A 144179-nucleotide genomic window follows, 5' to 3' on the forward strand; every position below is an offset into this window, starting at 1 on the left:
TCCCCTTCGCCCTGGTGAGCCCGTTGATTAATTTTGGATACTCTTTTTAATTAACACCCCAAAGCAGATCTAGATAATCTAGCCTATAGTCCATGAGAAGCAAGTGAATCTGAAGAATAATGACCCAGGGAAACAGGCACACTGTCACCAAATAATGTTGTCAGAACGTTGCGTCTCTCACAAGTCAAAATCGTGTCAGGCCATGCCTAGGGAGGACATGGGCCTTTAATCAGGGAAAAAATAGAGATTTGTGTTAGTCTAATTCAATTTTCCTTTTGACAAGGAGAGGAGTGACATCTGCCCCGTGACAGATGAAACATGGCACCCCAATGCAGTCATGGTTGCCATTGGCCTTGATTAGGAACTGGTCCCATTTGACCTCCAGGCAGATGAGCTGATGAGTGACAGCAAAGAGTGGAGCAATTAAAACGGTAGGATGCAGTAGGAAACTAGCTAATTGTACCCAAACCTGTGAAACCCGATCATAGAACCAAGAAATATGATGCTCATGGAAGCTTTCATAAGTATGTCTAAAGACATTAATCTGTTACATGTGAGGATTACAACCGCACAACTCTGAAAAGACTAGTTCCAGAAAGAAAATGTGAATTCATACCTTAATTTAAAAAAACAAAAAAAACTTTGGATCTACTTTGAGAATTGTTTGTTAAACCAACTGTTGCATCCATCAGAGATGAGAATGTCCAGTCCTTGTTAACTTTCAGCCCATATCAAGAAGAGGTGAAAAAGAAATTTTTTTATCATTACTTTTCAAGCAAAAAGCTGTAGTAAATCAAACTAACCTTGAAACATGGGGCGGGGGGTGGGGGGAGTCTCAAATATATCTAATATACTAACTACAGCTTTCAATGTATTTTGTTCTAGACCACTTGACTGCACAGTGTAGTCAAGGAGCATTTTTGAAGCTGAGTCATCTAATCGCTACTGTTGTGCTTGTTGTACTCGGCACTGAGCAACACCACATTTAGAATAGCATATGCCATCCTATCTGTTCGTCTCTGGGGAGGAGAGAAGTCTCCCAGTCAATACTACATATTCCATTTTCACCTCAACTAACAAAACATTAAAGCTGTTTCTTCCCCATCATTTGGATGCTTAAAACCTTTAACCTGTTTAAAACCTCTAACCTGCAAAAGTCTGTCAAGCAGTCTATTTTTAACACACTGCCATGATGAAATGTGGATACATTTTATTGAATTTCTTAAACTAAAATAAGAATGAGTGGCCATAACTTAAAGTAACAGTTAAGCAGGCAACCATTTCAAGACAGCTGGTCTTAAGAGAAGAAGAAAAGTAATTGCATATAAAGTTATTCTTCAGTATTAAATATGAAAACCTACCTTCACAGAATTCATTAGTGAGTCGGTCAGGCGGCAAATATTTTAGTGTCTTCCATGGATCAAATTCTGTAAACAATAAAAGTGCTGTGCCCGCAAATTGAATATAAGTCACTCCCCAAATGGCTCCAAACTCCTTTTGCAACTGGATCTCCCCATTTGTCCTATAAAATAGTGGAATCTATTTCTCCACCCCTTAAATCTCGGATTGAGTACGTAATGAACAGTGGTCAATGGGCCATCAGAAAACATGAAGTCTTGAAAAGCACTTTTCCGTTGGAACTGGACAAGGAAGTGCCTGGAACAGTGAAGTTTGGGTGATGACAGAGGAAAGAACTAAGAGATGGAGATGTCAATAGTACTGTTGTATTAATGAAGTTACATTAATATGAAAAAATCTGGTATAGATCTGTGGTTTTACTATTATTATGACTATTTTTGTTCAGTCACTAAGTCATGTCTGACTCTTTGTGACCCCCATGAACTGCAGCACGCCAGGCTTCCTTGTCCTTACTGGAGTTTGCTCAGACTCATGTCCATTGGGTCAGTGATGACATTCAACAATCTCATCTTCTGTCACCCCCTTCTCCTCCTGCCCTCAATCTTTCCCAACATCAGGGTCTTTTCCAATGGGCTGCTTCTTCCCATCAAGTGGCCAAAGAATTGGCATGTCAGCTTCAGCATCAGTCCTTTCAATGAATATTCTGGATTGATTTATTTTAGGATTGAATGGTTTGATCTCCTTGCTGTCCAAGGGACTCTCAAGAGTCTTCTCCAGCACCACAGTTCAAAAGTGTCAATTCTTCGGCCCTCAGGCTTCTTTATGGTCCAGCTCTCACATTTCTACATGACTACTAGAAAAGCCATAGCTTTTGGTAAAGTGGTGTCTTTGCTTTTTAATATGCTGTCTAAGTTTGTCATAGCTTTCCTTCCAAAGAGCAAGTGTCTTTTGAAGACTTTCTATAATACAAAATGAGTGAGGATCCAGTAGAAAATAGGTAAGAGACTCTAAGAGGAAGAAAATATACACAGAATAATGACTTTCCATTAGCCAGTCAATATTCAGTTCAGGTAAGTCACTCAGTCACGTCCGACTCTTTGTGACCCCATGGACTGCAGCACGTTAGGTTTCCCTGTCCTTCACCAACTTCTGGAGCTTACTCAAACTCATGTCCATTGAGTCGGTGATGCCATCCAACCATCTCATCCTCTGTCGTCCCCTTCTCTTCCTGCCTTCAATCTTTCCCAGCATCAGGATCTTTTCCAATGGGTCAGTTCTTTGCATCAAGTGGCCAAAGTATTGGAGTTTCAGCTTCAGCATCAGTCCTTCCAATGAATATTCAGGACTGATTTCCTTTAGGATTGATTGGTTGAATCTCCTTGCAGTCCAAGGGACTCTCAAGAGCCTTCTCCAATGCCACAGTTCAAAAGCATCAATTCTTTGGCATTCAACTTTCTTTAGAGTCCAACTCTCACATCCATACATGACTACTGGAAAAACTGTAGCTTTGACTAGATGGACCTTTCTTGGCAAAATAATGTCTCTGCTTTTTAATAGGCTGTCTAGGTTGGTCATAACTTTTCTTCCAAGGAGCAAGCATTGATATTAGAAGTCAGATATTAGAAGTCGATATTGGAAGTCAGAATATGCAAATTAAAACATAATAAGACACCACTAGAGATCCACCACAGTTGTTAAAATGAAAAATACTGAGTCATTAAAATATAAGAGAGAGGAACTGCCTAGGAGGCTTTATCCCTAACACTGGAGTAGGGATAGAAATAGTTTTGAAAGTCAACCACCCAAAACTCTAGTACACTAAGAAACTGAGACTTAATTAGACTATCAGAGAATTTCTGCCTCCTTGCACACCCCAACCACACTGACACACATCCAGTAACAACAGTAGATTACAGCTGAAAGAACTGTGAGACTGAGATTCTCTCTGAGAAGTAGTATAAAGGCAAACCACACAGCCAGGAAGGGAAGACAAAGCGCCTCCACTAGAAGAATTTGAGCACACTGTATCTATAGTTACAATAAACATTAAGCATACCCATTTTATAGCTGGTTTAAGATACACTCTAACACTAGAGTTCTATTGCCTAGGACCATTGACTCAATGGACATGAGTTTGCATAAACTCGGGGAGACAGAGAAGGAGAGGGGAGACTGGCAGTCCATGGGGTCACAAAGAGTTGCACATGACTGGGTGACTGAACAACAACCATAAAAATATAAAAAAGAAGCACAAAGAAATGTAATACTGACATCAACAGAAATAGCAGAAGGAGAACTTACAAGATCCTCTCTTCCATAAAAGTCGCAAGAACACTGGCTAAAACTGTCAATTTCAACTTTTCCAGAACTTGCAGCAATCCATAAGAAACAAACAAGAAAACAGCAAAATAGCAGGCACAAATCCTGCTAATATATTAATTATAATTAATATACTATTATGATAAACCATAATACTACAGAAAATGTAAATGAATTAAATATTCCAATCAAAAAGCAGATATCGGCAGAATGGATCAAAGAATAAAAGCCATGATTCAATCATATGCTAGCCAAGATAGGCTTTAGATTCAAAACATCTTACGGAAAAACCTGAATGAATTTTATGGCCAACCCAATACAAGAGAGAAAGAGGAAGGGAGAGGGAGGGAAAAGGGGAGTGACGGAGGAGAGAAAGAGAGAGATTGAAAGAGTATAAACGTGATGTAATCATCATGGAAGTGCCTCTTCCTGCATGAAAGTGGCTAAACCTTTTCCTTTCTCTATAGGTAGAATGGGAAGATCCCTATAAACACTGTGGAATAGATTTTTTAAAAATAAGGTAGACAAAAGTTAGTCTAGACTGCAGAAACCACAGCCACAGTAGCAGTCTGGTTAGAAAGCTGTCAGTGGCCTGACAGTCATGGCCAAAGAACACAACAGCAGTGCTATGAATAGATTTTAAACTGTGCCCATATTCTCGAGTCAGGATTTGAGCTTTCACATGTGTGAAAGGAGGTATGGGTAACCTTGGGTCACGTGCCTTCGCCCTGCCTGGGCTTCAGGGGCTGCAGAAGTGAGCCTGTCTCTGGTTTATCCTGCAGTGAAATAGGCACTGGATCTCATCATTACTGTCTATAACCGGGATTTGTGTGCCGAGTGGCTACAATGACAAAAATACATGCACAGAATACTTCTTTTATGGCCTCATACCCACGTTCTTCTTCCCTTAATAAGACCCACAAATAAACGGGTACTCACTCAACAGTGAACAACTGTCCCTTTTAGAAGTTGGGGGGGGGGGGGGTGTTGCGCAGCATGTAACCTGTTATCGCATCTAACTCTAAACACATAGCCTTCATCTTATTGAGTTGGAATCACATCTTGGAATTCTGTCGTATTTGGGCAAAATGTCATAATGTAACTTCTGCCAACACACCCAGGTTTTATATAGGTATGCTCAGTTGCTAAGTCATGTCCAATGACTCAGCACCGAGCAATGTTCACTGTGACTCTACCATCAGGAGTTAGCAAAGTCTCCACTCAGCATCCAGACGCACACTTTATAACCTGGTGAATTTGCAGATGGAAGAAATTACATCATGCGCATTCAGCTCGAATAGACTTAGAAAGTTCAGGGGCTTCCCTGGTGGCTTAGACAGTAAAGAATTTGCCTACCGTGCAGGAGACCCAGGCTCGATCCCTGGGTTGGGAAGATCCCCTGGAGAAGGATCCCTTGGAGAAGGGAATGGCTATCCACTCCAGTATTGTTGCCTGGAGAACTACATGGACAGAGGAGCCTGGCCGGCTAGTCCATAGGGTCACAACTTAGCGAGTAACACTTTTTTCAGACAGTTCAGACCTATTCTTCTCTGGTAACTTAAGCTAGAGGAGATTTCATTCAGTTTGCTACTACGAAACCTTCCCAGGTGAAGTTTTCAGTACTTGCTGCTGTCAGAACAAAATATTTGAATTGACATCATGCTGAAGATCACTTCCATATCAGAGATCACTCCCCAATTTTCAAACATGGCTTCCCACTAAATTATAGCAGCCTCCTCATTGAAATTTACATTTGAACAGAATAAAAAATTAATGTTGGTTCATTTGCCTACTGTGGGCTAATTTCAGATTCAGAAAAGACCAACAAACTTGTCAGGAAAGACAAGAATAAAGGTTATTCTAAGATTCTGAATGTGTAGGGAATCAATTTCCAGACACAAAATCTTGTACGATAAAGTGTGTGATTTCACTTTGGGGAAGAATGTTTAATAAAATTGTTCAAGAACCCCATACCCCCAAAGGTTGAAAATCATTGACCTGAAGAATATTTGTTAGAAGATTTTTCACACGTTTTAAGCAACAGCATCTGCCACAGCTTCTCACCTCAGTTTATTATTATTTTTAATTGTATTCTCCAAATGTTTATATGTTGTTCTTATCTCACTTATGTGCTTAGTCACTCAGCTGTGTCCGATTCTTTGCGATCCCATGGACCGTAGCCCACCAGGCTCCTCTGTCCATGTGGGTTCTCCAGGCACCAGCACTGGAGTGGATTGCCATGCCCTCCTCCAGGGGATCTTCCCAACCAAGGGATCGAACCCAGGTCTCTGGCATTGAAGTCAGATTCTTAACCAACCAAGCCACCAGGGAAGCCATCGCTTATAAATACCATTAACTTGTTTTTTAAAAGGGAAAACTTCAAAAGTCAAATAGAGCACTTTAACTACTTAAATTAGGGATTAGAGAGACAAATGATAATACGATGAAGTGATAACTGCAAGTTCAGTTTTGATCAAAAGAACATATTTTGTCTTTTTCTGAGGACACATTTAGCCATTTCTAATATGCCAGTTACACTGATATTTTTCTAGGTAAAAGTCGTTGTTAAATGTATTCACAACAGAATGCTTTAGAACATTTAATTACATTGATTTCATGATGTTCACTGTAATTCTTACCAATGCAGATGAAAATGAACTATGTTTCATATAGCTATTGACTGAACTGGGATTTGGTTTGGTCATCAGCTAACCATGGGCTTCCTAAGTGGCACAGTGGTAAAGAATCCACTTGCCAATGCAAGAAATGTGGGTTCAATCCCTGGGTTGGGAAGATCCACCAGAGAAGGAAATGGCAACCTGTTCCAGTATTCTTGCCTGGGAAATTCCATGGACAGAGGAGCCTGACAGGCTACAGTCTATGGGTGTCCTGAAGAGTTGGACAGGACGAGCAAGTGACGCAGCAGGCACCTACCAGGTGATCAGAGTCCCAGCCCACAGAACTGCTGACACTGAATGCTTTGGGATCATGTTAAGGAAGTACAACTCCACTGACTGCTCCAGAGTCCAGGCAACACTGTCACTGATGAGGACCTAGAAAAGTCTCTGGGCTTGAACAGATAGCCTAGATTTCTTTTCTGCTGAGTGAAGGTGAGATTTCGGATTTTTGGTTTTTGTTTGTTTGTTTTTGTAATGGGCTTTCCGCCGAAATTATACGTAATCCCTAACCAGTATTCTCATCCAAAGACCTTATGAGAAAGACCTTAAAAAGCAACAGAGAAGAGCAGACCTCCCCCACCCCACCACCACCCCGGCTGGGATACTCTTGAAATCTACAACTGTTGAATGCCTCTTTATCCTTGGCCTGTATCTTCCCATCATCACAGATACTGGAGCGTACTGTGACTGGACGCAAAGTGGCACTTTCTAACAAGAACTTGGGTAAGCAGTATATTTACTGTACCACAGTGCTGTCCACCATGCACTAAAACAGAAGACCCTTTACAACGTCTAAAGTTCCTTTCTCTCACACCCACACACATGTAGACACACACACTTAGGACACACTTACTCATCTTAATGTATGCTATGCAGCCTTGGCTGCTGTAGAATATAAAACCATGTTTTTAGTCAATGTGATATAAAGAAACAAGAGGCCTCATGTAATTTGGATTTTTCCAGTTATCCAATCTCCATCTAATGCACTGTTGTGAAACTAAAGTCAGGAAATCTATATGGCTGGTCCATTTGGGGATTTGGTCTACTATCTTTGGTCTGCAACAATTGCTGGTTTCCATTCCTTGTTCAGGACTGATAACAGTGTAATTTACAGGTATAACTAACAAATGAGATCAATTAAAATGTCTCAAAGTGGCACCTGTCTGAGTATAGGGTTGCACGAAATGATTCCCACAGCTCCGTTTCCTGTAGCCGTACCATCTGCAAGCCCTCTCCACATGCAAGGTAACAATGAAGGGTTGTTTTCTAATGCACATGAATCGAGAAAGCAGGCCTTATCCTATGACCTGGTTATATGATTATTATCACTCATGGGAAACAACAGGTGTATTTTTCAACTCCATTTACACAAACGATCCCTGTGCTTCATAGCATTCATTAATATAGCTTCTTGAATTGCCCAATTTGTTACAAATTTGTAGTGTCAGCTACCTTTGTGATGGAATTGAATTTGTCATGAAACTGAAGCTGCCTTTCATTTGTGTACATTATTGAGTACTTTGATCATGACAAGACAAATCTGATACTCTTCAAAGTTCTTAGGTCATGGAGAAGGAGGGAAAGTGATTACTTCTGGATAAAAGTAACAAACAGATAAAACATGCCAGAATATTTTCATATATGTTCTACTAAAACTTTGTGGGAAAAATAGATAAGTCATGGACACTCAGGCAGATCTTATGATCATAAAGCATTATATTAAGTTGCTTTATGATCATGTGTATTATGTAGTATGTAGCAGGACTACGTAGTATATAGAAATGATGAAGGGGCAGGTATATTTTTCTTATTAAGTCTGAACATAATTAAAATGTTGAGTTGAACTTTTTAAAAATGTCTTTCCCCTTTGTTCTAATTTTGGGACAGCATGAGCTAGATTGCATAATGAAAGGTGAATATTTCTCTTCTATGATATATGTCTGAAGTCACAAATTGTATTTATGAAATAAATAAATATTCTAGAATACCTAAAACTACAACTTAATGGAATTCTCAATAGCTTGCCAGAGGGGACTTCCCTGATGATCCAGTGGCTAAGAATCTGTGCTCCCAATGCTGTGGGCTGAGGTTCAACCCCTGGTCAGGGAACTAGATCCTACATGCCACAACCAAAAGATCTCAAGTCCTGCAACTAAGACCCAGCACAGCCAAAGAAATAAATAAAAAATTTTATCTCCGTTCCTAAGGGTCATAAAGCTCAAAAATAGAATACATCAGAGATGAGAGAGATTTTTGCCTACTAAATCATCTGCAATTCTCTATCTCAAATATTTAAGCCTCCGATAAGTTAGATGGGCTTCCCTGGTGGCTCAGATGGTAAAGAATCTGCTAGCAATATAGGAGACCTGGGTTTGATCCCTGGGTTGGGGAGATCCCCTGGAGCAGGGAACAGCAACCCACTCCAGTATTCTTGCCTGGAGAATCCAGACAGAGGAGCCTGGCAGGCTACAGTCTCTGGGGTCGCAAAGAGTCGGACACGACTGAGCGACTAAGTGCACGTAAGTCAGATGGTCACACGTGCCACTTTGCCTGGGATGGTCCACAGTTAATGCTTATTGCCCATAAATATTTTTAGATACACCCCCTTTATCCTCACAAGCGGGTTTGAACAACTAATCATACTGATACCCAAATTGTAAGTCTAAGAAGACAGAACTGTTAAAGTTAACTACCTCTTACTTAAGAAAAATAACATCATGGTTATAAAATCTTAATTTAAGGCACTCATTCAAATAAGTTGCTGTTAGGTAAAAGTGATTTCCTTTTTCTATAAGACAGCCAGAGCATCCTCAGCTGTGTAGACTGTGGTTTCAGAGATGCCAAGTGTGATATGATTCTTCTGTGTTAATGTTCAACTGGTTTAGTCCTTTGAAAATAGTCACATAGAATTGCCATTTAATTATCATCGACCCCCACACACAGCACTACACCATATCTTACTCAGCAACAAAGGCTAAAATACACTGGGAAGAAATCTAATTATACCTTATCTCTCATACCGTGTCTCTCCTACAGGTTGCAGACAGTCGGAGACATACTACAGAATCAAAGCTCCTCTAGTCATTCTAGCATGAAGAGTGGAATCAACAAAGTTTATATCACAAAGAAGGAAAATGCTCACACATTTACATTTTTAGAAACATAAGCCATTGAGAAGATGGTCATGAACCTGGAGAAAGTGGTGGTCATCTGGGGGCAGTAGCATGCATTTCCAATCTTACTGTATCTATATCTAGATAGATAGATGGATGGATAAGATAGAGATATATATCTACATGTAAGATAGAGATACATTTTAATTCTTCTAGTAAAAATTAATATTGCTGAAATTGCTTAAAGCTTCCAGAAATTTCTTAGGTATTAGTGTGTTGGAACAGATAGAATTTGAGAAATAATATAACTCAGTCCCTTCCAATAAATCTTAGAAAGTTAGTCTCAGGATGATTGATTAATTTACTCAAGGTCGTGGAGGAAGATAGTCTTAAAGTTAGGGTTCTGGCTCTCTCTTCCTTCCCTCCTTCCTTCCCTTCCTTCTTCCCTTTCTTATTTTTTAGTGTCTTTCTTAGGCAGCCTGGTACCACAGCTCTTGCTTCTGCCCTCAGTGCATTCAAGGGCACAGATGTGTCTCATGTTCATGGACAGAGAGGCCATTTGCGTGTGCAACCTGATCTAGTTCACACCAAGGTTCCTCACTCCGTGTTTGGTGAATTTAGAAGCTTCAAGATACCTTCATAGTTGATTAAGTGTCTGCTGGAGGTGCAGGTCTTGACATCACACCATGATTCATCCACAGTCCTAAAACATCCACATGGCATGAGCCCTCAGGAATCATTCACAGGGTACCCTGAGGACAGCTGCTCAGTAGAGTGAGCCGTGACCTAGCTAGGTAACTGCAGTGAAATATCAGATACCAGGCTGGGATGATTCCGTGTGCCATCCTTGTTCTGAACACAAAGTTTAGGCACCATGCTAGCTGCACTGGGCTAAGGCGGCGTTTATTCTCCACCCCGTCCTCTGCACCTAGACCTTGAGCATGTTGAGAACGGGGCCAACATTGTTTCCTGTCATGTCACTTCTCACCTGCAGCACCAGGTAGTCAGCTTTTAATAAGTGATGATGGATGGATGGAAGGATGGATGGATGGATGGATGGATGGGCAGAACATTCAATGGAACTACGATGGGCAATTTGATGAAGAGTGTTTTAGGAAAAACACACTTAAGGAAGGTGGAAAAACTGAGAGGATTATTGAAAACTTGCATCAGTTGAGGTGAGATTTTGTAGGGCAAGTGATTTTGACAAGGACATATCACTGAGGACTTTGGATATGGAACTAAGAAAATATTTTTAATGAAACAGAGCAACCTGTTTAAAATTCTTAATAAGGGAAGGGAAGAGGGTTTATTTACATATTTCTGAGGCAGTTGATCCTGTAAATGGGTATAGAATAGTCATCTCTGTCTCCAGGTTTATTTAAATATAGGAGAAGTAAACTATAAATGAAATTCTCTAGAGGTGTAAATATTAAATAAACTACTATGTGAAAAGTGAATCCAGGCCAACCAACCAGAATATTCTTGTCTCAGGCCAACTAACCGGAATATTCTTGTTTCAATCAGTCATCTGTATGCCCATCAGACCTAAACACCAGCTGTGGTAAGCTCAGCCCTGAATTCAGAGTTTCAAACTTCACCACTTAGGCCTACTCATGCAGTTTATAAGCATGGCAGTCCAGATTTGGAAGGCTTTCAAGCACCTTTTCATCCCAGGGAATGGACATTTGATCTTAGGCATCAGTCAGTCCTCAGTATCTTCCACAAAGTAAAAGGAGAAGTTAAAGTCAAAGATAATCATAGTAATAATTATAACTCATCATGATCATGAACAAAACAAAATTCATCATTTTTTTTTCCCCAACAGATTAGCAATTAGGATTTGCCATAAGTTGACAGTTACTATCAAGGAATAAGACATAGTGTTCTCATCCCAATGTTCATTGCAGCACTGTTTATAATAGCCAAGACATGGAAGCAAGCTAAATGTTCATTGACAGAGGAATGGATAAAGAAAATGTGGTACATAAACACAATGGAATATTACTCAGCCATGAAAACGAATGATGAACCTAGAGATTGTCTTTGAGTGAAGTGAAGATTGAGTGAAGAAAGTCAGACAGAGAAGAAATCTTATATGACATCCCTTATATGTGCAATCTAAAAAGAAATGATGTGAATGATCATACTGATAAGACAGAAAGTGACTCAGAGAACTAACTTATGGCGGCTGAGGGGAAGGATGGGGGAAGGGATCATTAGAGAGTTTGGGATGAACATGTACACACTGCTATATTTAAAAAAGATAACCAACAAGGGCCTACTGTATAGCATAGGGAGCTCTGCTCAATGTTAGGTGGCAGCCTGGTTGGGGGTTTTGGGGGAGAAAGGATACATGTATATATACGGCTGAGTCCCTTTGCTGTCCACCTGAAATGATCACAACATTGTTAATTGGCTATACACCAATGCAAAACAAAAAGTTTCCATTAAAAAAAAAAGAAATAGTATTCTTACAAGGGATCCCAAAGCTACAGCACATAAGCAAACCACTCTTTTCCTCTTGTGAGTCTTTTTGAATCTGAGCGATTAATGTGTGTTCTTCTCTCTGGGCACTGCGTTTAAAAGCATTGTTTACCATCACCTTGTAATCAGCAGGCCTCAGCAACCTCCTATTATCCTTGATAACAGTGTGGCTGCAATTTGGACCTGAAAGAAATAGGTCTCGGATGGACCCTCTGAAGCTTAAAGCTACTGTGAAGCCCTGTGATCTCCATATGTAATTTGTTTTCAAGAACGGTGATTTCCATTTCAGTTGGATAACACCTTTTAATGCATCACAGGGGTAAAGTGGCCACAGCATAACCCCTTAGCTCCACCACATTTCAAATGAGGTGTTTGAGCCACTGTAGAGAAAGCTACAGTTACAATTAAAACCCAAAATGGGACTGTGCTTTTCAGGATGCAGCACTAACTATCTGTGGGTGTTAGAAAGGGACATTAGTGCTGTCCGTCGTCCTGCTATTTTAAAGTGGCGTGGACAAAATAACATCGTGCCAAGGAGGGTTTCCATGACCCACAGCCATCACTGAATGAGTGAAAATGAGCGCTGCTGAGAACATTATCTCACAAAAATTAAGTAAAGATAGGGTTTTTGTGGGGCTGCTTCACATTTTTAAGACAGTACAACTTCTATTGGTAAATAGTCTACCAGGCTCCTCTGTCCATGGCAAGAATACTGCAGTGGGTTGCCATTTCCTCCTCCAGGGGGTCTTCCTGACCCAGAGATCAAACTGATGACTCTCAGGTTTCCTGCATTGGCAGGTGGGTTCTTTACCACTAGTGCCACCTGGGAAGCCCAAATATATTCTACTAAAAGACCAAATTAGGCCAAAATGAGATTGCAGAGCAAAAGTAATATCAGTATTATGACAAATTATTGTTTTTAACATGTGCTTATTTATAAAGATATTCATTAAATGCTTTTATATTCACTTCATTCTATAAATGAGATTACTTTTTATTTTCAGCTCGATTGAGGTATAAACTAACTGCACATAACAAGCCCATCCACATTTGGTGAGTTTTGGCAGTTGCTTACAGTCAGATAACCATCACTGCAATCAGGACACAAGGTCATTCTGTGGCCACGGAAGAGTCCCGCATGTTTTTTGTCTGTTTTTTAATCAGTCCTCTCCCCTGACTACAGACCTCAGGCCCCCACTGACCTGTTTTCTGTCACTGTGTTGTTGTTTAGTTGCTCAGTTATGTCCGACTCTTCATGACTCTATGGACTGTAGCCTGCCAGGCTCCTCGGTCCTTGGGATTTCCCAGGCAAGAATACTGGAGTGCGTTTCCATTTCCTTCTCCAAGGGGTCTTCCTGACCCAGGGACCAAACCTGCGTCTCCTGCATTGGCAGGCAAATTCTTTACCACTGAGCCACCTGGGAAGCCTTTGTGTCCCCACAGTTTTGCCTTTTCTAGAATTTCACACAAGTGGAACTATATAGTATTGTTAGAGCCCGACCCATCCTAGCCCCCAAAGATGGTGGTATTAAGAGTCAGGACATTTCAGACATGCATGTGTCATGAGGGTGGGACCTTCGTGAATGAGATTAGTGATCTTACAGAAGAGATCACCCAGGGCTCTCTAGCTCCTCTTACCAGGTTAGGACACAGCAAGAAGTGGGAAGTCTACATTCCAGAAGAGGGTCTTCATAGCCCAACCAGGCTGACACCTGATCTTGGACTTCCAACTCCTAGAACTATGAGAAATAAATTCAGAGTTGAGTTAGTTTCACAGTACTGGTGGGGAATTTCAATATCCCACTCTTACTAATGGATAGAAGATACAGACCCCCCCAAAAAATCAGGAAACAGAGGACTGGAACAACTCAGAAAATCCTAGTCTCCTGTGTCTGCTGCATTGCAGGTTGATTCTTTACTCACTGAGCCCTCAGGGAAGCCCTGTTAGACCTGCACACACAGTCCATAAAGAAACAGCAGAATACGTATTTTTCTTATGTGCACATGGAACTTTCTCCAGGACAGACCATATGTTAAACTACAAAAGAAGCCTCAATAAATTTAAGAAAATGAAATCGCAGGAAGTATCTTCTTTGACTACAATAAAGTAAGTTAGAAATCAATAACACAAAGAAAACTGGTAAATTCACAAACATGACAATTAGATGGCTAATTCTCAAACAACCAACGGGTCAAAAGAGTAATTATAAAGGAAATTAGAAAATATTTTGAGACAAATGAAAATTAATGGGATGTAACAGTATGAAAATTCTGAAGGAGATGGGAATACCAGACCACCTGACCTGCCTCTTGAGAAACCTGTATGCAAATCAGGAAGCAACAGTTAGAACTGGACATGGAACAACAGACTGGTTCCAAATAGGAAAAGGGATACCTCAAGGCTGTATATTGTCACCCTGCTTATTTAAATTATATGCAGAGTACATCATGAGAAACCCTAAGCTGGAAGAAGTAAAAGTTGGGATTAAGATTGCCGGGAGAAATATCAATAACCTCAGATATGCAGATGACACCACCCTTATGAAGAAGAACTAAAGAGCCTCTTGATGAAAGTGAAAGAGAAGGGTGAAAAAGTTGGCTTAAAGCTCAACATTCAGAAAACTAAGATCATGGCATCTGGTCCCATCACCTCATGGGAAATAGATGGGGAGACAGTCGAAACAGTGTCAGACTTTTTGGGGGGCTCCAAAATCACTGCAGATGGTGATTGCAGCCATGAAATTAAAAGACGCTTACTCCTTGGAAGGAAAGTTATGACCAACATAAATAGCATATTAAAAAGCAGAGACATTACTTTGCCAACAAAGGTCTATCTGGTCAAGGCTATGGTTTTTCCAGTGGTCATGTATGGATGTGAGAGTTGGACTGTGAAGAAAGCTGAGCACTGAAAAATTGATGCTTTTGAACTGTGGTGTTAGAGAAGACTCTTGAGAGTCCCTTGGACTGTAAGGAGATACAACCAGTCCATCCTGAATGAGATAAGTCCTGGGTGTTCATTGGAAGGACTGATGTTGAAGCTGAAACTCCAGCACTTTGGCCACCTCATGCAAAGAGTTGACTCACTGGAAAAGACCCTGATGCTGGGAAGGATTGAGGGCAGGAAGAGAAGGGGACAACAGATGGCTGGATGGCATCACCGACTCAATGGACATAAGTTTGAGTAAACTCTGGGAGTTGGTGATGGACAGGGAGGCCTGGCGTGCTGCGATTCATGGGGTTGCAGAGTCGGACACAACTGAGCGACTGAACTGAACAATAGCAGTGTTCTAAGGGAAACCGGAATTTAATGTCAAGTCCTACATTAAAAAAAGAGAAGAAGAAAAATTTCAAATCAGTAACCTATCTTACAAATAGAAATATAAAAGCAAATTTAAACCAAAGCTAGAGGAAAGAAAGAAATAATAAAGATTACAGAAGATATGAATTAGAGTATAGAAAAAATATAGAGAACCACTAAAACTAAAAGTTGGCTTTCTAAAAGATTTATAAATTTGGCAAGTTTCTTGCTAGATTGACTGGAGGAAAAAAGTAGAGAAGACGCAAATGACTAATATTAGCAGTTAAAAACATGACATTACTATTATGTTACAGAAATAAAGATAAATACACAAAAAATAGATAACTTACACAAAAGGGAAAAATTTGCAGAAGTTGCCAAAACTGACTCAAGAAGAAGTAGAAAAGCTGAATATACTTACAAAAAATAAAGAAATTGAATAAGTAATCAAAAAGCTTCAAAGAAAAACGACTTTAGTGATGACATCTACCAAAATTTAAATAAAGATTATCACCACTCATTCTCAAAATCTTCCAAAACTAAATATTTCCTTTCATTCTAAGAGCCCAGCAAAGACACCACAAGAGAAGAAAAGTGAACATCTCTTACTAACGTAGACGGAAATTTCCTCAATGAAACACTAGTAAACTGAATATATCAACATGTAAAAAGGGTTACACACCATGACCAAGTGGGATTTATCCCATTAATGCAAGAGTTGTTCAACATAAGAAAATCAATTAATGTGCCACAGTAATACAATAAGGGAGAAAAAACAAATGATTATCTAAATTGATGTGGAAAAAGCACTTGACAAAATTCAACAAATTTCATGATTTAAAAAAAAAAAAAAAAACAGTAAACTAGGGATAGAGGGATACTGTATATGATAAAAGATACTTATACAAAGCCCTTTAGGAATTCTAAAGGAAATCAACCCTGAATATTCATTGGAAGGACCCATGCTGAAGCTGAAGCTCCAATACTCTGACCATCTGATGTGAAGAGTGGACTCACTGGGAAAGACCCTGATGCTGGGAAAGATTGAGGCCAGGAGGGAAATGAGGCTACAGACAATGAGATGGTTAGAGAGCATCACTGACTCAATGGCCATGAATCTGAGCAAACTCCAGGTCATAGTGGAGGACAGAGGAGCCTGGTGTGCTACAGCCCATGGGGTGGCAAAGAGTTGGACACAATTTAGCGACTGAACAACAACAGAAAGGCCTTAGATAATACCCCATTCAAAGGTAAAGGACTGAAAGTTTCCCTCCTAATATCAGCAACAAGACAAGGATGCCTACTTTCACACCACTGAGAGTCAACATTGTACTGGAAGTTCTACCCAGAGAAGTTAGAAAATGGAAAGAAATTATAGGCATCCAAATTTGAAAAAAGAATTTAACTATTTCTATTTTCAGATGACAAGATTCTATATATTAAAAATACCAAAGAATTAAATTTAAAAAAAAAAAAAAGAACTAACTAGAGCTAACAAAGTCAGCAAAATTGCAGTTGACAAAATTTTAAAAAACTCTATCCTGTTCATATACACTTGCAATAAACAATCTAAAAGAGAAATCACAAAAAATTAAAATCAGTTTACACTAGTATCCAGAAGACTAAAATGCTAAAAGATAAACTTAACCAAGGAGGTAAAAGACTTATATACAGAAAACTTAAAAAAAAAATGCTGAAAGAAACTAAGTAAGACCTAAATAAAGAGAAAACACCTTGCATTCATGGATTGGAAAGTTTAATAGTCAAGATAGTAAGACATCTAGAGATTAGATGCAATTCCTACCAAAATTTAATGTGCTTCCCCAGGGACACAGTGGTATAGAATCCGTCTGTAATGCAGGAGATGCAGGTTTGATCCCTGGGTTGAGAGGATCCCCTGGAGGAAAAAAATAGCAACCCACCCCAGTATTCTTACCTAGAGAATTCCATGGATAGAGGACCTCAGTGGACTATAATCCATTTGATTGCAAAGAGTCAGACAAGACTAAACAACTAACACTTTTTGTCTCCTCCAGTATTCTTGCCTGGGGAATCTCATGGACAGAGGACCCTGGTGGGTTACAGTCCATGGGGTCACAAACAGTCAACACAACTGAGTGACTAAACCGTAACAATCAAAATGTCAATGACCATGGACTCTTAGATATGACACGGAAACTATTGGTGAACCCCCAGAAAATAGATAACTGGACCTCAAAAATAAAAAATAAGGCTTGGTCTGGCTGTCAAAATGGTGACTAGCCCAGAAAATGAATCTGTCCCTCCTACTAGGTCTTGTCCAATGAATTATCTCCTTTAACATTCCTGAAACTATTCAAGGATGTTACATAATTCCAATTTTATTAATAAAGAAACAGAGACATTATTTGTCCAATGTTACAAGCTAGTCAACAATGGAGTCAAGCTTCAAACCCAGATTTTCTGCTTCCAAATTCTGGCTGATTCTACTCTATTAAAGCTGCCTTGGCCAACATTTATGCCATTCCAGCTTCACTGTAATTTCTGGAGGATCCCTCTTCGATGAAGTGAAATACACTTTGAATGTATTCACTTGTAAACTCCTTTGTATAAACATCCAGACACACGCACACTGCATTTCACTCACCAAACTTGTGCTGGGTGTATTCTGCCTTCTGATCTGAGACTAGTCACTCTACAGTGAAATGCATTTCAGAAAATGAGTCTCGTCCCGCCTCGCGGCCCTTACAGACTTTGATTCCTGCCTCTTGGCTGGTGTATTCAGGGCTGTGTATTTTTCCAGGGGAACAGCCTTTGTCTCTCTGGTTGGCCTCTCCTTCTTACAGAGCACAGAAACTGCAGCTTCTGCCTTCGTTCCCTTGGGAGAAGTTCAGTGAAATACAGCTTTGCTCATCCCCATTTTCCTTTTCTTTCTTTCCCTGCAAAAAAACTTGCCTGAGAAATTGTGCCCGACCTCCCTGAGCCGTCTTCCCCACTCACTCTGAGAGCTGCCAGACCAACTCCAGGGTGTGTAAAGATGGAAAGTGTCCATGGTGTCGGCTATTCCACACAGGCAGCTAGCCCACTTAAGTCCTTTATCTGGAAAGCCCAATTTGCAGAAGAGTTCTCAGATCAGTTACCACTTAAACAGTTTACAGGCAGCCAAAGCTGGGAGGGGTTAAGAACAATCTTTGAAGTAGAGTTGGATACAGAAAAAGACTTTAAAAAAAAAAGAAAACTGAAATATTTTGAAGGTGTTTAAGTTTGCTTATTACATGTCTTTTTCTTCAAGGTAACTGCTTTATATAGGGTTGAAATTCTGAAATGATGCCAATTGAAATGTAAAATAATCGAACTTCCTGCCCCATTCTTATTTGAATAAACCTTATTACACACTGCTTTTTACCCGTGACTAGGTTACTGCAGCAGAGTTGATATCATTCACATGATTTAGATTAAATTACAGCAGCGCGTGGGTCTCTTTTCTTTCTTTTCTCTCTCTCCTGAATATAAAATCACTGTGATTTTCCCTTGGCTGGCATTTTGCTCCTTTGACTTTCCCCCATTTTCACGAGATGGTGTATGCTCCAAACACATAACATTATCAACTTTAAGGGCTGCAATTGATTGAATATTTTGACAAATATACCTCTCTAATTCCTGAAGCCATATGGACTTGCAGGATGCCATATGGAATAAAGTACTCTGCCTCATGAAATGATCCAAAAGCATTTTTTTTATTAGCGGTTATTTCCTTGAACTGAAAACTGATTAGATTTTGAATATTCCATCACTGGCGATAGTAATCTAGCCAACTATATATTCTTAGCAGCATCTTTAGTGATGGAAGTGGCTGGATGAAGGAGAAGTCCTTGATGGGGGTCACTGCATTTAAAAAAAATATCAGAGAACGGGCTACTTCTATGTTCTTTGTGTGTCCCTTAGGACTCCATGCAGAAAGCAACGGAATATCCTCCATTAGCTGTTTTAAACAATGAGTAGGGTGGAATCACCTTACACAAGGAGAAGTCACTGGCATCACAGGGAAAGAGTTGGTTAGCCAGAGGCTCAGTGATGCCCCAGGAACCAGTGCCCTTTCTGTCTGCACTGGATCCTCTTGGCATTACAGCTCCATTCTCCAGCTGGCTGAGTGTGTTCCAGGTGGCTCAGTGATAAAGAACCTGCCTGCCAATGCAAGAGACAGGGTTCGATCACTTGTTGGGAAGATCCCCTGGAGAAGGGAATGGCAACCCATTCCAATATTCTTGCCTGGAGAATTCCATGGACAGAGGAGCCTGGTGGGCTGCAGTCCATGGGGACTGCAAAGAATTGGACACGACGGAGCAACTATCACTTCACTTCACTGTATTTCTTTAGCTTAAGAAAATTAACTTGGTCAGACCACCTCCACAAAATCCTGCTGGGTACATTCTTTCACATGGGGTAGATGAATGGAATCACCCCCACAGATCATCAAGAAAACAGTTCATTGAAATCTGAGGCAGTTAAACCACGGGTGTTTGTCGAAATTGACATTTCCAGGGTTACAATATCTATTTCTTAGAGAATATTTTAATGAAAATAAAAAGATATGTAGAATCCATTTTCTTCTTCTTTGCTAGATGGCTTTGAGAGTGCTCTCAAATCACTAATCTCTAATCTGCAATTCTTTTTCTATTGACACAATGTGATGCTTTTTGAATGTCTTCTATGAAACACTGGAGATGGTGAAGTGAGATGAAAGCATCCGTCAGGCACTCAGGTCAGGCCCCAGACCTCCCGTGGGGCTTAAGACATTAACTCCTCGTCCACTGGACTAGTGAAGCCACAAGGTGACTCCTTAGGTAGAATTCTGAACTTTTTTTTTTTTTTTAACATTTGCCGAAAGTTTGAACTGGCCCATCTCACTGAGACAAATGATGGGCTCAGGCTTTGGAATCCCTAATCTGTGCAAGTTCATTCTCTGACTCAATGTGTAAACTTCAATAACCTACACAAAGCAGAGCTCAGAGCCTTTATTTCCAAGACAGCAGTGGGTGAGAACACTGCTCGGTTATTTTCTAACTCAAATTCAGCTCCGTGGTTCCATAATTCTCATTGGAATCAAAATTAAATGTTCCCAAATAACAAATGGAAGCAAATCACAGAGGCCAGCCAAAGTTCAAAGCTATAGGTAGTCACTGAGTAATACTTTTGACTCTAGCTTCTGTGCAAATATGGGAACAGAGGTCAAAGTTTCTGACAACTACACTTCACAATGAACAGATTCCAATCAGAAATGGATTTCTCAGGCTCTACTTGTCTCCAATGTTAAGAAAAAAAAAAAAAAAAGTTTGTGATATACTAAGTAAAAGTGAAAGTTGCTCAGTTATGTCCACTCTTTGAGACCCCATGGACTATACAGTCCATGAAATTCTCCAGGCCTGAATACTGGAGTTGGTAGCCTTTCCCTTCTCCAGGGGATCTTCCCAGCCCGGGGATTGAACCCAGGTCTCTTGCCTTGCAGACAGATTCTTTACCAGCTGAGCCACCAGGTAAGCCTAGTCTGACCTTTTTTGAAAAAAAGATTTTTTCTAGTATGGACCACTTTTAAAGTTTTTATTGAATTTATTACAATATTGTTTCTTTTTTGTTTTGGTTTTTTAGCTGTGAGGCATGTGGGATCTTAGCTCTCCGACCAGGATCAAACTCCCCCCAGCCCCCTGTTTCGGAAGATGTAATCTTAACCACTTGACCACCAGGAAAATCCTCCCTCCCCGCCTTTTTTTAAAAACAACCTTATTTTTGGCTAAAAGAAAAAAAAAAAAAAGACCTTATTTTTCTCTGGTAAGAAATCTAGGTTTCAGAAGTGAATATACAAAAAATTGGAAGCCATTAAATTTCAGCTTTCCTAGTCTAAAACTAAATTAAACTCCTACCTTTAAAATCTAAGCAACAGAGAAAATACTTCTTGTTAGTAGCATGTAGGAGAAAAAGATACTTTAATATTTACAATTTATTTATATGTCATCTACTCTCATTTTTTTGTTCACAATTCATTTTGATTCATTTTCATTTTATGTATTGAAATTCTTTTATCCCATTAACACCCTTTCTTTCAGAAATCTGTAAATGAACATAATTAAGAAGCATTTTTTTAAGCCTCAGCTTCTGAAATATTCATTATTAACCTGCTGGCTACACTTGTCCCTTTTTATATTTATATAATTAATTATCTCTCTTCTGATACATACATTTTCAAATAATTTATTAATACTATTCACGTTTTGACTTGTCTACTTTATTTTTTTAAAGGAAATGTTTTCTGTTCATCAGAATCTCTCTCATCTTTTAACTTTCTCATAGAGTTAAAGCACTTGAACAGTGAAAGTTGGACCATTATTCTATTTTGCCAAGAAAATAACACAGCAACACATTTAAGGGACTTGAGGAAAGGAGTAGCACTAAATGTAAATGTTTCATGATGGAAACATAAAAGAAGCATGGCCCAAACGTTGTGTGCATGCTGAGTTGCTTCAGTTGTATCTGACTCTTTGCGAGGACCCTTTGTCCATGGGATTTTCCAGGCAAGAATACTGAAGTGGGTTGCCATGCCCTCCTCCAGGGAATCTTCCCAACCCAGGGGTCGAACATGCATCTCTTATGTCTCCTGCATTTTCACATGGGTTCTTTACCACTAGCACCACCTGGGAAGCCCATGGCCCAGATGTTAATTCTAGGAAATTCCTGGGGTCAGGTTAGTGCCAGATAGAAATAATCAAAGACAGCTGCTTTTAGATAGCATTTTAATTTCAACTTTGGTTGATGAGTCCCATCCTCCAGTTTCTCACAAATGATTTGATATAAATAATTCTTGTATCGTTTCCAAGTTCTAATTTTCTATATTAGAAAAAAATTGGGCCAGGGCTACTGACAAAGCCACGTCTGGCTTGGAAGATGAGCCAGCATCCTTCAGTGAGCTGAGAAAATCTATCATCTAGAGTCACCAAGGAAGAACCCCAGTTATATTTGTTTTCAGTGACAAATTAGTACTTTTATCCAACTAAAAATAGTATCACCATAGGAGAAGAGGAAATAAAGAGCTTGGAACCACTTAAAGTGTTCCCAGACCTTGAGTCTTCTCTAAATGACTAAATTACTATAGAAGATTCATTTCATGCTTGTTTACTCTGCAAAAATTACTCCATTGGATGGTGAAGAAAAATTAAATTTGGGAATGGTCGTGGTGATGCCAAAAGCCACGGCTGATTTTTCTGAATAGGAATTTCCATATAGATAAACGCCAGTGAAATTTTACACAGACTTACTGATTTTAGAGAATTATGTTCCCAGATTGGGCCTGAGAGTCATCAGAGAACATTCTGAAGGCATCCGTGGAAGTCTGCTAACTCCTTGTTCAAAATGTCAAAGAATTACCTCTACGCTGAGGAGGCAGCCTCGTTACTGGGCATGTATTGTACCTCAAAAATAATTTAAATTTTTGTATGACAAATCTAGACAGCATATCAAAAAGCAGAGACATCCCTGTGCTGACAAAGGTCCATATAGTCAAAGCCGTGGCTTTTCTGGTAGTCATGTATGGATGTGAGAGTTGAACCATAAAGAGGGCTATGAGTCAAAGAACTGAAGCTTTCAAATTGTGGTACTGGAGAAGACAGACTCTTGAGAGTACCTTGGACAGCAGTGAGATAAAAGCAGCCAATCCTAAAGGAAATCAACTCTGAATATTCACTGGAATGACTGATGCTAAAACTGAATTTCTAATACTTGGCCACCTGATGCAAAGAGCCTGTTCATTGGAAAAGACCCTGATGCTGGGAAAGACTCAAGGCAAAAGGAGAAGGAAGCAGCAGAGGACGAGATGGTTAGAAGTATCACCAACTCAATGGACGTGAATATGAGCAAACTCTGGGAGACAGAGGAGGACAGAGGAGCCTGGCGTGCTGCAGTCCATGGGGTCACAGACTGGGACACAACTTAGCAACTGAAAAACAACAACAAAGCATGTCTAAAAATACTTGCATGGAATTTACACTCTCCTCTCTTATTCCAGTCATTTATTTAACATGTGTTCATACCCTGTGCCAGACATTAATGTTCCAGTTGGGAAGACAGATGAGCAAAAAATAAAGCAATCATTCCATGTATTGTTTGTTTACTGATTTATTTTTCTAGTGTGGGTGTATCAGCCCCAACTGTGTGGCTGGCCTTTGGACGAGGTGACAGTAGAGATGACATTTAAGCTCAATCCTAAATGACAAAAATGAATGTGCCAGTGGAGTATCTAGTCAGAGGGTTTTCCATGAGAAGAAACAGCTGGTACAAAGGCTCAAAACTGAAGGAAAAAGAGTTAGTCAGTGCAAAGTCAGGAAGAAAAACTATATGGAATGAAGGTTGTACTTAGGTGAACGCTGTGTTGTGCTATGCTCAGTCGTTTCAGTCAGGTCCTACTCTTTGCAACCCTATGGAATGTAGCCCGCCAGGCTCCTCTGTCCATGGGTGAATGCAGGGAAGGGAAATATTGGAGATGAAGGAGAATAATGAATCAGAATCCAGATCAGAGCTCTGCAGAAGACTTGGCTATCATTCTAAGTGCGATGATGAGCCGTAGAAAATGGCAGGTAAGAGATTGGGTCCTGAATTTTAAAACCCTTCTGACTTTACAGGGAAAAATGAATTATGTGCATGCTAAGTCGCTTCAGTTGTGTTCGACTCTTCGCCCTATGGACCATAGCCCTGCCAGGCTCCTCTGTCCATGGGATTTTCCAGGCAAGAATACTGGAGTGGGTTACCGTGCCTTCCTCCAGGGGATCTTCCTGACCCAGGGATTGAACCCTCGTCTCTTACGTCTCCTGCACTGGCAGGGGTATTTTTTATCACTATTGCCACCTGGGAAGCCCTGAAATGAATTATAAAGGAATCCAAAAATGAGGGCCAGCTACAAGGGCTTAGGACAGAGGCAAGAAACAATGGTGTTTAGATGTAGGTGGTAGAAATAGGTTACAAGATATAAATTCAGGGTATATCCTGTGGATACCTTAGAAAGGATTGTTAAGGAGCTGAGTGTGGAGAGATGGGGGATGGGAGGGTCATGCATGATCGGGGGGCAATGGCTTGAGAACTTGCTTGTGAGTGGGGGCAGGTAACTGCTACGAAGAATGCTGAGCTGTGGGAGGGCGTGAGCAGTGAGGGTCCGGGCTTTCTCCCTTGTACACTCCAAGTCTCGGGTGCAAATTAGGCACAGCGTAGGCGTCCCAGCCTAAGTGACTTAGCATATAGATGCTTAATAGGTGGTAGGCTGGAGAAGCAAAGACTCCAGGTGTGGAATTTTAAGTTTGGAAGTTATCAATATTTAGAGGGAACGTAAACTCATTGAACTGCTTGAAGGAACCTAGAACACAAAATATAGCTCTTAACACACTGGGATCCGTGGGGAGGAAGAAAGTAGGAATGGGGCCAGGGGGTCATTAGTTCTATTCTATGCACTTAAAGCAAATGTACATGTTTCAAATTTATGACATGTTGGCCATTAGAGAACTTTCATCCCAAATAATGCTGTCTATATAGTTTCAGTGCATGTGTGTATGTGTGTGTGTATACCATAAGACATAGTCCACACTTCAATATAATAACATGTAAGGAGAACAGGAACTGTGTCTGTTTTATTTATCATTTTATCCTCAGCAGTTAGCAGAGTCAATGGCATATAGTAAGTGTTCAATGTGATTGAATGAAACCAGAAAATCTTGCTTGGTTGACAAAATTGTCTTGGAGCATATACGTGTCTCGTCTGCAGGTCTGAGCTTCCAAAAGCTTGGTGTCAAGACCCTTTGGTTACCTAGCAACCCTCTGTCCCCTGAGTGTTTCCATCACCTCTCATGGCATCTCTGAAGGGCCTGCAGCCATTCGGCCTCCTCCTATGGCTGGGAGACTGAATCTCGAGAGTCACTGGACAACCTTTTCCCTTGAAGCTACTTATAGTTTAATTTTCTCTCTTTGAGAGGAAGTTACTAGGTAAGATTTTGCAACTTTGGGCATTATCAGTATCTCCCTTCAGCAGATAAAAGTATCTACCACATATTTACCACAATGTCCAGACTCTAAAAGAGAAAGCAAAACTTCTGCCTTGAATCTATATTCTGGCAGCACATAGTGTGGCTAACTGGGTGAGTGGAACCACCCTGTCCAAAACTCCACAAGGGGGAACTCCTTCCTCCCCCTCACCTCACCTCGGGTGCCATCTGGGGCTCATGGTGCCGCCATACTGGTCTGTTAGGGTCTAGAAGGAGATGACAGAGGATGAAACTGTTGGACGGCACTACTGACTCATTGGACATGATTTTGAGTGAACTCCAGTAAAAGAAAGGGAAGCCTGGCGGGCTGCAGTCCATGGGGTTGCAAAGAGTCGGACACAACTTAGCGACTGGACGATGAACAACAGAACTGATTCACTTTCATTCAGATGTAAAGAGCCGTTGTCCTGAGCCTCTAAAAGTACCCTCCCCCAGGCCATCATGTCTCCCCAAGATACAGCAACTAAAGGGTTAAAATCTGCCACTCTGTGGCCAGCGTGCATCCAGGTTGATCTGACTGGTCAACGCAATTTTGGGGGATACATCCCTGGACCTCTGACATTCCAACTGGGTGACAGTGGGAAAGACGGTTTATATTTGAAATATTACTTAAGCTCTATTTCCTTTTTATTTGTTCAAGAAAAATAAATAGACAGGAATTAATGATCATGTTCTCTGCCCGAAGCCCACTTTAAGATCTCTGGACTTAGTACTAGCTAAGGTTTCTTTGAAACTACAAAAAAAAAAACACATTTTCTGTGATTTTATAATCCACAAAGGAGACTCTTTGAATCCAAAACTGCATTTATAGTGTTTCACCTATAAAATTCCATTTTACATTTTTTAGAAATATAACTGTTCTAAGAGTATCTACTGATACTCTTAATGTGCAAAACTTTTATTCATATAAACAGAAATAAAGAAACTAAAGCCTGATGTATAAACTCAAATCCAGTTTTCATTGCTTAGTCTTGTCAACTTGATAAGAGGACACTCAAGGTCACCTAAATAAGGGTAATTCTGAATATGTGAATTCTCTAGAAGTTGATCATATTTACACATTTGGACTTCCTATTTGGCCACCTACTCTGTTGGCAATTTTTCTATTTCTGTTGAATTAATTTAATAATGTCACCGCTTGAAATATCCCAGGATATAGAAAAATGTCAATGATTTTCAAAAATGTCACCTTTCCAATGTAGATAATGGCATTTTATTTTCTTTAAAAAAAAAAAAGAAACAAACAAACAAACAAAAATAAAACATTTGTATTAAAATATTCTCTGTGAAGATGCCTAGGAATCTCTGTGTTACACATGGCTAGAACTAATTGATCTTCAAGTGGGCTCATTGGCCTTACCCAAATGAGCAGGAATATGCTGGACCATCAAAACCTTTGGGGTGGTTGTTTTTCCCTTGAGTACGGCAGCATGAATAAAACCCTCCCAGAAGGACCTCATTATATTTAGAAATCTCCCTTTTTAACTAAGGGACAAAAGCTGGAGTTTATTGAAGGCCATCGAATCTTCCCATTTCTAAAGGGACTGAGAAAATAAGCTAATTTTGAACTCAAAACAGAGACCATTTTGGTGTATCCCACTGAATTCTGTTGTTATGAGACAGGATTCATAAAGAGCATAAATGCCTCTCTCTGTGCAAATACATTTGAGATTCAGGAAAGTAAAAGCCCCAGATCAAATACAAAGCCCCCATCAAATCAGCCCTAACTGCACTAAGAACATCAAAAGCAACGGCTGGTCGAAACATCAAAACAAAACAAAAATCAAATAAAATCCTCCATACCCAGTGAGTTTCTGTTTTAATGAAATAAATCATATACACCATTGTGAATTACACAAATTCTGGGATAAGTGCATTAAAAATTTGCATTTAACTGCGATTTTGATATCCATACACTAATGGAGAAGAAGAAAGGATGGCCTGGTTGCCGGTACCCACCCACAAAAGGGAATCTGGAGATAAAAAGTCAAAACCAAAAAATAATAGGGGATGTGTTTTCTAGGTGATTTACAACATTACACTTGGTCCTTCCAACTATCTTAAGTGTTAGGTATTATGATGGGCCCCCTTTTCTCAGGTTTATAGAAATGGGGTCAACTGGCAAGGACCAGGGACTGAAACCCAGGTCCATTAAGCTGGAGTGTGTGCATTGAATCTTGATTCCAGAAAGAAAGAAAGATGTTCCTGGGAGCACTTGTGCTAGCACTTTACACACCACCTCTCATTTAATCTCCACATTAATCTTTGTCCACGTGGGTGGAAGTTAAGTATATGTCGAAAGAATAAATGTAGGCATCAAAAGTGACTGTCTTTTACGCCCGGGCCAGTGCTGGGAGGACAGAGGGAAATAGCAACAAAAGCAGAAGCCAAAGGTCAGAGCCAAGGTCACCAGGATAAACATAACACTATCACCACCCACAGGAGAACATCATTTCTACCAAACATGGGCAACGTGTGAGAACATTCGCACCTAATTCTTAAAGGGAAAGATCACCCCAGCAGGCATGAAGACTCAGGAAACATCTGAGTTTAAAAAAAATAAAAACTATTTTAAAAAAGCTGATGGAAGTTTGACACAGGAACCTCTGTCCCTTAAAGGTATCGTAATAATTGTGGTTCTGTTTTTTCTGACATATAATGCATCGCCTACTAATAAGTTTTGTTGTTGTTGTTTAGTCACTAAGTCATGTCTGACTCTTTTTCAACCTCATGGGCTGTATGTAGCCTGCCAGGCTCATCTGTCCATGGGATTTCTCAGGCCAGAATACTGGAGTAGATTGCCATTTCCTTCTCCAGGGGAATTTCCCGACTCAGGGATCTAACCCACGTCTCCTGCATTGGCTAGCAGATTCTTTACCACTGAGCCACCAGGGAACCTTGTCAATAAGATTAACTGAGATTAACTCAAGAAGTATCACCCCAATTTAAGGATAACACTTTTTTTTTTTTCATACAGCAGAGAAAATGTAAAAAACATAGCATCTCTGAAAGTAATCATTTTACTGGAAAAACAATTATGAAGTCATTGCATGAGTTAATTTTTCACATTGGAGCACCATTTGGCTTCCTTTCTGTGCATCATGACCTCCCACTAATTATATCAGTGAGACTGTATTTGGCTGCAAGTAACAAGAAACCCAAGCAGAAAGAGTTAAACATACAGGAGCTTATTTCTCTCCAGGACAGGAGGTCAGTGGAGGGAAGAAAAGGCACCTGTTTCTTTACTTCATGATGCCATTTGGGGGCCAAAGGCACAGGGGAGGGGGCGCTGCATCCGCAGCATCCCACGCAAGTTCAAGGTCAAAGGAGGAGACCTACGGGCAGTTGAGAAGATTTTGCCTTGGGCAGTTTTGTCTTTTCATTCTTCCTCTCCTCTTAGTTGGCTCCTGTCTCACCCTCTCAGCTCCCCATCTCCCAGTAGACTTTCCCTCCAGGTCTCACTGACTGTGTGGAGTACACATGAACACATGCTCCCTCTTTGATCAGTGGTTGGCCAGTGGGAGGTGGGCTGGGGAACTGATTGACACTCATCAGTGTTCATGTCTGCACCATTCTGGAAGGTCTGCTCATCCTGACTTCACGTGCCCTCAGCCAGAAGCCTGGCAGTGCAGAGCTCCACAAACAGGAAAGCCTGGGGTCAGGATGAGGCAGACGTCTGCTAAAGAGTCACTGTTCTCAGTCGCTCAGTCATGTCCAACTCTTTGTGTTCTCATGGACTATAGCCCACCACCCACCAGGCTCCTAGTGCATGGGGTTCTCCAGTCAAGAATACTGGAGTGGGTTGCCATGCCCTCCTCCAGAGGATCTTCCCAACCCAGGGATTTAACCCAGGCCTCCTGCACTGCAGGTGGATTCTTTACCATCTGAGCCACCAGGGAACCCCATGAATACTGGTGTGTAGCCTATCCTTTCTCCAGGGATCATCCCAACCCAGGAATCAAACCAGGATCTCTTGCATTACAGGTGGATTCTTTACCGGCTGAGCTACCAAGGAAGCTGCCAAAGAGTCACTAAGCTTCTATATATCAACTGCAGAATTTTTATTTCACAAGGTGTAGAGGTTTGATAGGGCTTCCCAGGTGATGCTAGTAGTAAGGAACTTGCCTGCCAATGGAAGAGATGTGAGAGGCATGGGTTCAATCCCTGGGTTGGGAAGATCCTCTGAAGGAGGGTATGGCAACCCACTCCAGTATTCTTGCCTGGAGAATCCCATGGACAGAGGAGCCTGGTGGGTTTCAAAAAGTCAGACACAACTGAAGCGATTTAGCACACAGGCAGGCAACAGTAGTTTGATTGAAATTAGTGCAACTTTCTTTTTCCAAAGTAAATCCAATAAAAATTCATATTAAAACACCCATATTTACCTTTACAAATAAAACACAGACTGGAACCACACTTGTTGAAGGTAATCGAGATAAAAATGTAATTTAGGAACTTCCTTGGTGGTCCAGTGGTTAAGATGCTGTGTTTCCTCTGCAGAGTGCATGAGTTTGATCCCTGCTCAGGGATCTAAGACCCCACTATTTAGGACTTGTGATTCTAGTTCCTTTAGAATTAAATGATGCCTATTTCAAACCAACATATTTTAATCTGCAATTTGAAAGTATGCAAAGCGCCCCTTATGCAAAGAAAATGGAATGACTAATATACTCCTATACATGTTGCTAGCTTCCTATTTCTAGTAAAACATTAGTTTTCTTCAATGTCATCATGGTTGCACCATTATTTCAAAAGACCATGAACTATCACAATATATTTTTGAAAACAGAGCCTTAGACAGCAATCCCAATGTGTAAATGTACATAGTGTATATAATGAGATATTAAGTTCATAAAAGACAACTATAAATAGAAATAGCACTGTTAGATCACATTTATTTGTTGTATACTTCAGTAAGACACCATGACTCATTTAATGCTTTAAAGATTTGATAAATGTTTTATTGTCCTTGTTATAAACAACAAACATGGTAACATCAGAGGATACGTTTTAAGAAAGAGGAACGGGACTATTTCAAATAGCCTGAGTTTAAAAAAAATTCTGCCATTTACAACTTAATCACTCCAATTCTGTGACATTAATAATTTATCAGACATTGAGCCTGTGGGGCAGCTCAATACATATAATTTATCTTATGGAATCACTGCTGATGGTCAGTTAACCTAATATGTCCTGAGTGACTCAGCTTGTTAGAAGATAATTTAGTAACTGTCCAGCAGTCAGCTCCTCTAGAAATTCCATCATCGGCCATTGTCCACTTAAAGTTCCAAGACGGTCGTGCTAGAAGCAGTGTGGCTCAGATTAAGCACTAGATGGTACCCAGGTAGCTTGTTCATACATACTCAGAGGCAGGACCAGATGTTTTCTGACAGCAGCATATCGAGAAGGCACGATTACAGGGCCCTGTCAGAGTAATATGTTTTTATTCTTAAACTATGCAAAAACATCTCATTCTCCCAAGACCAAAGCCGACTTGTTTTTATAACTTGAGAGCCCTCAGCTTCATAGAATTTCATGTGGTATTTATTGAGGGCATCAATCAGAAAGTGTCTCTTTCGATTTAGAAACTGCATGTCTATCAAAGCCAGAATTTTATCATAATCCCCAATTAAAAGGCAGCAGAGAGTAGTCTCCACATTTCACCAGTAGCCTCTGAGTCATGATGCCTATCAGGGAGAGACTTAAAGAGGAGGAATAAACTAAAACCAAAGCCAAAATAAACAATTCAGAGTTTGAGATCCTTTAAAAAAAAAAAAAAAAAAAGGCACATTGGTAAGATAATTAGTTTTCGACCTTGGTAATGAGTTAGCCATTAAGCGATGTTACTACTAAGGAATCTGGTCTAATTTAGAAACACATTACTTTCATTCAATAGCACCAGAAATCTGAGAAAGCCGTGCGCAGAAAGGACATCGTGGCTAGACTCAGATAAGATCAGGCTAATCAGCCATCAGAAATCGCAGCTTGTCTTTATTTCTCAGCCTTGACTCAATGTCAGTTGCAAACAACGGAGCAGGACATCATGCAGCAGGTTATCTGGGCTGGGTTTTACCTAATAATCTGAAGAAAGCGTTTATCTTTCCCTCCAGTCCCCAACGGCAAGGCTGAGCTGAGCCCCTTCTCTCTGGCAGGTCTGCAGATGAGCTGCGTGCATCCTTTTCACGCCCGTCTTTCCCACACTGCAGTAGCAAAGGGGATTGTGCACTCTCGTGGCTTGATTGGTTGGAAGCATAAACTCTCTGGGAAAATCCTGAATGGATTTTTCCCCCCTTAATCCTTGAGCCAGCTCATTCACATGTGCGTGTTTTTAATTTCAGAAAACTGCTACGTTTTGTTCTTAGAAGAGAGGGTGTCACAGAAACTATGAATAGTCACTAAGTCACGAAACTTGTCTTTCTCTCCAATGCCTCTATCATTTCTCCTCCCACCATCAACCTGTCCTGTTTTTAAAGTAGAGACACAGGTCTGCATATTTGTGCAGGCTTAAGAAAAAAATGTGAATTCACGTTATGTCTCTCTTGATTCAGTTGCTCCTGATTTGAAAACTATGCACATAGCAACATTTTTATCACCGTGGGAAAAAAAAATAGTTTGAAATGCATGGCAGTACTTATAACTGATATTTTGCTTGTTTTGGAAAATCTCTTTGGAATCACTTCGTAAATTGCAAAGAAAACTTCATGCCATTTTTTTTATTTGTCTAGCAAAAATAAATAAAGGACAAGGAGAAGAAAGAGAATGCAAGGAGTTATAGAGGAGAAAGGATAGGGTGGAACAGGAGAGAAATGGGTGAAATACAAACAAAAAAAGATCAGAATTGGTTCAGTGAAGGATGAATTGAATTGAAGTCGCAGCGAGAGCCCGCAGCCACACAGGCAGCTCTCCACAAGGAAGAATCTTGTCAGTGAACTTTGCAAGAGTCTCCAAAGGAGGAAAGGAGATATAAATGCCCACCAGAAACCAGACACAAGGAAACACAGTTTTTTTTTTAATCCAGAAAAAGAAAGAAATGATATATTTAACACGCACCGACCGTCTATATGGTGCCAAATGCGTTCAAAAGCTCATCTCTCAAATCAAAACCATGCTTGCTTGGACTCTGCAGATCAAACAAAGCTGTTGGAAGATAATTATGCTTCAATCCATCTGCAGCCTCCTGGTAGGTGTTCAGGAAAGTGAACTCAGTGTTCAATAAGAGCCTCTCCCCTAACGCTAAAGGTCACTAGGATTGCTGGGTGGCCACCCAGGTTTCAAAGTACTGGGCAGTGAGTTAAGGTACCTGCTAGTCTCTGAGATTTTGAGGACCTTTGAATCTTTGCTTCATTTTTACCTCTCCCCGAAAGCTGAGATCCAAAAATGACTTTGTGTCTGAGCTGTAATTCTACATTGGTCATGGACACTTTGCACTGAGGCTCATTTATAATCAAAGAGGTTGTGGCTTTTCTTTCTGTTTCCTCTTTTCACCATATCTGGCGAGAGGAGATTGACAACGCGCTCTCCTTTACAGTGCAAGTCAAGGCCTTGATTAGCACATTTTTGCCAATAAAACAGGCCATAATTAGTCTTTAATAATCAGTCTATTTTGCTCTATCAGCCCGCAATCTCCGAGCCTATGATATTTAAAAACAGGACTCAGAGCACAGGATGCCACATATTAACTTTGGGGCAAATATAGCTTTGAGAATAATGTTTTCAAAGCAGCCCCCTGTAAATATAAGGTGGGATAGCGCCATATGGAGACTGGGTTTCTGACATATGGCTTGAATTAACAAGTTTAAAACTGTGAAGATCAGTTTTTCCTTCATTGAAGGCAAAAGCACAAGATTCAGAAGTGAAATATGCTCCAGTCGAAAATACAAAGGCTGGCCCAACGCTGGGCCTCTCGGGCGGGAATTTTTTTGTTGGCAGCAAGTACAAGTTATCAATAGTAAGACAAGTTGTAACACGACGAGGACTCGGCGGCTGCCAAGGCTTAGAATTTCACTTCAAATGGTGCTTACGTGGGCCGACACTGCGCTCACTCGCAAAGGACATTGCTTCTTTGAAAGTGGCTTTTGAATTATGATTATTACATCCTCAAAATAAATTGTTTTCCTGGGTTGATAGAAAAGATATTTGAAGAGACAAACTTGAGTGACAGATGGAAATGGCCCAGGGTACCGTGTCGTATGATCTCCCCTAATTGAACCTTTGTAGGATGAATTGAACAGGAAAAGTTCAAAGATCCGGGACCTGTATTACACAAATATTGTTTCATTTAATCAAAAACTGGCTTTGAAGTGTAGCGCTTGTGGGCCACCTGTAGCTTTGAAATTTAAAGTCATATAAAAGCTTTAGAAATGCTGGAGAGGACAGTACACAGCTATAATAAGCGGCTGGATCGGAAAAAAAAATCAAGATTGAGAATGAAGGTTTTTTTTCATATTTATGTTTCCTTTTATTGCCCGTTATTTTTTTACATTTTTATTCTCAGTGAGCAGAACGCTCCAAAGTTGTGAAGAAGGGTACTACTACATTCAGGCGTCCACAGGGCTGATTGTCATCATATGAACTATGTTTGCTTATGGTTCGGCATCAAAACTATAATTATCCCAAGTCTGAAATATCCCTTCAGTGTCAGGCTGAACCCAGCTCATCAAATACGAGTTCCTCACTTTGCAACTCCCTGTGGGAGGAACATTACAAGTTGTCTCCCTCATAGAAAATGGGCAGTAAGGTTTCCTTGTGGAACTTGATTGGAGTGGTGTCAAATATATATGTAGCTGGAATGGGAGACCCCTACGAAGAAGAATCAGTTCAGTCCCTCAGTAGTGTTGAGACCCCATGGAGTGCAGCACACCAAGCCTCCCTGTTCTTCACCGTCTCCCAGAGCTTGCTCAAACTCATGTCCATCTAGTCAGTGATGCCATCCAACCATCTCATCCTCTGTCGTCCCCTTCTCCTCCTGCCTTCAGTCTTCCCCAACATTAGGGTCTTTTCCAATGAGTCAGTTCTTCGCATCAGGTGGCCAAAGTATTGGAGCTTCAGCTTCAGCATCAGTCCTTCCAGTGAATATTCAGGACTGATTTCCTTTAGGATGGACTGGTTGGATCTCCTTGCTGTCCAAGGGACTCTCAAGAGTCTTCTCCAACACTACAGCACTCCAACACTTGTCCAACAGTTCAAAAGCCCTGATTAGGGGGAAATGCCATTGTAACCATGCTTAATAATAGTAACAGTTATTATTATCATGTATAATAATATGTATATTAATAATATTATTAATAACATATGCACTATGTTACACTTTGTATAACATAATAGTATACATAATAGTACACACAGTATACACGGTTCCCTGGTGACTCAATGGTAAAGAATCCGCCTGCCAATGCAGGAGACACATGTTCGATACCTGGATCAGAAAGATCTCCTGGAGAAAGAAATGGCAACCCACTCTAGTATTCTTCTTGCCTGGGAAATCTCATGGACAGAGGAGCCTGGTGGGCTATAATCCAGAGTCTCAAAGAGTCAGACACGACTGAGTGACTAAACAACAACAACACACACATATAGATAATAGTATCAAAAGTATATAGTATGCATAATAGTAAACACAATAGCATGCATAATAGTATACAGTGTATATATAGTACACATAATAGCACACATAATAGTCATGCCGTATATATAGTATGCAGCATGTATGTAGTGTACATGATAGTGTATACCGTATATACTGTATACTTAACTGCACGTAAATACTATATGCTGTATGTGCACTATGACAGAGTCCATAAAGCAGGGTGGGAGACAGTGGGTCTTCTTCCTCTTTTATAGATGGAAAAAAAGAAAAAACAATTTTCTCCAGGCTCCAAGACTTGAGTGATCTGGCTAATCCATCACAGCCCGTCAGCCCCAGAAGGACTGGCCCTTGTCACGAAGAGTGCAGGCTCTGAGCTCTCTCCACCGTGCCCCTTCCACAGGCTGGCTCCTCCAGGAGGGAGCACCAACCTCCTGGTGCAGGGGGGAGGGGGGAATCGAGTTTCAAGCCCGGCTGGGCAGCTCTCACATGGGGCAGGAGGGAGATGAGTTTCAGGCCCCAAGCAAACTGGTCCTTGGGATGGAGGGAAGGGTCCATCACCACAGCCGTCCCCTCCTCTGACTGCCTGACTGCCGTGGAGAGGAGGAAATGGAGCGGGGGCATTGGGTTGTTCAACCCCATGAAAACTTCAGAGCACCCCATAGACTTGCTTTAGTCATCAGTAGGCACTAATCACATTAAAAAATAGTTTACAAGTGAATTCATTTTCCAGCTATAAACACACATAGAGGCCTTTCTTCTGTAAAAGGCTCCCAGCTCACACTTCCACAAGATCGTCACCCCCTTTTCTCCGCAATCTTCTGGGTCAGATCATAACTGCACATGATTCCCCTTGATCACAGGACCCTGTTCTTTCATAAATACCTTTAGATGTGTGGAGGACTGTAGTGAATCTGGTAATGATTATTATATTTTCCCAAACATTTGTTTCTGCCCTTACACAAATTTTTTTTTGGCCTCGCTAAAGAAATTCCACTTGATCCTTTAGTTTAAAAAAATCAGGAGAGAATCGGAGAGCAGAGAGCCATCTAGGGAGCATCTAGTCCAACCCAGTTATGTTGTAAATGAGAAAACACAGGCTCAGAAAGGCTGACTTGCAAAAAGTCACAGTACTACAGGGGCGAGCACCCAGACCCCCATCTCCCTGATCCCATGGCCTTCTAGTCAGATGACACTGCCTGAGTGTTCTCTGCATGTGTGCTAAGTTGCTTCAGTCATGTCTGACTCTTTGCGAGCCCTGGACTTGAGCCCACCACACTCCTCTGCCCATGGGATTGTTCAGGCAAGAATACTGGAGCGGGTTGCCATTCCCTCCTCCAGGGGATCTTCCTGACCCAGGGATCAAAGCCAAATTTCTCATGTCTCCTGCATTGGCAGGTGGGGTTCTTTACTACTAGTGACACCTAGAAAGCCGAGTGTTCTCTACTGAAACAAAAACCAGACAAAAAGTACAAGATTTCAGGCATTTCAATTCATCACTACCCTGCCATGTTTTATTTATCTTCATAGCATAACCACCTCCCAACCTGTGACACATTAATTGTCCATTATCTGTCTCTCCTCCTGGAGAAGATAATCAGTGGTGTGCTGAAGATGACTAACAAGCAGCTCTCTGAACAGAAGGAAAACAACACGACTCGTAGCATTTGTTGATTTCCAAGGTGTAGACCCTCCCACTGTGGCTGATTTTAGGCACTCAACCTAGCTGGCCATCGACTTGGAAAAGATGCTGCAGCTGGTCCAGATGACCTGGGACTGAGTCTGCTACAAGCGCTCTGGCTGCTCCTCTGCGTCTAGAACAGAGCCTGACATATACCAGCCACACCAGCACTACCCCGGAACTGACCTCCAGGAGTCACGAAGACCAGTTTTCCGGAAACTGCTGGAATTCTACTGCCTCTGTTTTCTCACTACCCAGCAAGGCAGCCATGCCTCTTTTCTGGGGAGGATGTTCACTTTCTCAGCTTCCCTCTTTCTGGCTGATGGACCTTGGCCAGATTCTGTTCTAACTTCAACTTTACATGGAAGGAAGCATAAAGGGTTTTTCAGGTGAAATTGTAAATGCAGATTGAGAAGAACTAAATTATCATAATGAGACTCTGGTGTTTGAGAACACTGAGATAATAATATGATTCTTCCTCTGCTTTTTTTTTTTTTTTTTAATGCTTGGAATGACATCATTCATCCACTCCTTTGGGGATGAGGGTCAAGACACTGGCAGGCATTTCCACAATCGCTCTTCCTCTGCAGATTCTGCCCATGAGCTATTTGTGGGAGGCATGAAGCCACTGAGAATCGGGGCCTTTGTAGCCAGATAAAGTAGTCCATGATGATGAGAGTCGTGTGCTTTAATAACGAGAAAAGGAAATTTCAGCTCTGCTTCTGTAATTAGCATAACTGGAACTCAAGTCAAAACCAAATAAGGGGAGGTCTTTTGCTCAACCATATATTTTTTGATATCTTTATCTGCAAAATGTTTCATACGAAACATGGCTGTCATGAAGAATTTTGCTGAACCTGAAGTAAAAACATCCCTGATGGAGAGGACAGAGGCTGTTTCAAATACGGAGCTTCTTTCTCAAAAGGTAGTATTTTTTTAATATTATCTATTTATTTATTTGGCTGCATAGGGTCTTAGTTGCATTATATGCAACCTTTCACTGCAGTGCAAGGACTCGCTCTGCTTGTGGTGCCTGGGCTCAATTGCTGCAGCCTGAGATCTTAGTTGTTCGGAGGCATGTCGGATCTCAACTCCTGACCAAGAATCAAACCCATGTCCCTTGCACTGCAAGGTGGATTCTTAACCACTGGACCACCAGGGAAGCCCCTCAAAAGGTAGTATTTTAGAAACATAAATTATGGTATATTCTAACAAATGACCAATAGGTAGTAACAGAAACATAAATCTATAATACCTCACACACAAAGGTGTACATGTTTCATGCCTGTTTTATAAGATGGATGAGAGTCTCCTGGCCCTTTCGCACTATGGCATGGAATGTAACTCCTATTAAATCTCACATGGATAGAGAACATCAATAAGAAATTTAGCCCAAGGAGTTTTAATACTAGAATAGGAAAACAGTCCACTGGACATTTATACATTTAGGAATTGCAGGGGATCGATTTAATTTCAAGGGAGTGATTTAAGAGGAAATAACTTTAACTATGGAAAGACTTAAAAGAATAGAAAATCCAGCAAGGAGTGGCTCTAAGTCAGGGCACCTTGAATGCCTGAATCCTTGCTCTCAAACTCCTTGGGGCAGTGCTCAGATTCCAGACATTTTCCATCTGCCTGTGCCCACTGCCCCAGTCTCCACACTCCCCCAACACCTGCCTGCATACAGTAAGTACTCAATGTGTGCACACTGACTTGGATGAGAAGGAATGATTCCAGTGCACTCAAACATCTAGTTGGAAGCTAACCCCTGCGATTCATAGGAGTATTGAGAAGGGAAGACTTCGATTTGGATTGGTTCTTTTAAACATCTATCTGTCTTTGATTTCCCTGGTGGTTCAGTGGTAAAGAATTCGCCTGCCAACACAGGAGACATAGGTTCGATCCCTGAGTCAGGAAGATCCCCTGGAGTAGGAAATGGTAACCCACTCCAGTATTCTTGACTGGGAAATCCCATGGACAGGAGCCTGGTGGGCTACAGCCCATGTGGTTGTGAAGAGTCAAACATGGCTTAGCAACTGAGTATGCATGCACTATCTTTCTTTACAAGCCCTCTGACTTCATCTGTATTAGTTAGAGCAATGTTAACTTAGGATATTTTAGACAGTTGTGGTTCTTCGAAGCCAACCCAATTCAGATGCCTAATTTGGTTCCAGTAGTCATGTATGGATGTGAGAGCTGGACCTTAAAGAAGGCTGAGCACTGAAGAATTGCTAAAGCTCCAAAACTTTGGCCACCTGATGCAAACAGCTGACTCATTGGAACTGGAAAAGCATCATGCTGGGAAACATTGAAGGCAGGAGGAGAAGGCAGGGGCAACAGAGAATGAGATGGTTGGATGGCATCACCAACTCAATGGACGTGAATTTGAGCAAACTCTAGGAAACGGTAAAGGATGGGGAAGCCTGGCGTGCTGCAATTCATGGACTCACAGAGACTGGGAACAACAATTAGGTTCCAATGGAAAGTGTACTGTTCGTATTTTCTTCTTCCCTGAAATGAATACCATGTTGGACCATTAAATGAGGAAAGTGATGGAAATACTGTCACAGGAGAGTATTTTTTTTTCCTATTTACATGAAACTGGCTAATAGCCAGACAGTCTGGTGTTTCACTTAAAACACAGAGGCATTTACTACACAGAGCATAAGCCAGTTGCCTACCTGAGACAATCCTTCAAGAGCTGTGCTTGGAAGGAAGTGTATTTAGAGTTTATTCATAACCAGCCTCCCAGGGTCATTAGTAGAATGACGTGAGGCAAGGAGCAGCCCAGTGATTAATTATCAATCCATCAAAACACTATTAGTAATCCCCACCTAAAAAGAGCAATGGCTTGTTTAATGTGCTGAACGAAAAGTGTTAAAGCAGCAAAAATACTCTACAGGAGACTTTTAAAGCAGAGATGATCATGTAACCAGGGTTTAATTCTATGGTTCAGATACTAAGGCAAGACAAAACCGAAAACAATTAAAGGATTAAAAAAGAAAAACTCAAGGTTTTCTTACAGAAAAACATGAAGAGTAAATTTCCTGTCAAAAATTGCTGTCTCTTCTTTTCAAATGTATGGATCTAGGGAGCTCGAAGAAATTTGATTTAAAATGACGGTGACATGAATGAGGGAAATATTTGACATTTTTGGAATTTCGGCAACTTAAGAAAGTATTTTGTGAGAAGCAAGGGTTGTTACTAATCAAGGCAGCCCGGGGGCCACTTGGACCATTTATTCCTCTTGCCCTGGCGGATATGTTTTTTTTTTTTTTTAATTTTTGGAAGCTGTAATTTAAGAAGTTTCAAAGCAAAAAAAAGTAAAGGTTAGTCTTAAAAGGGATGTATTTAGCCTAAAAATAAACGAGCTTTCATAACTCAGGTAAAGTTTCCCTCTCTCTCTCCCCTGCCCGCTTCTTTCTCTCCCCCCACCTCCCCCTTCTGTCTGTCTGAGGCAAACAGCTATATTAATAGTCATTTCATAACCACATCATTTTGCTAACAGTCACAGAGCTATATTTAAACTCAGGGTGCTACTGCCATGAATTCTACAGCACGTATAATCGTGTTTCTTAAACACTTGCTTTCGCCCAGCATCTCTGACCCCTGGTGACCACAGTATCATTTACCCCCACCCCTTCTTTCCCACCTTCCAGGGGTGGCCGCAGGTGGACGTGGCCACAGGCTGACCCCTGCCCTTGACTGGGAAAGAGACCCCAGAATCTGGGGCCCAAACTTTTCTACTTCACTCCCACCTGAGCTCATTTGAAGGAGTTCTGCTTTTTTTTTCAAGAACCCAACGCTTAAAATGCACAAGACTTTGCAGGGAGGGGTCCGAGGTGTTCACCTGGGGGGGCTCGAGTCCTTCCTGGCTCTGGGTGTCCACGGGTGACCTCCGCCCTGCGCCCAGCCACACATCCATTCAAGGCGAGATAATTATGCAAATATATACTAACTAGGCTTAGTTCCCTACTTAGACTTCCTTCCCACTCCCAGCTTCCTAGCATGGGTGCTGACAGTGTTTTGGAAGAGTTACTAAATAGCTGGAAGGCTTTCTGAATATATCTATCCTGGCCTGTCAAAGCTAGAACAGCGACGGTCCATCTGGGCCTGGAAGACAATTTCCATGGTGTAAAATACTCTTTCAATTCTTTCCTACCAGAGACAACCAGCTGGTGCTTCAGGGAGGCAGCCAACTCCGCTGTGCGTAGACCTCCCCTCCGAGCTAAAGAGTGGCCTGGGATGACCCTGAAGTCGCATCTTTGGATGGTGAGTGAAAGTCATCGCAGGTTGGGGGCCAGCGGGGAGAAAGCCATTCCTGGTTTGGAGCCACGGTCTCAGGCCGGCCATGGCCACAGAAAGTGACTCCAGCGGGATCACTGAAGCTCTTGAGCAATTGATTAAATTTTTTTTAAAGTGTTTTTCTTGCAACTTTCTGGATATTAAGCATCGGGAGGGATTTGGGGGAAAGAGCCTGAAGTTTTTCGAACAAATGCCTCACTTTCTGAGCGTCTTAATCTTAGCCAGAAACCCTTGCTGGCGCTTTTCTGTTGTGTGATTGTATATACCATGTAAAAATCATAAACAGCACTTGAATGTGGATGTGTGGGGAGAGAGGAGGAAGCTGGTTCGCTCCCCGGAAGCTCTGAGATCCTGCTTAGCGCCCCGCCCCCACCAACCAGTTCTTCCAGAAAACATCACTGTGAGTGTGCTTCAGTGCTGATCTGGACTCACGCAGAGGGCTGATGAGATGTGCGGACTCACAGTGACAGCTCCTCAGGAAGGATCTCTGCCTTGGTCCACATTCCACCTTTTGGCAAGGGTGAGAGGGGTGATCCTTCCCTGAACCACCAGGTCTGGGCTCAGTATTTGGTTCGCTGTCACGAAGAGCAAACCAGTGACTTTCCTGATGCTCCAATAACTGAGGCTTTGTGCTCCCAACACACAAGTCCCTGGTTCAACCTCTGGTCAGGGAAGTAGATCCCGAGATGAATTGTGAGAACAGCACTGAAACATAGGCATTACCGTATGTAAATTAATAGATAGCCAATGGGAAGCTGCTCTATAACACGAAGCCCTCAACCATGCAGTCTGTGACGACCCAGAAGGGTGGGTTTGGGTGGGGGTGAGAGGGAGGTTTAAGAAGGAGGGGATAGAAGCATACTTATGCCTGATTCATGATATTTCATGGCAGAAACAAACACAACATTGTAAAGCAAGTATCCTCCAATTAAAAATAAATTAAAAAAAAAAAAAGAGTTTGCATTGCTACAGCTAAAGATCCCATATGGCACAACACAATAAATAAAATTTTTTTAAAAAGAGCAAATCAAATTATCCAGCAGTGGGAGTCACTGAGGCTCAGCCGTCCTTAGTTCCAGCCAGGGATCACAGGTGAGAGTTGGGGAACACATGAAAAGGAAACATAAGGCTTATAGATTAGTAGGAAAGAAATAAAGCTACCTTTGATCAGAAACAACATGATCATCTATGTAGAAAGTCTGAAGGAATCAAGAAAAAGTGCAGAACTAATAATTATAGGAATGTTGCAGGGTACAAGGTTAATGTGAAAATCCAACTGCTCCCCTAAATACTAGCAATGAGCAAGTGCAAATTCAAATAAACACACAAGGTACACACTGGGGATATTGAGGGTTCAGTTTCAACCACCACAATAAAGCAAGTACAGCAAGAAAGCAAGTCACAAAATGTGTTGGTTTCCCAGTGCATTTAAAAGTTATATACTCAGGACACTCTAATCTACTGAGTATGCAATAGCATTATGTATAAAATAAAAAGACAATGTTGTTGTTCAGTCACTAAGTCATATCCGACTCTTTGTGACCCCATGGACTGTAGCCCACTAGGCTTCCCTGTCCTTCACTATCTCCCAGAGTTTGCTCAAACTCATGTCCATTGAGTTAATGATGCCATCCAACCATCTCATCCTTTGTCACCCCCTTCACCTGCCCTCAATCTTTCCCAGCATCAGAATCTTTTCCAATGAGTCGGCTCTTCCAATCAGATGGCCAAAGTACTGGAGCTTCACCATCAGTCCTTCCAATGAATATTCAGGGTTGCTATCCTTTAGGATCTACTGGTTTGATCTGCTTGCTCTCCAAGGGACTCGCAAGAGCACATACCTTAATTAAAAAATAATTTATTGCTAACAAATACTAGCCATCATCTGAGCCTTCAGCAGGCCATAGTAGTAGCATCAAAGATCACTGATCACAGGTCACCACTGCAAACACAATAATAACGAAAAAGTTTGCAATATTGTGAAAATTACCAAAATATGACATAGCGATATGAAGTGAGCTGTTGGGAAAAATAGTGTCTAGGATTTACTTGATGCAGGGTTGCCACAAACCTTCAGTTTGTAAGAAATGCAGCCTCTTTTATTTTTTTTGGCATTGTTTGGTTTTTTAAATTATTTTATTTTAATTGGAGGATAATTTCTTTACAATATAGTGATGGTTTTTTGCCATACATCAGCATGAATGGGCCACAGGTACACGTGTGTCACCCCCCAATCCTGAAACCCCTCCCGCCTCCCTCCCCACCCTACTCCTCTGTTTTGTCCCAGAGCAACTGGCTTTGGGTACCCTGCTTCATGCATCAAACTTGCACTAGCGATCTACTTCACACATGGTAACATACATGTTTCAATGCTATTCTCTTAAATCTAGATATTCATCAGCAGATGAATGGATAAGGAAGTTGTGTCCATATACACAAAGGAATATTACTCAGCTATAAAAAGGAACACCTTTGAGTCAGTTCTAGTGAAGTGGATGGAACTGGAGCCTATTATACAGAGTGAAGTAAGTCAGAAAGAAAAGACAAAGACTGTATATTAATGCATGTATATGGAATTTAGAAAGACAGTACCAATGACCCTACAGGCAGGGCAGCAAAGGAGACGCAGGTGAAGTGCAGTATCTTGATGCACAGCAGGAAAAGTGTAATAAAGTGAGGCACGCCTGTATTGCCATTTACATTAGCACCCCAAAATGAAACATTTAGGTATAAATCTAACAAAATGTGCATAAGACCCACATGAAAGAGACTACAAAACTGATGAAAGACACCAAAGAAAAACAAGCTAAGTGGAACGATATTCCATGTTCCTGGGTAGGAAGACCCAATACTTATTGTCAGGATCTTGATTCTTCCTAATGTGATCTATAGATTCAATGCAAACTCAGTCAAAACCCCAGCAGATGATTATGCAAATCTTGTCAAACTGATTCAAAAGTTTGTATGGAGAGACAGAAGACTCGGACAGTCAACACAATATTGAAGAACAAAGTTGGGAGAGTAAGGCTACCTGACCTCAACTTACTAGAAAGCTATGATAATCAGGAGTGTAATTACAAAAAAGAAGAAAAAGTTTGGTATTCGAGAAATAATGGACAACAGGTAAATTGACAAAATATAGAGCCCCACATAAATAAAATGAGTCAATCTTCATGAGGTAGCAGAGACAGTACAAGGGCACGGACATAGCATTCTCAAAAAACAATAGTGGAACAACTGGAAGACCAAGTGCAAAAGGTGAACCTAGGACATCCCTGGTGGTAGAGTGGATAAGGATCCACCTGCCAATGCAGGGGACATGGGTTCTCTCCCTGGTCTAAGAAGATCCAACATAACTTCGGTCAACCAAGCCCATGTGCCACAACTACTAAGCCCATGCTCTAGAGTTGGAGAACTGCAACTACTGAAGCCCATGTGCCAAGACCCAGTGTTCCACAACAGGAGAAGCTGCCAAGATGGGAAGCCCGCATACGGGGCAACGAAGAGCAGTGACTTCCAGCTCCAAGACTATCACAGCTCCATTATCAGAGGATACACTTGGAAGGTATTTGGACCCTCTCACCAATAAAATCAGCATGCTTTATAGCTAGGATGTGCCTCAAGAGCATAGTGAGACTAATGCCTTTTTTTTTTTTTTTTTTTGCCGGTAACAAAGAGCTTATCTGATTCCTCTGGGGTCACACAGCAAGGCAGCAGCAATACAGAAACTAGAAACCAAGTCTCCTATTGTGTTCCTCCAGTCGCCCTAAAGTGTATTCTCAGAAGACAAATACATTTTCATATCAAGTGATGCACAGAATGCCAAATCTGCACACACACCCACACCTTGCTCTCTACAAACATACATACATGCTTTTGATTGTCTGCCTTAAAAAAATAAGTTCATCGTCCTTGCTCATCCTCCACAACTGCATGAGCTCAGAGACTACAAGCTGACTCGGTGTCTGCATTTTTAAAGCTCTCTTCCTTAGAAGCACTGCCCGTTTTGCAACAAGCCTACACATATGTGGAAAATGTCATGCTTTGTGGTGCCTCTGGGCATTTTGTCAAATTATTTCCATTTTTCTATTCCAGGTCCTAATGATCCTAGACACTCACTATGCGAGGGGAGGAAATGTGTGTCCTGCCTCCCTCCCCTTGAAATCTTCACCCTGGCAAGTGCAAAAGGGCGTTCGGGCTCAGTGTGTTCTTCTCAGATGAATCGCGACTGTCCCATCTTGGCTCCGTACTCATGACTCTGTTCTTGCTATTATTGCCTCCACATCAGTGCGCCCCCCATCACCTGCAGCCTGTATTTTCTCCTTTGGAACAATCTCTGCTCTTTATACCCAATCTGCCAATGCCAAGCTTCCCTTGAGCTGTTGCCAATGCTCCTCTGCTCTCTGTGTATTTGGATCTGTGATTGGGAGAAATGAGCAGGAAATAGAGCACATTTGTTCAGCCTCTCCCCCGTGGACACAACAGCAGGCCCCCTCCAGTCTCATGCACAACCTCCATATAAATGGCCTTATAAAAGGCCTTTACTGGGTTCCAGGCTTCCCAAGTGCCTCAGCAGTAAAGAATCCGCATGCCAACGCAGGAGACGCAGGAGATGAGGGCATTATCCCTAGTTGGGAAGATCCCCTGGAACAGGGCATGGCAACCCACTCCAGTATTCTTGCCTGGGAAATCCCGTGGACAGAGTCTGGTGGGCCATAGTGATCCATAGTGTCGCAAAGAGCTGGATACAGCTGAAACGACTGAGTCACCTGCAGCTGAGCTTGCAAGAGAAAGAAAGGCATGCCTCCCGGGACCACTCCAGCGATGACGGGGACAGGCAGGTCCTTCCTGTAATGTTAGCTCTCTCTTGCTCTGTTGGAATCTTCCACAGATCTTTGAGCAGGAACAAAAATCAATTCAAACCCTTCACAGGCTGCAGCGGGTCTCAGGAGGACTGGGGAGCCAATGGAGCCTGGTTTACAAATCTTCATTCCCCAGGCTGAGGCTCAGAGCTTCTGCTAATGACCATCCCGGGATCTGAGGTTGGCTCTGAGACCTGCTTGCAGTTAAATGTCCTGGCCGTCCCCTCAAACTGAGGGGCTTTCTTTAGAATTGATTGGTGTGTCCACAAAACAGTTCCCTTCATACAAAATGTTTCTGTTTCCTTAGGAGAAGAGAAGCCTCAAAAATCATGTGGAGTATTTGAGTAATGGAACAGTCCAACAATCTCATTTATTTCTAAAAATATGGCAAATAACTTACTAGGAAAATCATAAATTACATCACTGTGCTGAAACAGGAGACCATTTCGTCACTGGTAAAATAGGATAACGCACAATTGCTGAGAAGTAAGGGGGAACTCGCTAACCCTGAAGTCATAACACTCTGAGATGCTTGTGTATCCCTCCTCTTAGACGCTGCACAGGGATGTATGTGAGACAGCTGCCCACAGTGTAAGATTTTAGGGTCTTGGAAGGCCTCGCAGCCGGCAAGGGAAAATAGGAGGAATTCTCTTCCAGCCATTGATGGGGGCCTGAAATTTTACTCTCAAATAGATTCATTTTTTTTAAATTTAAAGATCCATGCTCTGATAAAATGCAAATGACTCCAAGAAACAGTAGTATTCTGAGCTAGCACTGCTTGTTTTTTCCTTAGAATGAGGGACTTGTCAAAGCCTTTCTTTAGGGTAAACTGTGGCTGGGGTGGGGGAGGAATGGAGAGAGTATTTAATCCAAGTTGGCTGAAGAAGGAGGGAGAAGGTGTTTACAGTCCCGGAGGCAAGAGGCAGAAGGGGAAGATAAACAGGTACTTTGATTTTGAATTGGCTCAGCCCTGTTAGCAATCACCAAATTTGTGGAGTTTCCTGTCAGAAGAAGTGTCCTAGAATAGGCTGGCAAGAATGTCATAGTGATAGTTGGTGGTTTAGTCGCTTAACTGTGTTTGACTCTTGTGACTCCTTGGACTGTAGCCCACCAGGCTCCTCTGTCCGTGGGATTTCCCAGGCAAGAATAGTAAAGTGGGCTGCCATATTCAATACCACATGGAAGGCTGGACTCTGTACAGGCCATAGTGAATTTAGCAAACATTGACTGTGTACCTTCTACCAAATGCACTAACAGGATGTATCCGTCATCCTTGTGTCTTCAAACAGCTCATCATCTATGTCAATGGGTAAATCCCACCAGTTCTGTTCACTAGCATAATTCTGAAGAGCATAATAACATTCCTACTTGAGCAGCAACATTAACTAAAGGCTTTGCTCAAAGCGTTTCAATGAAACTGGTTGAGTGACCCGGGGTGTTTCAGACCCACTCTGACTGCCCCCCGCCCCGGCCTCCACAGCTGCTGAGAGAGCAGCTCATCCTCTCTTCCAAGAACTGCCTGAGCAGAGAGTCTGTAGAACTCTGTGGAGGGTGATCTGATTAGGGATGTGTATAAGAGATGGTTGGATGGCATCACTGACTCAGTGGACATGAATTTGAACAAACTCTGGGAGATGGTTAAGGAAAGGGAAGTATGTCGTGCCGCAGTTCACAGGATTACAAAGAGTCAGACACGACTTAGTGACTGAACAACAACAAGCCTATGACCAATAAAGGAACTGTGTACCTTACATGTTCAAACCATCTCCTTAAACAGAGTCCCAAAGAGCTGCTTCTTAAGAACCATTTCAATAAATTATTTGCTGAATAAGAAAGAAATATTTACTAGAAGTAACTGGCTTTTTAAAAGTAAGTGATTTGAAAGAAAAATCAAAGTCAAATCCAGCCTCTTTTAGTTTCATTTAAAACACCATTGAGGGGCTTGGGAATCAACAGTGTTCTCCTGTGCTTCCCAGAGCCCACCCACAGGAAGCTAGAATGGGGCTAAACTCAGTCACAGAAGAGGTGGAGGTCTGATCTAAGTAGAACCAATGGATTGTGCTTGATTGCCTATTTTTTTCTTTTAAAGAATTTTTCCTTTTCCCATCTTAGTGCTAGATGTCAGACATCTCTACAAGTTACTTTTCTTCCTTTGGAATCCAAATCTGGCCATATAAGTCAGACAGTCATGATCGTCTCCTCGATGGACAGACCACCAGTGATTAACAGCACCTGGTCAATCACATCTCTGCAAATGACGACCAAAAAGGTGCACAAATGTCAGAAGCAAAGCCATTTGTTCAAAACTAAATATTACCTGGGGGCTTCCTTGGTGGTCCAGTGATTAAGAATCTGCCTGCCAATGCAGAGGACACGGGTTCAATCCCTGGTCCAGGAAGCTCCCACATGCCACAGGGCTACTAAGCCCATGTACTGAAACTACTGAAGCCCACGTGCTCCAAAGCCTACACTCGGCAACAAGAGAAACCATCGCTCTGAGAAGCCCATGCATTGCAATGAAGAGCTGCTCCAACTAGAGACCCAGTACAGTCTAAAATAAATAAATAAAGCTTAAAAATAAATACATAAATATCACCTGGTTATGATATAATGAATCATATATGATAATATAAAGTAACATGTGGTATTAGACTATGATAATAATATGATAATGTGTGGTGCCACATATGCTAATATGTGATAATAGAATCACAACAAAGGTAAACCAGAAATTCATCTTGACACTATTTTGTAAAGAATATAGGAGTCCTAGTAATAATACCATTGTGCTTTTTCAAGCATTTTCACATACATTATTGAATTTAATCTTCAGGAAAAAATACTAGGCAGATATATTATCTCTATGTAAAATACGAGCAGAGTCAGAAAGTTTGTATTTCTATAGCAGATGAGCAGGTAGAAGACTTGAGATTTGAACCAAGTCTTAGGGCTCTGATGCTAGCATTCCTTTAGCTGATTTATATACATTCTCTAAAATACTGACTTTTTGACAAGATTCAGAACTTAGCTTGAGACTGTAGAGAGTTCTTTCTTTATTCTGTACTTTCACCTGTCTCTCCGTTAACAGATATAGTACATAAGGCTGACAAGTGGAAGATTCAAAGAAAGTTCAGAGATGGCCTCTATCTTCAAACAAGACAAGTAACACACAAAGGAAAACATAAGCCATAATAAATAAAATAAAAGTAAATTAATTTAAAAAATGAAAGGAAAAAAGAGAAGGGGGTGGCAGAGAATGAGATGGTTGGATGGCATCACCAACTCAACAGACATCAGTGTGAGCAAACTCTGGGAGATAGTGGAGGACAGGGTAGCCTGGCTTGCTGCAATTCATGGGGTCCCAAAGAGTCGGACACAACTGAGTGACTGAACAACAACAAAGCCACAATAAAGTGAAATGCTGAGAAGCAAAAACCTAATGAGGATTGCAATCATTAGGAAAGGCTGAAGAAACAGGCTGGCCTTGGTAAGGAATTTCCCAAAAGGCTCCACAGGCAGGGAAGAGTGAATTTGTAGGGGAGCAGAAGATAATGCCTGATGCCACGCAGACACTGAGGATTGTACACAGTTCCTGGGCTCCAGCACGTGTGGAGTATGCGGGGGATTGTGTCCAGGATGGAGACTGGCAAGTAAGTGCCAGATAAACACAATCTGGAGCTTGAGACCAGACTATAGTCAGAGCAAGATTCTCTTTCCAAAACAGGGAAAACCAAAGTGGTAACCCATTGGGGTTAAAGGAAGACAGTGGTCTGTGGTGACCTAGAAGCATCCGAGCACAGAAGCCCCATCTACTAGACCAACCATGCTTGGTCTAGACCCTTCCAGTGGGTGCTGGCTCTGAATCTACTGAAGTAGTGCACTTGCCCGAGCTCGACTGAAAACAGCAGTTTAGAAGGGCTGCCCCTGAGCGCCAGCAGCTGAGCAGGAGCTGGAGGCTGACTGTGGCTGACTGATGCATGACTGAGAAAATTAGAGGCAGCAATAGAAGTCAGTGATTGTGGAAAATACAGCATGTACATGTAAGTCAGCTGAGAGGCACCTGGGGACCTCTAATATGGCACCACCTAGTCAGAGAAGAGAATCTGTGGACAATTTCTACATCATCAGAAGATCCCTGTCTTGTAACATAGTCGAAGGAGCTATCATGAAACAGAACCAATTGTTACTGCTATTACTATTGCAACATCGATAGTAATATTCACAACGTACATTAGATTGTATTTGTGGGACTTCCCTGATGGCTCAGTGGTAAAGAATCTGCCTGCCAGTGCAGGAGTCACAGGTTTGATCCCTGATGTGGGAAGATTCCACATGCCTTGGAGTCCACACACCACAACTATTGAGCCCGTACTCTAGAACCCAGGAGCTGCAACTACTGAAGCCCGCGTGCCCTAGAGCTCACGCTCCACAGCAAGAGAGCAGCCCCTACTCACCAAAACTAGAGAAAAGCTCAAGCAGCAATGAAGACCCAGCACAGCAAAAAATAAGTAAACAAAATTATATTTATATATATATATATATATATAAGCAAAATTATATTTTAAAAAATTGTGCTTGTGTAGTGCTGACTCTGTACAAGTCTTGGGCTGAGCATAGCACATGCAGTATCTCCAAATGCCATGTATCTGTCTCATCTCTGCACGCAATGCATCTGTCTCCATCTTGTGTATCTAGACCCTTCACTAAGGTGGGCAAGAACCAGAGTTCTTACCCCACAGAGGCTGAGACTGAGACCAGGTTCTCAACCATGATGCAATAGAGGCATTTTTTTTTTTAAGGTGAACTTGTAAATGCCAAGAGACTCAGGGGAAGAATTCCACTCTGCATTTAGAACATAAGTCAACCACCATTTGTGGTCCAGGTGGGAAAATGCCAGAGAGCAAATGGGAATTGGGGAATTTCTATAATGAATGGAGACTGGCAACTAAGAGTCAGATAACCACCATCTGGGGCTGGAGACAAGATTATAGTCAGAGCAAGATTCTTGTCAGTGCTTGTGCATCTCTAGGTGAAGGGACCAGAACTCCTCCCTGAAACTCTGCCCTGTGTCCTGATACCACGAGTCTGCTCAGCCACCTCCTGGGATGTCGTGGACATCACGGAAAGTACTCACGCCACCTCCCCCCAGCTGAATGACCTAGGATGGAGAACACTGAAGAAGTGGACTCCCACACTCCCCACCCTCAGCCCCAGGACCGTTTGCCAACAACGAGTCCATGGGATTTTCATTAAGGACATGAAAGCCTAGATGCTCATGAAGAATTTTTTTAAAAACATTTTTTTTATTTCAACCTGGCATTTGTGGTACAGAAATGAAACAATTCATTTTGACAAGTTGCACTAAGCTGAAGCCTGAACCATACTGTGAGAGCCTCTCTGTGGATCCCATAAAATACCCAGGAAATATGCACTTGACATCTGGTTTGCTGGATTCCTGCTGAGAAGGGGAGGCGTTGGTGCGGGGCTGTCGGTCCAGGCTGGCAGGTTGGCTGTGCACACAAATGTGCGTGAATCCACACAAAGGGGTCATGTTCAGGCATTAATTGGGCATGTTCCAACAGAATGTTAGGAGACACACGAGCAGAGAAGGAACAGTTGGACTCTTATGTGGAAACTTAAGGATGTGAATGTCAGGCACGCAGCTCTAAGAAATAAAGAATAAGTTGTGCAAGTTGCAAAAAGCAAGGCAAATATCAATATACTTTCAAGTATACATACTTAAGAAAAGAAATAGGAAAAAAATGATCAGGACTTGGGAACTGTTAGCAAAGTTTCATTTCTCCCTGCTTTCTTGTGTAGGATAAGCAGCTGGCCACATCACCATAAAACATTTTAAAATTTTAATGTTGGCCCTAATGGATGTCCATTAAATGGAGATGAAATATATAAAGACTAGGCTTCCCTGGTGGCTCAGAGGGTAAAGAATCTGCCTGAAAAGCAGAAGACCTGGGCTCGGTGTCTGGGTCGGGAAGATCCCCTGGAGGAGGGCATGGCAACCCACTCCAGTATTCTTGCCTGAAGAATTCCATGGACAGAGGAGCCTGGCAGGCTACAGTCCATGGGGTATTAAAGAGTCAGACACGACTGAAATGACAGTGCATGCATGCACACAACTCTGAGATAAAGCCCTTCTTGGCCAAAACTGGCTCAGCATCAATGTATTTATGCACCGTCCTGAGGAAAGAGTGGAGGATATGCACAGAGTGACTGAGCCAGAAGCTGCCCAGGTCACTTTTGCTCACACTGTTTGAGTCCTTTGGTCATGTGGAACCTAATCACTTTGTCACCTCCAGCTGCAAGAAAGACTAGCAAGTAGATTCATCTAAATGATCATGTGATCGAATAAAATTTGGTATATTCTATTAATAAAGGAGAGAATACATATCAATTATCAATTAATAAGGGTTTCCTGTGTGGCTCAGTGGTAAAGAACCCACCTGCCAAGGCAGGAGACACAGGAGGCCTGGGTTCAATCCCTGGATCGGGAAGATCCCCTGGAGAAGGACATGGCAACCCACTGCAGTATTATTGCCTGGGAAATGCCATGGACAGAGGAGCCTGGGGGACTAAAGCATATGGGGTCACAAAGAGTCACATGACTTAACAAATGAGCACATATCAATTAGTAATCCCTTCCACAGCAGGTAACAAAAACAACAAAAATCTGGATCCAAGTTCACATGGTTCCTAGAAACCACAGCAGCAATCCTGGGTCCTCAATCAAGGATCCAAGGTTAAGAGCCACATTGTTAAGAGTTTAAAAGACCACATTTTCACTTACAGTATTTTAGAATTGAAAGTATCTTTTCAAATCATCTAATTCTGTTTTCTATTTCAAATATTAAAAAAAAACAGAAACCCAGAGAGGCTGTTTCTTGCCCAAGGTCGCACACCTAACAAGTAGGGCTAGCCTAGCTCTCCTCAAGATCAATCAGGGTTCCTTCCCCTATACAGACAGTGACTCCCTCCTTCATTCAGTGGAATACAATGGTGGCAGATAGCTACGGGGAAGGCTTGATCTCTTTGGAAATGTTGAAAGGTTAGAATGCATAAATAGAGTAGAAGCAAAAGCTACTGAAAGTGGCAAAATAGGAGAGGTGGAGAGGGCAGTGGGAGATGGATCACCAGAGCAGTGATCAGACCTGGAGAGGAGGGGACGGAGGCTGCCAGTCAGCGAGAGCCAGGTTCACCGTCCTGTCCCCCGGTGCATACACCAGATGGCTCTATGTGTCGCTGTCTCATGCCAGGCCCTGGCCCTTTGGGATGATTTCCTGCAGCGTGATCATGTTATATACTTCAGGAGTGAATCATGCCACATCTGCAGCCTTGCTCTTTAGGATCTCAACAGCTGTTTCTGAGATGAAAATGCAGACTGGATAAGAATTTTACATGAGTGGCTGTAGAATGACCACTGGGCAGAGTGCTGGTAACAGATCTCTTCTTTGAGAGTAACAGCTGGAAAGGAGCATAGATTTAATGTTTAGTTCCCTCTACAGACACCAACCTGCAGCTGCAGGACCAAATGTGCAAGGCTGTGTCACATCCTGCCCTGTTTCCCAAGACCCAGAGCCCCATGTTCTTGGCTAATAGCATCTTCTCTATCTGGCTGTGAAACCAATGACTGTCCTTGAAGCTTGCACCAGCAGACAGTTCTCTGTGAGGTCACTGTGACGGGCCTGGGTCATGTTTCTCATTTTGGTACCATCCCCTGTGTCTGTGCTCACTCACTCGGTTGTGCCCAACTCTTTGTGACCCCTGGACTGTAGCCCTCCAGGCTTCTCTGTCCGTGGGATTTCCCAGGCAAGAATACTGGAATGGGTTGCCATCTTCTCCAGGGGATCTTCCTGACCCAGGGATCGAACCCATGTCTCCTCTGGCTCCTGCCTCTGGCATTGGCAGGTGGATTCTTTACCACGGGGCCACCTGGGAAGTCCGGTATAATCCCCACGACTGCTCAATTTCCCTTCTGTCTGTGGCCACAAAGAGGAAAGATGTGGGTAGAGAAGAAGGAAGGATGGAGGGACATGAGAGAGAAACAGCTGAGCAAAAAGTTAACAGAACTTATGAAGCAACTGAAATTATAAAATAAATTTGAAAATACATGGCAACAAAATTAGGCTGTTTCGTTATATGTCTTTGTTTTCCTTTGAGCCAGAGAACCATAGCCAAGCCTACATGCCTAATAGGTCTACTCCACCTTTTCCAGACCTTTTCACACATGGCAAAATATTGGAAGGGTGAAGGTTAAATACATCCAAATCTCCAAACTTAATCATAAAGATGGGGAAATAAAAGCATCCACCACCAACCCCTTTCACTCACCCATTGCAATACTCTAAAAGGCTTCTCAATGGTTCTCGGATTTGCAGACTGTCTCCCATTCAACTCCCTTGGGCAGATGTTTACTGAAAATTTCCTAGGTGCTTGGCATTAAAGGATACGAACTCTGGAGATGAGATATGTGGACTAAAAATCGCCTGTTTGACAAGTTAAAGCTCAAAAAACACCTTCTTCCATTTCCTTACAAGGAAAGCACAAGAGAGGAGTAATGCTACATCCAAAGGTGGTTTTAAGTATTAAATGACATATGTGGAGAGTACTTAGCACACTGCTTGGCTGTCGGTTATTTTCCCATCAATGCTTGTCATTATCATGAATGCTATCTAGTGTTTACAAAGTGTATTATGTGAGCATGCACACCAATGTTCATAGCAGTACTATTTACAATAGCAAAGACATGGGAACAACCCAAGTGTCCATCAACATATAATTGGCTTAAGAAGTTGTGGTACATATATGCAATGGAATATTACTCAGCCATAAAAAGAATGGAATGCTGCCATTCACAATATCATGGATGAACCTAGAGATTATCATATTAAGTGAAGTAAGTCCAACAGAGAAAGACAAATATTATATGATATCACTTTTATGTGGAATCTAAAAAAATAATACAAATGAATTTATACACAAGAAAGGAAGAGACTCAGAGACATAGAAAACAAACTTATGGTTACAAGAGGGAAAAGGGAAGGGGGGTTAAATTAGGAGTTTGGGATTAACAGACACAAACTACTACGTATAAAATAATGAGCAATAAGGATTTACTATATAGCACAGGGAACTACAGTCAAAATCTTGCAATAATCTATAACAGAAAATAGTCTGAAAAAATTATATTTACACGGGCTTTCTAGGTGGTGCTGGTGGTAAAGAACATGTCTGTCAATGCAAGAGATGTAAGAGACACAGGTTCAATCCCTGGATCTGGAAGATCCCCTGGAGGAGGGCACTGCAATCTACTCTAGTATTCTTGCCTGGAGAATCCCATGGACAGAGGAGCCTGGTGAGCTACAGTCCACAGGGTCGCAAAAAGTCAGACACAACTGAAGCGACTGAATGAAATACATATGTATATATACACACATACATATGCATAAAACACTGAATCACTTTACTATACACCTGAAACTAACACAATAATATAAATCAGTTCAGTTCAGTTCAGTTGCTCAGTCATGTTCAACTTTTTGTGACCCCATGTATGGTAGCACACCAGGCTTTCATCACCAACTCCTAAAGCTTGCTCAGACTCATGTCCATCAAGTCAGTGATGCCATCCAACCATCTCATCCTCTGTCTTCCCCTTCTCCTCCTGCCTTCAATCTTTCCCAGCATCAGAGTCTTTTCCAATGGGTCCGTTCTTTGCATCAGGTGGCTGAAGTATTGGAGTTTCAGCTTCAGCATCAGTCCTTTCAATGAATATCCGGGACAGATTTCCTTTTAAGATGGATCTCCTTGCTGTCCAAGGGCCTCTGAAGAGTCTTCTCCTTCACCACAGTTCAAAAGCATCAATTCTTCAGTGCTCAGCCTTCTTTATGATACGACTCTCACATCCATACATGACTACTAGAAAAACCATAGCTTTGACTATGCAGACATTTGTAGGCAAAGTAATATCTCTGCTTTTTGTTATACTATCTAGGTTTGTCATAGCTTTTCTTCCAAGAATTGAGCATCTTTTAATTTCATGGCTGCAGTCACTGTCAACAGTGATTTTGGAGCCCAAGAAAATAAAGTCTGTCATTGTTTCCATCATTTCCCCATCTATTTTCCATGAAGTGATGGGACCAGATGCCATGGATCTTAGTTTTTTGAATGTTGAATTTTAAGCCAGCTTTTTCACTCTCCTCTTTCACCTTTATCAAGAGGTTCTTTAGTTCCTCTTCACTTTCTCCCATAAGGGTGGTGTCATCTGCATATCTGAGGTTATTGATATTTCTCCCAGCAATCTTGATTCCAGCTTGTGCTTCATCCACCCCAGCATTTCACATAACATACTCTGCATATAAATTAAATAAGCAGGGTGACAATATACAGCCTTAACATACTCCTTTTCCAATTTGGAAACAGCCCATTTTTCCATTTCCAGTTCTAACTGTTGCATCTTGACCTGCATACAGATTTCTCAGGAGGCAGGTAAGGTTGTCTAGTATTCCCATCTCTTTAAGAATTTTCCACAGTTTGTTGTGCTCCACCCAATCAAAGGCCTTAGCATAGTCAATGAAGCAGAAGTAGATGGTTTTCTGGACTTCTCTTGATTTTTCTATGATCCAAGGATGTTGGCAATTTGATCTCTGGTTCTTCCGCCTTTCCTAAATCCAGCTTGAACATCTGGAAGTTCTCAGTTCACGTACTGTTGAAGCCTAGTTTGGAGAATTTTGAGTATTACTTTGCTAGTGTGTGAAATGAGTACAATTGTGCAGTAGTTTGAACATTCTTTGGCATTGCCTTTCTTTGTGATTGAAATGAAAATTGAACTTTTCCAGTCCTGTAGTCACTGCTGAGTTTTCCAAATTTGCTGGCATATTGAGCGCAACACTTACAATAAAAAAAAACTATACAATAAAAAAGTGTATTATATGATATAATTCTTGCTCTCAGTCTTGTTTGGAGTGACAAGAAAATGACATTATATACATGATTTTAAAAGGGTACTATGTACACAAAAATGTACAATGTAAAAAAAAAAGCATAATATACACAGAAATGTGTAAATAATCTGAATGAGAAACAATGGGTTTTCGAAGAGGTTTCATATGTGATTTGAACTCCGAAGTGGGAGGGCTTAGTTAAATAAGAATGGGGTGGAGGGACAATACAGAAAGAGGATTTTAAATAAATAGACCAAGAAGGTAAAAGATAGGGATGACTGACTAAGAGAGGGGGAAAGGAGAACTAGATGGGCTCCAATTAATGTGCTGGAATTCAGGGAAATTGGATGGAAGGGATGGCGTTCCAAAGCAACACATCAAGAACACCAAGAAATGTGAGAACTCTGTCCTGGTAGAACAAGACACACCCTCTGGTGTAGTGGAGACAAGTTTTGCTCTGTGATTCTGTCTGTGGACTTTGTCCGGGTTCCCGCTTAGGGGTGAATTCCTGAGAAGACCACACCTATTCTTCCTCAAATCCCAGCTCTTTGCCGTGACTGACATGAAAGAAATATTCAGTAATTTGTATAATTCAAAGAAATAGGGGCAAGAGCAGGGGGAAAAAAGGAAGAAATAGAGGGAAGGAAGGAAAAAGACAGCTTTCCTTGTTGGGGCAGGTCAAGGTAGCCTCTGGCTCCAGGACTTGAGGATGTCATTCTGATGCACTTTTCTAAAGATATCCCTGACTTTTCACTCTTTCAGCTCACTATTTCTGCTGCTGATAGAGCTGGGATTGTGAATTTAACTATCTGCTGTTGTTTCATTTTTGATGACTATCCCAAGGCACTCAGTGCGGATCAGCCCCCGTCCTAAGGAGGTAGGTCTGTGCACCAGCAGAATATTAAGTCTGCTATTTTTAATGTCATCAAGCAGTTATGTGCTAAAAGACAAGCTAAAATAAGAGTGCGACTGAGCAAGGAGATGAAAGCTGAGTAACTTCATGATGGGAAACAAATGTAGCAGAACAGACTTCCCCCCTCTCCCTTTTTCTGTAAATATGAAATTTACTAACACTTTGCAGTGGATAGATGCATAAGGCTCGAAATATGTATACAGTGGCTGTGAGCTCATCAGAGTTGAAGAGGCTGGATGACAGATCACAGAGGTTAATCACAGTCCCATCAGTAAAGCTCACCATCCGGCGATTACAATTGGTTTCCGTGAGAAGGAAGGGATGCTTCTTCGGAAAAAGAGAAATTTCACCATGTCATTCCAAGAGCAACTTGGAGAGTGAGGAAAGAGAAAAATCACCCTCAGTGCAGGCCTTTCTGCCTCCTCTTTAGCTATGATGGAGTGGCCCTTTTAGGTTTGTGGAAATGAAGGATACAGACACGTTTATTCAACTTTCGATTACCTACCTGTGCTTTGCATCTTTCCTATTTCAGAAGAGTTTCCGTTCTTTTCAAAATTCCACACACAAACCATCAGGGCTCCAAACCACAGAGCAGAGAGATCATCAGGAGTCCTGCCAAAGCGGGTTGGGGGGAGGGAGGGGGCAGGGGAGGGGGGAAACCAAACCTACACATGTTTCTTTCTGCTGTTGTTTTTTAAATAAAGCTGCAATTGGCCTGGTGCAATCTGATAAGTGTCTTATTATAAACTTGAACATCAGCGGATGATAGGAAAAAAAAGATGAAACTTGCAACTAAAAAGAAAAAAAGAAAAGGAAGAAAGAAAAAGAAGGATCTGAATGACTGGCAGCTCCCATTTCTTTACAAGTGTTAAATTTCAGTCCCCTGCCACTGCCACATGTTTCCTGTTCACAGATAATTTGTACAACATATTTTATCATTCAGTTTTAGACACAGTTGAAAGGCTTTTGCCTAAGGCTTGGAACACTTTGAAAATTGTATACCATTTGCAAGGTTTTCTTCTGCTTCACTGTGCAATTAGGTGACTGTCTTTCTACAGACGTCGAATTTATCATTTACGGACTGTGGACGTCTGTGTCTCTGTGTGTGTGTGTGTGTGTGTGTGTGTGTGAGTGTGTGCTTAAAACCAAGGTGAATTAGAAAATGAATGGGAATAACCTCCAGATGAGGGATGGAGAAGCAAAACAGGGATTTCGGCTCCTGGAAAGACTGGAGTTCTCAAATAGCAAGTGGGTTTTCTCAAAGAAGTTAGGTTCTAGAAGGCTTTACTTACAAATGTTGTTTACATATTTACTAGGTCCTACAGTCTCCATGAATAGTTAAAACCCACCCTAAAGGTCCTAAAGAAACGCAGGCTCATTAATGTCTGTGAAAGTGATTGCAGGGCATTTGGTAGCTTTTCCGCATCTCCTCTGCCCGTCTTGTCTGCATCTCATGGTTTGCCTGAGAAGTACTGACGTGCTCAGAGCTTCCCCTGGTGGAAGTTGCCGGCAAAAGGTGTCCTAGCCAAGGAGGGCGAATCTGGGACTGGCTCCCGGGAACTGGCTCCACGGCCCGTGCTCTGTCGCCCAGGAACAGAGTACATACTGTGACGCGAGACTCTGATTGAATTTCCTATGCGCTTCTGTGTTTTACATAACCCGAATTTTAAAGTCAGATTTGATAAAAGATAACTTATTCCCGTCATTATGCCACTTAGTATTTTTCCACTGAATAATGCAAACGAAAAGGGGAAGCAAGGGAGCCTGATCCAACCCTCCCAGGAAGAGCCTGACTTTCCTGGAGGTTGAATTCCGCATCCATCTTTCTGCGGCCAGGCGGTTCTTCTCCTGTGTTTAAAGACACAGCAGTAAAGCGGTTGGGGAAGTCTGAGCAGCACTGACTCTTTCACTGGGATACGATCTCTGGGCCTCCATGTGCACTTTAAAAGGTGTCTCTCTCCACTTATTTGGATGGAAGCAAAGTTTCCATGTTAACTTCACTTGTAACATGTTTTTATACTATTTGCTAACCTATAAATCCTAAATATATGTGCATGTTTTAGGTGATAAAGATGTTTAAGGCAGGTTTTATTTTTTTAGAAGTGTTTAGAGAATTGGACCTCGCTGGTGGCTCGGACAGTAAAGAATCTGCCTGCAGTGTGGGAGACCCAGGTTAGATCCTCAGGTTGGGAAGAGTCCCTGGAGAAGGAGATGACAACCCACTTCAATATTCTTAACTGGAGAATCCCCTGGACAGAGGAGCCTAGCAGGCTACAGTCCATAGGGGTTGAATAGTAAGGCACAACTGAGTGACTCTACACACACACACAGAATTGAAAACCGTCCATTAATAAATGTGGCCACTGTCAATTATGTTGACTAAGAGGACAAATTTGAAATTCATATCAGTGGTGGGAAAGAAGGAACAGAATTTGAAATCTATTCAGAAAATATTCACCAACCTACAGGAAAAAACCTTACCCAGCAGGGTGTGCGGGGGGCGGGGCGGGGAGCAGAGAAACCAGTTTGCTCATCTGATACTCTTCCTTGTTTCAAGAGACATTATCAGTCAAAAAGCATTGACTTTTTGAAACAACTAATCATTAGATTTAAATAATTTTACAGTCCATATCACTCTGAATGTTAGGAAGGCTAGAAATGCCAGGAATGTGTTCTGATGTAAATCTATGTAAATAATTATATGAGTAGCACGCTTTGTACAATTACACATTTATGACAGATACAAAAACAAAATCCTGAACACACAATTATATTCAAAGATGAGATCCACCTAACTGTTCATTGCTCCTACCAACTCAGAAACAGGAGCTGGACCACGGAGAACTCACCGGTCCCCACTCACATAGGCTGCCAGGCTTCCTTCTTGTTTGACAAAACATTGTTGCTATCTTTCAGTCATTAAGCCGTGTCTGACCCTTTGGGAACCCATGGACTGCAGCACATTAGGCTTCCCTGTCCTTCACTATCTCCCAGAACTTGCTCAAACTCACGCCTATGGAGCTGGTGATGCCATCCAACCATCTCATCTTCTGTCATCCCCTTTTCATCCTGCCCTTGATCTTTCCCACGTCAGGTTTTTTTCCAATGAGTCAGTTCTTTGCATCACGTGGCCAAAGTACTGGAGCTTCAGTTTTAGCATCAGTCCTTCCAATGAATATTCAGGGTTGATTTCCTTTAGGATGGACTGGTTTGACAAAACATTAAGAATAATGTAAAATGAAGCCACTTAGAGATGCTCTCCTCTGTAAGTAATAAGGAAGAAGAATTAAAGCTGCACAGACATGCTAGATTTATACATGTGCCCAGAGCCAAGACCAAGGGTTCTGGGTCAGTCGGGATGTCACTGTGATAATAATTGATGTAAGAACAGGAGGACAAAGCAGCAGAGACACTGAGGCTAGAAGAGCCATCCTGAATAACATGTCACTTTCCTTTTGAAACTCATTCAGGACACCCTGCAATGACATAGATTTTTGGACCCAAGAAATCAGGACAGTTTATGTCATCATTTTATCAGCAGCCAGACTGCATCCCTAGGTCCCTGAGGGTGGAGGGGGGGAGCCTGACTGCTGGACTCTGCTGCCTCTCAGCAGGACCTGCCCACAGCCCCTTCCCATTTCTGAAGGACAAGGCACAATTCCTGGGCATGTGCGTGATCCTTTTACCTTCCTAACCAGCTTGGCTCCTTGGGTTTGCATGAGGGACTTTCTTACAAACTGAAGAGATCATAAGTGATTCCACTGCTCTTTACCAGCCACATGGGGATGGCAAACATGGTAGGGAGAGGAACTCTCTTTTTAAAGATTTCCTTGGTGGCTCAGTGGGAAAGAATCCACCTTCAATATGGGAGACCCTGGTTCAATCCCTGGGTCGGGAAGATCCCCTGGACTAGGAAATGGCAACCCTCTCTAGTAGTATTGCCTGGAGAATCCCATGGACAGTGGAGCCTGGCAGGCTACAGTCCATGGGGTCGCAAAAGAATCAGATAGGAGTTAGTGACTAAAAAATGACATTCTCTTTTTAAACTGTCATTTCCTTAACATATGACCCACCTAAGAGCAAATCTTGAGAGATGGGGAAACAATGTCTTTTAAAGATCTGATCATCTTCTCGATATAGAGTTTGGAGAAAACATTTTTTTGAGTAATATTTTTTCAATTTTTTTATGTGGACCATCTTTAAAGTCTGTGTTGAATTTGTTATGATATTGTTTCTGTTTTACATTTTGGTTTGTTGCCCCCGAGGCATGTGGGATCTTAGCTTCCCGATTAGGAATTAAACACGCACCCCCTGCATTGCAAGGCAGGGTCTTAACCAGTGGGCCATCAGGGAAGTCCTGGATAAGACCTTTAACTGTGGTGGTTCAAAGTTACCCCACACCTTATCCAATGATAAGCTCTGGGGTGGACGGAAAGGGAGGAGACCCTTCCCAAGCACTGAGCAGGTGAATTCACTGCAGGACGCCTGGGAAACTGAATCACAGCAGGCTGCGTTTAAAGAAATACGACTCTTGGGGACTCTGAGTTGAGCCTGTTTATGCCGCTGACATTCTATGGGACTGTGGGCAAAGCACTTAACCTGCAGGTCCTTCAGCCACAGAGCAGTGTTTCTTGGTCTAAGATGCAATTTCAACGGAAACTCCATCTTCATTTTTCTTCCCGTCCCCATGACTCGATCTCATCTTAGCAATGCTTTCAGGGTGCTTTTGACTGACGTGCCTGCCTGGAGTGCTAGGAGGCCTTGTTCCTCCCGCTGGGCTGACGCGACAGGCACCTGACTGGAAGGGGGCTTTCCTGACACCGGAACAGGCCTGGCTCGTTGCCCACGTGCAGCCGTGTGGCTGAGCTCCTCAGACCCTGCTCTCCTCCCCGGATCGCCAAGCAACTGATTGAAGATCCTGTGTCAACCCTCATCTCACTCTGCTCTGTGCCTCAACCCCCATGCTCCGTCGGCACACACTAAAGTTGATACCATCACGCACACACACTCGGGTGCAGGGCGGCAATAAAGCGTGCTCTGGGTTCAAGGCCTGCCATTGTCCTTTACCAGCTATGGGACCTTTAGGTGCTCTTTAAAAACTCCCACTATCTCTTCTATAGAGCAATAGTCTCAACCCTGTGAACCCTGAGAATTAAGTGCCATAACCAACGTCATTAAATGTCTGGTACATATGTGATGGCATTATCAACTCAATGGACATGAGTTTGAGCAAACTCCGGGAGATAGTGAAGGATAAAGAAGCCTGGCAAGCTGCAGTCCATGTGGTCGCAAACAGCTGGACACAACCAAGCAACTGAACAACAGTAATAAGAGCGAGTGGATAGTGTACAGAGACTGGGGCTGTCTGAAAGAGGCCTGATCACTACCACGCTGTCAGGGGTAAAGCAGGCCACATGCCCTCGTGATTCTCATAGGATGTCGACTGCAAGGTCCTGCAGGAGACCTGAAGCAAAGAGAAAGCCCTCTGGTTTGCAGGGATGGCTTCTGAGCTGAGACTTTGATGGGTGCCTGAGAGCGACTGGGCGAACAAGGGAAGGAAGTGTGATGCAGGAGTAGGTGTTCTGAGCAAGGTGATGGAGGCACAGGCAGTGTGGGGATGGGAGAGAGAGATGGACAGACCTGTGCTCACTCAGTCACGTCCGACTCTTTGAGACCTCATGGACCATAACCCGCCAAGCTCCTCTGCACATGGAATTTTCCATTTCCTTCTCCAGGGGACCTTCCTGACCCAGGGATCCAACCTGAGTCTCTTAACCTGCATTGGCAGGCAGGTTCTTTACTAGTGCCACCTGGAAAACCCCTGTGGACAGACCTACCTGCAGGTGGTATCAGAGGTTCTCAGACTTTGGCAGGCCCCAGAATTATGGAGGGCTTATAATTATGGAGGGCTGCAGCTGGGCCTTGAGTTTCTTATTCAGTGGGTCTTAAGTGGGCCCAAGAAGTTGCATTTCTAACAAGGGATCCCGCTTTGAGAACCTCTGGCCCAGGACACGGAGATGATAAAGAGAAAGTCAGGCTGTAGAGGAGACAGGAGGGCCCTTGAGTCCTCCCAACTGGAGAAAAGCAGAAGGCCCCTGCTTCTCTCTTGATATCCCGTATTCTGGCAAGAGCTGGATGCCTCAGGATTGGGTCTCTGCCTGAGAGTCCAGGAGAGCATGAGAATAAGAGAAAGGAGAGTGATGCAGGAGTGGGAGGCATGACCTCCCTGGAGATGCCAGGAGGATTCATCAGACACATGTCAGCTCTTGCAGGCACCACAGAACACAGGCTCTTATTCATAAATCTTGATAAAGAATCCATGGACTAACAGCCCATAGTTGCCTTATAACTGAGCAAGAGGAGATGGTTCCTGAGCTATTCCAGGAAGGGCCTGGGTGCCACCCTGGCACCATGGGGTGGTACCTGCACCCATCAGAGACACAACCTGACCACCGAGCCTCAAGCACTTAGTGAACTGAACTCAAGATGATTAAAGTGTTTTAAGATCCCTCTCAGAATGCTCTGTAGACACTGGGTCTATTAATCTCAGCATCTTCCATTTCAAGTCGTGGTTTCAACCATGTCGCTGATTTTCCCCTACATATTCTGCAACTCTATTGGTTTAATAGTACTCACTTTGTGTGAGTATCATTTGGGGGAAGGATGTTATACACTGAATACTTGGTTATGTTAAATTGTAATGGGTTTTTTACTCAAATCTGAATTTCTTCAGCTAACAGAACTTAGTCGTTGTTGTTGTTTTTCGGTGTCTTAAGTCATATTCGACTCTTTGTGACCTCCATGGACTGCAGCCTGCCAGGCTTCTCTGTCCTCCACTGTCTCCCAGAGTTTGCTCAAATTCATGTCCATCGAGTTGGTGATGCTCTCCAACCATCTCATCCTCTGCCACCACCTTCTCCTGTTGCCTTCAGTCTTTCCCAGCATCAGGGTCTTCTCCAACGAGTTGGTTCTTAATATCAAGTGGCAAAAGTATTGGACCTTCAACATCAGCATCAGTTCTTCCAGTGAATATTCAGGGTTGATTTCCTTTAGGATGGACTGGTTTGATCTCTTTGCTGTCCAGGGGACTCTTAAGAGTCTTTTCCAGCACCACAATTCAAAAGTATCAATCCTTTGGCGCTCAACCTTCTTGATGGTCCAGCTCTTGAATTTGTACATGACTATTGGAAAAAAAAACTTAGCTTTGACTATACAAACCATTGTCAATAAAGTGATGTCTCTGGTTTTCAATACGATGTCTAGATTTGTCACAGGGCGAGGCAAGCAGGATCTTAGTTTCTTGACCAGGGATCAAACCCAGTCCCTCGGCAGTGAGAGTTTGAAATCCTAACCACTGGATTGCCATGAAATTCAAAACAGAACTTAGAGGAGCTATGAAAATTAACAGTTTTTTCAGTGAAAGTCTTCATTCAGTATCATCCTATCTGCCAATTGTCGTTGGCTGTCTGATAAAAATGATCCAATTTTTCCTTTCTTTGGAGTATTTCTTTGATTACTATTCTTGGGCTTTATAAGAAAATGGTTAATATGGTGAATTTTTTCCCATGGGAAAGGTAATAACTCACACTGCATTGCACAGGAAGAAATAGAGAAATGGAAACATACAAACTACCCAATGCTTTAATAAAAGTAGACCCCAGGGGCCTTTATGTTCCTTTATTTTTTTTTTTTTTTATTGTTTTCTTTCTCTACATTTTTTTTTTTTTTATTAGTTGGAGGCTAATTACTTCACAAACTTATGTTCCTATAAATGCTTCCAACATCTCTAAAGTTCATTAGAGGTCACTTCCAGTGGATTGCATTTCATACTGCTATACCCTACCTATCTTTAAATTCAGACTTGACACATTCAATGTATTTTAGTTTGAGAGTAAATTCAACCACTAGGTTTCCTCTCACATTTTTCTCAATATAATCACTAAACATGTGATCTTGCAGTGGGTACCTTTTACCTTTTGGTTGAGAGGTCAACATGAGTTGAATAATCATAAATAAATGTTTCCTGAGAACTCTTTTTAAACATATAAAGCCTAGTTCAGTTCAGTTCAGTTGCTCAGTCGTGTCTGACTCTTTGTGACCCCATGAACCACAGCATGCCAGGCCTCCCTGTCCATCACCAACTTCTGAAGTTTACCCAAACTCATGTCCATTGAGTCAGTGATGCCATCCAATCATCTCATCCTCTGTCATCCCCTTCTCCTCCTGCCTTCAATCTTTCCCAACAGGGTCTTTTCAAATGAGTCAGCTCTTCGCATCAGGTGGCCAAAATATTGGACTTTCAGCTTCAACATCAGTCCTTCCAATGAACACTCAAGACTGATTTCCTTTAGGATGGACTGGTTGGATCTCCTTGCAGTCCAAGAGACTCTCAAGAGTCTTCTCCAACACCACAGTTCAAAAGCATCAATTCTTTGGCATTCAGCTTTCCTTATAGTCCAACTCTCACATCCATACATGACTACTGGAAAAACCATAGCCTTGACTAGATGGACCATTGTTGACAAAGTAATGTCTCTGCTTTTTAATATGCTGTCTAGGTTGGTCATAACTTTCCTTCCAAGGAGTAATCATCTGTTAATTTCATGGCTGCAATCACCATCTGCAGTGATTTTGGAGCCCAAAAAAATAAAGTCAGCCACTGTTTCCTCATCTATTTGCCATAAAGTGCTGGGACCAGATGCCATGATCTTAGTTTTCTGAATGTTGAGCTTTAAGCCAACTTTTTCACCCTCTTCTTTCACTTTCATCAAGAGGCTCTTCAGTTCTTCTTCACTTTCTACCATAAAGGTGGTGTCATCTGCATATCTGAGGTTATTGATATTTGTCCCGGCAATCTTGATTCCAGCTTGTGCTTCTTCCAGCCCAGCTTTTCTCATGATGTACTCTGCATATAAGTTAAATAAGTAGGGTGACAACATACAGCCTTGATGTACTCCTTTTCCTGTTTGCAACCAGTCTGATGTTCCATGTCCTGTTCTAACTGTTGCTTCCTGATCTGCATACAGGTTTCTCAAGAGGCAGGTCAGGTGGGTCTGGTATTCCCATCTCTTTCAGAATTTTCCACAGTTTATTGTGATCCACATAGTCAAAGGCTTTGGCATAGTCAATAAAGCAAAAAAAAAAAAATGTTTTTCTGGAACTCTCTTGCTTTTTTGATGATCCAACGGATGTTGGCAATTTGATCTCTGATTCCTCTGCCTTTTCTAAAATCAGCTTGAACATCTGTAAGTTCACAGTTCACGTATTGCTGAAGACTGGCTTGGAGAATTTGAGCATTACTTTACTAGCAGGACTTCCCTGGTGGCTCAGAGGGTAAAACGTCTGCCTGCAATGCAGGAGACCTAGGTTCGATCCCTGGGTTGGGAAGATCCCCTGGAGAAGGAAATGGCAACCCACTCCAGTATTCTTGCCTGGAGAACCCCATGGACGGAGGAGCCTGATGGACTACAGTTCACGGGGTCACAAGGAGTCGGACATGACTGAGCAATTTCACTTTCATTATACTAGCCTGTGAGATAAGTGCAATTGTGTGGTAATTTGAGCATTCTTTATACCCATTTGAATGCAGAGTTCCAAAGAATAGCAAGGAGAGATAAGAAAGCCTTCCTCAGTGATCAATGCAAAGCAATAGAGAAAAACAATAGAATAGGAAAGACTAGAGATCTCTTCAAGAAAATTAGAGATACCAAGGGAACATTTCATGCAGAGATGGGCTTAATAAAGGACAGAAATGGTATGGACCTAACAGAAGCAGAAGGTATTAAGAAGAGGTGGCAAGAATACACAGAAGAATATACAAAAAAAGATCTACACGACCCAGATAATCATGATGGTGTGATCACTCACCTAGAGCCAGACATCCTGGAATGTGAAGTCAAATGGGCATTAGGAAGTATCACTATGAACAAAGATAGTGGAGGTGATGGAATTCCAGTTGAGCTATTGCAAAGCCTGAAAGATGATGCTGTGAAAGTGCTGCACTCTATATGCCAGCAAATTTGGAAAACTCAGCAGTGGCCACAGGACTGGAAAAGGTCAGTTTTCATTCCAATCCCAAAGAAGGGCAATGCCAAAGAATAAAGCCTAGAAGGGAGTCAAACTGATTCGAAAGCTTATAAGGCACTATCCTGACTCATGAATTTCAGGCTCATGTTTTATGTTTTTTGATATTCTGTTCTTAGAAATTTCCCTGTGTGCAGGGAATGACTCACACAGTTCCAGGCAATAATGAGTTACTTAAGGGGGACTTATCTGGTGCTCCAGAGGCTAAGACTCCACACTCCCAATTCAGGGAGCCTGGAGCCTGGGTTCGATTCCCAGTCAGGGAACTAGATCCCACACGTCACAACAAAAGATCAGCACAGCCAAATTAATAAGTAAATATTTTAAAAATTGAGATACCTAAGGTATCAGTGAGATGGATGGATGGCATCATCAACTCAATTAACATGAGTTTGAGCCAGCTCTGGGAAGGACAGGGGAGTCTGGCATACTGCAGTCTATGGGGTTGCAAAGAATCAGACAAAACTGAGTGACTAAAAAACAGCAAGGTATCAGTAGAGAATGTGTGAGGTTTGGTGGGTAGAAAAGGCACTCTTATACCTGAAGAATCACCTCTGAGCTAAACATCACCTTTTTCAGTCATGCCCTGGACAACCTCTTCCAACTTCCCTCACCTCCAAAATGGAAATCACATGAAACAAATCTCACAGGATACATACATTGCTGAGTAAACAAGAAAGTGTATGTGGAGATCTTTGGACACCTTATTTTCGACAAAGGAGGCAAGGATATACAACGGAAAAAAGACAACCTCTTTAACAAGTGGTGCTGGGAAAACTGGTCAACCACTTGTAAAAGAATGAAACTAGAACACTTTTTAACACCAGACACAAAAATAAACTCAAAATGGATTAAAAATCTAAATGTAAGACCAGAAACTATAAAACTCCTAGAGGAGAACATAAGCAAAACCCTCTCCAACATAAATCTCAGCAGGATCCTCTATGACCCACCTCCCAGAATATTGGAAATAAAAGCAAAAATAAACAAATGGGACCTAATTAAACTTCAAAGCTTTTGCACAACAAAGGAAACTATAAGCAAGGTGAAAAGACAGCCCTCAGATTGGGAGAAAATAATAGCAAACAAAGCAACAGACAAAGGATTAATCTCAAAAATATACAAGCAACTCCTGCAGCTCAATTCCAGAAAAATAAATGACCCAATAAAAAAATGAGCCAAAGAACTAAATAGACCTTTCTCCAAAGAAGACATACAGATGGCTAACAAACACATGAAAAGATGCTCAACATCACTCATTATCAGAGAAATGCAAATCAAAACCACAAGGAGGTACCATTACACACCAGTCAGAATGGCTGCTATCCAAAAGTCTACAAGCAATCAATGCTGGAGAGGGTGTGGAGAAAAGGGAACCCTCTTACACTGTTGGTGGGAATGCAAACTAGTACAGCCGCTATGGAGAACAGTGTGGAGATTTCTTTAAAAACTGGAAATAGAACTGCCATATGACCCAGCAATCCCACTCCTGGGCATACACACTGAGGAAACCAGATCTGAAAGAGACACATGCACCCCAATGTTCATCACAGCACTGTTTATAATTGCCAGGACATGGAAGCAACCTAGATGCCCATCAGCAGACGAATGGATAAGGAAGCTGTGGTACATATACACCATGGAATATTACTCAGCCATTAAAAAGAATTCATTTGAATCAGTTCTAATGAGATGGATGAAACTGGAGCCCATTATACAGAGTGAAGTAAGCCAGAAAGATAAACACCAATACAGGCTACTAACACATATATATGGAATTTAAAAAGATGGTAACAATAACCCTATATGCAAAACAGAAAAAGAGACACAGATGTACAGAACAGACTTTGGGACTCTGGGAGAAGGTGAGGGTGGGATGTTTCGCAAGGACAGCATCGAAACATGTATATTATCTAGGGTGAAACAGATCGCCAGCTTAGGCTGGATGCATGAGACAAGTGCTCGGGCCTGGTGCACTGGGAAGACCCAGAGGGATCAGGTAGAGAGGGAGGTGGGAAGGGCGATCAGGAGGGGGAATACATGTAAATCCATGGCTGATTCATGTCAATGTATGACAAAAACCACTACAATATTGTAAAGTAATTAGCCTCCAACTAATAAAAAATAAATGGGAAAAAAAGAAAAGAAAGTGTATGTGGAGATCTTTAAAAAGGTAAAACAATTTACAAATGTAACAGGGTATCAAACTTGCCTGTGATGTTGAAAATCCAACTGGCTTCAGAAATTCAACACACAGAACAATAGATCCCACTTCTGTTGCTGGACAAGAAAGGAAATTCTGAGCATGGATACCAGGCTCTCTTTAGTCCCCTCCCTGTCACTAAATGGAGAGCATCTCATCTTTGTATGTCAAATGCAGCGCATGTGAAAATACCTCACTATTGTCTTTCACAGGAAGTCCTTCCAAGTGAGAAAGCAAGTAATGGGGTCATGGGCTTTTTGGAATAATGGAACCCAGGTTTTCAGTGTGATTTTGATTAGCAAACTTTGTCCCTGGTCCTATGGTGTGTAGGTAAGATGCAGTCTGTGATTTCATGCAGATTCTGAAGGGAAAGAAGGAACCTTGGCCATAGGTATTTTAGAGCTGTTTAAGAAAGGACCCTGAGGTTCTCAAGCTGTCATCCTAAGGCAGCCCTCTGCTGACCGACACTAAGCAATTAATCCTGTCGCAAAGGAAAAGTCACGGATTAACAGACAGCGCAGCCCAGCTGGGCAGCCCTCTTCTCCTTCACTTCCTCCTCCCCATCACCCACCAGTGAAAGTGGTAAAACGCGGAAGCACTGGTCCCTTCTGCGTTGGTTCTCAAAAATCCAATTCACACAGCTGTCAGCCCAAGCTGAGCTTTCTTGTAGATTTCAATCTATATTGAGAAAGATTTCTATTGACCTCTTACTCCTCCTCTGTGGTTTTCAAGTTCTGCACTAAAACATTAAGTCAAATGAGCCTGAGAACATATACAGAGGTATATATTCCTACTATTAAACTTAGCTGCTCCTGAGCCTAGATTGCCTGCCTTAGCCCTGGTGTTTATCTGTGTGCTAGAGGGCCTCTCTGATTGTGCTGGCCTTGCCAAACATCAGAAGTTTGGGAATAGGGGCTTCCCTGGTGGTCCCGTGGCTAAGACTCCACATTTCCAATGCAGGAGGCATGGGTTCCATCCTTGGTCAGGGCACATACCATGGGGCTCGGCCAAAACGTGAAAAAAAAATATATGGGAATACAAAACCTTTTTCAAGTAACTTTGATTTCATCTGAAGCCTTAAGCATATTCTGATAACTAACGACTTCAGCTATTCCAAAATTAGATCTCATCTGTAAATCATTAGGGTAGATTTTGGAGCACAACCAGAAATTTTTGCAATACCTTCTGATTTGGCAGAAACCATTCTGCCTGTAAGTTAATTTGAATGGTATTGCCATCTAGTTATTTGTGGCTGGATTGTATATAGCAGTAGAGGGGGAAAAACATTATCTCCGTGAATAAGAAAGAAATGTTCTATAGCAAAGCTCAAATAACAAATTGGCTGATGATTAAACTGGTCTGAATTCAGAGTGTCCACAAAGGTCTGGGATTCAACACAGCCCAGTCTTTATCTTATTGTTCCATGATGCCTAAGAGCTTTCTCCTATGAGACTAATTTGGGAACAGAATTTGGTAGATCTGGTTACCAAAAAGTAAATCTTGGGAATATAAAGCATTTTCAAGTTCTAATTCCAAAGTGAGGAAGGATATGAGACATGGAGAGAGAGGGGCTGGAGAGAGGATATGATGCCATGAATCATTCCACAGTGGGAGGCTCTTTGAATAACATCACACACACACACACACACACACACACACACACACACACATGAGTACAAACATGTGTACACTCACTGTCTCACACACTCACACAGGCTGAAATCTCACACTTTCAATCTCTGTGGGTGAATTATGAATTGGTTACACCCCAAGACCAAGGGCAGCAGAATTGCTTTCTTAAGGTAGAAACTACTTGGAACAGCAAAGATCTAAGCTTTGCAGCCAGGCTTCCTGGTTAGCTCAGTGGTAAAGAATCTGTCTGTAATGCAGGAGATGAAAGTTCAATCCCTGGGTTGGGAAGAACCCCTAGAGAAGGAAATGGCAACCCATTCCAGGGTTCCTGCCTGGAGAATTCCATGGACAGAGGAGTCTGGCGGGGTCAGAAAGTCCATGCGGTCACAAAGAGTTGGACATGACTAAGCAACAGCACACAAACAAACTTTGCAGCCACCTAGGCTTGGTTTGAACATTAATTAACTGTATTTGCCAACCAAGTCACCAAAAATCTTAACCTCAATTTCTCCCTCTGTAAACTGAGGGTAAAACACATTTGTGATAAGGTTGTTGTGAAGACTTCATGAGATGATGTCCAAGGAGCACCTCTAACCTCATGAGTGGCACACGGTGGGGTCCAGAAATTGGTGCATATCGTCAGTGACGCCTACAAACCTGTTGCATGTAATAGTGCAGCCAAATTCCCAAGGAAGAAAGAAATTGAGAGCAGGGATAGAAGAATTCAGTTCTAACTCATATAAAAGAACTAAATTGAGAAGACAACCCCAGAGTCTTTATCTTATCTCAAAATTACTGCCTGCTTCTCTTTTTGTGTGTGTGTATGTGTGTGCATGCATGCACAAGCGCATACAGTTATTCAGTCTTGTCCTATTCCTCTGTCCATGGGATTCTCCAGGCAAGAATAGTGGAGTGGGTTGCCCTTTCCTGCTCCAGGGGATCTTCCTGACCCTAGATGAAACCCATATCTCTTGCACTGGCAAGCATGTTCTTTACCATTGAGCCATCCAGGAAGACTCTACTTCTCTTTACCAAAGTTTAAATTTGATATTCCACCAAACTTGAGTTACATGCTCTAGAAATTAAAGGACCTCATTTCCCCCCTTAGAATTCTGCAGCAAACTGGGTGAAAACAGCAACCTTATCATATTGAAACTAAACATGGAACTTTCCATCTCCAGGAGCCAATAATCAAGAACTCCCATCCTTGTCTCTCCATCCTTCACCTCAGGCTCCCCACTATGCAGACAAAACTTCAGACCTACCAAAGTCTTGGTGGCAACATGGGTCAGACATCCAGCAAGGTGAGCTTTCAACTGCACTGCTGTATGGCATCCCTCTCTTCATTCTGATGACCATGGTATTTTAGCTTATGCGAGAGGTTCCTCTGATCCATCTTAGAATGTCAGCCCTTTTCAATTCTTCATGCTGTTACTTTTTCTTTTCTCACCCTTTATGGTCTTTCTGGGCTTCCCAAGTGGCTCTAGTAGTAAAGAACCTGGCCGCCAATGCAGGAGACATGAGAGTTTGTGGCTTGGATCCCTGGATCAGAAAGATCCCCTGTGGGGAGGCCATGGCAACCCACTCCTGTGTTCTTGCCTGGAGAATCCCATGGACAGAGGAGCCTGGTAGGCTACAGTCCATAGGGTCGCACAAAGTTGGACACAACTGAAGCAACTTAGCATGCATGCATGCCAGTTCTTTCTATCCATTTTAAAAACATTTAAAAAGGAAACTACATGCCTCTACATTCTTCCTTGTAGTCCACCATAAAAGAAGCAGCATCTTGGGCCAGTGCTCTGATCCACTTCAGTACACTGTCGAGAACTCATTATTACCTTTAGGACATTGTACAAGTGAATCACTCTCAGGAAATTTCGTTTCCGAGATGGCATGTTTGTCTCTCTTTGGTTCATCCACATTCTGTCATTTCACTGTATCTTTCACACACACACACACACACACACACACACAATTGTAAGAAGGAAAAAAATGTGGAGAAAAAAAAAGGAGAAACTTTTGCTCCCGAGATCCCAACTCCCTGAATTTGGTAAATGATTTTTCTCCTAAAAGGACCAAGAATAATGTTAAAAGGTATGTTAAAGGGTAAACTTCATTCCTAGTCTTTCCTTTGTTAGACATGTGAAAAGTGCTGGGTTGAGAACGTGGCTCCGAGTTTGATGTATCATCTGCTATAGAGAAGAGTTCACATTGCTTCGATGTCGGAGCCTGGTGTGTTTTATCTGGTTTACAGCTGCCTGTGGTTTTAATAATTCAGTTTATTCCAAGTTTGGGGCATGTGTGTCCATCAGGGTTTTCTTTTGTTCAAAGGGATTTTCTGTGACCCAATCTCAGACTCTTCCTTTAAGCATGTCCTTCCAGCTCCACAAAGGGGACATGATATTTTTATTTATGAGGACCTCCTGACCATCCCCTCCCCCACCCTGGATAAAAACAGAGGAAAATTATTTTAGCTTCAAAATTTTGTTTTCTTGATGTATCTGATGTCCTTAGGAGCAATTCTCAGAAATGCATATTTCACTTAAAACCGTCTAAAATCCAATTTCATTGGGCTATAAGCCCTATATAGTTTAAAGGCATGTTTAAATACCCATTCACTTTACTTATCACCAAAGGACTCCAAGACCTTGATTTATTCTTCAAAACCAATATCTCAGCTTACTGCTTCTCTTAGACCATTTAGAAGAATCTCATGAGATTGACTCTAGAACCTCCCGACAAGAAAATATCATTTATTGGAGAAATTACACTGCTTGGCTAAATCTCTATGAAGGAGAATAAGAGTGCTGACAAACATGAAAGTAAACCTTTCCTCCTCATTCTGACAGTTTCCAGGAGGGCCTGCTACCCCTCAACACCCAGGGCCCCTCTGCCCGTAGGTGAAGTGAGTTACCTGACTCCAAATTTTGGATGAGCACCCCTTACATGAATCTAAACAGAAATGATATAAATGAACTTATTTACAGAACAGAGACAGACTTAAAGAACAAACATGGTTGACTCGAGGGAAGGGTTGGGGGAAGAGATAGTCAGGGAGTTTGGGATTAACAGGTACACGTGGAAAACCAACAAGGACCTGTTGGATATGTAGTGCAGGGAACTCTGTTCAATGTCATGTGGCAGCCTGGATGGGAGGGGAGTTTGGGGGACAATAGATACAAGTTTATGTGTGACTGAGTCCCTTCGATGTCCTCCTGAAACTATCACAACATTGTTAATCGGCTATTTGTTGTTGTTCAGTCACTAAGTCGTGTCGGCCTCTTTGTGACCCCATGGACGGCAGCACACCAGGCGCCTCTGTCCTCCACTATCGCCCGGAGTTTACCCAAGTTCACGTGCACTGTCGGTGATGCTATCCAACAGTCTCATCCTCTGCTGCTGACTTCTCCTTTTGCCTTCAATCTTTCCCAGCATCAGGGTCTTTTCCAATGTGTCAGCTGTTCACATCAGGTGTAAAAAGTTAAAAAAAAAAAAAAAAAAAAAAACGGCTGGGGATGAACAGGAAGGTGTGGCCAGCTTCCCTTTCTTCCTTCCTGGAGCCAGTCCCCACAGGAAGGGGTCATTCTCCTGTGGTCATTCTCCCTTGCCATCTGTTTTCCAGAAGTGGACCCTCAGCAGGAGGTTCACTGCCTGTGACCACTGGACCTCAGTAGTGGGAAGCCCATTTTGCTGCACACCCAAGCCCTGTGCCCCAAAGCCGCCTTTAGCAACAAGAAAGAATATCCAATCAGAAACTCCCTGAGAGCTTTCCCAACTCCAAAATATGCACAACTTACGCCCTGATGGCTCTTTCTCATCTTACTTCCTTGCTGCCAGCCCAGCAGCAAACCTCAGGTCTGGACCCCAAAGGACATAGCTACAGTCATTTGGGCTTCCTAGGTGGCTCAGTGGGTAAACAATCTGCCTGCAATGCAGGAGACACAGGTTCAATCCCTGGGTCAGGAAGATCCCCTGGAGGAGGGCATGGCAATCCACTCCAGTATTCTAGCCTGGAGAGTCCCAGAGACAGAGGAACCTGGCGGCTACAGTCCATGGAGTTGCAAAGAGTTGGACACAACTGATCACTCAGGCAAAAGTACTGCATTTTCTTCGTCCTGTATGTATTAATGACTAAAAGCAAGCAACAACAGGACAGCACCCCACAATGAAGAATTTCTAGCCCAAAATGTTCACAGTGACTTAGCTTCTTATCACAGAGAATGAGCCATTTTCCCCCAGCCCAAACAGCCACTGCTCTTTGGTCTGCACACAAATGCCAAGAGATGTGGAATACCTAAACCAACACTCAGAAAGCCAAATGAGGAGGACACTTGTGAGTCTCCAACTACAATTCAAACTCCCTGGCCAATTCCAAATTTATAATGTCAGTACAGCATAATACAAGCTTCATTAGAAAGCAAAATTCCCAAACTATCAGCAATCCATCTGATTAGCTGTTGGTATAAGTAATTCTCTATTATACATCCCTAAAATTATCTGATTGTGTTAAAGATACTTATCCTGATATTTTCATCCCGTTATGTGAAATATCTAAGAAGAGATTGGAAATGATTTTCCTTCCCAACAATAACCATTTCCATCTCTTGGACCCTCCTGTCCCCTCTCCTTCCAGTCTTGAACTGATATCCACTTGGCACTTCATTTTCACATTCTTTTTCCCATTAGGTTGGAAATACCTCATAGAAGGGCATCAACCTGTATTTCAAGATATGGAGAGACTTGGAATTAGGAAATCTGAATTCAGCTTTGTTTCTTACTGATTGTCATTAAATAGGTTCATTAATCTCACTTAGTCCCCTTTGTTTGGATATAAAGTAAACTAGCTCCAAGAACCAGGCTTCTCTGGTGGCTCAGTGGTAAAGAATCTGCCTGCCACTGTAGGAGATGTGGGTTCGATCCCTGGGTCAGGAAGATCCCCTGGAGAAGGGAATGGCAACCCACTACAGTATTCTTGCCTGGATAATTCCATGGGCAGAGGAGACTGATAGGCTACAGTCCATGGGATCGCAAAGAGTTGGACACAACTGAGGGACGAAACAACAGCAAGCTCCAAGAACCACCCTGATGACTCAAACAGATGCTGTGAAAAAACTCTTCCAATAAGAAAATGTGTCTTTAAGTAGATAACCTACTGTAGATAACTAACAAGGATGTACTGTATGGTACAGAGAACTCTATTCAATATCTTACAATAACCTATAAGGGAAGAGAATGTAAAAAACAATATATATATATATGTGTATGTATAACTGAATCACTTTACAATTAACACAAAATTGTATAGTTAATATAAAAAAATTAAAAGCAAATCTGTCTTGAGGTCTTCAAAAAGTTGAGCTACCAGAGTATACAAACGTGGAAGCAGTGAGCCTGCAACAGGTGGCATGTCAGGTGGCCATAATGAACTGCATTTCCCAGTACAAATAGGAAATGACAACGCACTATTTTCCCTGCATTCCTCCCTGGGAAATTCCATGGACAGAGAGCCTGGTGGCTACAATTAATGGGGTGGCAGAGAGTCAGCCATGACTGACCATGCACTCACCATGCATGTGTTTGTACCCTCCCTTTGAGTGTGGGCAGGACATGTTAACTCGTGTGTAAGATACGAATTGTGGTGCTGGAGAAGACTCTTGAGAGTCCCTTGAACAGCAAGGAGATCAAACCAGTCAATCCTAAAGGAAGTTAACCCTGAATATTCATTGAAAGGACTGTTGCAAAAGCTGAAGCTCCAACATTTGGCTACCTGATGCAAAGAGCCAACTCATTGGAAAAGACCCTGAAGCTGGGAAAGATTGAAGGCAGGAGGAGAAGCGGGCAACAGAGGATGAGATGATTGAATGGAATCACAGACTCAGCGGACATGAGTTTAAGCAAGCTCCAGGAGATAGTAAAGGACAGGGAAGCCTGGCGTGCTGCCATCCATGGGGTGGCAAAGTGTAGGACATGACTTAGCAGTTGAACACACACCACACAAGATTAGAATATCACAGAAGAGATGGGACAGTACTTCAATATTTGGCTATAAAAAGACAGTGCTTCTGTCTTGGATTCTTTCTCTTGGGCCACTTGTTCTGGGGGAAACCAGTTGTCCTGAGAAGCAGCCATGAGCAGCCATCCACAGGAGGTTTCCAACTGCCTCCTGAGAGAGCCTCAAAGCAGGATCTCCACCATAGGAACCCTGAAACCCCTGCAGTCCCAGCCAATGCCTTCTATTGCAGTTAGATCTTCAGAGTAACTCAGTTGAATTTTGTTTTTATCAGTAAAAACAAGACAGATCTAAGGACTCAGGAGAAGAGACACAGAGGGCAGATTTTTTAAAAAATGTTATACTAAATTTTCTGACTTCCATCCCTGAAGATCTGATCACTGATCAATATAAAAATATAGAACAGACAAGATAAGGCATTTGGTACTCTTGAACAGAAGGCAACTTGTTTCCTACTGGCATGGGACTTCTGAAATTTTCAACAATGATGTACGTGTGCTGAAGATAGTTTTGGGCCTTTCTGCTGCTCTGAATGAACACAGCACGCTTGGTACAGTGCCCGTATACTTTCGTGATAAATGGCATCCGTGCAGCTTTCTCAAACGCAGAAGGAAGGATAATTAAAACCAAATATCTCATCTCAGGGATGTGTGAAGATTAATAAAATGATTTCTGTAAAGGTCCCTGAGCTTTTGGAAAGAAGAATACACCATGCAACGTATTACTATGTAGTTTAATTTGTAGTTATGTGAGGCAGTTTATAAGTGCTTTACATCAAATGAAAAACATAATTAGTACTACATTAATGCTTCAAAGGTCATTTTGTATACAAGGCAATAAATGTAAAATTTGAGGATTTAATCATGAATTAATTTACTGTACAACATATGTTATGTATATTAAGAAATACATTTTAGAACTTAACTAATAATAAAAATGATAAAAATAAGAATGACGCAGGTAAGTTACTCAATTTTCTTCAATTCAAAATGTGATAAAAGAGATTTTGAATAAACCTTTACTGCTCTCTTTCTGTGTGGATTCCAAATTACAGACAGGCTTCTGCAGACCTGGGTTTTATCCCTGGGTCAGGAAGAGCCTCTGAAGAAGGGAATAACTTCCCACTTCAGTATTCTTGCCTGGAGAATCCCATGGACATAGGAACCTTGTGGGCAACGGTCGATGGGGTCGCAAAGAGTTGGACATGACTGAGGGTCTAACACTTTCACTTCCACAGATAATAGAGTCAAATGCGGAAAAGAAGTTTCCCCAACCACATAGTTGAACTTTCAATCTATTAATAGATGCAGTGGATGAGGTGGATTGGAAGAAAGAGAAAGTGGAGGTGAACAGATCAGTTAGGACTGATCTGCAAAGTTCACAGAACAGGTCATAGGGTCTAGACTTTGGTGGCAATGGTAGAAATGGGAAGAATGGAAGTGAAAAAGAAACTTTATTAAAGAATCATCAGGTCTCATAACTAAAACAGAAAGTGGTTCTTTTGCTGTAAAGAAACTGCCAGTATGAATATACAGAAGAATATGAGTCTATGCCAGCTACTGTAACAAAATTCTATAGACAGGTATCTTATTTATTTCTCCCAGTTCTGCAGATGAAGTCCAGTGTTATGGCATCTGCAAGCTGGGTATTTAGTGAGAGCTTCTTGGTTCATAAATGGAGCCTTCTCACTGTGTTCTCAAAAGGTGGAAAGGGCCAGGAGCTCTGGATGGTCTCTTTGTAACAGCAGGGATACCACTCAAAGGGGCCACAGAAGAGAAAAGCACAGGTCCTAATGCATCCCTTGTGCTAAATTCCATGATACCAAACCCAGACTTCCTATCCAACTTAACTGCAGTTTCCACCTTCCCCTAGAAATGTAATCTTAATCAACTGATCTCGAATTTTCAAATCAAACATTAGTCACTCAGTCATGTCCAACTCTTTATGACCCATGGACTATAGCCCACCAGGCTCCTCTGTCCATGGAATTCTCCAGGCAAGACTACTGGAGTGGGTAGCCATTCCTTTCTCCAGGGGATCTTCCCGACTCAGGGCTCAAACTCTGGTCTCCTGCATTACAGGCAAATTCTTTACCGTCTGAGCCACCAGGGAAGCCAGATCAAAGCAAGCTGCTAATGGGAATTGGAAGAACAAATAGCCACAAACGTTGATGGGCAGAGACCAAGCGTTCAAAAGCTGTCAGAGCACTCACCGGACTTCCCTAGGGGCTCAGTGGTAAGGAATCCACCTGCCAATGCAGAAGACCTGGGTTCTATCCCCGGGTTGAGAAGGCCCCCTGGAAAAGAGGACGGCTACCCACTCTAGTATTCTCACCTTGGAAATGTGCGACAGAAGGAGCTGAACTTTTCATTACATTTTATTTCAATTAAAATTAAAAAGTCCAGTGTGGTTAACGGTTACCATATTGTCCAGTGCAAATCAAGAAGAATTAATGTAATAGCATCAAAAGTGCATTTGTAGGAAAAGGGAAGGCAGAGACAAAGGTTTACTTGGGAAAAAGTAGGGGATACCGATAGCACGTGAGTACATTCTGTAAGAAAAGTACACTGCAGGACACACCCAGTGGTCCAGTGGTTAAGACTCTGTACTTTCACTGCAGAGGATGTGAGTTTGATCCCTGGTCAGGGAACTAGACCCCGCGTGCCTCAACTAGAAAGAAAGAAAGAGAAAAGAAGGAAGGAAGGAAGAAAAAGAAAGCACACCATAATATCATGTGGAGAAAAAAATAGGATAAGAACTACAAATCATCCTTTAAAAAATATAAAACCACTGTGTTATCCTTAGTGCCTTTCAGGATTCACTGTTTGCTGCCCCTTTTCCTCCATAAGTACATTCCTTTGATACATATTCTATTCACACCATGTATTGACAGCCGAGCACACTACCCAGGAGGTCATGTGAGCCAGGGAGAATTCAACTCTTATAAGAGCAAACAGATACTGAACTATCAGGGGCAGAATTTCTTGCAGTGAATCTATCTCACTTCCTGGAGGTCACCATACTGACACTTATTAAAGGCACAAGATTTCATTACATGAGGCCTGATCAGTCCACAACACAGTCAGATTTGATATACGGAATAAAATTCAGAAAACAGGAAAAAAGGCTTTTCACAATTGCAATAACTCATAAAGGAACAGATATTTGGTGCAAGAAATGTTTTTTTTTTACAACTGCTAACTTAACAGGATAGGAGCACATCTTGCTTTTTTCCCCATTTCCAGATTTCTAAAACTTCCCTGAGGTTATGTATAATTAAACAGTTTACTATATACTGGGAGGGTGCATCTTCTGTTTTACTCTAGCTACTTTCCAAGGGAAAAATAAAATGTGGTCCTGTATTGTATTTGAAACTGCAACTACTGTGCAAGATAAAAATTGACAGGAAATTTTCAAGTTTTGTTTTTTTTTAAATCTCAACAGATTTTATAAAGGTACAAAGTATAAGACCTGTGTACTTGGTGGCAATTTATTTATGCCATGGGTATATTTGTACACAAGTTGATTGCTGTTTCAGTCCCTAAGTTGTGTCCAACTCTTTTGGGAACCCGTGGACTATAGCCCGCCAGACTCCTCTGAGCATGGGATTCTCCAGACAAGAATACTGGAGTGGGTTGCCACGTCCTTTTCCAGGGGATCTTCCTGACCCAACGACTGAACCCGCATCTCTTGTCTCCTGCATTGACAGGAGGGTTCTTTACCACTAGCACCACCTGGGGAGCCCTCTTCTGTGTATATATATATTGTTAAATTTTTATGTGGTTTTCTCCTGTTAATCTGTCTCATGTCAGTTTAATTTTTTAGACCAGCAAGAAGAACCCAGAGGGACAGAGGGAATTTCTTCCTCCCCCAGTAGCTGGTGACAAGGATGGAATGCAACTTTTACGGGCTAGACATTCCTTACCCCAAAGATGCTGCACTTAAGAGATGCTGGACGGGGACTTCCCTGGTGGTCCCGTGGCTAAGACTCTGAACTCCCAATGCAGGGGACCTGGGTTCCATCCCTGCTCAGGAAACTAGATCCCACAAGCCACAACTAAGACTTCACATGTTGCAACTAAGAGTTTCCATGCTGCAACTGAAAAGAAAAAAAAAAAAAAGACCCTGCATGCCACAACAAAGATTGGAGATCCCTCATGCCACAGCTAAAACTCAGCACAGCCAAATAAACCAATGGCTCAATGTTAAAGAGAGAGAGAGGTGAACCACCTGAGAAAAGCCATCAGAAGGTAATAAGTGTGACCATGTTAGTCAGCCTCCTGGATCTCTGCCTGAAGGGTCTGGTGGAAATGAGAAGGGTAAGGGTTTTTTTCTCTTTTCTAAAATGAGACTAGCAGGAGGAAGTATTTATAGCGCTAGCTCCTTGGGGACTTCTATTTGATTTTCTCCTGCTAATGTCTCCTGTCAATTTAATTCTTAGGCCAGCCAGAAGAACCTAGTAGGTAGAGGGGAATTTCTTCCTCTTTGACATCAGTTATCAAGGTTGTGGTTGTTCAGTCACTCAGTTGTGTCTGACTCTTTGCCAGCCCATGAACTGCAGCATGCCAGGCTTCCCTGTCCTTCACTATCTCTTGGAGTTTGTTCAGACTCATGTCTATTGAGTTGGTGATGCCGTCCAACCATCTCATCTTCTGTGGTTATCAAGGTTAAGGGGCTCTAATATAGGCCGACTCCTGGTCCTTTCTGAGGAGGGCAGAACACTCACTCTCTGTCTCACTCTGATCTCTCACCTAGATCCTCTCAGAGACAGTGAGCCCCAGGGAGTAACTGCCACGCTGGGAGGACTCGCTGGCTGGATAGAGGTGTAGTCCATGTTTTAGGAAATAAAGCTCCTGAAAGTTAAGCAAGGTGGGCAGGTGCAGAAGGCACGGAGTCTCTGGAAGCAGTTCATGCTGTTTTGGTCTCTGACAACACAGATGTATTAGGAAATGAAGCATCGGGTAGGAGGAGGCACCCCCGACAGCAGGGTGGAACCACGCTGGAGGGAACCCCAGCCCAAACGGGAACCTGGAGTAGGAGCGTCCTGTATCAACCAACCCTTCCACTACAGGCCTGGGAGCGCCGGGCCCCTCTCAACACCTGGCGGCCGAGAGAAACTGAACGTGTCTGGCTGGATCCGCCCACCTTCCAGCATGATTAGACAATGAAACAGAAACAACATTAGTGAGACAGAAGGAAAAACTGCCCCCTGAAGAACGAGGCTAACAGAGTAGCATCCAGAGGAAGAACACTGGGTAAAAACGACCCTTGGCAGCAACTAGAAGGGCTTCCCGGGTGGGACTAGTGGTAAAGAATCCAGCTGCCAATGCAGGAGACACAAGAGACATGTGTTTGATCCCTCGGTAGGGAAGAGGCCTTGGAGAAGGGCATGGCAATCTCACTCCAGGATTCTTGCCTGCAGAATCCCATGGACAGAGGAGCCTGGCGAGCTATGGTCCATAGGGTCGCACAGAGTCAGCCCCGACTGAGCATGTACACACAGAAGAAAACTTGGAGACAACTCCTCAAGAAAACTTAAGGAGACAGGACTCTGTGAACCAGGAGCACTGAACACTGAGAAGTTAATAAGCAATATCAGTTGATAAAACAGAACAAATGAAAAGGGAAGGGCATTATATAAAGAGGACTAACAAGGAAGCTAAAAGTACAAACTAAAGTAAAATCCAGATTGAAAACAATAAAGACCAGAAGTGTTAAGGTAGGAATCTAATCAGGGAGGGGACAAATCTGAGAAGCTCTTCCAAAGCACAAGAAAAGTTTAAAGAAAGAAAGTCTGATTAGCACAGAGATCACTTCTGCTCTTGAAGACGAGATGAAAGCAAATAGATCAGAAGCTATAATCAAAGAGATGAAAGAGTCCTAGCTCGACCGATTTACAGTTGCTCACCTTATTGGAGGCAAAATTAATTAAAAATATTTCCACAGGTGGTATTCCTGAACACAGAGAATTCAAAATAGGTTATTTTGCTTTCACTCTGAAAATTAGAGCAATAAAACAATAAGGATGATATTTGAAATTTAAAGTATTACATTTATTGCTGTCTTATGCTGGGCTAGTAATGCTTCTAGGCACTTTATGTGGATGCATTCATTTAATTCATCTGTCATTATTTCTGTTTTGCAGATAAAGAAACTGAGTCACAGAAAGGGGAAGCAACTTGACAAAGATCACACAGCTAGCAGGCATCAGAAGTAGAATACAAAGTCAAGAACTCTAATGGTAGCTTTTTCCCTTGAAGAATATATTAAAGAATTATATAAAACAGAATATGTACATGCAGAATAGTGAAGGAGATAAAAACAACAAATTCCAATATATGTATTCCAAAATAAATAAAATGCTATAACAAGCAAGTATGTGGGCACACGCCCAAAACAGAAGGTACAAAGATGACACTAGTAAAATTGAATGCAACACTGTAAAAAAAAAATAAATAAGCCAGTTAACTTTCTATCATGGATGAAAAGGCTTTTTTAGGCAAAAACTGAATTCTTTGGTATCCACGGGGGTTGGTTCCAGGACCCCCTGTCAGTGGTGTTTAGTTGCTCAGCTGTGTCCGACTCTTTGCGACCCCATGGACTGTACCCCACCAGGCTCCTCTGTCCATGGGGATTCTCCAGGCAAGAATACTCAAGTGGGTCACCATTTCCTTCTGCAAGGGATCTTCCTGACCCAGGGATTGAAGCCAGGTCTCCTTCATTTCAGTCCGATTCTTTACCTTCTGAGCCACGAGGGAAGTCCCAGTACAATGTAAATGCTTTATAAAAAGGCGCCTGCACATGGCAAATCCAACCTTTACCTTTTGGAACTTTCTGGAATTTATTTTCAAATACTTTTGACCCACAGTGGGTTGAATATGTGGATATAGAACCCACTGATATGGAAACCTGACTATCTTTTGGGAAAAATACACCAAACACAGAGAGATGTTAAAAAAAAAAAAAAAAGGAGGATATGAAAAGACAGATCTAACAAGCACAGTAAAAGGAAATCAGAGATGGCAGTTTTAACATCAAAGAGAACTGAATTTGAAATAAAAAAAATTTAAAAGAGGCAAGGAATAATTTTTCTAAAATTACAGTTAAGGGAGATATAATTACTAGAAGCTTATAGGCATCCCATGCGTTTTTACTACAACATATTAATTTTAAACTACCACTTTCACACTAAGAAAAATGATCAAATAAAATACTGTTAATATACTATCATTGAATGATCTAGTAAACGAAAAATAATCTGGAAGACATACTAACACTGATCAGTGAGAGGCAGGATTCAGTAGAGAGAGAGGTTGACAGACCATGCAGTGGCCACTGCAATCCCAGTGGAACACAGAGAAAGCACTGGAGCTGGGACAGTCCTCCAGAATTGTCTCAAATCAAGGCAAGGAGCCTGAGTTACTGAGTGCCTGCCTTGGCCAGGCATCGGCCATGGGCCATGCCCAATGGGACAACCCGCCGTGAGCCTCCAGTAGCAGATGTTCCAGAAGCCTGAGTGCGAGCACAACCGCATCCTAGATGAAGTGCAGAGACGTTGCCTTTACAAAATGACCGAGGGACAACGTCTTACCCAGAAAATGTGTGTGGAAGTGATGCTCGTGCTTTGGGGTCGGGTGGTGAAGAGGTAGGCCTAGCCTTCCTGTACTGTAGGTTATGGCTGTCCAACAAACAACTCCAAGAGACACAGAGGTAAAGAAGGAACTTGTGGACACGGAGTGGGCAGGGAGGGTGGGATGAACTGAGAGAGTAGCTCTGGCATATATGCATGACCAGGCAGGCTTCCCTGGCGGCTCAGACGGTAAAGAGTCTGTCTGCAGTGCAGGTGCTGTTGTTGTCCAGTTGCCCGGTCGTGTCCCACTCTTTGCGAACCCATGGACTGCAGCATGTCAGGTTTCCCCGTCCCTCACCATCTCCCGAAGTTTGCCCAAGTTCATGTCCATTGCATCAGTGATGCCATCCAGCCAGCTCATCCTGTGATGCCCTTTTTTCCTTCTGCCCTCAATCTTTCTCAGCATCAGGGACTTTTCCAGTGAGTCATCTGTTCGCATCAGATGACCAAAATACTGGAGCTTCAGCTTCAGCATCAGTCCTTCCAACGAGTATTCAGGGTTGATTTCCCTTAAGGTTGACTAATTTGATCCCCTTGCTGTCCAAAGGACTTTCAGGAGTCTTCTCCAGCACCACCGTTTGAAATTGACTCTTTCACTCTTCTCGTTCACCCTCATCAAGAGGCTCTTTAGATCCTCTTCACTTTCTGCCATTAGAGTGGTATCATCCACATATCTGAGGGTGTTGATGTTTCTCCCGCCTATCTTGATTCCAGCTTATAACTCCTCCAGTTTGGCATTTCTCATGATGTGCTCAGCATGTAGGATAAACAAACGGGGTGACAGCATTCAGCCCTGTTGCACTCCTCTCTCAATCCTGAGAGGGTGCTGAAGGTATGCAGGAGGCCGGGTTCAATTCCGGGGTCAGGAAGATCCCCTGGAGAAGGGAATGGCTACCCACTCCAGTATTCTTGCCTGGAAAATTCCATGGACAGCGGAGGGCTACAGTCCAAGGGGTTGCAAAGAGTCAGACATGATTAAGTGATTGAAAACAACAATTTCTAAATTAACTGGTAGAAAGAAATTAATTTAATACATATAACCTTTCTAATCCACTTTTTAAAGATCAAAGATATAAGGGAGAACTTTAAATTCAGCATATTTACTCGAGATATAATTTCTATTAATCTTTGGATATGAGGTTTCCCTCATAGCTCAGTTGGTAAAGAATCCGCCTGCAATGCAGGAGACCCCAGTTCTATTCCTGGGTCGGGAAGATCCTCTGGAGAAGGGATAGGCTACCCACTCCAGTATTCTTGGGCTTCCCTTGTGGCTCAGCTGGTAAAGAATCCACCTGCAGTGTGGGAGACCTGGGTTTGATCCCTGGGTTGGGAAGATCCCAAGGAGAAGGGAAACGCTAACCACTCCAGTATTCTGGCCTGGAGAATTGCATGGGATGTAATATATAGTAATGTAATATATAGTCCATGGGGTCACAAAGAGTCAGACATGACTGAGTGACCTTCACTTTCACTTTTATTTGGATATTATCAGAGGAAGAAATCTATCAATTAAAAATATTTATTATATAATTTCATCCAGTCACAGTGGTAGATTCTTATGCATGCATACCTAAAGGAAATAAGTGATCAAAGAAAAAAGAGAGCTCCATGGTTGCTTGTATTCTCTGGGTTTCAATAATATTGTATTTTGCATAAAGAACAATGTAAGCAACTATCTATAACTTAGTCTTATTTTTAGATTCCAAATTTTACAATTGCTGAGTAGTCAGGCAAGGACTATTACATTGGTAGGTATTTAAAACAGCAAAATATTGTAACACAAAATTCTTAACCTTGAGGCATTAAATGAATATTTTAGGAGTCATATATTTAGACATCTCTTGTAATAATTATCACAGTGAATCTGGCATCATTGAATTTAAAATAATTCTAGATTACAATACATTGTACAATATTTGTCCAGAGATTCAATAAATAACCTTTAATCCAGATATTAAATATTTGTCTTTATTTTACATTTACAAAAACCGTGCTTGTTTGCATGTACAGAATGAATTTCTATTTTATCTAAGTCTGTGAGCAAATTCTGACTTTTCCATTTTTTTTTTCCACTTTGTGAGGAGTAAAAAATGACATCAATGTCAAAATCCTCTGAAACAGAAATACCCAGAGAGCTGGCAAACTTGACAGTCATGGGACCAAGTTCAATCAATTATCTGAGGAGAATTGCTAACTATGTATAATTATTTTAATACATATCATTAGGCCATATTTTTGTAGTGTGCAATTCCTCTTTTATATTGTTTCCTTGTTTCCAGCCCAAGGACATATTTCAGTGTTATAATTTATTCCTCTTAATGTGACGATTATTTGTGTTTTAGGAGTGATTTGTAGATTTTTTTGACAAGGTACAGGGGGCTCTTCATATTATAAATAAATTACAGAAAATTGGAACCAAACTACTGCTACTCATTGTTATGCTGATGGTTTAGAGGGTTCTCAGCTCACAAGCTTTGCTAACAAATTTTCAGTATCCTCTCTTTCTCTGTTAAAAACTTCTGTTTCTCCATCGTCATTGACAGTAATTTCTGTTCTAAATGGCTTGCCTTGTCTACGGCCATACCATCCTGAATGCGCCCGATCTCGTCTAAATGGCTTGCCTTGTGTATCCATTACCACTGATCTGCCCTGACTGCTTTCAAAGAATAGTTAAGCTTTGAGGGGGATCCATTTTCTGGTCTAAAACCATGCCCCAAAGTCCAAGCAAACCAGGAAAAGGGGATCTACAGCTGTTGGGCAGACTAACTTCTCAGATACATAGAAAGGTCTGTTGCCATAATCAGCATCTTTCAGGTGGTGAAATGGGATCAGAGGCCATAATAATTGCCCAAGGGGTCCCAGCTAGGGGCTGCCAGGTGGCCAGCTAGAATCTGAGTCCTGGTTTCTCATCCCCAGATCCTTGCACATTGACCTTAGCATGTTGGAAGAGACGCTGCATCAGTAGTGAGTAAGAGATTTTAGCCTGAAGGGACCATTTTGGTTTGATGGTCAGTAACACTGGGAAGTTCAGTGTTCATGAGGCCCTACAGTGGCACCAAGACATTTCACCCCAAAGGGTGTCCATCTCATGGGTTAGATGCAGATGCATCTTGGCATCTGGGGAAGATGATGCTTCTCCCATATGTGTCTAAAAGAATGCAGAGACCTTCCCATCTCCTTTTTTTTAAATTTTATTTATTTGGCTGTGCTGGGCCTTTGTTGCTGCTTGGGCTTTTCCCTAGTGGTGGTGGTCAGGGGCTGCTCTCTCCTTGCGGTGCCTGGGCTTCTCAGCACGGTGGCGTCTCTCCTGGTGAAGCGCAGGCTCTGGGGTGTGTGGTCTTCAGCGGTTGTGGCTCCCCGGTTCTAGAGCACAGGCTCAGTAGTTGATGCACATGAAATGAACACATTTTCAATAGGTTTCCCATATTTTTCTACATTTGCTTCTTTTTGTCCCCCTTCTCTACAAGGATAGTGTTTAAAAAAATTAATGCACAATTAATGCACATTTAGATGCCCTGAAGCATGTGGGATCTTCCTGACCCAGGGATTGAACCTGCATCTCCTGAACTGACAGGCGGATTCTTTACCACTGAGCCACCGGGGAAGCCCCCCGGGGAAGCCCCTCACTTCCTTTTATTTTGTGTCTCTCATACGAAGCACAGGACTCAGTTCTGATCCTTGGGAACAGAGACAGTTCAAGGCTGTCAGCCCCAATGGAAGGCTCATTGTAAAGACTGAGTATTATGTCTCTTTCATAAGAATGAAAGATCTAACCTGACCAAGGCTCCATCGATGCTGATCAGGAAAAGGGGAGTCTTCAAAATATGGAAGACACTTGATCACTTTTTATGGACGAGATACTCTAATTATTCAGGGGGGATTCATTTTTCAGGTTGCAGAATTTTTATTGGAAACTATTTAATTTTCAGTACCCATCATTCCAAGTGGACAAGGATGAGGCACATAGAAGAATTACTGAAGCAGGAGGCCAGGGCCCCTGTAATTTGCATGCACCCATATAATATAATTTTTATCTTCTTTTCACATAGGAAGGCAGTGAAATTGCAGATATTGTCCACAGACTGCTGCCTAGCATATTGATCATAGCAAAACTGTTAATAAGAAGGAGAAGAATGCGGGAAATTCAATTTTAGGAACTAGCTCTATTTATCCACACAAGGAGAACTTTCTCGGATGCTAACTAGAGCAAATGGAAAGGACGATGTGTGTTTCCCTCCCGCTCTTCTGCTCTGTTACCGTTCCCCACGTTCAAAATTAAACTGAGCACATAATTTCCCAAAGCAACTTGGTCATTTTCACCATGAAGATTAGACAAAAAGCAGACAGACGAATAAAAAGGAACGAAACCATAAGCAAATAGGCAGGGGTTGAAATCTCGAAGCTGGGCTCCTAATGTATGCTGCCGGTGGATCTCCGGTCTATTAAAGCCATTTGTGAAGTGTTTACACTTGGTCTGTGCAGTTGAGGGGTATCACTGAGCCAGACAGCGATGCTCCCACGCTAGTCGCTTCCACTTGCGCCTGCCCACATCCTGAAAGATGCTGTTTGCCACCATTCAAATGAGGCTTCCAGAAGACACCTTGTCTTCAGAAAATATCACCTTGTCAATAAATTTGCGTTTCCTATGTGGCAGAATTATTCCAGGAGGTGTCTTTAAGAATGGTGTTCTAAGGCACAGCCTTTCCAACTATTTACGATTCACACAGCCTGGTGTTCAAGGCATCTCGGCAGCTCCCCTCTACTCATGTCCCACTGGCTCATCGTAGCCCCCAGTGCCACCACAGGTTCAGGAGGAGACAGGTGAGATCCCTCTGATCCTAGAAAAGCGAGAGATGAGACTATTTTCTCTCCTGGAGAGGAGCTGTGGACTTGCCCAGGGACGAGGCCCTCAGCAAATGTTATGTGAAAGGATGCATGGCTGAAAGAAAGCCAGGATGGCAGGACAATGGAAAGCTGAGCTGGTGATGAGATGACTCGGGATTCATGGAGCAGGAGGAAGACATGTAAAGATACGGTGATGAGCGAGCACATGATGGGCTTCTGCCTGAGTTCCTACCAGCAGGTTTAACCGTGCTGGCCCTCAATTCAGAAGCACCAATTAAAACAGGTGGCCATTAGGGACTTCCCTGATAGTCCAGGGGCTGAGACTCCACACCCCCAATGCAGGGGATCCGGGTTCCATCCCTCGTGGGGCAACTAGATCCTACACACCGCAACTAAGACAGGCACAGCCAAATAAATAATAAAAAAATAAAATATTTAAATAACTAGGTGGCCCTTAGAACCAATTATTTCTTCCATGGACTCTGATATAAGCTTCAACACATTTATAAGTGAGGGCTTTCAGGAACAGGATTAGAAGCAAGACCATGAGAAAGTGAAAGTGTTAGTTGCTCCATCGTGTCTGACTCTTTTTGACCCCACAGACTGCAGCCCACCAGGCTCCTTTGTCCATGGGATTTTCCAGGCAAGAATACTAGAGTGGGTAGCCATTTCCTTCTCCAGAGAATCTTCCTGACCCAGGTAGTGAACCCAGATCTCCTACATTGCAGGCATATTCTTTACCATCTGAGCTACCAGGGAAGCCTAAGACCATGAAAGTGAAAGTGAAAGTTGCTCAGTTGTGTCCAACTCCTTGTGACCCCATGGACTATACTGTCCATGGAATTCTCCAGGCCAGAATACTGGAGTGGGTAGCCTATCCCTTCCCCAGTGGCTCTCCCCAACCCAGGAATCTAACCAGGGTCTCCTGCATTGCAGGCAGATTCTTTACCATCTGAGCCAGCAGAGAAGCCTGAGACAGTGAGAAGAAGGCAATAAATTATTGCCATCGGTCAAGGGTATCCAGCACCTTTCTACCAAACTCATTTTTACTCACTGGAGGCCTCAAAGCTCTCCTGAAGTCTCTCCATGGCCTGTGATAAGGTTGACTCAGATATAAGCACCTTGAACAGGTGGCATCTGAGTATCCACACAGCTCGGTTACACAGGACGGTTCCCTCTGATCACATCCTTCGTACCAGCGGGCTCAGTGATGCCCGCCCAGCCTGCCAGGGCCGTGGGCTCTCGTGCTCACCACCTGGGAGCAGGGAGGTGGAGACGGTGATCTGAGGAGAGCCCGGTGTCGAAAAATCCATATCGACATTTTGATCATAGGCAGCGTGGGACCGAAAGTTTTTGAACAACAAACCATTTGAAAGTGTGTAACACGCTTGTGAAAATATTCAAGGCATAATTAGATAAATAACAGATCCAGTGTCTATTTTTACTTTGCCTTGATGAGAAGCTTTGCAGGAGAGACTGTTGGTAGTTAATTCTCCTTAACAACAATCTGTGTAATCACAAACCCCAATTAGCCGTGCCTGTTCTCCGCGATACAAACTATTTCCTTAGCGCTTCACATCACTACTTTGTAATTAGCTTTCATCTACACGAGCTTTGACTAAAAAAATATAAAAGAGTGTAAGTGATTGTACTGCCACTCAGTATTCTGAGAAATAATCGCCTGCGATTTCAATCAGATTAATTTTATCACCCGTATTAAGGAAAATTACCTCCCTCTTCACTCTCTACAGCTGAGGGCTATTTCATTTCCTGAGATGTTCATAAAAGCATAATATAAAGCAATCTGTAATTGTAAATATCCTTCCCTAATAACTTTGAGATATTTCCTTAATACATCTCTACATTTGGAGTTTCCGTTCCATAAAATACAGTAACAAGTGCTCTATTATGTTTTAAGTGTGCGCTGTTAAGCCGGACAACTCGGCTCTGTCCTTCCTGTTTTTACATAGGGTTATATTTAACTTGCAGATAATGGGAACAAGGTTTAAAAGTGATGGAGCGGAATAATGGCGTTACAGCAATAATATATCTTGCCTTTGTGAGGAATAGAACTTTACAGCCCTATTTCAGGTCAGTTGACACTGATGCCATTTTTCACAGCCTGACAACTTTCACCTTCACCCAAACTCCTGATGCGTTCACAACACCCTTTCCAGCCAGGACACAGAGGTCTCTTTGCTATGGATGTCCTTCGTTGTGAACCTCTTCAGAGAAGAACAGGAAAAAAAAAAAAAAAAAGACTGTACACGCTGGTCTGGGATTCTCAAGGCATCCAGAGTTCCCACAGGCATCAATGCAAAGGGTTGAGAGCTTCCTCTGAGAGTGAGCGATCACAGGGAAGGTTTCAACCCCAGGTGGGCAGGGAGCTGGAACCTTCCCGCTGGACGGAGAACCTTCCCATGGCCCTTGACCAAGCCAACCCAGGCAGGACTGCTGTTCTGATAAGGCGGCGGGCGGCCTTCTATGCAGCATTGAACACCACACTGCGGCCCACCGATTCCCCAACAAGAACAACGTATTAGGTGGGTCATTCCATCAGAGCTGTACCTGGAAGGTGGACTTTATAAGGATTCCGGATTCTCAGCTCAAAAGCATGTCAAAGCCCCGCAGCTGGGAACCGTGGGTGAGGGGGGGGTCTCCTTGAAACCTTGCTGATCATATTAAAATATAATTTGTATCCTGGGCCACCGATCCATATTTTCATGCATAAGAAGTCTACCAGTATCGAAGACTAGGCATACCCAACCCATATTGCACAACTGTCTATATCTGTCCTAGTGGGCTCGGGTCATTTGAATTTGATAAAGACTGCGGGGGGCAGGCTGGTGCAGAAGGGAAGTCACATCGCTCTGTGCAGTGGACCTTGAATTGCTCTCCTACAGGCAGGCCCCATAGGGAAAAGAAGTGCTCAGAAGCCTTTAATCTGCTCCCCTGCAGCAAACACAGTGGCGTCTGCCAGCTCAACTCAAAAGTGCTCTCCCTTGCTTAATATTCTTCAGGCCTCTCTGTCTCCTGGCAGGTTTGCAAAGGTTTTTTTTCCCTGCAAAATAATGTAGTGTGAACCAAAACTTTGGGATTCGAAATGGGAAGGGAAAGACAAGGAACCACGTGTTCTTTTCTCGGTCTCCTGATGCAAGAGAGGGCATGACAGAGGCAGGCATTCGAGTGTGGGAGCATGCCTGATGAGAAACATCCACAGCACCCATTTGCCATGGTGCGATTTTTTTTCTGACCCCAACTCCTGGCACAGGGATGGTTTGGAGCAGCAGCTGTGATGTGAGGTGACCTGTGACCTGCCACTATGTCTGAAGACGCGCCTCCCAGGATGTGAGCAGTGACACCAAACTGAGACCCCGCAAATTCATTAGCCTTCCTCGGTTTATCGCCCTCGCTGTCTGCGAAGTCAAAAGAGGGTTTAACACATGTTCTTGCCTTGTGTGTTTTCATCCTTCCATCAAGACAGAGGCCTTTTAGAACATGAAGATGCATCTGCTGTTATGAAGAAGGCGTACACGTATGCTAAGTTGCTTCAGTCTTGTCCAACTCTTTGTGACCCCGTGGGTCACCATAGCCCGCCAGGCTCCTCTGTCCATGAGATTCTCCAGGCAAGAATACTGGAGTGGGTTACCATGCCCCCATTCAGGGCATCTTCCCAATACAGGGACTGAACCTGTGTCTTCTGCATTGGCAGGCGGGTTCTTTACCACTTAGCTACCTGGGAAGCCTTTACATCACACTAGGGTCTACAGTAAACATCTGACCCTGACAAAGGAAGCTCTGATCTATGATATCTAAAGATGTAAGTTATAATTGCTGGGGGAAGGGATAGTTAGGAAGTTTGGGAAGAACATGTACACACTGCTATATTTAGAATGGATAACAAACAAGGACCCGCATTCTACTCAACGTTATATGGTAGCCTGGAGGGGAGGGGAGTTTGGGGGACAATGGACACATGTGTATGTATGGCTGAGTCCCTTTTCTGCCCACCTGAAACTATCACAACACTGTTAAGCAGCTATACTCCAATAAAAAATAAAAGTTTGAAAGAAATAAAGATGTTAAATTCTACTCTAAATTATTAATGATATCTCCCACCATTGCAAAAGTTAACAGATTATTGCAGGTGGAGTAAGTTCGGGCCAACAGTTAGGGACAAATTGTGTGTGTACGTGGGGAAGAATACACATTGTACAAGGGGATGATTCAGAAAGAAAATGTTTGTGTTGAATAGCTCTCAGCAGGCATCTGTAAAGAAAGTCATCTCCTGGAGGAAGTGGGATCTCTTGCCATTTTCCTTGAAGTTATAAGACATAAGGAAAAGGCAGCAGGTGTATAAATTGGTGGTGACCATGACCTGTGGTCACACAAGTGAAGCTGACTAGCACAGGTCAGTGGTGACCAAGGGAACACGCATCAGGCTTGGTTTGTCCACCCAAACCGTCCTGTTGGGTGGACTCACTTAGGAAAAGCTCAACTGCTTTTTGCTTATGTGGAGACTAAATTACTCAGTTAATTAAAGATTTTTCTTTCACTGTGTAGGAAAATTACCTTGGGAAAATGTTTTCATTTACGTATCAAAATATTTCTTAACCTGTGAATTTCAGAAGCTAGTAAAGGACAGTTGGTTTTGATATCACTCTTCTTTTTTTTTGTTTTTGGCCTTGGCCCTTGGCTTCCAGGATCTTAATTCCTTGACCAGGGATGGTAACTGTGTCCTTGTGCAGTGGAAGCACAGAGTTCTTGCCACTGGACCACCATAGGATTCTCTAGAAGCATCACCTTTAAATTGAGCTTCAAAGAGTTATGACAGTTCATTTCAGAATGCATTCATTCCTTATACATTGGCTTTAATAGAACATTTACTATATGAACACTTACTATATATTGGATACTATTCTAAGAACTGACAGAGGGACTGTTAGGTCTTGTTTAAGACAGTTAATACATATTCCAAAACATTTTCTTTGTTTTTCTTTTTTTTCCACTTAGCCACTGTTGCAAAAGTAACCAACTTGAGGAAGAGCTGCAAAGACTGAAAACTATAAAAACTTTTTACAAATTTCTCTTCACAACACCAAGAACTATTGCCTAGAGAGGATAAGAGTGAGGAATTTCACCCAACCCAGCAGATGTAATATCTGCAATTTTTAATAATAAAAGTAACGGGAATTAGAAAGATCTATGCTGATTCAAGATATGAAAGCCTTCCTCAGCGATCAATGCAAAGAAATAGAGGAAAACAACAGAATGGGAAAGACTAGAGACCTCTTCAAGAAAATTAGAGATACCAAGGGAACATTTCATGCAAAGATGGGATCGATAAAGGACAGAAATGGTATGGACCTAACAGAAGCAGAAGATATTAAGAAGAGGTGGCAAGAATACACAGAACTGTACAAGAAAGATCTTCATGACCCAGATAATCACGATGGTGTGATCACTCACCTAGAGCCAGACATCCTGGAATGTGAAGTCAAGTGGGCCTTAGAAAGTATCACTGAGAACAAAGCTAGTGGATGTGATGGAATTCCAGTTGAGCTATTTCAAAGCCTGAAAGATGATGCTATGAAAGTGCTGCACTCAATATGCCAGCAAATTTGGAAAACTCAGCAGTGGCCACAGGACTGGAAAAGGTCAGTTTTCATTCCAATCCCAAAGAAAGGCAATCCCAAAGAATGCTCAAACTACTGCACAATTGCACTCATCTCACACGCTAGTAAAGTACTGCTCAAAGTTCTCCAAGCCAGGCTTCAGCAATATATGAACTGTGAACTTCCAGATGTTCAAGCTGGTTTTAGAAAAGGCAGAGGAACCAGAGATCAAACTGCCAACATCTGATGGATCATCAAAAAAGCAACAGAGTTCCAGAAAAACATCTATTTCTGCTTTATTGACTATGCCAAAGCCTTTGACTGGGTGGGTCACAATAAACTGTGGAAGATTCTGAAAGAGATGGGAATACCAGACCACCTGACCTGCCTCTTGAGAAACCTGTATGCAGGTCAGGAAGCAACAGTTAGAACAGGACATGGAACAACAGACTGGTTGCAAATAGGAAAAGGAGTACATCAAGGCTGTATATTGTCACCCTGCTTTTTTAACTTATATGCAGAGTACATCATGAGAAATGCTGGGCTGGAAGAAGCACAAGCTGGAATCAAGATTGCCGGGAGAAACATCAATAACATCATATATGCAGATGACACCATCCTTATGGCAGAAAGTGAAGATGAACTAAAAAGCCTCTTGATGAAAGTGAAAGAGGAGAGTGAAAAAGTTGGCTTAAAGCTCAACATTCAGAAAACTAAGATCATGGCATCTGGTCCCGTCACTTCATGGGAAATAGATGGGGAGACAGTGGAAACAGTGTCAGACTTAAATTTTTTGGGCTCCAAAATCACTGCAGATGGTGATTGCAGCCATGAAATTAACAGATGATTACTCCTTGGAAGGAAAGTTATGACCAACCTAGACAGCATATTAAAAAGCAGAGACATTGCTTTGCCAACAAAGTCCGTCTGGTCAAGGCTACGGTTTCTCCAGTGGTCATGTATGGATGTGAGAGTTGGACTGAAGAAAGCTGAGCACCAAAAAATTGATGCTTTTGAACTGTGGTGTTGGAGAAGATCTTGAGAGTCCCTTGGACTGCAAGGAGATCCAACCAGTCCATCCTAAAGGAGATCAGTCCTGGGTGTTCATTGGAAGGACTGATGTTGAAGCTGAATCTCCAGTACATTGGCCACCTCATGCGAAGAGTTGACTCACTGGAAAAGACCCTGATGCTGGGAGGGATTGCGGGCAGGAGGAGAAGGGGACGACAAAGGATGAGATGGTTGGATGGCATCACCGACTCAATGGACATGGGTTTGAGTAATTTCCGGGAGTTGGTAATGGACAGGGAGGCCTGGCGTGCTGCGATTCATGGGGTCGCAAAGAGTTGGACACGACTGAGCGACTGAACTGAACTGAACTGATGCTGATTCAAGTTATTAAGAAAATATGGAAATGTATCCCTTTTGTTTTTGAGTGATAGTACTCTGTTGTTGTTTTTTATCATTGGAAGCATCGGTATTTTTACACACTTCAGAAAGGATTGTGGAAATAATGAAGGTTTTTTTTTAAACAAACTTGAAGCTGTCGTTTACATTCAGAGTCCAAAACAAGGTACCGGTAGGAGCCAGCCCTCTAATGAGATTTTTTTTTTTTTTCTCTCTTGATGAAAGTGAAAGAGGAGAGCGAAAAACTAGGCTTAAAACTCAACATTCAAAACACTAAGATCATGGCATCTGTTCCCATCTTCACGGCAAATAGGTGTGGAAACAATGGAACCGGTGAGAGACTTTATTTTGGGGGGCTCCAAAATCACTGCAGATGGTGACTGCAGCCATGAAATTAAAAGACACTTGCTCCTTGGAAGAAAAGCTATGACCAACCTAGACAGCATATTGAAAAGCAGAGACATTACTTTGCTGACAAAGGTCCGTCTAGTCAAACCTATGGTTTTTCCAGTAGTCACATATGGATGTGAGAGTTGGACTATAAAGAAAGCTGAGTGCCAAAGAATTGATGATTTTGAACTGTGGTGTTGGAGAAGACTCTTGAGAGTCCCTTGGACTGCAAGGAGATCCAACCAGTCCATCCTAAAGGAGATCAATCCTGAGTGTTCATTGGAAGGACTGATGTTGAAGCTGAAGCTCCGGTACTTAGGCCAAGTGATGCAAAGAACTAACTCATTGGAAAAGACCCTGATGCTGGAAAAGATTGAGAGCAGGAGGAGAAGGGGACGACAGAGGATGAGATGGTTGGATGGCATCATTGACTCAATGGACATGAGTTTGAGCAAGCTCTGAGAGTTGGTGATGGACAGGGAAGCCTGGAGTGCTGCAGTCCATGGGGTTGCAAAGAGTCAGACTCGACTGAGCAACTGAAGTGATGATGATGACTCAGTGACAAAGAAAATCAACCGTGAATGTTCATTGGAAGGACTGTTGCTGAAGCTGAAGCTCCAATATTTTGGCCACCTGGTGTGAAGAGCAACTCACTGGAAAAGCCCCTGATGTTGGGAAAGATTGAGGGCAGGAGGAGAAGAGGACAAGAGGATAAGACAGTAGGATGGCATCATCAACTCAATCAACATGAGTGAGCAAACTCCAGGAGACACTGAAGGACAGGGAAGTCTGTGTGCTGCAGTCCATGGGGTGGGACAGAATCAGATATGACCGAGTGACTGAACAACAACAGCAAATATTCAGTCCCTGACACGGGAATTTTACTGACATATATGGTTCAAGTGAGATCATACAACAACTGTCCTAATTATGTTAGACATCATCAGAAAACAGAGATGGAGGAGTGGGACGGGACCATGCTGAAGAGGCCTAACTGCAACACGTGATTGAAGGGTTGCAGCTGCTTCCTTAGACATTTGGGCTAAACATCAGGAAAGGAGGAGCACACAGCCACAGGCTCCTGGTGCCTCCAGCCCCGCATCCCCTACAGGGTGAACGCTCAGGGGAGACCTTCCCATCCTTCTTGCGACAAGATGAACAATGGTGCTATTTGTTCACTTTGTTTTTTTCTGAAGACTCCCTCTTTCCCAGGCTTCATTTAAACAAAACCATGTGGAATTTGGACTCTTTTTAAGGAGGAAAGCCCAAGCGAACTACCCTAGCTCTGAGAAGGGGTCTGCCTCCTCTGGTCCTCCGCCTGCTACAGTGATGAGCAGACACGCAGAGCAGTCACACATTTTTGTGGAATGGGCTTAAGAATAAAGAGACAGGGGAGGAGAATTTGGGGGAGAATGGATATATGTATAGCTGAGTCCCTTAGTTGTTCACTTGAAACTTCCATAGCGTTGTTAATCAGCTGTGTGTGTGTGTGTGTGTGTGTGTGTGTGTGTGTGTGTTAGTCACTCAGTCATCTTGACTCTCTGACCCCATGGACTGTAGCCTGCCAGGCTCCTCTGTCCGTGAGATTCTCCAGGCAAGAATATTGGAGTGGGTTGCCATTTCCTCCTCCAGGGGATCTTCCCAACCCGGGGATCAATCCCAAGTCTCCCAAAGTGCAGGCAGATTCTTAACTGTCTGAGCTACTGGGAAGCCTGTAATCAGCTATATCCCAACACAAAATAAAAAAAAAAATTTTTTAAGAAAATAACAAAGAAAAAAGAGATAACTTTACTGTGTACACAAACACTTTAAATAATTCCATGCACCCTTACACCCAGCAAAACGTCTCCCAGCTGAATTTTTTCAGGTAGGATAACACTCGATACTATTTTGTTTTGTGTTTTGCTTGTCTATTTATTCTGTTTTTAGCTTTGTTTTTCCTCTTAGTGATTGCTCTAGCATCTAAAATATGCATCTTTAACTTAGAGTTTATTTACCTTAAAATAATACTATATTATGACACACTCTGATACTATATCATCTATGATTATATATATGATATAATACAATATGATCATACACAAACACTTCTCTTGATTTTTAGTATTAAAACTACATTAACTTATCTGAGTCTACCAATATGGCTTTTTAGCAAATGTTTTCATAGAAAATTATTTTAGGGGTTTCGCTGGTGGCTCAGTGGTAAAGAACCTGCCTGCCAATGTAGGAGTCTCAGGTTCGATCCCTGGGTCAGGAGGGAATGGCAAGCCACTCCAGTGTTCTTGCCAGGAGAGACTTCTATACACAGAGGAGCCTGGCAGGCTACAGTCCATGGGGTCGTAAAGAGTCGAACACGATTGGGCGACGAACACTTTCACTTTTCTCTTATTGTATTTTAGGGTATAAGCTAGGGATTTTGTGTTCATGTGAAAGTCACATTTAAGGTGATGGAAAATAACCATCCAAGTGAGTGCTGCCAGGCAGATACCTGTTTTTCTGCCTAGGATCCCAGACACTGAGCATGAAATGACTGCATTTCCCAGTAGGAAGGCTTCTCCCAACAAACTCCAAAGCTTTCAGAGGAGAACATTCTCATCCTTAACCAGGCTCAATTCCTACCTAAACACCTAGAGAATATTTTGCAAGGGTCCGTTTGAGCAAAATCCTAAGGGAAGTATTGAAGAATATCTGAATCCCAACATTTGATCCCGCTGAAAGATGAATGATCAAACCATTGGAGCAGGCTCATACACAGTTGACTCTAGTAAATAAAAGAAAAAATAAATTCACAAGAGAACCTAAAACCTTTTGACCTAAAGAAGACGTAATAGCCTGAGAAGCTCTTGTGATGAGTGCTATTTGTGGTTTAGCAGCTAAGTCATGTCCAACTCTTCTGCGTGAACAGTCTTTATTACAGGAGATGACCTGTTTTGACTGTTACATGAAATTCCTGATGTATAGTATTAAAACAATACTGAAACCCAGCACTAAGAACTCAAAATTCACAGAATGATTATTTTTGACCCAAATCCCCTCATCTGAAAGGATTAAATAAGACTGAAGCCTTTTCAAACGCAAGTACCCAATTTACTAATGATTTGTATCTATACGCAAATCAAATTAATTGCACTGTTTCTAGAAAAGTTACCAGTCAAGAGGGAAATCTCCCATTCATCAAACCCATTTAAATCCATTTGGAACCCTTTTTGAGGGGCATTAAAAAGATTTAGCTGTTAAGGAGAGCGAGGCCATTTGGACACAGTTATTTATAAGTATTAAACATGCTTCTGGTTTCCCCTTCATTTATTAGCATGAAGCCCAGGACCTCTCAGGTACACTGAGTCCATCGTAGGTTTGACACTGGCCTCGGCTGTTTTCTTTTAGCAGAGATTCTGGCATCAAAAGACCACTTACTCTTTCAAGAGACATAAATGATTCAGTTCAGTTTAGTTCAGTCACTCAGTCATGTCCGACTCTTTGCGACCCCATGAACCACAGCATGCCAGGCCTCCCTGTCCATCACCAACTCCCGGAGTTTACTCAAACTTATGTCCATTGAGTCGGTGATGCTATCCAACCATCTCATCCTCTGTCAACCCCTTCTCCTCCTGCCTTCAATCTTTCCCAGCATCAGAATCTTTTCAAATAAGTCAACTCTTCACATCAAAGTGGCCAAAATATTGGAGTTTCAGCTTCAACATCAGTCCTTCCAGTGAATATTCAGGACTGATTTCCTTTAGGATGGACTTGTTGGATCTCCTTGCAGTCGAAGGAACTCTCAAGAGTCTTCTACAACACCACAGTTCAAAAGCATCAATTCTTTGGCACTCAGCTTTCCATACATGACCACTGGAAAAACCATAGCCTTGACTAGACAGACCCTTGTTGGCAAAGCAATGTCTCTGTTTTTTAATATGCTGTCTAGGTTGGTCATAACTTTCCTTCTAAGGAGTAAGCGTCTTTTAATTTCATGGCTGCAGTCACCATCTGCAGTGATTTTGGAGCCCAAAAAAAATAAAGTCTGACACTGTTTCCACTGTTTCCTCATCTATTTGCCATAAACTGATGGGACTGGATGCCATGATCTTAGTTTTCTGAATGCTGAGTGTTAAGCCAACTTTTTCACTCTCTTCTTTCATTTTCATCAAGAGGCTCTTCGGTTCTTCTTCACTTTCTGCCATAAGGGTGGTGTCATCTTCATATCTGAGGTCATTGATGTTTCTCCCGGCAATCTTGATTCCAGCTTGTGCTTCTTCCAGCCCAGCGTTTCTCATGATGTACTCTGCATATAAGTTAAATAAGCAGGGTGACAAATATACAGCCTTGACATACTCCTTTCTCTATTTGGAACCAGTCTGTTGTTCCATGTCCTGTTCTAACTGTTGCTTCCTGACCTGCATACAGGTTTCTCAAGAGGCAGGTCAGGTGGTCTGGTATTCCCATCTCTTTCAGAATTTTCCAGTTTATTGTAATCCACATAGTCAAAGGCTTTGGCATAGTCAATAAAGCAGAAATAGATGTTTTTCTGGAACTCTCTTGCTTTTTCGATGCTCCATCGGATGTTGACAGTTTGATCCCTGGCTCCTCTGCCTTTCTAAAACCAGCTTGAACATCTAGTCTCTAATTAGAAAGGAATCAAGAAATAAGCTGTCAGCTGAAATTTATGATTCCATGAGTTTGAGTAAGCTCTGGGAGTTGGTGATGGACAGGGAAGCCTGGTGTGCTGCAGTCCATGGGGTCGCAAGGAGTCAGTCCATGGTGTCGCAAAGAGTCGGACATGACTGAGCAACTGAACAGAACAGATACAATGTTAAGGGCCACAACAATTCATTTTAAGATGCTGGCTGCCAAGAACATTTCCTTTCATTTGGCTGTGATCACTTAACAAATAAAAAGCATTTCTGAGCCACAAAAGGTCTTCCCTAGTGGCTCAGATGGTAAAGAATTCGCTTGCGATTAGAGAGACCTGGGGGTGAATGAAACCACTTCCCCCCATTTTAGTGGCATTAATAGATGTACACAGGTAAGGCTGGGAGGGTGCAAAATGGATGGAGAGGAGGCCAGGGGCGCCTGCATGCAGAGCAAGCCAGTCTAACAGCACGCCTGCCATTTCCGGTGATAGAAGTCACGGGCTTATAGCTGCAGTCTCCCAGTGGACAAGTACAGCACCCCAGCTTCTCACTAGAGAACAATTGCGTCACTCCCTTTTCCACATTAAACACGGGGTACACTTTGCGAAGTAAACACCCAAGGTCTTGGACCAGTGATTGGGCTCCAGCCTCAACGCTGTTTACCGTCCAGCACAGCCGCCCCTGCTCCTGGGTGGTGGGGACAGACGTGTGCGGGCGGGGAGAGCAAGCCTGTACACGCCGATCCCAGCTCCTTCGGGAGGGCAGGCTCAAGATTCCGGGCAGAATTAGCTCTGCCAATTGCCTTATTCCATCTGCTCCTAGAGACCCACACACTACAGTCATTAACAGAAAGATTTCCTGCGACGTTACAAAAAGGGAACACAGCGGTATTTTTTAAAAGATGTGCTTTGAAATGGACATCAATCTGAACAAATTGTGCAAACATGCCTGATGCCAGCTCCGGAGCTGACCCTTTGATGTTTTATACTTTTATAAACCTATCCTCCTATTTTCAAGAATATTTTTTTGTTTTTAAATTTATTTATCTTTAATTGGAGGATAATTGCTTTACATTGTTGAGTTGGTTTCTGCCATATGTCACCATGAATCAGCCATAGGTATATACCTGTCCCCTCCCTCTTGAACCTCCCTCCCATTCTCCCATCTCACCTCTCTAGGTTGTTATTTAAATTTGCTTTTGAACATGCCTTTACCTACTGTACGGCACAGGGAACTCTGCTCAAGGTTATGTGCCAGCCTGGACGGGAGCGGGGTTAGGGGGGAAATGAATGCATGTATATGTATGGCTGAGGCCTTTCCCTGTTCACCGGAGACTATCACAGCATTGTTAATTGGCCATATATCAATACAAAATATCTTTGGTGTTAAAAAAATTAAAATTAAAAATGTCTTTATACTTAGCACGACATGGTCCCTACAGACTGGGGGAGTTTTCATAAAACTGGAATGTTAAGTTGACCTCCCATGCCTAACAGATCCTTTTTTCTCTCCATCATCCTAACTTTAAAAGCATAAAAAGTCCCAGTTGATGCCCTAGACTGTGTTCTGATCCAGCTCCATCTCTGCTCGCTATTCTGGCAACCAGGTTGTTGCTTAGTCGCTATGTTGTGTCCGACTCTTGGCAACCCCCTGGACTGTAGCCCACCAGACTCCTCTGTCCATTTGATTTCCCAGGCAAGAATACTAGGATGGGTTGCCATTTCCTTCTCCAGGGGATCTTCTCTACCCAGGGATCAAACCTGAATCTCCTGCATTAGCAAGTGGATTCTTTACCACTGATACCACAATTAGCTCCGCAGTGCTTCAGCCTGTCACTAACATCTCCTGGTACCCAAGAGGCCTTCTCTTCTCGAATCTGTTGATCCCTGAAAACAGGTAATATGTTCCCCTCTCTGGATGGGGTCAAATGTCATCTGTGGCCGAGTCAGCCAAGGGGTAGCACGCTGCTCTCATTTCCAGCATCTTCTCCACTATGAACAGCCCACAGCATGCCCTGTGAAGCATTTGTTCTCAATCCCACTTTAGGATCTGATGCTTTTATTCTATTTCCAAGTCTCCTGTGCCCTGGCTGGAGTTCCACAGCCTCCCAGGCCCTCATTCTGCCTCCACAGAAGCTTAACTGTTCACTGTTACTTTCTGCAGTGCAGAGAAATAAATGAGATAGAATCTATCGTGGGCTTCCCTGATGGCTCAGATGGTAAAGAGTCCAGCTGCCAATGCAGGAGACACAGGTTTGATCCCTGGGTGGGGAAAATCCCCTGGAGGAGGAAATGGGAAGCCACTCCAGTATTCTTGCCTGGAGAAACCCAAGGACAGAGAAGCCTGGCAGGCTACAGTCCATGGGGTTGCAAAGAGTCGGACGCAACTGATTGACTAACACACACGCGCACACACAGTCTCATCGTACTTCTCACTTTACAAACGAGGATGCCGAAGGCGTGCCCATGGAGTTAGCTGTACAATATCACAGAGCTGGTCAGTGACACAGCGACCCTGAGACTTCTCACCGAGGGCGGTGCTTTCCAATGTCAAGGCTGGGTCTTGCCCAGTGATCAGTTTCTCATGCCTGTATGATGACCTGAGTGTTTTAGGACAAAGACCGTCAGGTTTCCAAAACAGGCAAATTCTTGAACTTGTGCTCCAGGTGAGGGAGGGAGGAGGGGAGGAATTACAGACAGCTGACCAGGCAGGACCTCTCAACTGTGCCCCCTACTGGCTGCCAGTCACTTCCATTGGGACCACTTCCCCTTGAGCAGAAAAGAAATTCACCACCAGCCCTGCTGTCGTGGGGTCTTTTCCTACAACACTGGCCCGGATTGTCTGTTTTCCACCCTCCAGTTTCACCTCCAAAATCTACCTTCACCTCCCAGGACAAAGGGAACAACAATTGAAACAAATATTTTATGGGGAGGGGCTTCCCAGGTGGTGCTAGTGTTGCAGAACCTGCCTGCTAATGCAGGAGACATAAGAGATGTGGGTTCCATTCCTGAGTAAGAAAGATCCTCTGGAGAAGGGAATGGCAACCCACTTCAGTATTCTTGCCTGGGAAATCCCATGAACAGAGGAGCTTGGTGGGCTAAAGTCCACGGGGTCACAGAGTCGAACACAACTGAAGAGACTTAACATGAGCATGAACACACATCTTATGAGGAGTCTGGAAGTGCTGGAAGGCCAAGCCACCCCAGGATGCCTGGAAGAGAGCAGTGTCTGGGGGGCATGCTAAACCCCCACGCAGCCAAGGTCTCTAGGGCAGCCGAGGTTGCTAGTGGTGGCGGCAGTTGCAGCCCTGGGGGGTGTCTGAGCAAAGCACTGGTGTGGTCACAGTTCTGCTCATCCACAGGTAGGCACCCTGCTGGAGCCTGGCCACACACAGGACTACCCTCCGTGCCAAAGACAAGGGCCTCCTGTCACCGGGAGTGGTCAAGCAGGGGTGTGAGGGAAGGACTGCTGCCCCCACACCTGCTGGGGGTTCTCTGCAGGTCTTTCACAGTCATGGTTGTGACTGTTGCCGCTGACACTGAGGCCTCCGTGTTAGCAGCCAGCCCCTGACCATACACTGTGCCCACTTCACTGGTGTGCTTTCTCCCACCAGCCACAGGGCTGCGGTTTCCCTGCCCTTCTAGTCTGGTTTCCATTTTAGCTATTCTTTCTTCTTCAGACATCGATGGCTGTCTTCCTTTGTAAGGATCAAATGAGCACTTTGTAGGCAAAAACCCAGCAGGATATATTATACTATAATAATTTTTTTTTAATTTTAAGGGGAAGGGGAAAATATAATAATGCACACATTGCCAGGAAAAGTGATCCCTCTGAAAAGTAAGTAGATTTGCTTTTAAAATACAAATAATAAAACCACCAAGGTCCCCTGCCAACAGTGCGCGTGTGCGCTAAGTCGCGGCAGTCACGGCCACCTCTTTGTGATCCCATGGACTGTACCCCACCAGGCTCCTCTGTCCATGGGGATTCTCCAGGCAAGAATACTGGAGTGGGTTGCCATGCCCTCCTCCAGGGGATCTTCCCAGTTCAGGAATCAAACCCATGTCTCTTGAGTCTCCTCCACTGGCAGGAGGGTTCTTTACCACTAGTGCCACCTAGGAAACCCGCCCATGCCAACCACCACCAACAGCAAATCAAAAACTTTGCACCTTCACACCACAACTGGTAAAAGCCTGGACATCTAGGTGCAGAAAACCGGCCATAGATCCACTTAAGACACAGTCACCTGATTCATAAATATAAATACATATTGATATTTTCATCGCCACAGAAACTTATATGTGAGAAAGAAAATCACACATGCAAACACATTGGCTGCTTCTGAAAACTTGGCCCTGAAAGTCGACTATATTTTGCCATCGGCAGATGTTGTTGTTGTTTTTTATCATTGGAGACGTCGGTATTTTTGCACACTTCAGAAAGGATCGTGGAAATCACGAAGGCTTTTTTAAAACAAACTTGAAGTCGTCATTTACATTCAGGGTCCAAAACAAGGTAACGGTAGGAGTCGGCCCTCTAATGAGATTTTTTTTTTCCCTTCCCTAAACAAATGTGGAATGATATGCAATGCACTTTCCAAGCCAGGTCACCTTTAAGAGGCCTGGGATGGTTGTAGTTACTGAATTACCCGCCAGCCCTCCACAGAGATGTCTGCCCTGCAAAACCTGTGACAAAGGACCAAAATGACAGCACTCTGACTCACTCCTACATTGTGTTTGTTTAGGAGGTCCTAGAAATTGTATTTCACCAACCACATTCGCTATCAACACACAATTATCTGGCTTAATCATGTGGAACAGTGGCAAATTCACCTGGGGCTTAAGAACTAATGACATTCTCGTCTGAGCTGCTTTAGTGAAATGGCCCAGCACCTGAAGCAGGAACAGCAAGATTGCTCAAGAAAATTTGGTTTTCTGTTTTCATTTCACAGCATAGGGCCTCTGCTCAAATCAACAAACACTCCTGATTAAATAGCCGCGCTGGCCAGCTTCTCCTCGCTCTGGCGCGTGGCTCGGAATGTTACATCGAGCGCCCCAGCCTCGACAGGCCAAGGATTGTCTGGGACTTTGTGGGTGATGCATTGTCTTTCTGATGGGGAAATGAGTAAATAAATTGGCGGTGCCTAATTTGGGTCTGAAGACAGTTATTAGTGCTGGGCAGGCACTGGCTGAGAGCTCCGCCAGCCTGGCAGCCCCAAAGTCACGCCAGTACGCTGCTCAGGTGTGTATTTTCATTTCCTCCCACCATTTGGGGGCAAGGGCATTAAGATTCTGCTTACTCCTGAAAAACCCAGCCCCTACCCTCGGCCCTACTAACCCCCAGTGTGCAAGGAGCTTTGTGGAGTCACTGCAGACTGCTGTGAAAACCCCAAGGAGGGGAGGAGGCCAATTTTCGAAAGCTGGCAGGGGCGAGAGATGGAGTGCTCAGACTTCCAAATGTTTCAAAAAAGGAGGGGGCAGGCTTGGCGTTCCTCCTGGAGGGCCACAGGAGGAATGGCCTTCATTTCTCAGAGAGATGAGTGATTTACACTCATTCAAAGGTGGCCTGGGAGACCCCCGAATTTCTGCTTCCCTTCTTGGTGGATGTTCTGCACCCAATGTCCTTTTGTTTTTTTAAACGTCAGCTATGAACATCTGGACCTTATTTTATTTTTTAAATATTTACTTTTTGTATTTGGCTGCTCCGGGCTTCATTGTATCATGTAGGATTTAGTTCCCTGACCAGGGATCAAACCCTGGTCCCCCTGCACTGTGAATATAGAGTCTGAGTCACGACTGCCAGGGAAGTCTCCCCAGCGTCCTTTCATTTTTGTTTCATCTCTCTCATGAGCACGGACTGTGGGCTAATGGTGATGAGCAGAGCACTTTATCTTCGGCTATAGCTTTTGCTCTCACTGCCAGCCCTGGGACTGGGCTGCCCACATCAGAGCCCAAAAGCCTGCCATGTAGAGAAATTCCAAAGTCCTTAGGTTTGCCAGCTCCAAGCACAGTTCACGCACTTGCCTCTGGCCCCCCACGTCCTCTGCTCCTGCTTCCCCTCTCATGACTTCTAACGACCACTAACACCATGACCATCCCTACCCTCAGAGAATAAGAAGGAATGCGTAAACAGAAAAATTATACACAGAGCAGAAGCAAAAATAACATTGATAAACCCTGAGCAGTAAAGGATAAAAGAGAGACAGAGAAAGCAGGAGAGGTCAGAGATTAGCACAAGTCTGGAGACTCATTGTCACACTGACTTTGAATATTTTTTTTAAAAAACACAGGTGGCACTTCATAGGAGAGTCTTTTGATACTTAACACACAAGAGGGCTTTTTGACGGACCTCCCAAAGTAAGCTGCCTCATAATAAAATGGCTAATGGTACAAACAGCAGCCCCCCAGGGCTCCTGAGTGGGAGAATTCATCACACTCTCACTCTTTTTCACCAGCCGAGTGCAGTACGTGCGGCTTGTCGGTGGCCCGCCCACTGGTGTGACCGCTTTGATCGCGGTGAGACAAAGTGTAGTCAACCTTCATTGCACAGTTCAAATAAAGTGACTGCACACTCATCACCAAGAGCACACGGCTGCCGAGCGTCAGCCAGAAGCTGCAGTTCCTGACTTTGTCAGAAAGAGACCATGATACAGCTCAAGATGACATGAGCTAAGGGAAATTTCTCATAAAAAAGGAGGCACTTACATATGAGGCCATTTACATATGAAGAATCAGGGTTCAGATAAGAAATAACACTAGTTCAAAATCAGCTAACTCTGAGAAGCAAGGTTACAACTGGCATTGTGCATGCGTGATCTGTCATTTATTCATATCTGACTCTTTGTGACCCCATGGACTGTAGCCTACCAGGCTCCTCGGTCCAGAGGATTCTCCAGGCAAGAATACTGGAATGGGTAGCCATGCCCTCCAGCACATATTCCTGACCCAGGGATAGAACCCAGGCCTCCTGCATTGCAGGTGGATTCTTTACCACTGAGGCACCAGGGACACCCAACAACTGGCCTTAGTACCTTTCCATTGCTTCTGTGAAGCCTCAGAAGTGGAAATGACTTAGACAGATCTAACACCACTGTCTTCCAAAACTGCACACATCCAGAAGTCAGCTGCTGGCAGAGGGCTCAGGGATTTGCTGCTTTTGCCTCCATTGTGGCTTCAGCCTCCCCCAGGGTCTCTCCCTCCCCAACACTTCTACCAGCCATCCACAATGCGGACGTGTCCATCATCCACAATGCGAGAAGGACCCGAGTTTAACAAGCCACAGTTCTGCCACGAAGGGGACCACAATACGGTTGCTGTTAGTGCTACAGAAAAATAAAACTAATGAGTTTTCAGAATCCACTGTAGTTATAGAAACATATGCAAGGGCTTTGTGGGGCTTCCCTGGTGGCTCATATGTTCAGAATCTGCTTGCAATGCAGGAGACCTAGATTTGATCCCTTGGTTGGGAAGATCCCTCGAAGGAGGAAATGGCAACCCATACCAGTATTCTTGCCTGGAGAATCCCATGGACAGGGGAGCCTGGGGGCTATAGTCCATGGGATCACAGAGTCAGACACAACTGAGTGACTAACACTTTACTTCTTTTCATGCAAGGGCTTAAGGAGCGTACATGGAAATGACCATTCTATTAACAAAGGAAAGCGCAGCAACTTTTCAAAAAAAAAAAAAAATGACATTTGCACCATGATTCTGCTCTTGTGAACAGGAAGGCTACTGGGGGAGACATAAAATCACCCAGTGATCACATAGAAACAAACAGTCCCAACAACTTGAAGAAAAACAGGGCCAGCAGTTCATAGCAGCACCAGACATCACTGAGGAGGCAATGTGTAAGCTTAGGCCTAAAGGATGAACAGAGAGAGAGCCATGTGCATGGGGCTGGGGGAACAGGCAAAGGGGGAATAGACAGAGGAAGACCCCCTGCTAAGAGCCATCACAGTGATGTCTAGACCAATTATATGCTGACTGTTGGCCAAGAGTCTAGACCTGTGACCCCAAATGGACTAAAGCATGTAAATAACCCACTCTGTGGGATTCTGGCTTCATTCTTCTGTCATCATTACATACTGCCTGTGACCACATGTGAATCACTTCTCTTTCACGCACCCACTTTGAGACAGATGAGCAGAACAAGAAAATGCTCAACCTGGCTATAAATTAATAACAGAAAATCAATGATGAAAATGGTTTATCACCTGAAAGCAATAGGTTTTCTCTTGATGTGACCAAACGATTCCTCTCCCATCCTTCGGTCCTGGGGCAGAAATGATCTTCCCACAACCTCAGATCAAGACGCTTTCACCATCTACCACAGCACGTTGGATTGGAAATTCCATCTGACCATCCAAATCTACATGAACTACTTGCCTAAAATAAAATTTTTATGTTGTTTCATAACCCACAGATTTTGAAAATTATCCCACAATTTTTAATTCAGTGGGATAAAGTAAAAATACCCAGAATAACTCATTACTAAAACAAACCTTATTATTCTCTAACCTTAGAAGCATATTTTGAATTGCAAAAAAAAAAAATAATAACTTTCATGAACTATATGCTGAGGACATTCAGGTAAATGGTGAGGATAATTTATAAAGGCAACCTGTTGACCAGCTGTGCCATCATGTAAAGTCCACTCAAATTCCTTATTTTTCTTTTTTTGCCTGAGATTCTCCATCAGATGTAGTGGTCCCTACACTTCCAAACTGCTTTGTGGTTGTTCAGTCACTAAGTCCTGTCCGACTATTTGTGGCCCCATGGACAGCAGCATGCCAGGCTTCCCTGTCATTCACTATCTCCAGGAGTTTCCTCAAACTCATGTTCATCGAGTCGCTGATGCCATCCAAACATCTCATCTTCTGTCATCCCCTTCTCCTCCAGCCCTCAGTCTTTCCCAGCATCAGGGTCTTTTCCAATGAGTCAGTTCTTTGCCTCACTCAGGTGGTCAAAGTGTTGGAGCTTCAGCTTCCGCATTAGTCCTTCCAATGAATATTCAGGGTTGATTGCCTTTAGGATGGACTGGTTTGATCTCCTAGCTGTCTAAGGGACTCTCAGGAGTCTTCTCTAGAAACACAGTTCGAAAGCATCAATTCTCTGGTGCTCAACTTTCTTGATGCTCCAACTCTCATATGCATACATGATTACTGGAAAAACCATAGCTTTGATTATACAGACCTTTGTCGGCAAAGTGATGTCTCTGCTTTTTAATACACTGTAGTTTTTCTTACAAGGAGCAAGTATCTTTTAATTTTGTGGCTGTATGCACCGTCTGCAGTGAGTTTGGAGCCTAAGAAAATAAAATCCAAACTGCTTAGGCAATGAGGAAATCAAACAAAGCGTCACAGCTTAAAAAAAAAAAAAAAAAATGTGCTTTTTAAGAATCACCTAACTAAATGCATGTAAGCTTATTACACTGTCATTACAGATGAGCCTCCTAGGTCATTGGAAGATGGAACCAAAAACTCTATCACTCTAGGTGAGAACAAAGATGAAGGAAACCTTCAGAAGAAAAATAAGAGATAACACAGAAAATGCACAGTACGGGAATAACAAACCCTTCTTCTTGTGAATTACCTCTAAATGACCCAGTATGTATTCAAGAACCATTCCTGACCCTTTACCAACAAAGCCCTTTGCTGCTTGCGGTAAACTGTTAATAATGGACTATTATCGTAATATTTCTTCCCAGGAAATTATCTGAGTGCCTTTGCTCATTAGAAAGAGCTTCCCTAGTTTTGTTCCTAGAGGTTCTTGTTTGACTGATAGGGAGAGAGTCCTGAGGATCTGGATATTTAACACATACCACATGTTATTCTATCAGGCAGTTTTGAGAAATACCACTGCAGCCTGAGTAAGCAACTGAAGGGCCTTAAGCAGGAGTGTGGCACCCTCCAATCTATGCTAAAACCAAATTGCAAATGCCTCATCTGGGAGCTTTATACTTTGAGGCGGCGATTGGCTTCTGGAAATCAGCTAGGGCACTGTTAAAAAATCCCAATACCCAAGCCAGAGCACCATAGACTAATTACAAAAGGAGCTCTGGGGTAGGATCCAGACACAGCATCTTTAAAGCTCTCCAGCTGATTCCAGTGTGCAGCCAGGTGGGAGCAGATGAAATTCTGAGCAATATTCTCCTGGCTCCTTCCTCAAACAGGATGGCCCACCTCTCTCTCTCTGGCAGGCTTTGGGTTCTAATAATAAAAAGTCAAGGCTCATTAGGTCAGTGCTGAGTGTCACTTGCTTTGTTTTTCTTTGTAGAACTCATCACAATCTAACACTGTAATATCCTTTAGTAGTTTTTAAAACACACAGAATCTATCTCCCCTTTTAAAGTATATGTTTCATTAGATTGAAGACTTTTTCAGGAAGAGCAGTGCCTAGTATAGCTCCAGTACTTCGGACACCTAATACGAAGAGCCGACTCTACTGGAAAAGGCCCTAATGGTGGGAAAGACTGAAAGCGAAAGGAGAAGGGGGAGACGGAGGATGAGATGGTTAGATAGCATCACCAACTCAATGGACATGAATCTGAGCAAACTCTTGGGAGACAGTGGAGGACAGAGGAGCCTGGTGTGCTGTAGTCCTTGGGGTCACAGAATCTGACACAACTTAGAGACTAATCAACAGTACATGGCTGAAAAACTTTTTTGTGTTGTTACTAGATACTGCATATATAATATCACTTGGCAGAGGGTGTGGGGGGAATATAGCAGATAGATTTTTTTGGATGAAAAGAAAAAAGTAACTGTGAATTAAGATATTTTTGACAATGATAATGTAGACAGACATCTTCCAGGCAGCAAGAGAAAGTGATCCAAAACATCAGTACCCTCCTAACAACATCAGCAGATTGGTGTTGAATTCCCCTCTTGAAGGGAAAAATTCTCACAGACAGCCAACCACCATTAAATGTTTGCCTCCCAAAGTCATTTAAATGATAAAAATATCTAAGTAGATCTCAACTCTTTATGTTCATAATCTCATACCTGTAGAAAGTTCAAATCAAACACAAAACCACAAACCAATTAAAGTACATTTAACAAAATTAATGTGGTACATGATGCAAAAATAAAAATGCCAATTTTGTTTTTAATAGGAAAGAGTTCTACATTTTTTACTTTTAACTTGCCCATTTATCTCTTTTTATTTTGAGCATAATGGAACATCAACTGATCAACTTTGTTGAAATGTTATTTTCTTTATGAACAATAAATGTGTAACTTATAGTTAATCCTTAACTTTAATGAATATATATATATTTAAAAGGGCACTTCAAAAGACAATACTAGCAAAATGTAAAACTCCAGTTTAATCAAGTTCATCAATGTGTGACAACTATGATACTTACAATAAATATAAGTTATCTGTAGAGATAGGATTCCCCCACACACACACTGTAAATATGGTGCTAAGAGAAGGCTTGAGTATAATAAAGGACTTGAGTTACCAAATGTTAATAGGAAAAAGGGTTTCCCAGGTGGCTCAGAACTCCCCACCAATGTGAGACATAAAGACACTGGTTGGATTCCTGGGTCGGGAAGATCCCCTGGAGAAGGGCATGGAAACCCACTCCAGGATTCTTGTCTGGAGAATCCCATGGACAGAGAAGTCTGGCAGGCTACAGTCCATAGGGTTGCAAAGAGCTGGACACGACTGAAACAACTTAGCAATAGGTAAAATGTTTATATGTATGTGGTGGTGGTTTAGTCACTAAGTCGTGTCTGACTTTGTGACCCCTTGGACTGTAGCCCACCAGGCTCCTCTGTCCATGGGATCCTCTAGGCAAGAATCCTGGAGTGGGTGTCCATGCCCTTCTCCAGGGGATCTTCCCGACTCAGGAATCAAAGCCATATCTCCTGCATGGGCAGGCGGGTTCTTTACTACTAGTGCCACCTGGGAAGCCCTTTAAGGGATCCATTTAATAGGAAATGTTTAATTTCCAAAAGTGGCCAAACTCTTCAACCCTCCCTCTAACCATGCCCTCTGTCATGTGACTTCGGAGTCCTTACGAAGGCAGAGTGTACTCCTCCAACCCTCCTGTTTGGGTTGGGACAAGACATGGGTTCGATCCCTGGATCGGGAAGATCCCCTAAAGAAAGTAATGGTTACTGACTCCAGTATTCTTCCCTGGAGAATTCCAAGGACAGAGGAGCCTGGCGGGCTACAGTCCATGAGGTCACGAAGAATCGGACACGACTGAGCAACTAACAGTTTCACTTTTTCATCAGGACATCAAGGATGAAAAGACAATAAGCTGTGGTCCCTGTTCTTGAAGACCCTTCTATCAACTTGACGACATATCAGAAAATATAATGAAATAAGTGTTTTGCCTTCTCTCTTCTGTAAATTATAAGAATGAACTAATGGTACTCTCTAGCTCCTAGTGTTTGGCTTTTATAAATACTATCTTCTAATTCTCTATGAAAAACCAAATGGTCCAAATTAAAGAAAAGTCAATTTGTTTATTCCTCAGTTTATAATGTCACACCTCAAGGTAAGACTCCCTTGAAAATATGAAACTCCTTGACATCGGCAGTATGGAAAAATAAAGTACGTGTCGCTCAGCGGGTGCCTGGGACCTATATTATGTCCTACTGTTGGTTACAGAATTTTCAATATTTCCTTATCCTTTTTCACTCATATGAACTGCAGCTTATAGCAGTGGTAATCATTTCCTGTGTTTGAAAAAGAGATGAAAGCATTCATGGATGAAAGTCAGTTGGATTTAATCTCCTTCTCTCTCATCCAGGGCACTGCACTGATCATTTTCCAGGAAAACAAGACTTAAGCTCATTTTTGTCATGACAAAACTGGTTTCCTAATAATCAGATGGCAATTCCTAGTGTACACAATTCTAATATAATTACCAGGAGGAAATGTGGAGGGAGTTGCAGGTTTGAGATAAAGAAAAGCCTGTGAATTTTGTATTAATGTCTCAGACTCTCTTATTTGTGCAAGTAATCAATCTTTCAGGGAGTAGAATAGTAATTCTTTGTGGGAAAAAAAAAATGACAAGAGTCAGAGGAAGAAAGGAGATAATCTGAGTTCCATTCGGTACACAGTGGGTCAGCTGTGAGTGACAAAGCTCATCACAAAACTATAGCTCACGGAGTAATCCCAGTAGCAGCGTCTCATTTGCAGCCCAAGCAGTGTTAATGACATGTTTAACAGCTGCTTGTTGAAGTTTGGAATCTGCATTAACCCGCAGAGCAGTGAACAGAGAAATGAGGGAGCGTATTGAAATCAAGCCTTCATTATGCTGACAGCCCAGGTGAAAGGCTGTCCGGAGACTGTACAGAGGCAGGGAGGCAGGTCTGGAGGGTGGAAGGTTCAACTGCATGTGAGGACCATCTCGCAGATGACAGGGGCTGATCAACAGACACAGAGGACCACAGAAGCACAGCGACGGCTCCTCTCCGAGATGAGGTGAGAGAGGCTGGCCGTGGTATTGAGGTCCTGGCGGGGAACACCAGCCACTTGGCTGGCATGACCGTCGCTGTGCATCAGCTCAACCTTACACTCCATCAGCGCTGTCATAGAGGGGACTCCAAGTGATGCCAAGGCTCAGGCTCCTTCACCCCCAGGAATATTATTTACCCAGCACCGCTCCAAAAGCAGAGGAGCGTAAGTGCCATGGCGTGGTTCCTAGGCTTCCTAAAAGAGTGTTTGTCGAGTTAGCTTCAATGAATGACTAAATGAGTTTTCCTTTTATTGTTCAGTCACTGTCATGTCTGACTCTTTCTAACTCCATGGACTATAGCCTGCCAGGTTCCTCTGTCCATGGGATTCTCCAAGCAAGAATACTGGTTGCCATTCCCATCTCCTGGGAATCTTCCTGACCTAGGGATCGAACCTGCATCTCCTGCATTGGCAGCTGGGTTCTTTACCACTAACCACCAGGGAAATCCAAATACAACTCCTTATACTGGCCCATAGTTCCCTGAAAGTGTTTCTCTGGCTTTTCCCTTGCAAGAGGGCATTCATTACTGAGGACCAAGAAGGAGGACATGGGGGGAAGAGTCATAGGATTTGGGGCAAATCCCAGCTTCTCTGCACTTTTTAAAACATCGGGCTTTTTTAGGACTTCCCTGGTGGCTCACAGGATAAAGAATCTTCCTACAATGCAGGAAACTCGGGTTCAGTCCTTGGGTCAACAAGATCCCCTGGAGGAGGAAATGGCAACTCACTCAGTATTCTTGCCTGGAGAATCCAATGGGCAGAAGATTCTGGCGGACTACAGCCCATAAGGTCACAAAGAGTTGGACATGACTGGGCAACTAACACTTTCACTTTTTCACTTTTGGCAGCTTGTGTGAAAGTCCTGGCTTCAGTGTTCTTGCCTATAAAAGGAAATAACAACACATACCCTACAGGGTTAAGGTAAGGATTAAAGTAAAACGCTGAAAGCCCCCAACACAAATAGACGTTTCATCAAAAGTCGCTGGGATTTTTATCGGAGACCACCCCCATCAGCAGTGCAGATGTGGCCAGTCTGTGCAAAGGCCCTCCCTGGAGTAAACTGCACCCGTGGCACGGGTCAGGACGTGCCTGACGTTCTGCGTCAGGACGATCCCCTGAAGGAGAAAATGGCAACCCGCTCCACTATTCTTGCCTGGAAAATCCCATGAACAGAGGAGCCTGGTGGGCTACAGTCCATGGGGTCGCAAAGAGGTGGACACGATTGAGCATGCATGCATGCCTGTGCGTGCATGCACACACACACATAACTGCACTCTGGTAAACTGTCAGCCCCATGAGACCTCTGCATTTTTTTTTTTCTACTTTGTTGACTGATTCACTCCCCAAAAACTTAACAGTGACTAATCCACAATGGTCAAAAGATATGTGGGGGTGACAAGCCTACTGTCCCCATCTAAAGCACCTTTCACTCCGCTGTATATTGCTTCTATATAAAACTTTCTTCATTTAAAAAGGAAGGATGCTGGGGCCTCCCTGGTGGTCCAGTGGTTAAGAATCTGCCTGCTAATGCAGCAGACACAGGCTTGATTCCTGGTCAGGGAACTGAGATTGCACATGTCATGGGGCAACCAAGCCCGTGCATCACAACCTGTAAGCCACAATAGGAGATCCTGCGTGCTGCAACTAAGCCCAGGTACAACTAAATGAATGTTTTTTAAAAAAGTAGAATGCTGGAATTATTGAATTATAGTTTCTTAGTTCTCATTTCTAGGAAAAACCAACTCACTGGAAAAGACCCTGATGCAGGGAAAGATTGAAAGCAAAAGGAGAAGGGGGCGGCTGAGCATGAGATGATTAGACAGCATCACCGACTCAATGGACATGAATTTGAACCAACTATTGGTGATAATGGAGGACAGAGGAGCCTGGCGCTGCAGTGCATGGGGTTGCAAAGAGTCGGACAGGACTTAGCAACGGAATATCAACAGCAAAAGCACTCATTTCATCAACCACTTTATTTTGCAAATGAGGAACCAACTGAGGCCCAGAGAGAGGTTGATATACTCTATGAAGAGCGGGCTAAGCAATGAAGATTTCACAGCCTTAAGGAGATTCCCACGGAACAGTTCGCTCCTATACACCATGTCTGGGATGCTTTCCCTTTAACCAAAGCCCTGAGCATTGAATTTTCATAGTCATTCAGTCATGAAAGCAGGCTTGCCCACTAGCGTTCTTTCTTTGCCCTCAAGTCATGTTGCCTTTCAGGTCTTCTGTGTTCTCTTATACTTTATATAAATGAGGAAATTGGAGAAGGTTTTGTCTTCACAAGGCTTACTGGAGAACGTGGTTCTTCCATCCTTATGTATGTGTGTATGTGTGTGTGCGCCAAGTCGCTTCAGTCATGTCTGACTCTGCGTGATCCCATGGAGTGTAGCCCACCAGGGTCCTCTGTCCATGGGATTTCCCAAGCAAGAATACTGAAGTGGGTTGTCATTTCCTCCTTCAAGGGATCTTGCCCATGCAGGGATCAAACCCTAGTCTCCTGCATCTCCTGCATTAGCAGGTGGATTCTTTACCACTAGTGCCACCTGGGAAGCCCCTTCCATCCTTATATTCCTACTCAAAATATAGCACCTCTGTCGTAACATCTATTTTATACACCAGATTCTAGGTAAGATTTGCTTAGGGTTAAAGACAGTTTCTCCAGCTAAGCAGCACTTGCCTAGACGACCTTGAGGCTCCCTTCCCTCCTGTTCCCCTTGGGAACAGAAAGAACAAAGTCAATTCCATGAGGAGCCACTGGATTCTGACTGCAGCCCTCCCCAACTTCTCCTTCCCAAGGGATGAGGGTCTCAACAGAGGAGGCAAGAGGAGAGGGAGGTGGAGGAAGGGGGTCAGAAGGAACTATTAATAGAAGGTTGAGAAGAACAAGAAGAGGAAGAAAGTCAACAATTCTACAGGACAGCCAATAATTTTTGGCCCATGTATTTCTGCATCTGTCATCTTAGTTAATCCTCACAAAAATCCAGGGGTCTAAGTACCAACGGTATTAAAATGAAACAGTGGAGGCGATAAGATGAAGTTACCTCACTGAGTCACTCAGTCTGTCTTAACGTATTCATCCACCTGCTAATACAGGAGATGCAAATTCCATCCCTGTGTTGGGAAGAACCCTGGAGCAGGAAATGGCAATCCACTCCAGTATTCTTATCTGGAAAATTCCATGGACAGAGCAGCCTATCAGGCTACAGTCTGTGGGGTTGCAAAGAGTCAAACACAACTGAGAGACTAAACAACAGCAGCCCAAAGAGCAATGGTCAACAGCTCGCATCTCTGAAGTCTGCAAATCCAGACAGCACTCCTTCCCCAGAGAACTCGGCTTAGGTCTGGAATAGCCAGATCTCTCTACGTAACTCTCCTCACCCCAGCACCTCATTCATTCTTCTGCTTTGCATCCAGGTAGAGACCGCTCCGTTGCAGACTCAGTCCCTAGCCATGAGGCCAATAAACAGTTAAGTAGCAGGAGACAGCCTCAACTCCTTCTTTGGCATGCAAATAAGGATGACTAGATATTCTGAAACCATGCCAAGTGTTGAGAGCACTGAGCCTCCTGTTTCTGGTTTTGTGACATCCTGGGATCCCCTCCTCCCAACCCACCACCTTCTACCCTCTCCTAAGACCTGAGGCTTTTCTTAAATTTCCTCCAAATGTCTTCAAATACAAATAGTTTTAATTCACTTTTCACATATATCTATATATATGTATGCTGGTGTAACTGCACATATTCATTTTCACATGTAACTACATATGTATATTTTTAAATGTACCTATAGAGGGCTTCCCTGATGGCTCAGCGGGTAAAGAACCCACCTGTTAATGCAGGAGACAGGAGATGACAGTTAGATCCCTGGATTGGGAAGATCCCCCAGAGAAGGAAATGGCAACCCACTCCAGTATTCTTGCCTGGAAAATTCCATGGACAGAGGAGCCTAGCGGGCTACAGTCCATAGAGTCGCAATGAGTCAGACACACCTAAGTGACTGAGCATGCATGGAGGTCACATACCTTTATCCTTTATTTAAAAAAAAACAAACTCAAGAGCTACCTGGAAAAGTACTTGGGTCTCCCTTGCTTCTCTCTGCCCTGGTACACGAACTTCCGCATTCATCACAGTTTATCCTTGTATCCCTCCCCCACCATCAGTCCTAAAGAGCCATGCTTCCCCTAGGTTGTAATAGTAACAGGACCTACAGCCTACAGAGCGCCTGTTCTGTGTCGGGAACTGCCCTGGATATTTTATAGATAAGATCTCCTATACTCCCCCCAAAAGGAGAGTTACTAGTATTATCTGCCTTATAAGGAAAAACTGAAGTTTATAGGTTAAATGAATGTCTAAGGGCACATGAATACTCAGGGAAAGGATTGATATTCAAACCCAGGACTAGTTTTCCATAAAGCCCGTCATATTAGCCAGTGACCTGTGGGCCTTGCATCGCACTCCTGAGGATCTTCCTGTGGATGAACAGGATCTTAATTCACTGAGCACGTGTTTACTGAATGCCTGTTTCCTGCCAGACACTCTTCTAGGCACGCCAGATCTGGCAGGAGACAAAACTGACAAACACCCCAGCGTTTGCGGAGCTCACACTCCAGTGGGGAAGACTGACAACAAAAACATGAGTGAATCTGCCGCCTTGATTCCCGTTTCCAAGATGAACAGGGCTGAAACCATTACAAAGGGGAGATTACTTGTCTTTCCATGTAGCCTTCTGGGAAGGCCCCTGCCGGGTGAAAGAGAATGATTTTTTAAAGGGAGGCAGGATGCAGGCATACTGGCAGGCAAGCTGGGGGTCTCCAACAGAGCTTGGCAAAACCAAGCCAGCCAACAGCTTCTTGCCTTGTGGGAGGGGAAGAGGAACACATTTGTAAAGTCTGGACTTTTAACCAAGCCAAGATGTGCGTGCCCAGTCATGTTCGATGCTTTGCAGCCCCATGGAATGTAGCCCGCCAGGCTCCTCTGTCCATGGCATTTCCCAGGCACTGGAGTGGGTGGCCATTCCCTTCTCCAGGCCATCTTCCCACCCAAGGATCAAACCCACGTCTCTTATATCTCCTGCATTGGCAGGAAGGTTCTTTACCACTAGCACCACCTAGGAAGCCCATGTCATTTTTACGTTCAGTCAAAAGCTATTCAAAATGCAAATACTGTTAAGAGTCTTTCAACAATGCACTCACAGAATTTGGCACCATGGAACTCACAGAATTTGCCCACAGAAGCTGTATAAACAATCTTTAGTCTGCTCCTCCAGGGCATCTTCCCAACTCAGGGATCGAACCCATGTCTCCTGCGTCATAGGCAGATTCTTTACTGCTGAGTCACCAGGGAAGCCCTGAGGAATGTGCCTGCTACTGCTACTGCTAAGCCACTTCACTCGTGTCCGACTCTGTGCAACCCCACAGACGGCAGCCCACCAGGCTCCCGTCCCTGGGATTCTCCAGGCTAGAACACTGGAGTGGGTTGCCATTTCCTTCTCCAGTGCATGAAAGTGAAAGGTGAAAGTGCAGTCGCTCAGTCTTGTCTGACTCTTCGAGACCCCATGGACTGTAGCCTACCAGGCTCCTCCAACCATGGGATTTTCCAGGCAAGAGTACTGGAGTGGCGTGCCATTGCCTTCTCGGGGGGAATCTGCCTAAGTCAACACAAATCTTTTTTTAACATTTTTAAAATCTTTATTGAATTTGTTACAATATTGCTTCTATTTCATGCTTTGGTTTTTTAAACTGTGAGGCTTGTGGGATCTTAGTGGATCAAATCCACTCTCCCTGCATTGGAAGGCAAAGTCTTAACCACTGCATTGCCAGGGAAGTCCCCTCAACAAAATCTTGGATGGGGAGAAAGAATTTAAATCCTCGCCTCCGAAATCCCAACCTCTTTTCCACTACAAAGAGCTTCCAAACTTTTACTGAGGAAGCAGTGTACCATCTATTTAGAGATTTCTTTAGTTTGATTTGTTGGCAGCATATTCATGGTTATAAATTGAAAGGAGAGACAAAGAAAAGGAATAACATGAACTAGCAGGTTTTTACTGCATAAGTCCTATGATGGCATACAAAATTAGGGAATAATACTATGGAAAAAAGGTATACTGCCATAAAAATAATAAATACATCACTGGTGTTTCTTATTGTGCTAATAGATAAAACATAAGGGACATTCCTTCAGAATACTGTAACTAAACATTTTTAATAATAATTTTTAAATTATCACCAACATTCAGTCTGTTTACAGTTTTTCAGTAGAATATGGAGCTTTATGTTCCCTAGAATTCTCCTTTAGCTTATTGCATGAAAATGGCTAATTTGAACTCACTATTCTTTTCTAGCCTGTTCATTGGTGTGCAATGTCCTGAAAGGGTAAATTAAAAAAAAAAATTATTTATGTACAAAAATAATGGCATCAAAAGTAAAAGAAACAATGTCCAAAGAAGGGGAACAAAAAACAAACAATGAATTTCAAACCAGCAACAGCAAATCCCAAACAAGAGTTTGTGAGTGGATCACCAGGATCAGAGTGAAGCGTTCCCCCCTGCAATTCTCACTTAGACCAGGAGGGTGTGCTACAAACCTTCAAGGTTGCCCACCCAGCTGTTGCTCAAACCATCCCTTTTCTTCCTGAGGCAAAGCCACTGGCTGGAAGTAAAGAAGAGAGTGTGGGTGTGTCAGGAACTGGCCTGAAGCTAGCTGACTCCCTAGCACCCTGAACAATGACACCAAGGTGGAGATGTTCATAAGAGCTGCTCCAATCTTCCACGAGGTCAGTTTGACACTACACCAAACCCCAACTTCACAGTTGGTTCATTCAACACACAAATAACAGAAATGACAAAGTCAAGCTCTAACCTTTTGGACTAAGTATTCTAAAGATGACGTGAACTGAGAATCATGGCGACAAGAGGAAAATCTAAGTATCTATCTGAGTATGTCAGGGTTAAAATAAGTTTTCCTTATGTCCCCCTTGAAATTAAAACCCAGTGAACCTGGCTCATGAATCTTTTAGTTAATGAACTATTTTGCTAGCAGGAGGTTTAGCCAGAAAAGGACAGAAACTGTTTTAAGTTTTTGAAGTCATCCTCTCACATCAAAAGGGAAAAGACCCTCTCTCTTAAGAAAAATCTCATAACTGTATGTGGGATACAATTATAACTGGTTTGCCCTAAATTCCGGAGAAGGCAATGGCACCCCACTCCAGTACTCTTGCCTGGAAAACCCCATGGATGGAGGAGCCTGGTGGGCTGCGGTCCATGGGGTCGCTAAGCTTCAGACATGACTGAGCGACTTCACTTTCACTTTTCACTTTCACGCATTGGAGAAGGAAATGGCAACCCACTCCAGTGTTCTTGCCTGGAGAATCCCAGGGACGGGGGAGCCTGGTGGGCTGCCGTCTATGGGGTCGCACAGAGTCGGACACGACTGAAGCGACTTAGCAGCAGCAGCAGCAGCAGCTCTCAATTCAGTACAATCTTGGCTGTGTATTAAGCAGTTGAACAGTTTTTCTCCAGGTTTTTTTTTAACTTTCATAAAATATTAATTTTTCCCCCCTTTAAACATTGTTCCAATCCGCTTGGTTAATGTGATGAGGTGCGTGTGGTCGGGAAAGGAGAGCTGTATTATTACCACCATGCTCTATTTAAGCAGTGCAGCGCGGTCTTTCAGAAGCAAAGGGCACATTGAAATAAAATCAGCCCAAAAGTGTTCCTCTGTGTTTACATCTCACAATAGCAATCACCACCACCGCGCAGGGCGTTTCTCAACAAGGCCTGACTGGCTGAGGTTAACTGCCCAGAGTACAGCTGAAGGCCAGCAATTCTTCCCAGCTACTTATTAACCCCCAGGAAATCTCCTGAACCCTGAGGGTCATTGTTCAATCCTTTATAAGCAGTTTTCCAAGTATTCTGAGTACTTGTTCTTTCCTGAACACCTACAGCCGGCCAGATCGTGTTTGTATAAAGAAACGTTCTTTTTTTTTTCTCTTTAAAAGTGGATTGAATTTCAGGTCACCTTAAAGGCCAGTGGTTCAGGGAACCTTCCCTACGGCACCAGGAGCTCAGCTCAGTGCTGTGATGGCCTAGTGGGCTGGGATGGCAGGGGAGGAGTCCGGGAGGGATGCTCAAGAGGAAGGGGATGTATGCATACATCTGGCTGATTCACTTTGAGGTACAGCAGAAATCAACACACTGTAAAGCGATTATACTTCAATAAAAAGAAAAACAAAAAAGAAAACAAAAGAATGATCCTCACACTCTTTCAGAGGTATTTAGAGGGCGTGTGTGTGTGTGTGTGTGTGTGTGTGTGTGTGTGTGTGTGTGTATGTGCTCAGTCTCTTAGCTCTGTCCAGCTCTTTGAGATCCCATGGACCATAGCCCACCAGGCTCCTCTGTCCATGGGATTTTCCCAGCAAGAATACTGGAGTAAGTTGACATTTCCTTCTCCAGGGGATCTTCCCAACCCAGGGACTGAACCAGTGTTTCCTCCATCTCCTGCATTGTCAGGCAGATAATTTTACCACTGAGCCACCTGGGACTCTCAGGATGGCATGAGATGACCTGTGGTTCGTTTCTGGCATGACTATGTTACCCGGAATTGCAGAGTCTTCTATATCCATGAAGTTGCTGTTCTTGGCATAATCAACTCAGGTTGCAGAGTTCACAAAAAACACTACTAAACATAAAGAGGATTATTGGTGAAATATTTTGCACATGTCCCAAGAGAGGTCAATCTTTTTAGAGAAGAGAAATAAGACCAGTGGCTCAGAAAAGGTCACTTTCATCACATTTTGGCTTCTGTTTTTTTTTTTTTTTCCCCTAAAGACCAAGAGAATAGAGAAGGTAAGTGAAAGAGGGGAGACAAAGAGAAGGCCAGGGAGCCCAGGGACCAAATTCCTCCTCCTCCCAGGAATCGCCCCATGAAGGACAGGAGAGTGGGGAGGCTGCTGGGGAGGAAGGAAAGGCCCAGAAGCGACGATGCAGGATACAAGGGGGTCGGAGGCAGAGGGGCCACTCTGCCAGCCACACAGCCGGGCCCGGGCCAACCAGAGACCACGCTCAACCCAGAGACCGAGGACAGCACTGCTGATTCTTTCTGCAAAACCAAGAGACTCTATCCACGCCAGAGAGTCCCACGCATGTGTGTTTTAATATTGCAAGAAATTGAAGCGTATAGACTAAGTTGTCAATTTATGACAATAGATAGAATTAAAATTTTGGTCTGCCTTGCCAATAAAAATTTTATATTTCACCTCAATATTTAATATCTTCTAGATCAGGTGTCTGGTATTAAGAAGTTGTGTAAATAGTGGAGATTATTTTAAAACCACAAATTAATTATAAAGTTGTCCAGTGTTAACTCATTGGGAAGTTTTGAGTGCCCTGTACGTTTTGTGTGTCTGTGTGACAGAAAGGAGGGGAGTAAAAGAGAAGCACGAGAAAGAGGAGGGAGAAGAAAGAATCTTCTGAGTCAAAGTGACTTCATCTATTCTACTTGTTAGGGTCCCTTCTTCCAAATCATTTTTCTAACATTTATTAGTGCCCATAAGGAAAAAAAAAAAAGTGTCAAATGAATATGAAGATCTTCTAAACAGATATTGTTAACAATAAGTATATCCCTGAAAGTGAAAGTGAAAGTCACTCAGTCGTGTCTGTCTCTTTGAGACCCCATGGTCTGTACAATCCATGGAATTCTCCAGGCCAGAATACTGGAGTGGGTAGCCTCTCCCTTCTCTAGGGGATCTTCCCAACCCAGGGACCAAACCCAGGTCTCCTGCATTGCAGGTAGATTCTTTACCAGCTGAGCCACAAGGGAAGCCCCAAGTATATCCCTATTATGACCTAAAAAAAACAGTTAGGGTCTCTTCCTAATAATCTGAAATCAAAGACAAAAGGAGACTCCCTTGGTGGTCCAGTGGTTAAGATTTCACGCTCCCAATGCAGGAGGCCCAGGTTCCATCCCTGGTCAGGGAACCAGATCCCACGTGTTCTAACAAGGACCTGGCACAGACAAATAAATAAAATAAATATTAAAATCAAAGACAAAAGACTAGATACATAGAACCGACATATATTTTGTTTATAATTTAAAAAATAAAAGAAAATAAATAAATAAATAAAAGGATGTGAAGGCTGTCTCAAAGGACCAATAAACTTTCTAAAGTCATATGGCAGAAACATCACTATAGTTTCTTCCTTTAGCTGAGAGAAGAGAGGAAAACTATATTCATAAACACACACATACCAAATTGCCCTACCTTGACGTACTGGAGATCCCTAGCTCCTTTCCAATCTAGTGGTGGGCTTCCCGTATACGTTTATGAAACATTATATTAAATCAGTCCAGTGCAATTCAGTGAGCAGTGATGGGCATCTGGCTGAAGGAGAATCTGGCCCTGGTATTTTTATGAGGAGTATAAGGGGAACTGTGATATCATAAATGCAAAGGGGGTGATGGGCGTTGCCTATTCAACCAGGGTAGGGCTGAAGGAAATTTCTATAAAATGTTTTCTAATTTGACAATGTCTACACAAGCAAGAAACCTCGCTTTGCTGACAAAGGTCCATGTAGAAAGCTATGATTTTTTCCAGTAGTCATGTACAGATGTGAGAGTTGGACCATAAAGAAGGCTGAGTGCTGAAGAATTGATGCTTTCAAATTGTGGTGCTAGAGAAGACTCTTGAGAGTCCTTTGGACAGCAAGGAGATCGAACTACTCAATCCTAAAGGAAATCAACCTTAAATATTCATTGGAAGGACTAATGGTGAAGCTCCAACACTGGCCATCTGATGTGAATAGCCAACACATTGGAAAAGATCTTGATGCTGGGAAAGATTGAAGGCAGGAGGAGAAGGGGGTGATAGAGGATGAGATGGTTGGATAGCATCGCTGACTCAACGGACATGAGTTTGAAGAAACTCCAGGAGATAGTGAAGGACAGGGAAGCCTGGCGTGCTGCAGTCCGTGGGATCGCAAACAGTCAGACGTGACTTAATGACTGAACCAAAACAACAACGCAAGCAAAATTATAGTATTGGGCAAAGCAAGTCCCATTATTTCTACATCTTGGACACGGACATAAATACAGAGCAAGGCAGTAATTCAGTCAAACATAAGTAGTGTTGGGTTCAGTCTTTATAATGATATGGTATCTGGTATACATTGAATCATAAAAGGATTCAAACCAAGCCAGCAGCCAAGAACAGGGTTGAAGGAGGTGTTTCTTGCAGACACTAGGACTTTAATTCAGAAAGAAGCAGACAGTTCAGCTCGATGACTCTTCCTTTCCCCCAAAAAAGACTTGGAGTCCCTGAGTGAGAAGGAAAAATGCCTTCCGTGGCTGACTTTAGCCTGCCCACTGCCATCCTATCCCTGAAGGCTATCCTGAGACTAAATGTAGCAGAGCCTGCTAAAACCTGCACAGCTGTGATAAAAACACTTGGACCAGGACTTCCACAATAACTGTTTGCATGGCTAGGTACGGTTAATTATTATGTTTTTCTTCACCCTTTCAGAATTCATAAACTCTGCCTCAAGGTCAAGGCATGATTTTTCTGTACTTTTAACAGGTCATTTATTCTTAAAATGTTGGGGATCTTTTTTTTTTTTTTTTGGAGAAAGAGTGAAACAGGTATATAACTTTAGGGAAAAATCCAACAGTCCAATTTGAAGAGATGGTAAATGGTGGAGGGGATGTTGTTTTCCTCAAATATTTCATTAGTTTTTCACCTTGAGATTTTTTAAAAAGCCACATGTTTATGATGATTATTATAGGCCAGGTATCCTGCTAAGAACTTTCTATATGTTTTAGTTTTCACAATAACCATATGAAGAAATTTCATTACCATTCTCTGTTTACATACTGGAGGTTAGAAAATTTCAAACCCTTTGCAGGAGTCCTGTTACTAGTAAGACACAGAACTGAGGTGTGAATTCAGGTCTGTCCTGATTTCATATCTCTTTATCTTAATTACTGAGTAATTTTGCAACTGAATTGCTTTTCAGAGGTGAACTATTTCAGATAACAAAATGAGGTTTGCATTTCCTTCCCTATTATCATGTTCAGTCAAAGGATAATAGTTAAAAACAACACTAGAGACTTCCCTGGTGGTCCAGTGGTTAAGACTGATCTCTCACTTAGGTCGGCTGGGGTTTGATCCCAGATTAAGGAACAAAGTTCCCACAAGCCACACCAAACTGCCAAAAAAAAATACATAATAAGCAAAATAAAAATAATGCTATATTAGATATTTACTGCCTTGTCAATTTCTTCACTTTTACTAAGAGTCTCATGAAATAAAAAGTTTTATTTCAAAAGGCAATACAAAAAATCTCAAATGATGGTTTTTTTCCCAATTCTATTTCACCTACAGGGAATCCTGCATAACTAAGGAAGACATTGGCCACTCCCCAGTTTCATCCAAGCAAAGCTCTTCTCACCCAGGAGAGCTTAGTAGTGACATGTTGGTATTAGAATAGCTGTCTATTTACCCTGGCATAGTACTAATATTGTTAACCAGAAAATTCACATTTATCAGTGTAGAAATGCTGCATTATCAATTCAACCCTTTCAGTCCCCTTGGAAACACTCAAGGGTGTACAGTTTTGTAAATGGAGCTTTACATTTTACAAACAAAAGCTTTCTTTTCTACTCCCCAGAGCCCATCCAAAAAGTTGTTCCAATAGCATCAAACTTCTGCTCCCACCATAAACACACACACATGCACACACACAGGGGCACACACATGAACACACACTCATCTCATTCTTAGAGGAAGAAATAATGAATAGGGTATTTGAGTACGAAGCTAATTAAATGCACTTAGCCTACACTGCCATCAGCTTTCTATTCAGCTTAATGTATATTCCTTTACCTATGTAATCAAGGCATACACCCCAAGCTGTCAACACCTCAGCCCAAATAATCAAAGCAGTTCCTGGATAATAAAGAAACAATATGCAAACAAAGTGTTTCTATAGCCTCATGAATTTATGTATGGCTCAAAGTTCTCAGATATTCTTTCTATGAACTTCTGATTCAGTCAATAGTCTACACTGACACAAAACAAGAGTGAAACATCCCTGAATAGTTTCTTATGCCTGTTTATACCATTCATTCATGATCTACAAATTTATTTAATAAACATTTCATGTAAGCTTAAAAGAAGCTTCATGAGAAAATGCAAGGAAGCAGCATACATAGAAGATGGAAAGAAAATGTGTTCTTTTTCAAAGAAGAATCCAGGAAGATTTCATGTGCCATGGAGCAACTAAGCCCGTGCGCCGCAACTGCTGAAGCCCAGGAGCCAGCGCAAGAGAAGCCACCACGAGGAGAAGCCCTCGCACTTCACCAAAGAGTAGCCCCTGCTCCCCGAAACTAGAGAGAAGTCCGTGTGCCCCAACGAAGACCCAGCACAGTCAAAATTAATAACTAAATAAATAAAAATTAAACAAACAAAAGATCCCTAATCCCAATAAAAGAAGAGAGATGAAATGTATTTCAAAAAAAGAGTATGTTTTAAAAAGCTCAAATGTATCCATGAAAATGGCTGTTTCAGCAATCTGAATGTTTCTTTCACAGAGAAACAGGTTACTCCTGACTTGTTTTGCAAATATACTTCACACTGATTATCAGATCACTATCAGTCTGGAAAGGATTGTTGTTTTACTAACTTTCAACAAATATGAAATAATCCTGGAGGAATAAGTGCACAATAAAAGTCTAACTGGAGTTGTTTTGTTTCCCAAATGCAAACTTGTTCAACTGCAGACTCTTTATACACCACAGTTCTGAAAGGGAGAATGAGGTCATGAATGGATGTAGCTGAGAAACAGAGGCTGAAGAAAAAGGATATGACATTCCTCAACCACGCACAAGGTATGATGAAAATACATAATGCAGTGTGATGCCCTTCCTCATAAAACAGTGACCAGTATAATTATAATGAATATACCAATGTCAGTGGTTAAAGGCCACGCAAAAGAGTCATGGGGAGATCACTTTCTGAGATAAATAACACACTGCAGATTTATATTTATGTATTTTCACTAAAGTTGATAATAGGTTAAGGTTTGGAATGGCAAACATTCCAGCTATAAAATCTTTTCAACGAGACATATGTGCCGAGGATATAGGACAGCGAGAATTAAAAAAAAGGTGCTGATTTTGAAGAAGTTAAACAATTTGTCAGATTTCTTTTATTCTATACTAGTGTACTGACATGCTAACTAAAAATTGAAACTATCAGTGTAAAAATCTATTGCTGTTGCTGTTACTTAGTCCTGACCAACACTTTGTCACCCCATGGACGGCAGCCCACCGGGCTTCCCTGTCTTTATTATCTCCCGGAGTTGGCTCAGACTTATGTCCATTGAGTTAATGATGCCATGCAAACATCTCATCCTGTATGGCCCTTCTCTTCCTGTCCTCAGTCTTTCCCAGCATCAGGGTCTTTTTCCAATGAGTCGGTTCTTCACATCAGATGGTCAAAGTATCAGAGCTTCAGCTTCAGCATCAATCCTTCCAGTGAATATTCAGGGTTGATTTCTTTTAGGATTGGAAGAGAAAGAAAGAAAGTGAAAGTCGCTCAGTCGTGTCCAACTCTTTGCGACCCCATGGTATAACAAAATAACCCCCTTGAAGTTTTACTGTGATCCAATAGCTCTCTTGTGCAACACAGCCTTTAAAAAGTGCCAAGATTTATTGCTTTGGGAAAATACAACAGACTATAAATCAAGCTACAATAACAACTATGAAAACTTCTCTTACCGTTCTATACCTCTAGGCTCACCTCTGCCCAAGGAAGCTCTGGAAACCTTCCATTCAATAGACTCTGTCTACAAATAGTTATTTATCACACCTTGAGAGGTGGCTTCACCTCCACAGCAAAGTGTCTGGAGATTTCATTTGTCTTCACTCACAGTTATGAGAACAAAGGAAACTTTGATTCACTCGGTCGGGATGAAACGTATCCATATCATAGCAATATTAGGACCTTTTAATCATCTCTCCATAAGAAAAGATTAAAATGCCTTAGTTATGCGAGATTAAATGCTCATTCGGTAATTGCAATGGACAGTATGCTTTCAGAGTGGGAGAATTAAATTAAAAGAAAGACAACTCTGGAAAATGTACTAGTGGTAGAATTAGAGGATGTTTCATCAGGTTCTGATGTCTCCACAGTAATGAATCTGCCAAAAGATAATAATATTTTAGTGAAAGGTGTGATTGGATAAGTCACATTATTTATTAACTGTTACCCTAAAATATCACTTTTGTCTTATTATTAAGAATGGTTAGAGGGCAGCTGGAATGCCTGACACAAGGTATTAGAATTGGATTGTGTCCATCACAGACCCTGGAGGCATGATCTCTGAGCTTGGTATTGGGACTCACTAGCGCCTGCTGGCTGAGTGTTCACAGAGCAGGGCCTGACAAGCTCTCAGTTATGTCTCCAGGATCATCTATGGCCTCAAGAAGAGCTGTCTTTAATTGCTAAACTTGCTCTTCAAAAAGTTTCAAATAGATGCAGGTACTGTCAGAGACCAGAAAGACTAAAGTTACCAAAGTGGGAGGCAGAAAGTTTCCTGGTGACCCAGTGGCTAAGACTCTGTGCTTCCAACACAGGAGGTCCAGGTTTCATCCCTGGTCAGTAAGACATATGCAGCCAAGTAAACATGTAAAAAGTATTGTTATTTTTGTTGTTCAGTCGCTCAGTCCTGTCCCACTCTTTGCGACCCCACAGACTGCAGCACGCCAGGGTTCACTGTCCTTCACTATCTCCAGGGGTTTGCTCAGATTCATGCCCATTGTGTCAGTGATGCTATTTAACCATTTCATCCTCCGCTGTCCCCTTCTCCTGTGGCTTTCAATCTTTCCCAGCATCAGAGTCTTTTCCAGTGAACTGGCTCTTCACATCAGGTGGCCAAAGTATTGGAGCTTCAGCTTCAGCATCAGTCCTTCCAACGAATATTCAGAAGTGATTTCCTTTAGGATTGACTGGTTTGATCTTCTTGCAGTCCAAGGGACTCATAAGAATCATCGCCAGCAACACAACTTGAAAGCATCAATTCTTCAGTGCTTGGCCTTCTTTATGGTCCAACTCTTAACATCCTTAAGGTCCAACTCTTAACATCTTAACATCCAACTACTGGAAAAACCACAGTTTTGACTATATGGACCTTTGTCAGCAAAGTCATGTCTCTGCTTTTTAATACTGTCTAGGTTTTTCATAGCTTTCCTTCCAAGGAGCAAGCATCTTTATTATTTTTTTTAATTTGTAAAGAAAAAAGATTTGGTGGGAAAATGTCTTCGAAGCCCTCTCTGGAGGTTACTGGCATTCTCCTGGGAAGCAAACTTTCACGGACAGCTTAATTTAACTCCTTAGATTCCCAAAAAGCTTATGTGATAAAGACTACAACATACCAAAGAACAAAAGAATATAGACTACTTCAAGCAAAGCAGGTCTGGAGGGTAAGGAAGCAACAGGAAACCAATCAGTAGTTACACTGAATTTCCAAGGGCTTGCAATGGAGGAGGGGGAGGGGGAGGAGGAATCCAAGGGCCTCACAGCTGTAAGAATTCTTTCTCACTGGGTGGAGTCAGTCTTTGTCCTCCTCAGGCCTTGGATTGACTGGAGGAATATCACCTTCACTATAGAGCCGTCTGCTTTACTCAAAGTCCACTCATTCAGACTTCTATTTGCTTGTGTTTGGTTTGTACTCAGTTGCTCAGTCGAGTCTGACTCTTTACAACCCCGTAGCCCGCCAGGCTCCTCCGTCCATGGGATTCTCCAGGCAAGAGTACTGGAGTGGGTTGCCATTTCCTTCTCCAGGGGATCTCCCCGACCCAGGGATTGAGTCTGCTTGTCTCCTTCCTCTCCCGCATTGGGAGGCAGAGTCTTTACCACTAGTGCCGCCTGGGAAGCCCTATTGAGACCCTGTTGTGTGTGCTGTGCTGAGTCGCTCAGTCCTATCTCTTTTCAGCCCCGTGGACTATAGCCTGCCAGGATCCTCTGTCTGTAGGATTCTCCAGGCAAGAATATTGGAATGGGTTGCCATGCTCTCCTCCAGGGGATCTTCCCGACCCAGGAATAGAACCCAGGTCTCCCACATTGGAGGTGGATGCTTTACAATCTGAGCCACCAAGGAAGCCCTTATTTAGACGTTAATCTCATCCAAAACCCACCTTCACAGGAACACCCAGTACGTGGGACTAAGTATTTGTCCCCAGTGGCCTAGCCAAGTTAACACACAGAATCAACCATCACGGTTTCTAAATGGACTTGCTACTTAAGACCCAGTTGACTGACCATCTGGGCAAGGAGCCACAGCATCATTTACAGAGAAAAGATAAAAGAAATAAATCCGCAGATAAAAATGGACTCTTCCAAGTCCCAGACATGAAGAAGAGAAGAAAGCCATGATGGGACTAATCGTGATGAATGATTTCTTCACATAGTAAAATCATTTCATCATTTCAGTTTCTCTCAAATTGGGTCAAATGAATAACTCTATGAGAAAAGCAAAAGATTGTTTAATAAAATATTAAATCAAGCCCATGTATAGTAGTGTTATAGAATGTGATGGTTAATTGTATGTGTCAACTTAGTTATGCTCTAGTGCTCAACTGTTTGGTCAAACACCAGTCCAGATAAGGCTGCAAAGGTATTTTTTAGATGTGACTAACACTTACATCAGTAGGCTCCGAGTAAATCAGGTGACCCTTCATAATGTGGGTGGGCCTCATTCATTCAGCTGGAGGACTTAAGAGAAAAGTCTTAGGTCCTTTGAGAAAGAGAAAATTCTGCCTCCAGACTGCCTTTAGACTCAAAACTGTGACTTCTGCTAAAATGTCCAACCTCCCCACCTGCCTGCATAAGTCAAATTTACCAGCTCCCATATTCACACAAGCCAATTTTTTCAAATCTTTCTTTCTGTCTCTTTCTCTGTCTCTCACCCTCTCTTTCTCACTTACCCTCTCTATGTGTGTGTGTGTGTGTGTGTGTGTGTGTGTGTGTGTGTGTGTTAATGTTAGTCACTCAGTTGTGTTAGACTCTACATGACCCCATGGACTGTATCCCACCAGGCTCCTCTGTCATGGAATTCTCCAGGCAAGAACACTGGAGTGGATTGCCATTCCCATTCTCTAGGGGATCTTCCCAACCCAGAGATTGAACCTGGGTCTCCAGCATTGCAGGCAAATTCTTTACCATCTGAGCCACCAGGGAAGCCCAATAGGATGTGTGTGTGTGTGTGTGTGTGTGTGTGTGTGTGTGTGTGTGTGTATGCATTCTGTTGGCTCTATTTTTCTGAGGACCATGGCTAATACAGTGGTGGAGAGCTTTATGGCACGAATGGGCCCAGTATCTGAAATACTTCTCTTCTAAAATAGGTGTGCTGTTCTATAAACAATCCTTATATCTTATTTTTAATGTGTATATTAACGCTTATTTAACTTTGTTACAAACTTTAAAACTTCTGTTTTAAATTCATAAACTCACTTTCTGTGTTAAATTCATAATTGACCAGCACAAAACTCTCGGAAGAAGAAACTAAGATTGCCTGAAATCTGTTTAGCGCCTTGCACACCGCAAGCACTCTTTGAGTGGCTCAGGTATACCAGTTAATCTTCCTGCGTTACAAGGATATGGTTTCCCAGGGGATGCAGTGGTAAAGCATTCGCCTGCCAATGCAGGAGATGAGGGTTCGATCCCTGGGTCGTGAAGATCCTCTGGAGAAGGAAATGGCTACCTATTCCAGTATTCTTGCCTGGGAAGTCCCATGGACAGAAGAGACTGGAGGGCTACAACGCATGGGATCGCAAAGAGTTGGACACTACTCAGCACACACACATACCACGTAACTAATCTGTTTAGACAAAGAGGTTTGTATCCTCTCTATGCGTCTACAAGACAAGATGTGAGGTCTCTAAATACAATATGGTAAGCGGGCAGCATTCCTTAGCTGATAGCCAGGAGAGATATTTGACTGGCTTTCACCAGCTTCCACCCACCCATGTTTCATACCCAGCAAGTTTTAAAGCACTCCAAGAAACAGAACTGACTAGCTTCCTCAGTAGCTAATTCCAGCATACACAACATCCGCTTGCATGCTAGAAATGGTGTTCACAGGATGCAGAGGCTATTAAAGTGAGGTGTTCACTCAGTTAACGTCACATAAAACCAAATATGCACAGGCAAAATTATCAAAGATTTGTTTACTTGGAACTCTGATATTTGCCATAAAAATTCCTACAATTAAAATTTGACTTAAAAAAAAGAAGTTTGTCCCTCCTCCCTTTAAAACTCAGTTTCAAAAAACCCTTGATAGAATCAGCTAATTAATTCTTGGCCTCTTTAACTAACACCACATTTGAAGTCACGTGCTATAAATCAGTTTCAGTTGAGATATTAAAATCAGATTATAACAGAAAAGCCTTGTAAATATTTGCCTCCAAATGAGTTTAAGAATAAATATATATTCAGTATATCATCCATATTTAGCAGATATTAATAAGACAAAGCATAGCTTTAAATTCACTTATCATTTAATACAAAGGAGGAAATAGGAAAGTGAGCCTGATTAGCTTGTTTATTCTTGGGCTTGGTAATACCTTATTAAAATTTGAGGTTCAAAATTGATATAATCTGTCAATATTTCTGTCAGCAGAAATATTTATTCTGTAAATGAAGCTTTAGTTAATAGAACTTTAATTTGAAGTATTTTACATTTTCTTCTCCTCCATAGGAAACTGGAAAAGGGGTGGGCAAGTCTTGATAGGAATGTGAAATTAACACATGCAGCGTGCTTGCTCAGTCACTGAGTCCTGTCTGACTCTTTGTGACCCCATGGGCTGTAGCCCGCCAGGCTCCTCTGTCCATGGGATTTCCCAGGCAAGAATACTGGAGTGGCTTGCCATTTCCTTCTCCAGGGGATCTTCCTGACCCAGGGATCAAACTCGGGTCCCCTGCATTGGCAGGCAGATTCTTTACCTTGGAGCCACCCGAGAATAGGAAATTAACACTGAGGTCTGAATTTCCTTTCCGGATCTGTGCTGACACTAGAGGTCAGCAACCTTCCAGAAATGATATCTTGAGTCTTCATTCACTCATTGTAATTTGCGATTTGACAGAACCACAGAATATTAGGTGAGGAAGTGATCTTACTAATGACTTAATCTGCTGTCTTTCTAGAGGAAAAAGAGGTGAGATCTCAAGAGGACCAGGGACTTGGCTGGTCTCACAGTTACAGGGAGTCAGGGCTGACCTCTGGACGCTGGGAGCTGATCAATGGCACTTAGCGTTGGGACTCTTCATGGTTACCGAGATCCTATGTGGGTGCTTGTGCTAAGTCCCTTCAGTCATCTCCAGTGCTATGGACTATACATCGTCCTATGGACTGTAGCCCCTCTATGGACTGTAGCCCTCCTATGGACTGTAGCCCCCCTATGGACTGTAGCCCCCCAGGCTCCTCTGTCCACAGGATTTTCCAGGCAAGAAAACTGGAGTGAGTTGCCATTTCCTTCTCCTGGAAATCTTTTCAACCCAGGGATCCAACCCATGTGTCTTGTGTCTCCTGCCTTGGCAGGTAGAGTCTACCACCAGCACCAGCATAGAGGCCCCAGGGTGGGTTGTCTATAGGACTTCAAACACTCATTTCATATTTTACCGATAAAATCTACCTGCCTCCAGTATTTTCAGCACCCCAAAAACTGGACCTTAATGCAATGATTTTGAAGACAAATTAACCTCTGAATCTATCCTAACTCAGGTTTGTAAAAAAAGTCTACTTATTCTGGAATGGGAGCTGCTCAGCTTTAGCCCGAGGCTGCTCTCAAAGCTCTCCAGTCCCTTGGGTTCAGAAGACACATTATCCTGGGAGACAATACCCACTGCTCTTCTTTACTCAGACAGACTCAGACAGCTTCTATTTCGTACTGTTTTCTCCTCCATCTTCCTAACACTGTATCTTTTGAAAATACAGAAGAAAAACTCAAGTTTGTGTCTCCTGAAAATGCCTATTAGAAAACAGACATTCACTTTAAGTGAACATGGAAAATGACCTAAACACTCCAATACCAAAATTAAACATGTGGTGATGAGGATTTCTTTAACAAAATAATTAATTAGACTTCCCTGTTGGCTCAGCGGTTTAAAAAAGAAAAAACTCACCTGCCAATGCAGGAGACATGGGTTTGATCCCCGGGTCAGGAAGACCCCCTGGAGAAGGAAATGGCAACCCACTCTGGTATTCTTGCCTGGAGAATCCCATGGAAGGAGGAGCTGGCGGGCTGCAGCCCCCGGGGTCACAGAGTTGCACTCAGTGACTAAACAGCAGCAAGGACACTCCCTTTTGAGTCGCCCTGGGAAAACACGCCCTGGGGGACCATTCTGTCTGTATCCTGCAGCTTCCCGGGGGGCCTCACGTGTTTCTTCCTTCTCAGCTGCAGCAGGTACACCAGTGATGGGACTCTGCACCCGCACTTGGACTCCAGTGGGATGGGCGGCCTGGGCGGCTGAGTGTCTGTGTGTCACTTTCTCTCTGCACTCACTTTTTATCACATGGATCGAGGGACCAGTGCCTTACATCCTCAGCCCCCTGTCATCTACCATCACATTAATGTGACATCATTTTAGTCTGTTAGAGCACCGCGACAAAAAAAGGGAGTGTTAGAGCCTGACAGCACCTGTCAGAGTGTTGCAAATATTTATTTGAAATATTGGATTAAACCGGTGTCATGTGATATTAGCGGTGGCAACTTGTCCCTGTAGAGTAAGTTCATTTATTTGCACAGTGTAAATGAGGGCATCACACTCAGGCTATCATTAAAGAAAATGTCCCCTCGCGTAGTTATGGGATCAGAATTTCTAACGTGGAGAGGAGCATCGCGACCATGAAGAATGATGCTACAGCATTCCTAACTCGAGGGCTGGCCATCTTCTTGTGGCTGAGTGCTGAGCAAGCCAGTCGCTGTGCCCGTGAATGCCAGCTAAGCTTCTCCGACCACAAGGGCAGACATCCAAGTACTTACATTATTTCCAAGCAGGGTTTTAAAAGCCATCACAGCCTTGCTCTGATCCAGCCTCATTTGTGCTTCTCCTGTTTCCTTACCTGGACTCTCCCTGAGCGAGCAGGAACCACCTTGCCCCGTTCCCTCCACCTGAGCATCCAGCACCATGGCTTCCTCCCACCAAAAGCACAGTGTTCTGTGCCTGAAGATCCAGGGCAAACTTTTCTTTTTAACAGATGAGGGAACCAGTCAACGCACACGAGTTACACAGTGAGCGCAAATTGTTTAGTTACATTCCTTAAAACTCACATGGTTTTGTTATACACGGTGACAGTCTCACTCCTGACTTACAAGTATACACTGTTGTTTCTTGTTGTTTAGTCGCTAGGCTGTGTCTGATTCTTTTGCAGACCCCATGGATTGCAGCCTGCCAGTCTCCTCTGTTCAAGGGGTTTGACAGGCAAGAATACTGGAGTGGGTTGCCATTTCCTTCTCTGGGGGATTTTCCTGACCCAGGGATCAAACTCGTGTTTCCTGCGTTAGCAGGCAGGTTCTTTACTGCTGAGCCACCAGGGAAGCCCTAAATTAAGAATTTAAGTTTCAAGCCTTCACATCTAAAAATGGGTTGTGAAGTTATCCATCTGGAAGTTGAAGACTTCAGTTTTAGCCATACTAGGTGAGTGAGTGAGTGAAGTTGCTCAGTCGTGTCCGACTCTGCAACCCCATGGGCTGTAGCCTACCACGCTCCTCCATCCATGGGATTTTCCAGGCAAGAGTACGAGAGTGGGTTGCCATTTCCTTCTCCAATTACTAGGTAGCTGAACATAAAATAGTTACCTTCTTATAAAAAGACCCTGATGCTGGGAAAGATTGAGGCAGGAGGAGAAGGGGGCGACAGAGGTCAAAATGGTTGGATGGCATCACTGACTCAACAGATATGAGTTGGAGCAAATTGTGGGAGACAGTGAAGGACAGGAAAGGCTGGGGTGCTGCAGTCCATGGGCTCAAAAAAAGTCAGAAACGACTTAGTGACTGAACAACAACAACAATTCCAACTATGTTCTATGCTAGTGATGAAAGACTAGGAAGCATCAGCTCTTTTAGGTCACAGGACATTAGAATAACTCCACTGGTGATGAAGATCATGGTGGAGATGACAGTAAGTGTGGCAACATCAGCTGCAGGAAAGCTCCAGGGACCCAGATGCACCCAGAGAGGAAGGGCCTCTAGGGGAACGACAGCCAGGTTTTAATGTCCGCATTGTGTCAGCCTCTTTCCCTCTGGTTTCTGTTTTCCCTAAGGGGGGATGTGAAAGGTTTAGAAGGAGAAACTGTGATGTCATCTCCACACTCTGGGGTTCAGTGAACTAAACTTGAGAGTTTAATAAATTTAAATATGTTTACTGTAGCCTGATGAAGAAACAGGACAATACATCTCCTCGGAAGCCCCCTCCCTGCCCTCATCAAAAGTGACCGCTGTCCTGACTTTCATGGAAGTCTCATTTTTGTTTTTCTTTGTGCTTGTATAATTGTCCGCCTCTTTGCAACACCATGGACTGCAGCATGCCAGGTTTCCCTGTCCTTGTCTATCTCCCATGGTGTGCTCAGATTCCTGCCCATGGAGTCGGTGATGCCATCCAACCATCTCATCCTCTGTTGCTCTCTTCTTTTGCCTTGATGTTTCCCAGCATCAGGGTCTTATATGAACATGCATTTTCCTAAACACTAAGGATTAGTTTCACCTGAGTGGGGACGTTTGCTCAACATTATGTTTGTGAGCTTCACCTGCTTTTTTGTCCAGCCATAGATTTGTTAATTTTCAGTGCTGTGTATCATGCCACTACATAGATAAACAATTTATTTATCCATTTTCTTGATCATGGTAACATTTTTTTTTCCTGCTTGAGATAGTATTCATAAAGCTGTTGAAATATTCTTGTATGTGTAGGTAAAGAAATACATACAGAGAGATATAGATATTTCTTTGTGCACATATGCATGCATTTCAGGGGTATATTTTTAGGTATGTCATTTCTGAGTCAGAAATTTTATTAGATAATTATAAACTTTTATAATTTTATTAGATAATTTTCAATTTTATTAGATAATTATAAACTATTTTCCAAAGTGATTCTACTAAGATTTGCCATCATTAGCAGTGTAAAAGTATTAATATTCCTTCCTTTTCCTGGAACACATTATCCATCTTTCACAATTTCAATCATTCTGCTATGTCGGGTCATATAATGAAGACATGGGGAAGAACCAGAGCATTCTTAATGCTATTTGGGGTCATTTGTGACCGAAGCACAATCTAGGGTGGTGGGATGTAAGGACAGCCCTCCAGGACCTCTGCCTCCTGGAATCCATGCCCTGACGCAATCCCTCACCTTGAGAATTTACAGACTCATTTCCTGGAACAGAATGCAGCAAATGTGATGGGCTATCACCACTGAGATTAGGTTACAAAACAACCGTGGCTTCGGTGGTGGCCACCTTCTCCTAGCCTCTGATTCTCTCTCTCTTTCTCTCATCAGCTCCCACCACATCATGACAACACCCAGGCAGCCTATACAGAGACCCATATGGCAAGGACCTGAGGCCTGCCAGCAACTACATAAGTGAGCTTGGAAGCAGATCTTCACGGAAGTGAGCTAAGAAGTGGATTCTGCAGTCCCAGTTGACACTTGAGCTGACTGCAGCCTCGGAAAATATTTTGATTGTAGCCTCATGAGATTCCCTGTGCAAGAACCCTCCTGCCTGACCACTCCTAGACCCTTGACCCACAGAATCTATGAAATAAGAAATGGTTTTTTTTATCTAAGATACTACGTTTTCAGGTAACATTATGTGGAAATCTGCATGGGTGTATGCTCCATGGACTGTAACTCACCAGGCTCCTCTGTCCACGGGATTTTCCAGGCAAGAATACTGGAGTGCTTTGCCATTTCCTCCTCCAGGTCATTTTCCTGACTAAGTGATGTAGCAATAGCTAAAAAATATATACTTTGGTACCTGGAAATGGGGTGAAAGTGTTAGTCATTCAGTCCTGTCTGACTCTTTGCTACCCCAAGGACTATAGCCCACCAGACTCCTCTGTCCATGGACTTCTCCAGGCAAGGGTACTGGAGTGGGTAGCCATTCCCTTCACTAGGGGATCTTCCTGACCCAGGGAGTGAACCTGGGTCCCCCGCATTTGCTGGCAGATTCTTTACTGTCTGGTGTCATGATGAAAAAATACCTTAAAATGTGGGAGTAGCTTTGGAATAAGACGGTTGGTGGAAGCTGGACTTTTGGGAAATGTTAGAGAAGGATACATTTCTTTGCACAGCCTGTTAGTAGCACCCTAGGTTTTGAGGATCTGAGTTAGGACTTACAAGGAAATCACAAATGTATTTCTGGAAACTGGAGGAAGGGGATCTTGGTTAAATAGCGGTGGAAAGGTTTGCAACATTATCACCTGCAGAAACGTGGAAAGTAGAACATATGTCAGATGAAATAAGGAGATTTCCAAGCAAGTTGTTGAAGTTACCAAATGGTTTCTTTTTGCTGTTTATAGTACATGGGAGAGAAAAGACATAAATGGTGGGAAGGACTGTTCCTCACAAAGGAACCAGGACTTAACTGGATTTGAAAGTTCTCAGACCCTCAAGATAACAAATAGCTATTGCTAAAGCTAAAAGGGCTTACCTGGTGGCTCAGACAGTAAAGAATCTGCCTGCAATGTAGGAGACCCAGGTTCAGCCCCTGGGTTGGGAAGATCCCCTGGAGAAGGGAATAGCAACCCACTCCAGTATTCTTGCAGCCTGCCAGAATTCTTGTATTTCTTGCAGCCCACCAGCAGTATTCTTGTAGCCCACCAGCCTCCTCTGTCCATGGGGTCATAAAGAGTTGGACACGACTAAGTGACTAGCACTTTCACTCTCTTTTTCAAAGTTAAAGATGGTTTCCAGGTAAAAGTCAAATCCAGAGCACTCTCAGCAAAATATGGCCCAGAGACGAAGCTGAAGGTAGGAGTATAAAGTCTTCTGTTACATCTACAGAACAAACAAAGTCGATACCCCCCGAGTACTATTCAGTCACACAGGAAGTCCTTTAAAAGAGTAAGGGTATATGTGATAGATCCTCTCTGTTGAACAACCAGACCTTGAAAAGCCTAAGGTCTCATTAGAAAGGGGTTAGGAGGCATGGCTTTTGTTTAATGGGAGGAATCACAAAGAAATTCTAAGGCGGCCCACAAAATTTGAGATTATTTTGTTAGGAAAAATATAATCGGGCTGGAATGAATATTCAGAATCAGTACAAAATGAAAAGAGGCATTTGGACCCCTGAAATTCTACTGGCAGGAGGCAGGTCAAGAAAACTACTCAGCTGCAAACAAGTGCTACATTTCTGGAAAAGGGAGGATGGCTTGGGGGATGGAGTCAAGAGTCAAGGAGACTTTTTTCTGGGCCTTCATATCTAATCCCAGAACTGCCAAGATTTTTTTCCCAACAAGATTTCAAAACTGCTATGGACCAATGACTTACTTTCTTGGCCCACACTTTTCTCATTTTTGAATAAGAATATTTATAGCGGTTATCCTGTCTGTCCCACCACTGTATGTACATGCAGGGGACATGTAACTTCTCTCTTTAGTTTAGACTTATGGATAGAAATGAGCTCCCCATCAGAGTTGCACTTAAGAACTATTACTGAGGCACCTCCTCCACACCCGAACCTGAGTCAAATAATGGCATCCTAAACTCTGAGCTGAGTTTAGGATGCGATGAAACTTGTGGGCCTTGGAGAGTGTGGATGTGTTTCATAGGTCAGAGAGACAGGAACTTTTGGGGGCCAGAGGGAAGAGTGTAAGATGCCTCCAAGTCAGTCCCACTTCCTGGTAGAACAGATGGCTCGGTGGGAAAGAATCTACTTGCCAATGTAGGAGACACAAGAGACTCAGGTTTGATCCCTGGGTTGGGAAGGTCCCCTGGAGGAGAGCATGGCAACTCACTCAAGAATTCTTGCCTGGAGAATCCCATGGACAGAGGAGCCTGGTGGGCTACAGTCCATGAGGTCACAGAGTAGGATACGACTGAGTATGCATGCACGCAATGCAACACTTGGGAGCTCCAACCCTAGGCTGAGGTGGTTCATCAGAGCAAGCCCTCTTTTCACAGGTCCTGGATGCCAATCTTGCTGTCTTAGGCCCTAGATATTGAAAGATGCAATGTTCAGTCTCTCCCGTTTTCAGCTTCTGCCTTATCAACCATTAGTTATCGTTTGGAGAAAAGATGGCCAAAAGCCAAGGCCAATTTTTTGGACCTCTGCCCTTCCTTTAATCTCAAAACACAAAATAGATGCTGACGTCATTACTAAAACATCAGTAGGAAGCTCGCTGGATCGTACAGAGGCAAAGGGACCAGAGCTAACATTTGTGAGCAACTTCTATATGCACATGTTTATTATATGACATTGCATTTATGACTCACTTTAAAAGTGGTAATTCTTCTGTCCGTATTTCTACATATTGATACAGAAACACAAGATTCATAGTTATGATTTGCTTAGAATTTCAGTTAGCAAGTAGCAGAAACAGAATTTATATACCAAGTTTTTCTGACATCAAAGACCCATTCCTATTGCACTCTCTATGCTGACCTCTCATTGAGCTTCCCTTAGAGTTAGAAAAAGTAAATATTTTTAACACCTTATATGCAAAGAACACAATAAGCAATAATGCACTTGACTGGGATGTATATTACTTATTTGTTTTAAAGTTTGCACCTTTAAAAATTATTTATTTGATAGCTCTACGTTAGATACATGGGCTCCAAAATCACTGCAGATGGTGACTGCAGCCATGAAATTAAAAGACAATTACTCCTTGGAAAGAAAATTATGACCAACCTAGACAGCACATTAAAAAGCAGATACATTACTTTGTCAACAAGGGTCCATCTAGTCAAGGCTATGGTTTTTCCAGTGGTCATGTATGGATGTGAGAGTTGGACTATAAAGAAAGCTGAGCGCCGAAGAATCGATACTTTTGAACTGTGGTGTTGGAGAAGACCCTTGAGAGTCCCTTGGACTGCAAGGAGATCCAAGCAGTCCATCCTAAAGGAAATAAGTCCTGGGTGTTCATCGGAAGAACTGATGTTGAAGCTGAAACTCCAATATTTTGGCCACCTGATACGAAGAGCTGACTCATTGGAAAAGACCCTGATGTTGGGAAAGATTGAAGGCAGGAGGAGAAGGGAACGACAGAGAATCAGATGGTTGGATGGAATCACCAACTCAATGGACATGAGTTTGGGTAAACTCCAGGAGTTGGTGATGGACAGGGAGGCCTGGCGTGTTGCGATTCATGGGGTCACAAAGAGTCAGACACGACTGAGCGACTGAAGGACTGAACTGAACTGAACTGAACATTAGATACTATTCTGGTTTTCTTGAGCCTCTGATAAACTGCTATCTCTGCTTCTTATGACTTATGAAATGCATAATAAAGGGAAGTATGAATCCATAACTGTAGGATCTGATCTATAATAATCTATACTTGTGCTACTCAGAGTTGTCTGCAGGCATCCTGGTCTGCTATCTGTCACCAGTTCACGGGGAGAAAAGGACAGAAAGTTGAAAGCCGGGATCTGGAGAC

Source organism: Dama dama, chromosome 11 (genome assembly GCF_033118175.1).
Source record: "Dama dama isolate Ldn47 chromosome 11, ASM3311817v1, whole genome shotgun sequence".
In the NCBI taxonomy this organism is placed as follows: domain Eukaryota; kingdom Metazoa; phylum Chordata; class Mammalia; order Artiodactyla; family Cervidae; genus Dama; species Dama dama.